Here is a 144,179-nt window from a genome sequence, read left to right on the forward strand (position 1 = left end):
CAGCTCAGTAGTCAGTAACACAGGATAGGATTAGATACACGGCTTAGCAGACTGTATCATACAGGATAGGATTAGATACTGTCTGCTGAGCCGTGTATTACACAGGATAGGATTAGATACACGGCTCAGAAGGCAGTATCACACAGAATAGGATTAGATACATGGCTCAGCAGACTGTATCACACAGGATAGGATTAGATACACGGCTCAGCAGACAGTATCACATAGAATAGGATTAGATACATGGCTCAGCAGACTGCATCACACAGGATAGGATTATATACACAGCTCAGCAAACTGTATCACACAGAATAGGATTAGATATACAGCTCAGCAGATGGTATCACACAGGATAGGATTAGATACACAGCTCAGCAACAGGATGTGCCAAAAGGAGAGGGCATTTTCATTCCAAGAATTCCACTCATTCCATCTGATTTGCCTTTTGATTTTAAATGCCTCCAGTTTCCACTTTGACTGGCATTTGCAATGTCCATTAACAATGCTCAGGGACAGTCCTTCAAAGTAGTAAGGATCAATTTGCAATATCCATGCTTTTCTCATGGTCAGATTTACGTGGCCTGTTCAAGAGTTGGAACTACCAAAAATCTGTTCATCTTTGCACCGGAAGGAAAAAACAAAAATGTTTATCAAAAGGCTCTTGAATGAGTTGAAAATAAAATACTATCAATACTTGGGTAATCGTTTAGTTAATTAGTGTGGAAATCTGTAGCGTTGAATATATGATGTGAAATGTTTTTATGTGCAATATAATCATTATAATTTGTTATAACTAACCACAGTTAGTTACTATGCCCAGGCAACGCGGGCTCTTCATCTAGTCTAATATAATTGTTATTTTGATGTATGTGTCATGATTACTACTGTAGTAATATAAATTTGCCAAGATGGCACACTACTATAATTTGATGTGGTCATGTGATTGCAACACTATTATTACTTATTCTTGTATATAAGTACCTCTTATTTTAATTTACCATTGTCAAAACTTGAGTCTGATCATCTCCGACATGTGTAACCAATAAACCCAATGTTCCGTAGCACAAAAGATTTATACCAGAAGACCGATTCACAGAAAACAATGTGTGTGCCAATGATAAAGATCCTACAAAAAAAGGGGCAAATATTACATTTTATTAAATAGGTCTAAAATCATTAAATTCATTACATGTAAGATTTCATAAACAAGAAAATAAAATATACCAGGGAAAATCATACGCAAAAGAAGATATAAAATGTGTGATAATGGATATGTTAATTGTAATTAAAGATGATACAGTGCATAGTTCTTTGCATGGAGAAAGGTAATAAGTAATATCATACAATAAATATACATGTAAAGTGCAAGTGCATGGAGTAAATAAGAATGTAACCAAGGACATAATAAATAGCATGGTAAATAGTGGACACATACAGTGGGGGAAAAAAAGTATTTAGTCAGTCAGCAATAGTGCAAGTTCCACCACTTAAAAAGATGAGAGGCGTCTGTAATTTACATCATAGGTAGACCTCAACTATGGGAGACAAACTGAGAAAAAAAAATCCAGAAAATCACATTGTCTGTTTTTTTTTCATTTTATTTGCATATTATGGTGGAAAATAAGTATTTGGTCAGAAACAAAATTTCATCTCAATACTTTGTGATATATCCTTTGTTGGCAATGACAGAGGTCAAACGTTTTCTGTAAGTCTTCACAAGGTTGCCACACACTGTTGTTGGTATGTTGGCCCATTCCTCCATGCAGATCTCCTCTAGAGCAGTGATGTTTTTGGCTTTTCGCTTGGCAACACGGACTTTCAACTCCCTCCAAAGGTTTTCTATAGGGTTGAGATCTGGAGACTGGCTAGGCCACTCCAGGACCTTGAAATGCTCCTTCGTTGCCCTGGCGGTGTGCTTTGGATCATTGTCATGCTGAAAGACCCAGCCACGTTTCATCTTCAATGCCCTTGCTGATGGAAGGAGGTTTGCACTCAAAATCTCACGATACATGGCCCCATTCATTCTTTCATGTACCCGGATCAGTCGTCCTGGCCCCTTTGCAGAGAAACAGCCCCAAAGCATGATGTTTCCACCACCATGCTTTACAGTAGGTATGGTGTTTGATGGATGCAACTCAGTATTCTTTTTCCTCCAAACACGACAAGTTGTGTTTCTACCAAACAGTTCCAGTTTGGTTTCATCAGACCATAGGACATTCTCCCAAAACTCCTCTGGATCATCCAAATGCTCTCTAGCAAACTTCAGATGGGCCCGGACATGTACAGGCTTAAGCAGTGGGACACGTCTGGCACTGCAGGATCTGAGTCCATGGTGGCGTAGTGTGTTACTTATGGTAGGCCTTGTTACATTGGTCCCAGCTCTCTGCAGTTCATTCACTAGGTCCCCCCGCGTGGTTCTGGGATTTTTGCTCACCGTTCTTGTGATCATTCTGACCCCACGGGGTGGGATTTTGCGTGGAGCACCAGATCGAGGGAGATTATCAGTGGTCTTGTATGTCTTCCATTTTCTAATTATTGCTCCCACAGTTGATTTCTTCACTCCAAGCTGGTTGGCTATTTGAGATTCAATCTTCCCAGCCTGGTGCAGGGCTACAATTTTGTTTCTGGTGTCCTTTGACAGCTCTTTGGTCTTCACCATAGTGGAGTTTGGAGTCAGACTGTTTGAGGGTGTGCACAGGTGTCTTTTTATACTGATAACAAGTTTAAACAGGTGCCATTACTACAGGTAATGAGTGGAGGAAAGAGGAGACTCTTAAAGAAGAAGTTACAGGTCTGTGAGAGCCAGAAATCTTGATTGCTTGTTTCTGACCAAATACTTATTTTCCACCATAATATGCAAATAAAATGAAAAAAAAACAGACAATGTGATTTTCTGGATTTTTTTTTCTCAGTTTGTCTCCCATAGTTGAGGTCTACCTATGATGTAAATTACAGACGCCTCTCATCTTTTTAAGTGGTGGAACTTGCACTATTGCTGACTGACTAAATACTTTTTTTCCCCACTGTAACTACCAAAATCATCACCAGAAAATGTCCACGCCCCTTACATTTCTTACATATAATGAATTATTGATTTTATATATATTTATTCAATCCAATTTAATATTTTACTCTAAGTGTAGGATTTTTGTAGGATTTAATGCAAAAGATTTGCAAAGTTTTCAAAAATATTTGATGAAAGTCCCCACCAGCACCCACCAGTCCTTTTGTTGTTATGTTCTGAAATCTTGGACTGTACACCAAATTCTCAGGGATAGTTTTACTGCGTTTATACTAGTACAATTTGAGATTTATTATTATTATTATTATTATTATTATTATTATATTATTAATAACTAGCTGAAGAGCCCGGCGTTGCCCGGGCACAGTACTTAACTGTGGGTCCTGCTGTCTTCCTTAACAGCCCCGCTCTCCATCCGCCATCACGCTCTCTCCTTCTGCAGCTCCGCTCTCCACCCGCCGTCCCGTTCTATCCCTCCGCAGCCGCACTCTGCATCTGTGTCCCGGTGTCCCTCCACAGCCCCGGTCTCTTCGTCCACAGCCCTGCTCTCCTGCTATCTCCCTCTACAGCCCCGCTGTCTTCCTTCCTCCACATCCCCGCTCTCCATGCACCACACGCGGTGACGCCGGGACCAAGAGAGAGTTGCGCAGATTGTTAGTTCGGCTGGAGTGGGCGGAGCTTTCAGGAGTGGGCGGAGCTAGAGTGGAGCTGCAGCGTGTGTAATTGGGCGGCCTGCGGGGGCGTGGCCTACCACTGTAGTAGGCCACAGTAGAAGCCGGGGACTAAATGTAGGCCGGGAAGCTGCAGGGGAGAGGGGGATAGCATAGTTGGCGACGGGGAGCGCCAACTGAGCTGGGACAGGGTTGGGAGGGTGCTGGCACTATTCGGCCCCTGTCCTGAAGACTGTCTACCTCCACAGCCCCGCTCTCCATGCACTGTCCTGCTGTATCCGTCCTCAGCCCCGCTGTGCTGCTTCATGATTGGTTGGTGTCCCACACTGCTGCTTCGTGATACACACACACACACACACACACACACACACACATTCAGATTTATACATAGAGATTACAGTAACACACAACATTGTGTAGGTCTCATTAGCATGCCATATACTGTATTGTAGCTTTATGCCCAGCATGACACTTTTATGTTTTATCTGCCTGCAGTTCATGGATAGCTTTGTTTAATTCCCGCACACAAAATATAGTCTCCATCCAGAGTCCTGCTTACTAAATTACTGACATTGACTGATGGACAGCGAACAGACACCTTTGGCACCCTGGTGACCTCTAAAGTCAGCATTCCCCACTGAAGGAGACAAGTGACAACATGGTATGACCCAAAATGTCAATCAGATGTCAATCTCTTCTGCACTGGGAGGTGCACAGCCCCTAGACAGGTCATGTTTTCAGGATTTCCATAGTATTGCACAGGTGAGAGAATTCCTGAGGCCTTGATGATACTTTCACCTCCTGTGCAATACTAAGGAACTCCTGAGAACATGCCTTGTTGGGGGCCGTGAGGGTTGGAGTTTGGGAAACACTGCTATGGATAATTTATAACACTGGCCTTCTTGTGCTCTTTTTATGCTGCTTTGATCTACTCTTGTTGTTTGATTACATTTTATTCCCCAACGGCCCTTAGCTCTAATCAAGTGTTTGCAAACACCTATTTATCTGTTTCCCCGTCACATTGCTTTTACCTTGACTTATGTGAAATGGTTTTGTTGCCCTTTTTTGTTCATTAAAATATTCCTTTTTTAATATATATCTTTGTGTAAAATATTTTATTTGGCATTTTTTAAATACTATTATTTTGGTAGCAAAAATAAACTACGGACTCGCTGGAGGTCAGTTTTTTTATGATGTTAGACTAACATATGCCGTCTATCAAGTCTGATAAGTTTGGATGTGCACTTGCTCTTTGTTTCCTTTTCTTTATTAGTTGACTTCGCTTCTGTCTGTTAGCACAGTGGTGATAAATAATTATATGCTGTGCTGACGCCCGTTGCTGTTTGTGTGGTTGCTACAACAACAATCTATTTCCGTACTTTACTCAGCAGCAGGCCAGTTCCTCGGTATAAGGCTATTCGACCGAAATACTTGGCAGGTGTATGTCAAGGCAGCTGCACCCTATTGCCCATACATTGACATCTCTTCCACCTTCCCATCGCCACGCTCCTGTGCTCGTATCACTAAAATAAGACAGAAGATCTTCTCTTCCCAGCAACACAGCAGCTGCTGGATGGCCCAAACTGGCATATTGGGTTTCCTGGCATCAGCTTGGCACATTTATTCTTATTATGTCCGTCTATCCCCTCTTACTTAGGCTACCATCCTGTCATTTGTATGGCTTTTTCAATTAAGGCTATGTGCCCACGTTGCGTTTTAAAACGCACACTGAAAACCGGACTCCTTCCCAGAAATCGCGCTGCTTTTTCCGCGCGATTTCACCGCGATTCTGTTCGCGATTTTGCCGCTATTTTCTCAAGCACTTTCCAAGCGATTTGAAGCATCGCTTGGAAAGTGATTGACAGGTTGGTCACACTCGTCAAACATAGTGTTTGACAAGTGTGACCAGCTTTTTACTATTGAGGCCGCCTATGCGGCATCAATAGTAAAAGATAGAATGTGAAAAATGATAAAAAAATAAAAAATCGGGGTATATTTACCTTCCGACGTCCCGCGCTGCCATCCCGGGCATCAGCGTTCCCAGTAATGCCTTGCGAGACCTGTGATGACGTTGGTCTCGCGTTACTATAGCGATCTCACGAGACTGCTAGAGTCACGCGAGACTACGTCATCACAGGACCTTGCCGCAAGGCATTACTGGGAACGCTTAGGCCGGGAATGCAGCGCGGGACGTCGGAAGGTAAATATACCCCGATTTTTTATTTTTTATTCTTTTTTGTACAAGGGTATGGTACCCAGGGCCTGGAGGACAGTCTCTTCTCCTCCACACCGTGGGTACCAACCGCACATGAGACGCTTAACTTCCCGCATGGTGGGCATAGCCACATGCGGGAAGTAAGCGATTCTCATGCATTCCTATGGGTGCGGAATCGCGGCAATTCTTTGCGATTCCGCACAAAAGAATGAGCATGCTGCGTTTTTTTCCGCGATGCGTTTCTGCCGCGGAAAAAAGCGCAGCATTAGCACAGCATGTGCGGAATGCCATAGGAATGCATGGGGTGCGTTCTGTACACGATTTTTAAACGTTTTCGCAGCGTTTTCACGCCGAAAATCGAGGCAAAAACGCTTAAAAATCGCATCGTGGGCACACAGCCTAACAGTCAATCAATATAATTTCTCTGCTGTGTGACGTTAAGTCTTGTTAATATGGTACATAACTTTCAACAAACTGTGGTGTAGATGTCCTCATAGGCTTAGACAGGTATGTAGTGGGCATTACTTATTATTAACCTATAACATGACCAATACAGTCCAAAGATAGGACTAACAAACTTAAAGTGAATCTGTCACCAGATTTTTGCCACCCCATCTGAGAGCAGCATGATGTAAGAGCAGGAAAACTGATTCTAGCAATGTGCCATTAACTGGGTTGCTTGCTGCAGTTTTGATAAAATCACCGGTTTATCTGTTGCAGATCTCTGAATGCAGAGCTCTGTATAACCCCGCCCACACTACTGATTGGCTGTCTGTATGCACTATGGATAGGGGAAAGGGGATTGTGAATTAAAATTTAACTTTTATTGATATAATTAAATAATTCTATATTGAATTTAAAAAATTAACCATACTTCCAGTTGGATGTATCTTGGAACCGAGTGCGTGAACAAATGTGTTATACACACCACTATGATCCACTAAATCCCGATGCGATTGTGGACTTAATTAATAATTAAGTCAAGTCAAAATATCTTAACCATTGCCCCCAAATTAGAGGTTGGACTAAATCTGAGCCCTGTGCTGGTCAGGACCAGGATCTGCTCCCTGCGCTGGTCGAGCTTCCGAGACCTGGCGTCGCCTTTCAAGAGTCGAGGCCTACTCCTCTTTGCCCCCAGCCTAAGAGACTTGGGGACAGTTGGTGTGTGGGAGGCCCAACACACATTAATAAACTACGTAAAAAAGGAACTCGCGGCCTAGCAGGAAAACCTGGTGACATCCGCTAGGGCCAGAGATGCAGAGAGAACTTACCTGGTGACTCCCATGACTGAACGCACCACCTTTGTAAAAAGAACATTAATGTTATATAGTGAAAGACTTTTTTCCTTTTCCAAACTTATTGTTATTCGTTTTAATGTTGATCTGCATAATTACAAATTAAATCACTGTAAAGTTACTGCTGTATATAAATAGAACTATATCGATCCCTGACTGTTCCCGCCTCGGGTTCTCTGTGCATTGCATCCAGACACCTGCATTACACATAATGTATAATTTTGAGTGGTGCTCATAACACTATGCAGAGCAACAATCCGAACAGTTATATGAGGGAGACAGCACTGTTCTTTGCAGCTGACACTATGGCTGAGAAGATATAGTGAGTAGTGATGAGCGAGTATACTCGTTGCTCGGGTTTTCCCGAGCATGCTCGGAAAACCAAAGCAACGAGTATACTAGCTCATCATTAATAGTGAGCACTTCCTCGGTACTTAAGTTTGACTGCTGACATGGATGAGGCAGCACTCACTCACAGCCAACATATGAGCCTGGTTAGCTAGATCAGGAGAAGGCTGCTAGTGGCGAAACATATGGTTAGTAGCAGTAGTACCTCTCTAGTAATGCGCTGCCAACGGTAGAGTAACATCTCTGATCCCCAGAAGAAAAGTTATTAAAAGCTTCTCTTGCTTTTACGGTCAGGCCAACGCTCAAGAATCTGGGTCAGTCACTGACTGACACCTCATGCATCAGGCAGAGGTTTTCAAATAACCAGAGATGTTCATCAATATCCGAGTCCTCATTGAACTGTGGTATATCTTGGTACATTAAAGATGGGGGCCCATCTCTCCTGTTATCCACTGTCCTCTGCTCGGGGCCTGGCTGGGGTACCATTACATGCACACCCAGGTATTTGCATAACACTGCTGCCTGCTCTACAGTATGTCTGTGGCCCCCTCTCCTAGTGCATCCAGCATCCGATTCAGCTCAGACGGTTGATCTTCTGCCATCTCAATGACATCCCTGGGCTGTTGTACCTCCTCATCCGGTGATTCACAGTACCAGTTGTCCAAGTGTTGTATTAGGATTGCCCGGTTGTCCTCCGGCAAACACTCTAGCTCATTCTCAGAGCAAAGGACTCTCAGCTCCTCCTTCTTGAGCCTCATGTAGATGGAGTCTGCAATCTCTTCTGCCAAGTAACCAATCAGTAACCTGGTATGCTGTCCAGAGATAGGTGATGCCACCAATAGGAAGGATGTGAGGTTGTGGGTTTTAAAAATCACCTAGGCAGATTAACAATACAACTATTTTTTATTCCATACATCCATGGTTGTATAACAAATCCAGATAGATGGATAACATACAATGTCCTCAGTGCACAAGTTCCCAATCTGAGATCGGTGGTTCCAGTGTCCCCGTACCAGGTGATACCCACTATCTCCCAACTTTTGGTTGGCCCACAGCTTTTGGTATCTCCAGCTGGTATAGTGTGCAGTCACAGCCTATGTCCTTCCAGGCGATGGATATCATGACCGTAGCTCGTGGATACCCCTCCAGCCAACAATCAATCTCAAAACTCCATAGATCACCCATCCATTGACATACTGATAGGGAATTTGTTAGAGCTGTGGCCGCCCGGTCCCCCGCTGCGAGTGCCGTGTCTGCCCGGTCCCCCGCAGAGAGAGCTATGACCATTCGGACTCCTTGCTCCTGCATCCCGACGTGCTGCTGATCGGGGTTCGCGGCGCGTTCCTCCTGTGTTGTCAGCCTCGCGCACGGCAGTCTCGCGCATACGCCTTAGGTCTCGGCCACGCGCACCCTCGGTACCTTTAGCAGCTGCGGTGACCTGACCCGGAAGCAACGCTTGGCCAATGGAGTGCATGCATCAGGTATATCAGGCCTCCCTCCCTTAGTGGAGGCACCTGATTATTGTGTATTAACCTGTACCAGTACTTAGGCCCTCTCTTGTATATTTTTCTCCTGTGCCTCAGCCTTCCCTGTGGTTATTAGTGTTTCTCCCTTTGTGTCTCCTACAGTCCCAGTCTCCTCCGTCCGCTCCTGGTGGTCTCCAGTACCGGCTCCGTCCCCTAGTTCCTTCCAACCACGGACCATTGTCCTAGGCTCCTGTCCTAGTCCCACTGTTCCTTATTTGTGTCCTATCATTCTGCCTTCCCAGTTCCTTCTGTCTGGAGTATTATTGTTTGCAGTTCCTTCGAGCCGCCCTCTTGTTCTGGCTGTCATGGTATTTGAAACACCTGGGCCTGCCCCTAATGATCCCTGTATAGGGGTTGGTTGCACCTGGTTAGCTCACTCAGGTTCGGTACCATGACCCAGAGGGTCCACTCTTGGAAGCTCGCCTCTCTAGGCATTACAGAATTTAGATTGTGAGCCCCATTGGGGACAATGATGATAATGTGTGCAAACGTTAAAGCGCTGCGGAATATGTTGGCGCTATATAAAAAAAAATATTATTATTATTATTATTATTATTATTATTATTCATCCCAGCTTGGATCCTCTCCCTTCGAAATCTTTTTCTCCCTCACCCTTAAACATTTTTCTTTAGCTCACAGAACAAAGCATATTTCATCACCCAGGACTGCATGCGAGACCTCCCCCCCACCGTGGTGACAGTTCACCTGGGTCTACTATCCCCTGCCACACAATGGGCCTAGGGTTGGGAGTCCAATGAGACCTTGACACAAATGAGATTGATAGAGTCTGGCTTAAGGTATACATAAGATCCAACCTGCATACCTTCCTCTGCTTGATGTCACTGAATGGAAACATTGATTCCTGAGGATGAACTGGCGAGGAAATGGAGCGCCCGCTGGGGCCCCCAGGGTACTCCTTAAAGGGAATGTCGCAGTGGCAGTGACCCGGTCCGTGGCCCCGGGCGTCCATGCAAAAATGGTGCAAATGAAATTAAAGGAAAAGAGGATTTTTGAAAGGGAATTGTTTGTGATGCCACCTGTAGTTTGTGGCAGAGAGGACCACTGCTGCAATGCAGATCCTCTGGGACTTATGGTGAAGCAGCAGAGTTGGTATAGCTCCCCACAGGTGGAGCTGAGTCCCAGAGCAGATGTAGTATGTTCAAGATAGTAATGATGTAGTATTTGATAAGGGATATAGCAGTGCTGAGTGGGTGTTGCAGGAAGAACTTGAAAGGACACAGTCAGGTGCAGTTTCCAAAGCTTTACTCACAGTTCTGCAGGTAAAGTGTCCAGGGCACTGGCTACGGATGGTGCTGGAGATCCGGTTGCCTGGAAACAATTGGGGTTCCTCCTTGCCAAGAGGATTTAGAGGCCCTCCTGCTGCGCTCTTTCTTCCTGGCCTCTTCTTCTTATAGCTAAGCTGCGGCCCTCTTCTCTGTGTTGTTTTTCCAACCTGTATAGCAGGCAGATTGAGCCTATCAAGGGCTCCGTCTCTTCTCACTGTCAACCCTGGCTCTTGTGTTACTGCTGTACTGGCAGGTCTCAGCGTGAACAGAGAACTTGCAATTCTCTGTTCTCCAGATGTGACTGTCGGGCTTGGAGTCCCCAACTGGTCGAGGACTCTGGTGTCCTCTTTTATAAGAGCTCTGCTCTGGGTGAGCTGTACCATACAGCTCCTCTCCCATGAGCTTCTCTCCACACATTCTCTCTCGTCCCTGTCTACAGACTCTCCTAACTCCTCCCCAAGCCAGAATGTTCCAGGAAGCTCCCCTGAAATCAGGTGTTAGTGCTCCCCCTTCTGGTCTGGAGTAGGAAAAATGTTGCATGCTGTGTGTTACCTGGCAAGGGGTCTCCTCTTTGTTTCCAGGCATGCCATCACCCCCTGTGAAGGAAGCAACGCCACTGTGGCAACCGGACTCCTGGAGTGCCACACTCCCTCCTAGTTACTAGTTAAATTCAGTACTCCTGGACTGAGGAAACACAAAAGAAACATTTTAACATCCAAACAACCAAAACTATTTACAATCAATTCAGTGAAGTTCTTAAATGAGGTGTCATTTTCACCATTCACAGTACAATATGGGGGATCCATCTCAAACCCTCAACGTAGGCCCTGGGTGTGACTACAGCACATTAGAAGTCTCCAGGTTGGACTACTTCTTCGGTCACGCCAGATGGTTTTTGTTCTGTAGCCATTAGTGGTAACCATTTACAAACATTGTCCTGGTCACTACGAGTCCAGTGACCCAATCTTCCATAAGAATGCTCAAAAGTTCTTACAGTAGTCTCTGTAGGCACACATGCTTAATAGTTGCAGTTACAAACATTATTAACTTATTTACATTTCCTATGTACACAGTCTACTTATATGAGGAACCTCATAGGGGGCAGGCCTTTGGAAGTACGGATAGACCTACGTAGCACTGATGTTGGTGGTGACTTTATCGGATTTACTGTGCTAACTACCACTGGTGTTGTGCGCTCTCTACTGGCTACGCTGTGGGTGATTCTACGTAGCATAGGTATACCTGATTTTCTTGGGCCACTTCTGCTCACTGTGTGCATGACAGATTCCCTGCTGGCAGGGTGAGGATTCTCTCGCTTCACTGCTGGTGTGGCATCCGCTGCTTAAGCTCGTTGATCTTCAGGCTGGTTTTGAGTCACATCTCTCTTTGCCACTTCTAGTTAAGGAAAGGTTAAGACGGGCATGTGTTATGAAAGAGTCACCGGAGGAGGAAAAAACAAAAACACAAGCTAAGTCCAGAAAACCAGAGAGGTTGGTAGCTAGCGGATTGCAGACCCCTGATCCCATTCACCACAACCAACAGCAGCCGTGGGGGGCTACTACGGTGCCCTAGACCCCTCATCACAGCCGGAGAGCTAGATAAGCCTAAAGAAAGAAAGGGGAGATCTAAACTGCCCCAGAGCAGACCCCAAAGCAATTGACAGCCCCCAACATGTATTGTCGGTGAAAAACAGATGAAAACACAAACACAGACAGAAAGACAGGCTGAGCAAACGATGGGGCCCAACTAACTAGATAGGAAAGGACAGAAAAGATGCTGGCTGCAATCCGCAAAAAAACCCTGCCAAAAATAATGTCCAACACGTCTGATAGAAAAGGCCCTGAAGTCACTAGACTTCAAAATCACTATATCAGCACTCAGGTATATTCTGAAGACAGAGCAAAGAGATAAACTGATCAGAGACAAAAATGGAGTTCAGCCCGTCCCAACCAGGGCAGGCTGAACATAAACACTAAGTAAACAGACAAAATCTCATGGAAAAATAACAGAGCAAAAACTTAGCTTTTAGTAGACAGGAACTAAACTGGATGCCAGGGCTCAGAGCAGAAAGGATCACCAGCAACCCTGCAGGGCGTCGGCTGCCTTATATCCTCTCAGAAATTCCGGATGTCCAATCACACTCCACCTGTTCAGATGACAGGTTCTTCCCATCCAGATCAATTTCATTACCTCCTTTCAACAGCAGAGGGAGTTCATCAGACATCAGAGGTGAAGGAGAAAATGAACTCATAGCAGGCATGACTATTGCCTGGTCCACTCTTGTCCAGTGTGAAGGGAACTCGCCAAGTACGGTGCAAATCTTTTCTTCCACTTTTTCTACTGACTGAGGAATGTCTTTGTCTTCAGTCCTTTCCTTTAGTTGGTCAGGGCATGGTTTTAGGTGATCTCTTGACACTGCTGCTCAGGTTTCTCCTCCATCTTTACTGATAAGGTACACCTTAGTATTGTCAAAGTTTGAAGGCATGATGGTATTTGGTTCAGCTTCTCATTGATCATCAAGTTTGTGTACTTGTCTCTTTCTTTTGAGTATCTGTTCTCCAGGCGACAAGGGAACTGCAGGCACATGCTGATTGGATCATTATCAAGAGTCTGTGCGTCGGCCTCAACAGGGGCCTGAGGGAAGGATGCCGCCTCCTGGCAGATTGAGCCTATCAAGGGCTCTGTCCCTTCTCAATGCCAGCCCTGGCTCTTGTGTTACTGCTGTGCTGGCAGGTCTCAGTGTGAACAGATAACTTGCAATTATCTGTTCTCCAGATGTGACTGTCGGGCTTGGAGTCCCCAACTGGTCCAGGACTCTGGCGTCCTATTTTATCAGAGCTCTGCTCGGTGTGACCTGTAGCATACAGCTCCTCTCCCACGAGCTTCTCTCCACACGTCCTCTCTTGTCCCTGTCTACATACAGTCTCTCCTAACTCCTCCCCAGGCGAGAATGTTCCAAGGAAGCTCCCCTGAAATCAGGTGTTAGAGCTCCCCCTTCAGGTCTGGAGTAGGAAAAGTGTTGCATGCTGTGTGTTACCTGGCAAGTGGTCTCCTCTTTGTTTCCAGGCATGGCATAACCCCCTGTGAAGGAAGCAACGCCACTGTGGCAACCGGACTCCTGGGGTGCCACACAAACAAATAACTAATAAAACACAGCAAGAAAATATCTAATAAAACACAACAATATCAATGCAACCAGTGCTCTGTGCTTGAAAAAGTCTGCATCCTTTAGAGCCATGGACTCTGCTCTACGTCCATTTGTCCTACAGTCTTTAGTAAGTGGCCATCTCCTCACAGAGCCAAATAGAAAAATTATGCATTTTTAAAACAAATTGCTTTTGAAAAATTAATTGCTTTCCCAATATATTTTACACAGGATAGATTTATTATCATGGTTTATATTAATCTATCCGTATTCAGTTACAAGAAAGTCCACATTCCACACTTTTGCCAATTTAGCTGAGCAATGTTTGTAATATGTAACAGGCATGCTCTGCGCCGCATTTTGACCTATATATCATTGTCTACTTTTCTTTGTGTGTAGTTGCTGAAGCTGCATAGACTACATTCCCACTGACAAACTCAGTATCCAGGCATGCTAACTTTATAACAATACATGTAGACATCATTCCAATACTTCATGGAGTTTATTTAATATATTCTACAAATGTATCCTGCTGAGTAACATACGGTACATTAATTACAAAGCATGCCTCTTTCACCTTGGAGGACCTCTCCTGCTTTGCATTGCACAGACAGACCATTGATATGCATAAGCTATTAGACAATGTGTAATGCCTAGTTTGTCCTGTAGAGGTGCTACAGGGAAAGTGAACAATTGTTAGCGGGATTTACAGTATTACAGCTAGTATTAGAGAATCCAAATTGAGTAGGCTTTATGATAAGTTTATGTCAATAGAACTTTCTTACATGCAGGGATCGTCAAAAGTGGAAAATTTCTTTAAACTGTTTCACGCCTGCCTGCTCTATCAAATTGATAATCCCAGAGTTAAATATAAATATATAGCATATAGTGCTCAGCATAAATGAGTACACCCCGTTTGAAAACTAAGATTTTAAATATCAAAATGTCACTGAACACAGGGACAATTTCCAAAATTTTGATAAGACTGAGTTTCATAGAACAATTTATTTTAACCCATAACATGTAAATTTACTAATATTTTTTATTACAAATTTTTCAGTTTTTCATGAATCGTTATAAAAATGAACACTGCACATTAAAAACTATTACATCTAGCGTTTAGTATAACCTCCAGGATCGTAACTACTGGGGTGGGGAGGGGGTGGTCGCCGTGGCTCCCCGCTCAGAGGGACCCACCTGGAATGGGACTATCCTTAACAAGGAGAACAATCTACCTGCAATACAGCTCTCTTTTATGTAGACCTCAGGGTGCTTTAAGCCTGTGGGCTTGAGGACTCTGATGCCCATTATGTGCTCAGGAATTTTGCAGCAGGATTTGTTAGGATTCTGGAAAAGGTGGATATATAATGTTTTTTTTTAAATAAAATATATGAGAACATCAATGTTTAGAAATCATACAATGTGATTTTCTAGTTTTTAATTTTACATTCTGTCTCTCACAATTGAAGTGGACCTGTGATAAAAATCACAGACCTTTCCATTCTTTGTAGGTGGGAAAACTTGCAAAAACAATGGTGTATCAAATATTTATTCTCCCCACTGTGTGTGTGTGTGTGTGTGTGTGTGTATGTGTATATATATATATATATATATATATATATATATACACACACTAGCTGAAGAGCCCGGCGCTGCCCGGGCATAGTAACTAACTGTGGTTAGTTATAGCAAATTATAATTATCCTCCATCCCATAGTCCCGTGCCCATATACCCATCATACATATCCACGATCCCATAGGCCCGTGCCCATATACCCGTCAGACATATCCTCCATCCCATAGTCGAGTGCCCATATACCCATCATACATATTCGCCATCCCATAGTCGAGTGCCCCTATACCCATCACACATCCTTCATCTCATAGTCCAATGCCCATATACCCATCATACATATCCTCCATCCCATAGTCCCGTGCCCATATACCCATCATACATATCCACCATCCCATAGTCCCGTGCCCATATACCCGTCATACATATCCTCCATCCCATAGTCCAGTGCCCATATACCCATCACACATCCTCCATCCCATAGTCCCTTGCCCATATACCCATCATACATATCCGCCATCCCATAGGCCCGTGACCATATACCCGTCATACATATCCTCCATCCCATAGTCCAGTGCCCATATACCCATCACGCATCCTCCATCCCATAGTCAACCATTATGCCATCATAATGAGCGGCGGGGTTTGAAACCTATGATGACATCAGCGTCGCCATGGCAACCATTGTGACATCATAATGAGGGGCGGGGCTTGATACACACACACTTTTTCCCCAGTATGTAGATAGGGGCATTAAGACATCATAATGAGGGGCGGGGCTTGACACGCACACACTTTTTCCCCATTATGTACACAGGGGCAAAATTGTTTGGTGAATTGGAACGCGCGGGGTTAAAATTTCGCCTCACAACATAGCTTAGGACGCTCTCGGAGTCCAGACGTGTGACTGTGCCAAATTTTGTGGCTGTAGCTGCGACGGTGCGGATGCCTATCCCGGACATACACACACACACACACACATACATACATACATACATACATACATACACACTTTGAGCTTTATATATTAGATATATATAGTCATGACTGATTTTAGACAAAGTGGGGCCCTGGGTGAAAGTTTAAAGTCGGGCCCCAAATGCTCACAAATTGCACCATCACACAGAAACATCTCTGTTGTATTTACATGCGCTGAGTTCAGGCCGCTAAACGAGTGTGATCGAAAATATTGAAACCATTTAGCGCTTGTTTCCTGGCCTCTTTACTCCGGCTGAGGAAGAATAATGTGTATAGATAGTCCTCGTTACAGTATAATGCAGGTCCCATATAGTACATATAGTAGAATGCACTCCCCAAGGTCCTTGATAGAGTATAAAGTAGCCTCCTCAGAGAATAATGAAGCCCCAAACACAGTATAATTCACCCCCCACAAACACACACATACAGTATAGTGCAGCCCCCCCACACAGTATAATGCAGCCACCCACACACAAAGTATGATGCAGTCCCCCACATACAGTATAATGCAGCTCCCTCAGAGTATAATGCAGCCCCCTCAGAGTATAATGCAGCCCCACACACTCAGTATAATGCAGCCCCCAGTGTATAAAGCAGTCCCTCACAGTATAATGCAGCCCCCTCAGAGTATAATGCTGCCCTACACACAGTATAATGCAGCCCCCTGAGTATATTGCAGCCCCCTCAGAGTATAATGCAGCTCCCACACACAGTATAATGCAGCAGAATAATTTGCCCCCGTAAAAAACACAGTATAGTGCAGCCCCTCAAAAAAACAGTATTTGTTGAAAATAAAATGATAAAAAATAAAAAGTTGAAAATAAAGTGATCCCTAAAAGGCTTAAAGTTAAAGATGACACATTTCCTGTGTATTTTAGCTAAAAAATATATACTTCCATCTTTTACATTTTAAAAATTACAAAAATGGAAATGAGTTAATGCAAAAATTTGAGCACTCTTGCAGATTTGTGTGCTCAGATAACTTTGACCAAGGTTTCAAACCTTAATTAGCCTATTGGATTATGGCCTATTCACCATCATCATTAGGAAAGGCCATGTGATGCAAATTTCCCAGCTGTACAATAAAACAGACTCCTCTAACCTGGTGCCAAAAAAACAGCAGCTATGGGTTCTTCTAAGTAACTGCCTAGCACTCTGAAAATAAAAATTGGTGGAAGCCCACAAAGCAGAAGAAGGCTATAAGAAGATGTCAAAGTGTTTTCAAGTTGCCCTTCCTTCAGTTCAAAATGTAATTAAGAAATGGCACTTAACAGGATCAGTGGAGGTCAATATAAGGTCTGGAAGACCAAGCTAAATTTCAGTGAGAGCTGCCCATAGGATTGCTAGAGAGGCAAAACAGAACCCCCCACTTGAATAGAAAAGACCTTCAGAAAGATTTACCAGACTCTGGCATTGTGGTAGATTGTTCTACTGTTTAGAGACACCTGCACAAATATGGCCTTCATGGAAGAGTCATTAGAAGAAAACCTCTTGTGCATCCACACCATAAAATTCAGAAGCAAAAGTATGCAAAAGAGCAGCTAAACCACCCTGATGCATTTTGGAAACAAGTTCTGTGAACCAATGAGGTTTAAATATAACTCTTTGGCCACAATTATCAAAAGTATGTGTGGAGAAAAAAGGGCACAGAATTTCAAGAAAAGAATGTCTTGCCAACCATTAAACATTGGAGTGGTGCAATCATCCTTTAAGGTTGGATTGCAGCCAATGGCACGGGTGAACATTTCACAGGTAAAGGGAAGAATAGATGCAATGAAATTTCAACAAATACTTGATGCAAGCATATCACCATCTGTAAAAAAAGCTAAAGTTGAAAAAAGGATGGCTTCTACAAATGGATAATGATCCTAAACACAAGTCAAAATCCACAATAGACTACCTTAAAAGGCGCAACCTGAAGGTTTTACAATGGCCCTCACAGTCCCCTGTTCTGAACATCATTGAAAATCTCTGGCTATGCCTCAAAGTAGCAGTGCATGCAAGATGACCCAGGTATCTCACAAAACTGGAAGAATTTTCCAAGAAAGAATGTATGAAAATCCCTCAAACAAAACTTGAAAGATTCTTGTCTGGCTACAAAAGGGGTGCCAAAACTTTTACATGCCACATTATATATATCTATATCTTCATTCCCTGTGTTATGGAAACAAAAGCTTGTAATAGCTGCCATTATAGTGTCTCAAACTATTGAGTGACATAGCAAAAAGGAATGACCTTTCATGAGTTTATGAAAGCTGAGTGACAACTCCTATTGATAGTAATTATAGATTGTCACTTTGGAACCGGAAAATGGAAAATTGTTTTTGGGTGATTTTTGAGCATTGATAGAAATACTTGCCATATACCTAGCAATAATTTTATTGCACATCCATTAGAGCACAATCTGAGTTAATATTTTCCCGGTTGAACGCTAAACATCTTGTCTTCTATTTATAAAGTATGATATGGTTTATGAGTCTGCTCCACTGTATTATTAACAGCTCCCGTCTGTCTAACCAGGTGTTTTCCCAGCATCAGTGGAAAATCTATAGTGATACCTGTGAACGATTGGAAGAGCAGAAGCCTCTCGGGTAGGGAGCAGGTTTTTCCATAACATGTTGAATGGTGTCACCTATTCTGGTGAGGTGTCATGAGAGGATTTGGGAAATCAGGTGGCAGAAGCTGGGACCCATGGACGAGCATATACACATGACAAACACGCAATGATGTCCACAATGGACACAAAACACACCCTGCTGTTTATATTTGGCGTTTTCTCGAATATTTTGGTGACAATATAATCGCGCTCAGCATTTAGTATAACAGTGACCCATTTTGGTTAGCTAATCTAATGGGCAGTGCATTTGCTATTAAGATTAGGTATGGAAATGTCTCATAAATGTTGCATTCTGTAATACATAATGTGACTACTGAGGCTTTCCATCATTATATCACATGCTTCTAAATGGATAATAAGCTTTCTATGATCATACATATATTAGTATGTGATTATATTATTTTTAACATAATCCTGAAGTCACCGTTCTGTCCTGTGGTTTATAAAACCCACAATAAGCTAAAAAGTACCGACATATACTCTAGCTATGTTTTTGGCAAATTGTTTTTATTAGGGGGAATTTTTACAATGATAGGGAATAAAGGGAAAAAAAAAAGAATTATACCAAACCATGGAACAAATGGGATAGGGAATAAGAGGCGTGCTCGAAAAATACGTTCAAGTCTTAACGGGTGCATGTCTCGTGGCTGTTAGACAGTCGTAACACATGCAGGGGTCGCCTGTTTGTATCCCACTTTTCTGGATGAACGTCTGAGACTACTTTCACACTTGCTTTGCAGCGCGTTTTTCCCGCAAAAAAACGCATAGAAAAAACGCATACAAATGCTGCTTTTTTTTCAAGCATTTTTATGAGCATGCATGAAAAAAACGCAGCATTTTTATGCGTTTGTATGCATTATTAGTGCGTTTTTACCGCGTTTGCGGTTTTTTCCAACATTAGTTGGCCCCTCACACTAACCCAAACCATGACTTTACTAACCCTAACCCTTACCCTAACGCTAACCCTAACCCTTAACCAAACCATACCCTAACCCTAACCCTAACTAACCCTAAACCCTAACCCTTAACCAAACCATACTAACCCTAACCCAAACCCTAACCCTAACCCCCCTTAACTAACCCTAACTATAACCCAAACCCCTAAATTCCATTGTCTAACTAATGGTCAACAAAAAAACGCATGCGCAAAAAACCGCATACATGAGTATGCCAATGCGCACATATGCGCACCCATAGACTTATAATGGGTGTCTTGCTGTAAAAAAAGCATTGCGTGCGCATGCGTTTTTTTGAGGCAAGGCGGACGCCCAAAAAATGCAACAGGATGCATTTTGTGCGCCCGAGCGCACACCACAAAAAAAGCATGCTTGGAAAAATGCATACAAACGCATGTGTATGCGCACATAAGCGCATCCCATGCAACATATAGGAAAAAAACGCATGCGTTTTTTAGCGCTAAAATACAGCGCAAAAAAACGCAAGTGTGAAACCAGCCTCAATGATTGTTTATACGCTCATGTGAACCTACCCAAAGAGGTGCCAATGGAATTGAGAACCATACACGTAAACACCAAATATAGCACAGAAAAGGTGCCCCCACAGTAATGTGTCATATACTGACTGTTTGCCTTGCCAACCTCTTTCATTCCCACTGTTGCAAATATAACGTCTGCTACATACGGAATTTCTTGTCTGAAGGAGAAATCTTAGATTTCTTTAAAAAATAAATAATGACTGAAAATGGAGAATTATCTCATGAGAAGGCTTGTGGTGTACTTAACCTAGCAAGCACGTTGTCTTCCAATTCTACACCCCAGGGTGGAAGTGTGTGACTTTCCGTATAATAGGGAATGAGTTCATTTGCCTTTGGGCATGGTTTCCAAGGCAGCATATGGAAAATCAAGTACCAATTATGATTCCACATGGACAATAGGGCAAAAATGTCAAGTGGCAGAGATGTTTCTGTTAGGGAACATTTCGTTACTATAAACAAGTGAGAACAAGACAATGAATTTATTGGAGCTACATCAACAAATGGAACATGAACATCTCTTATATCAGCAAGTGTGATGTGAAGAAACACTTACTATAATTCATGAGTTTAAAGGGAACCTGACAGTAGATTCATGCTGCTGAAGTCATTTGCGGAGATGGGCTTCGTTACTCTAGTTGTGTATGCTCTGGAATGCAGCAGCTTATTAAAAAAAAAAACATATCTTGAAAAGCCGACGGATGACAAATCCGAGGTAGGTGCCTGGCAGCTTCTACACACACTGATCCCCTAGACTGACATATAGGGAAAGACTTGTCAGTTATGGGGAGCAGAGCGGGGGTTAAAAAGAAGCCACATCAAACCTGCCATGGACAAATCATCTAACATGCATATGTAATGCCCCAAACTTCTAGTGTATATGCCTTTTAAGATGTAGCAGAGCTAACAGCTACCTGATTACGTTTGCACTATGTAAATATTTTCCCTTGCAGATAAAGAACATGAGGATTCAGTGCATAAAAGTGGTATATACATGCATAAAGGGATGTACTTATTATGTTCTGCCATTAGGAGGTTATAAAGAGTTAACAAAGCAGCCCTCCTACTTTCCATATATGGACACAAGGTCACATGACCAGGTCCTGAAAGTAGTAGTGAATGGGAAAGAGACATTTTATGCACAAGAGTTGTTATCGCAGAGAAGCTAAAGCAGCAGGTAAGGGAGCAGCCATGGCTCCTGTATATCAGAAACCACAGCCTCAGCTTCAGACAGCTGTGTGATCAGGACTGCGTATTTAAGTAGAAGTTGAAGCTCAGAAATCTCTGCACGGTTTAAATATCTGTATTAATATACTGGAAAATACCTGTGATTGCTGCATAAGAATTGAACCTCTGTTCAAGCATCGTTTATTTGGATGTACCTGTGTATTTGTGCAACAAGTAAAAGTTATGAACAGCCCATCTGGCCTCCATGTTTTCTGGACTATTTGGAGAGCACCACATTACACCACACTACCAGGAAGCAGAGGTTAATTAAATGCACTATGGCGTCACAAACTTTTTTTTTTATTTTTGTCACTGCCATAGTGAGGTGGTAACATCTGCACACCACATAATGCGTGATCTATATCATACAACACATAGACCCTAGCCGGCTTTTCAAGATTTTCTCTCATGCTGTCAGTGGTTCGGGAAGCATGTATTTTTTCTTATTATGCCAATGGATTGGACAACATGAATCTAGTGTCCCTTTAAAATATATGAAAATCTTTAACAAGCAGTTTAAAGTTTTATATGTGACACAATCTACATCATAGAGCAGCTATGAATACACCTTGTATTATTTGCACTCATCCTGACTCACAGTTTGTTGTCTGTTTTCACTAGCTACCAGCCTGCATCTCAATACATCTCTGATCTATAACACAAGTTGTAAAGCTGACCATACACATTAGGTTCTGGCTAAGTGCTCTAGCTTTCATGAATATTTCAATGCTCTTTGTGTTCATGTTTTTTTCAGTGTTAAGAGGAGAAAACCTGCTGTGTATTGCAATATTATCGACCACTGAGGACTCTAAATTCTAAATATTTTTCTAATTTAGTTATAGTGAACCTGACAGCTGATTTATGGTGCCTGAACCAAGGACCGCATGAATCAGACACTGGCTCTCTCATATCAGCCAGGTATGTTATACTCTGAAATGCTGAAGCATTTCAAAGAAAACACACTTTTAAAGGCTGTCTTCAGATGACTAGTCCAAGAGGCCACAGCCCCCCCATACAGTATGATATCCACCAGAACCCGAAATTCAGTATAATCCTCACAACCCTTATAGAGTATAATGTCCACCACAGCCCACCACAGAATATGAGGTCCTCCACAGAACAGTGTGAAGTCCATGGCAGCCCCCCATACAGTATCATTGCCATGGCACACACACAAAGTATATCCACCACAACCCCCCACTAAGTATGGTAACAAATGCCCCCATAGAGTATGATGTCCACCACAGCCTCCACACAGTATGATGTTCACAAAAGATGAACAGTTCCCTATATACAGTATTATGTTCATCACAGCCCACATACAGTATGATTTCCATCACATCTACCCATACAATATGATGGTCACTACTGTCCCCTATATAGCATGATGTCCCCCACAGCAATCCATACTGTAAGATGTTCCCCACTGCCCCAATAAAGTATGATACCCCCTCCATCTGACTTAGAGGCCCAATATTATACAGTTGTGGCCAAAAGTATTGACACCCCTGCAATTCTGTCAGATAATACTCAGTTTCTTCCTGAAAATGATTGCAAACACAAATTCTTTGGTATTATTATCTTCATTTAATTTGTCTTAAATGAAAAAACACAAAAGAATTGTCCTAAAGCCAACTTGGATAGAATTCCACACAAAACATAAAAAAGAGGGTGGACAAAAGTATTGGCACTGTCCAAAAAATCATGTGATGCTTCTCTAACTTGTGTAATTAACAGCACCTGTAACTTACCTGTGGCACCTAACAGGTGTTGGCAATAACTAAATCACACTTGCAGCCAGTTGACATGGATTAAAGTTGACTCAACCTCTGTCCTGTGTCCTTGTGTGTACCACATTGAGCATGGAGAAAAGAAAGAAGACCAAAGAACTGTCTGAGGACTTGAGAAACCAAATTGTGAGGAAGCATGAGCAATCTCAAGGTTACAAGTCCATCTCCAAAGACCTGAATGTTCCTGTGTCTACCGTGCGCAGTGTCATCAAGAAGTTTAAAGCCCATGGCACTGTGGCTAACCTCCCTAGATGTGGACGGAAAAGAAAAATTGACGAGATTTCAACGCAAGATTGTGCGGATGTTAGATAAAGAACCTCGACTAACATCCAAACAAGTTCAAGCTGCCCTGCAGTCCGAGGGTACAGCATTGTCAACCCGTACTATCCGTCGGCGTCTGAATGAAAAGGGACTGTATGGTAGGAGACCCAGGAAGACCCCACTTCTTACCCCGAGACATAAAAAAGCCAGGCTGGAGTTTGCCAAAACTTACCTGAAAAAGCCTAAAACGTTTTGGAAGAATGTTCTCTGGTCAGATGAGACAAAAGTAGAGCTTTTTGGGCAAAGGCATCAACATAGAGTTTACAGAAGAAAAAAAGAGGCATTCAAAGAAAAGAACACGGTCCCTACAGTCAAACATGGCGGAGGTTCCCTGATGTTTTGGGGTTGCTTTGCTGCCTCTGGCACTGGACTGCTTGACCGTGTGCATGGCATTATGAAGTCTGAAGACTACCAACAAATTTTGCCGCATAATGTAGGGCCCAGTGTGAGAAAGCTGGGTCTCGCTCAGAGGTCATGGGTCTTCCAGCAGGACCCAAAACACACTTCAAAAAGCACTAGAAAATGGTTTGAGAGAAAGCACTGGAGACTTCTAAGGTGGCCAGCAATGAGTCCAGACCTGAATCCCATAGAACACCTGTGGAGAGATCTAAAAATGGCAGTTTGGAGAAGGCACCCTTCAAATATCTGGGACCTGGAGCAGTTTGCCAAAGTTTGACAAGGAAAGACTAGAAGCAATGGGATGAAACTGAATGGGAGGAGACACAGATTAGATATTAGAAAAAACTTTTTGACAGTTAGAGTGATCAATGAATGGAACAGGCTGCCACGAGAAGTGGTGAGTTCTCCTTCAATGGAAGTCTTCAAACAGAGGCTGGACAGACATCTGACTGGGATGATTTAGCGAATCCTGCTTTGAGCAGGGGGTTGGACCAGATGGCCCAGGAGGTCCCTTCCAACTCTGCGATTCTATGATTCTATGAAAATTCCAGCACAGCATTGTAAGAAACTCATTGATGTTTACCGGAAGTGGTTGGTCGCAGTTATTTTGGCTAAAGGTTGTGCAACCAAGTATTAGGCTGAGGGTGTCAATACTTTTGTCTGGCCCATTTTTGGAGTTTTGTGTGAAATGATCAATGTTTTGCTTTATTCTCTTTTGTGTCTATCTTTTTTTTTTTTCATTTAAGACAAATTAAATGAAGATAATAATACCAAAGAATTTGTGTTTGCAATCATTTTCAGGAAGAAACTGAGTATTATCTGACAGAATTGCAGGGGTGTCAATACTTTTGGCCACAACTGTAAGAATCATGAAAAACCCTTTACACTCTCCTAATCCTGGTGTCCTGTCCGTTGCAGCCTCAAACTCCTCTTCTATTCTGGTGGACACTAGTGCAGATTCAGCCAGTGCGGATCCTGGTACCCTTGACAGGACAGACACTGGTGCATGTTCAGACAGTACATACAGTGGGGGAAATAAGTATTTCATCCCTTGCTGATTTTGTAAGTTTGCCCACTGACAAAGACATGAACAGTCTATATTTTTAAGGATAGGTTAATTTTAACATTGATAGATAGAATATCAAAAATAAAATCCAGAAAATCACATTGTATAAATTATATAAATGTATTTGCGTTTTGCAGTGAGAAATAAGTATTTGATCCCCTACCGACCATTAAGAGTTCTGGCTCCTATAGACTAGATAGACGCTCCTAATCAACTCGTTACCTGACACTTGTCTTACATAGTCACCTTTATAAAAGACTCCTGTCCACAGACTCAATTAATCAGTCAGACTCTAACCTCTACAACATGGGCAAGACCAAAGAGCTTTATAAGGATGTGAGGGATAAGATCATAGACCTGCACAAAGCTGAAATGGTCTACAAAACTATAAGTAAGGCGATGGGTGAGAAGGAGACAACTGTTGGTGCAATATTAAGAAAATGGAAGAAATACAAAATGACTGTCGATCAACATCGATCTGGGGTGCCGTACAAGATTTCACCTCGTGGGGTATCCTTGATTATAAGGAAGATGAGAGATCAGCCTAAAACTACATGGGGGGACTTGTTAATGATCTCAAGGCAGCTGGGTCCACAGTCACCAAGAAAACCTTTGGTAATACATTATGCCATAAAGGTTTAAAATCCCGCAGTGCCTGCAAGGTCCCCCTGCTCAAGAAGGCACATGTGCAGGTCTGAAGTTTGCCAATGAACACCTGGATGATTCTGTGAGTGATTGGAAGAAGGTGCTGTTTTCAGAGGAGACAAAAATTGATCTCTTTGGCATTAACTTAACTTGCCGTGTTTGGCGGAGGAGAAAAGCTGCCTACGACCCAAAGAACACTGTCCCCACTGTCAAGCATGGAGGTGGAAACATTATGTTTTGGGGTTGTTTCTCTGCTAAGGGCATAAGACTACTTCACTACATCAATGGGAAAATGAATGGAGCCATGTACCGTAAAATCCTGAGTAACAACCTTCTTCCCTCTGCCAGGACATTAAAAATGCGTCATGGCTGGGTCTTCCAGCAAGACAATGACTTAAAACATACAGTCAAGGCAACAAAGGAGTGGCTCAAAAAGAAACACATTAAGGTCATGGAGTGGCCTAGCCATTCTCCAGACCTTAATCCCATAGAAAACTTATGGAGAGAGTTGAAGCTCCAAGTTGCCAAGCGACAGCCTCAAAATCTTAATGACTTAGAGATGATCTGTAAAGAGTAGTGGACCAAAATTACTCCTGACATGTGCGCAAACCTCATCATCAAATACAAAAAACATCTGACTTCTGTGCTTGCCAACAAGGGTTTTGCCACCAAGTATAAAGTGTCAGAGGGATCAAATACTTATTTCTCACTGCAAAATGCAAATACATTAAAGTATCGCAGTGCGCAGGTGCTGGGCCTCTCTTACCTTTCCCAGCACCTATGCTCTGCAGTACTTTGGTCTGCCCTCAACAGGACAGATAAGTACGCCTGCGCAGGAGCGCAATGCTGGGGAGTGATGAAGCAACAGGAGGGCCGCATCGCAAGAAGATGGAAGGTACCGGACCCGGACCTGCGACACCCATGGGACCGGACTGCACCGGACCGCCCTCCCTGCATGAGTATAATGAAACTTATTTTTCTTGTCTTTCTGGTCGGACCTGGGGCTTATCTATAGCATTACAGAATGCAGTATACAAGCCCTGAAAGGCATTGGCCGTATCTTATATCGGCCAAAACTGCTGACAGGTTCGCTTTAACCAGAATCTTGAGACTTGTCTTAGGTGTTTTGTGTCTGAGAATCAAGAGGATTGGTTTACCTACAGTACTTACCTCTAGCCGAATTTGCGGTAAATATTCATTGTCATGATTCTCCTCCTAAGTCCCCGCTTTTTGTGGGCACATGTGTTTCATCCTCAGTTAAGCTCATTTAATAGGAATCGTTCTTCTGGAATACCTGAAGAAGAACGATTTTCATCATCAATTATGTCTGTGTGGCAAGGGGTTCTTGATAATATTTGAGGAAGATTTGGAGGGTTTGGTGGGTCCAGACCTGTGTGTTGGTGACTTAGTGTGGTTGTCCTCAAAGAACATTAATTTGAAGGTTCCCTCTTGCAAAGTGAGTCCCAGGTTCATAGGTCCTTATAATATTGTGACCTACGTCAATCCTGTAGCATTCCGCCTTGCTTTGCCGCCCACTTTTAGGATCCATAATGCGTTTCATCGATCTCTACTCAGAAAATACATTGTGTCCTCTGTACCATTACCGCTACCGCCATCTCCAGTCATTGTGGATGGAAATTTGAAATTTCAAATAGCAAAGATTGTTGATTCTCGCTTAGTTTGTTGGTGGTTTCAGTATCTGGTACACTGGAAGGCATACGGTCCTGAAGAGAGGATATGCATCTGGGTCACCCCGTCTCACCCAGGGCAGCGGGGTACTCGGTACCGGGCCGGTGTCAGGGGGATGCATGTCACAGCAGCGGAGACCCGGTCCGTGGCCCTGGGCGCCCAATATCAATGGCGGTGAAGTTGTAATATAGTTTATATGGATAGCTCGTGACGCCACCCGTGGTATTTGGCAAGTAAGATGTTGAGCCAATGCTGCGTGCAGATCTGCTGGGACTGAAGGTGTGGTGCAGCAAAGATGGTGTAGCTCCCCACAGGTGGAGCTGTAGTCCCAGGGCAGTGTAGGTGCAATGGATGAGGAGAGGCGCGGAATGGTTTAGATGTTGTTACCCAGGTGTAGCGGTGCTGGAATAACTGGAGGACACCAGGGTGTGCGGTTCCAAGGCTTTACTCACTGTTTGCAGTTCACACACACGCCTGCCTCCGTACTGTGTTCTCCAGGCCAGGGCTCCAGCCAACCTCCAGGCCAGATAGGATTCTCCCTTCCACACTCAGCCAACATGTACCTTCACTGAACGACTCCTCCAATGAGCCTTTAGGTGCGAAGCACTCCAGTACTTAGTTACCCTGGAATGCCTCTCTCTAGGTGTTCCTAGTCTCTACTTGTATGACAGACAGCTGTAGCCTGCTTCGGGGACTCCTCACTGCATCCCGGCTCTCTGTTCAGTTGCTGTTGTGCCCCAAGTCTATGATGGGAGCAAGGCGTTAGCGGCTCACTACTCCTCCAGTGTCTGTTGCCGGACATAAAGATCCAATCAACCTCGGGAACCGGGCCCCGGCCTTTGCGCTCTGGACTGGAAGGGTTCTCTATCTTTCTTCAACCAGCTTCCCACCGTCCTTCTATTCTCCTTCGTTCCGATCTGTTCTATCTCTCTTATGGAAGGTTAGGTTATCAATCTTATCAGTCTCTTTCTCTGGTCTTTCTCGTGCCAGCAGCCCAGATCACTAGGACCTGCTGCAGCACGTCCTTCAGACACCCATCTTCTCTCTTCTCTCTCTCTCTCTCCAGCTAACTAACTAACTTTCACTCTACCCACTCCTTTGTATCATCTCTCCACCCGCCTCCCAGCACATCTCGTGTTACGAAGCGGGGTTCCACGAGGGGTGCTCTGCTAACCCCCAGCCTGAAGCTGTTATTTGGCCCCACTGAACTATCCTGTGTGTGAAATGCAGGTGTGGAGTGTGGTCAGGAGTTCCCACCTTACCTGGATGGTGGGGCACTACACCTTAGGAGAAGGTGCAGTACCTCTGTGGCGACTGAAGCCTCAGGGGCGCCACACATCCATTCGGCCAGGCTGATCCAGTCTTTTCACATGGCACATCCTGATAAACCCGGTTCTGAGATTCCGGAGGTCCCTCATAGAAGAGGGGGTACTGTCATGTGTTTACCACGATAGAGAGAAGCCAGAAGACTGGCTGATTTCCTCTACTCCTGCACTGATAAGAAGCACGATTTTTTCTTTGTAGGTATCATTCTGTTTTCAGTAAACAGTAGAATGATATGCTTTACCAAAAAGTTCTATCATGGTCTCATCTGGCCACGAGATGCTTTCCCTTTAGATTACTTGTGTACATTTTGGCAAACTGCAGTGTAGTATGTCTCTGTGTCAGCAGTGGAGTCCTCCTGGATCTCCTGCCATAGAATTTAATTCAAATGTTGATGGATATCTTGTGCTGATACTAATGCACCCTGAGCCTACAGAACAGATTGAATTTCTTTGGAACTTGATTGGGGCTGATTATCCACAATCTGGACTATCCTGCGCTGCAACCTTTCATCAATTTTTCTTTGCTGTCCATGTACAGGGAGATTAGTTATAGTACCATGGGTTGTAAGGCTGTGTGTCCATGTTGCTTTTTTGAAGCAGAATATTACTGAGCAGAAACACACACCCTCTTCCCGGGAAAACGCATGCGTTTTATGAAGCGCTTTTGTAAGTGTTTTTGACACTTTTGTTAAGCGTTTTAGCATGCGTTTTCCTAAGCGTTTTTGCAATACAATTGTATGTATGCGGAAACACACGCGTTTCCGCAGAATTAATGAACATGCTGCGTTTTTGTTCTGCTAAGCGTTTCCACAGCGGAAAAAATGCACCATTAGCACAACATGTGCGGATTTAATTATGATTACATGGGATGCTTTTCTTAGACGCACGTCTAAAAGCGCTGCAGAAACGTTTAAAAAAAGCAACGTGGGCACACAACCTAAACGTCATGATTATGTTGCGTACCATGGACGAAGTGTAGAAGGGAGGACCGGGCTGCCAGGGCAGTTGAAGTGCCGGGTCCGGAACTGCTGGGGCCACACCTCCTGTTTCTGGAGGAAATGCAATTGCAGCCGGAGTGAGACGGTAACCTGGGTAAAGGGGGCGTGGTCAGAGTGAGTAAGCAAAAAGGGGTTGTGTGAGAAAGAGACAGGTCTTTCCGCCAGAATGCTGAGCAGGGGCGGATTGCAGCCGCAGTGAGGGGTATGTTATGCCGCAGTGTGCAGAGACAGGGCGGCTGCATTAGAGACTTACTGATATCAGAAAAGGGCGCAGGATAACGCGCACCAGTTAGAGCATCGCAGCCCGGATGTCCGGGTGTTGGCTGGCACACAGAGGAACACACGCCAAGCAGAGCTGTCCAAAACAGCCATCCAGGAGACGGCAGCTGATCAGTGAGACACGCACCTAGTGGAACCTTGTGGAGAGCTCTACCCTTTCGTGCCTCAGTTAAATGGACTAGGGGCTCATATTACAAAAGCAACATCAAGATCTTTGGAAACTGATGTGTAAGCTGGAGATTTGTTGATATTTTTCAACAATTTTGATTCTCAAGTGCTCAGACAGTTCTCTTCTTTATGTTATGCATGCTTAGTGTGGCACACCCAGATACACAATGCAAAGATTGAGTCAACTTATCCCCATTTTATGTGATTTTCATATTGCCCACAACTGTTACTTGCCAAAGGTGAATCTGAGTGAGCATCACATGCTTGATACAAAAGTTGTTTACCCACAATTTTGGAAAACTGCCAACAATTTTGAAGGGACTATTTTTGGGGATTTGTCCAATTTGCCTTTTTTTCATTTTTTTTTTGTATTATTCAAGTACACATAAAAGATATACACATTTGTATAACAAAGCATATGTAATTGCAATAATTTTCTGGGAGAAACACTTCATTATCTGAAACAATTTCAAGGGTGCCAAATACGGACTGGGGTCTTCATTTTCTGTGTTAGTTGCTATCCAAGTAGTTCCTACACACTCACATTATATTACCAGTAGATATTCAAATAAAACATGCTGTATAGGATTACAATCATTTATCTTGTTCTACATGTAATTTTATGATTTTAATAGTGGTAGCGAGTTAGCTGATCGCTAAGGTGTTTGGGAAGATTAAGGGGAATCTGTCAACATATTTTTGCTATGCAATCTGAGGATAGTGGGTCGCCCTCCCAGGGCTGTGGGGTACTCGGTACCGGGCCGGTGTCAGTGGCATGTGTCACAGCAGCGGGGACCCGGTCCGTGGCCCTGGGCGCCCAAGTAATGGTGGAATGTGATGTAGTTTCAGATGGAATAGTTTGTGACGCCACCTGTGGTGCTCGGCAAGGGAGGTGTTAAGCCGACGCTGCAGGCAGATCCGCTGGGACTGATGGTAGGGTGCAGCAAGGGTGTAAAAGCTCCCCACAGGTGAAACTATAGTCCCAGGGCAGCGTAGAGGTGTATGGCACGGTGATGTAGCAGTGCCGTAAGGGTAGGAAGCAGACAAGACACAGCGGGGTGCAATTTCTGTACCTTTACTTGACAACTGCAGTCCAGGGTCCTGATTACAGATGGTATTGGAGCAGGCTAGCCTGGAAGCAACTCGGGGATTCTCTCTCAGCAGACGGGCTGTGCAGTCTCCTTCCTAGCGCTTGTTTGAATGAAGTACTCCAGTACTAAGTTACTCTGAAGTTCCTCCTGTCAGATGTTCCCAAGAACCTTACTTGCACGGCAGACAGCTGTAGCCTCTCTCGGGGGCTCCCTTCTCCAGAGTCCTGGCTCTCTATCCAAGCTGCTGTTGTGCCTCAAGTCTTAGATGGGAGTAGGGCATTTACAGCCTCCTACTCCTCTGGTATCTGCTGTAGGACCGTTAGTATCCATACAGCCATGGAGACCAGGCTCCAGTTCTTGCGCTCTCGCTGCGAGGGAGCTCTCCTTTCCTAGCTCAACCTCCAGCAGCTCTCTACACGTCTGCACACTTCACCCTCCGCAGACTAACTGACCACTCCTTCCTCTTGGCCCTCAGAGAGCACTCCTCCCCTTAATCCTGGTTCAGAGTTCCCCCTGCTGGCCTGGAGTGGAACTGTGTTGCATGTATGGATTGACTGCGAGAGAGACCCATAATTGCCTCCAAGACTGGCATTACCCTCCCCTGGAGGAAGGCAAAGCCACTGTGGTGACCATACTCCTGGGGGCGCCACAATAGCATGGCAGAATTCAATGGTGTGTCACTTATCATGTTGTGAACTGTTTACTTACATAGAAGGTTTTATCACTAGGAGATTATCATTGCTGTGACTAGCTGGAATATGGGCACTCGTCCGACACCGCCCCCTCCTGTGATAAGCAGCTTGCTGTCAATAGACTATGTACATTCAGAACCTGGTGTGGGCAGGGTTAGCTTTACGAGCTGTTCTGCATCCTACATCTAAAAAAATCTGATTGGGTCAAAACAGCATCATCCAGTAATCTAAATAATACATCGTTGAAGTTAGCTTCTCTTTCTCTGTAGCATACTTCTCTCAGATGAGTTAGCAAAAACCTTCTGACAGATTATCTTTAAGTCTTTGTAGCTAGTGAGAGGCAAAATTATAAACTTGTTCTCTGCCAGATATACACATCATTTATTCTATTATCTTTTTAAACTAAGATGCCCTATACAGAGATGATAGTGATCAGCTAAGCAATGGTTTGACCAATTGTTTGGTCAGTGCCTCTGTGTTCTCTAAGAGCCACTGCCAGACTGCTTTGGTTGAAGCTTATCTTGCTGAGAACCAAAGGATTGACAGTCCAAAATCGGACATGCTAGATCCTTATCTCCACTAACATAATCTGTTGGGGTAGAGTCGGGAGGGCCCCATACACATTAAGCCCCCGTCACACACAGCGATCTCGCTAGCGAGATCGCTGCTGAGTCACAAGTTTTGTGACGCAACAGCGATCTCACCAGCGAGATCGCTGTGTGTGACACCTATCAGCGACCGGCCCCCTGCCGGTTGTCGTTAATCGTGCTCGAATGCCCTGGACTTTTTTTGATCGCTGGTCTCCCACTGGCCAGCACGCATCGCATGTGGTAGGCGGGAGAGCAGCGATCAGCGAGCTCCCAGCTCGTATCCAAGGTAAACAGCGGGTTTCTAAGCGCCGCGCACCAGCACGTTGGTATCTAAGGTACACAGTGACGTGCGCGCTCGTCGTCGCTGGTGCTGATCACTGGTGAAGCTGCCTGTTTGGCAGCTCACCAGCGATCATGTAGCGACACACCAGTGATCCTGAGAAGTTCATATCGTTGGCGGGATTGCTGTTGAGTCGCTATGTGTGACGGGGCCCTTAGACTGTCGACTGACATTAGGCAAATATGTACGGGGGCCTTGAAGGTCAATTCCCACTGGTTTTCAGTGATAATTAGGCATATGTACTATTAATGCGTATTCACAGGGTTAACAATTGAGACCAGTACTCTGTTCTTAGCTACAACCTTCAATTCTTTATTGAAAATTGTTTATTAAAAACACCTTGGCATTAGCCCTCACATAGAAATTCCTTCATACTGTATATTGACCATGGAAGCAGGAAAAATGCACTCAATTTCAGACCTAACTCATGTTTTTCCAGTAAAGATGGAAACTAAATCTAAAACAACTAGAGCTTGCATGTCGGGAAATTTTCTGACATACACACTAAATGTAGGACAAGAATTCAATGAGAACCCAGTCTTGTTATGCTCCACATTTATGTGAGTAGGAGCCTATGACTGAAGTTGATAAGAACCAAAGGCGATGGGCAACACCAATAATGTATGCACAGGGCACTAAATTTGCAAAAATACCGCACCTAGAATATTCAAGAAAGTTATGCAAAAAATAGGTGCACACGATTTTCTAAATAAAATTTGTCACTTTATTTCATAGTATGAAGCACACAATGAACTCCATAAACATGTAAAATACTATAAATACCTACAACTATGTGTGAATATTATTAGCTAGAACTCAAAGCACTGAATCCCCAAAGTAAAGTATTACACCAAAATATTAAAATGCTGAGGGGAGATATGTTTCACTACGCCTAATGGCCTCAGTGATATAAAACCCAGAGTTTTTTCATCCAGCACACTAAGTGGTGTGATGGGTTAAGTCATTTGCATAATGGGCTGGCTTTTTATAGAGTGGATGGGAGGATGTCCACCTTATCTCCACCCCAGGGTGTGGTCTGGGGCTTAAGTAGCTGGCCTCCACAGGCAGCAGTGTTTAGTGTCTGGAGAGGAACACTCCAGAGAAGTGTTTTGTGATTTTGTTTATGCCTGAACCATGGGTCTTGAAGATGGGTTGCCCCAAGGGCTGCGGGGTTACTCGGTATCAGGCTGGTGTCTCAGAGGGATGTGTCACGGTGGCGATGACCCGGTCTGTGGCCCTGGGCGTCCATTCAAAAGGGGTGAAATGTAGCCAAATAAAGTTCATAGGTAGATGATACGTAACGCCACCTGTGGTGCTCGGCAATGAAGGGGTTAAGCCGACGCTGCAGTGCAGATCCTCTGGGACAGATGGTATAAGGCAGCAAAGATGTGATAGCTCCCCACAGGTTGAGGAAGAGAGTGTAGTGTTAGGCGCAGAGATGTAGCAGTGCTGAAGGGGTTGCAGGAAGAAGGCAATGACACAACAGGGTGCTGTTTCCTTTACCTTTACTTTGCTTTGTAAGTGCAGTCCAGGATCCAGATTACAGGTGGAACAGGAGTTAATCAGCCTGGAAGCAACTTAGGAATCTGTCTATGCAGATGGGTTATGTAGTGTCCTTCTAAGCGCTTATCTGAGGTACTTGCAGTTCTTAGTTACACTGAAGTTCCTCTTGCTTGCTCTCTTTTAGAACTCTCCTCGTATGGCAGGCAGCCGTAGACTCCTATTTGTGGCTCACACACCTTGCTGCTGTGCCTCTGAGTCTTAGTTGAGGACAGAGCATTTACAGTCTCTTGTTCCTCTGGTTTTTGCTGCAGGACCATCAGCATCCATACAACCTCGGATACCGGACTCCAGACAATGCGTTTCAGCTACGAGTGAGCCCGACTTTGTCTCAATCCTCTCAACTCACCTCTCCGCGTCTACACACTTCGCCTTCACCACACGAACTCTTAACTTCCCCTTCCTGGCCACAGAGAGCAGCTCCTCAGCAGTTTGGGTTCAGAGCTCCCTCTGCTGGCCTGGAGTGGGAACTGTGCTGTGTGCTGGATTTACCTGACAGAGAGATCCTTCATTGCTTCCAAGCATGACATCACCCTCCCTAGGAGAAAGGTAATTCCACTGTGGCGACCAATCTCCTGGAGGCACCACACTAACCCTGAGTGGGATGATCTCCACCAATGCAAGGACTGTACCTAGTGCCACTTTTTTGTTTTGTTTTACCCAGAAGGCCGTGTTTATTTTGTACAATAATACTATACTCAAGACTGTAGAGGAGAAATGTGGCGGTAAAGTCAAAGTATCGCCATGAGCCCAGCCTTACTTTATGTTCAGAAAAGGGGTGGCCTCCAGACACAAGACGGATATTTCACTTATTTTTTATTAAAAGTAACCAACCTGTGCAGAAACATAACACTTCACGGCATATTATTTATAAGCAACGTGTTATAAATGTCACTGACGTCACTGTATAGAGCAAAAACATGAGAAACGAACAGTAAAGGAAACAGACATAAACATGGAATGCCATTATTTATTTTTGTACAGGAATAGTCAAAGCATGTACGATGAAAAATAACAAAGAACCTGGTGTTTAGCTTTATTAAGTTCTTAGATAATAACACAGCTCCGAACCACGTAATAACAGATGAAATACCACATCGCGATAGATTGTTCCTTCCCTAGTAAATTGTTGTAAAGCCTCACAGGCAACAAGTTATTTAAGCCGCCTGAAGCAACTTAAAGAACCACTAAAGCTTAAAACTAGAGCAAAACACAGGTAACATTTCCCATAATATTAACTACGAGATCCTGCTATGTTTTAAATTATCTGAAAAGTGTAAAAATAATGTCCTGGATTAATTTGCTCTATGTACTGGGATTTTAAAGGGCAGGTACAATAATATAAGGGAATGGACAGGCTTAAGTCTCGTTGGATTGGCAAAACATATAAATAATTTTCAACCCAAACGCTAGTTCGGCCGACAGCCAGATACTCATGTTTATTTTTATTTCTAATCTGATTTTACTTTATGCTGATAGAACTTTTTCTGTGCCTGGAGGCTGCCATCTTGTCTGTAAACAGGTGTGATAGAGTCACTGGCATAGTATGCGGTCAGTGATGTAAAACCAGAGTGTTTTTTTTTCCTCCAGCACACTAAGTGCTGAGAGGGTTAATAGGAACTTATGTTATGGGCTGGTTTTAGTGGACCTTCATGTGGCAGAAGGTCCACCTTATCTCCACATGCAGTCTTGTGTGAGGTCAAGGTCATGTGACCATCACATGGGTGTTAAATACCTGGTCATGTGAGTCAGTGGGGTGTTGTGGAGCAGAAACTCCCAGATAGCTCCGGGGAAGCTAACGACTGTGCAGGATTACTGCAGGTGAACCTGCAGAGAAAGGACTCTGTCGTACCTTATTTGTTTTCTTTTCCATTAAGCCAGGGAGGCTCTGCCTTTGCTTTTCTGTACCCTGCCTTGGTCTATGCTGACTTTAATAAACCAGCAGGTGTTTCACTGTCAAGGTGTTCCTGTGTCTACCTGGAGAAGCAGCTAAGCGTGTCAACCCCTTACATGTAGTGTTTCGGATGCTGGCAGCATTCCAGGAACACGCATAGGGACTGAGGACATCTGCACATCATGGGTGAAATCCGTCATTCAGAGCGAGATACCCGGCAGCATGGAGGAGCTTGTGAAACATCTCGTCCAGGTAGAGCAGCAGCATCAACTCGCACGTGAACAGCAGCGAGCAGCGCAGCAGGAGACGAATAAGCTGTTAGCACAGTAGCTTCAACACCAACAACAGCAGAAGAGACAGCAGCAGGAGGTGCTAACACGGCAAATGGAGTTCCTCGCACAGGTGTTTTGGGTAAAGCCGGTGGTCTCCTTCCCATCTCCAGGTGATGATGCATACATCAGGAAAATGATAAGTCGAGCCTTACAGAAAATGACCCCGGAGAGATGTTTAAGCCTTTTTGACTGTGTTTGAGCGGGTAGCAGAGAAAGAGAGGCTACCGCCAGAACAGTGGGCAGAGGTGCTGGCCCCCTATTTAACTGGTGAACCCCAAAAAGCGTATTATAACTTAGCCCTCCAGAATGCCAAAGAGTATGGAAAATTAAAAACTGAAACTCTGGCACACCTAGGAGTGACAATGTCTGTAACGGCTCAGTGAGTCCACAGCTGGGCATATGCTGGCGACAAACCTCCATGTCCCAGATGTTTGATTTGTTGCACCTGGTTCAAAAGTGACTTCAGCCAGAGACTTCCACTCTGGCCCAAATGGTTGAGCGGGTGGTGATGGACAGGTTCATTCACTCCCTCCCCAGGCCAATACAGACCTGGGTTGCCCAGGGCAACCCCTGAAAGGCAGATGACTTGGTTGGCCTGGTTGAGAGATACCAGGTTTGTTTAGAAATCCCTCGGGAAACTAGATGTAGCTACTTCCTCGTACTGAGATACCCAAAAGGAGGCAGGCTCACCATGAAGGATGGCTAGACCCACAATTTGGGGGCATCCCAATCCTGCTGAAGGGTCCCCTAAGGCTGTGCTGAAGGATGTGGTTTGTTGGCGGTGTCACAATTCTGGACACATAGCCGCCCGGTGTCATATGTCTCCTGAACCCATGGACTTCAGCCTAGGCAGGCGCTGCGCTTGTTATGCCTATCCGGCCTGCAGTGTGGACTGTCAACCCGGGGAGGGTCCCTAGTCGTGTGCCGTGTCCGTCAATGTGGTAATGGTTCTGGGACTGTTAGACTCTGGAAGTCTGGTGACTCTAATCAGCACTGCACTCCTCCACCAGTTAATCCCTCACAAGTTTGTGGGCATCCGCTGCATACACAGAGATGCCAAGGACCACCCTGTAGCCCGCATAACCAAGGGAACAGACTGTAGTGATAGAGCCCATGAGGTTGGGGTAGTAAAGGACTTACTCCATCCTGTCATCCTGGGGCCGGATTTTGCTCTGTTTTGGAACTAGTGGCAAAAGGGGATGTACAGAGTGTCCTGGTCAAAAGCCAGGCCCCTCTGAAGGTATCTCCGTCAAAATCAGAAGTGAAGGAGTTTCCCCTATGTTTCCTTGCTGGAGAGAAGGATGAGACGGTAAGGCTAGGTTCATATTGCGTTAGGGGCATCCGTATAACGGAACTGTTAAACGGATGCGCTAACGCTGATGTAATTTTTTACATCTTTTTAACCCCTAGCACTAACGTATGCGCTAAAAAATGGTAGCATTTTGTTACCATGCGTTACCATGCGTTAATCATACAGGTCTATGCACAGCTAACGCGTCCGTTCGCTGTGCGTTAGACCTAACGCACCCTAAAACGGGGTAGACCGCGTTCGAGGGTGCGTCACAAAGTGACGCATCATCGCTAACGCATGCCGAATTTGGCATGCATTAGGTGCGTTACTATAATGGTGGCCAATGGGTGCGTTAACGCATCTATTTCATAGCGTTAGTGCCGCTATGTAACGGATGCGTTAAACGCATGGCCATAATGCAATGTGAACCCAGCTTCCCTGACTTAGAGATGCCCAAAAAGAAATTTGGGACTGCTAAACTTCAGGACCTTACGTTAAAGGGGGCATTTGAAAATGTGACTTTACTTTATGTAATGGGGTTGATCATGAGCCGGGGGCTGACACCAGGTTCCCTCATTTTGCAGTACATGAAGAATTGTATCGAGTGACCAAACTGAGGGGAGGTGAGATAGTGGAGCAGCTTTTAGTTCCAGGACTCTGCTGGCGGAGGGTTTTAGACATGGCCCATTCACATGTTTTAGGTGGACATCTCCTGAATTATTGTAGGTCCTGCCCCACCTGTCAGATAACTGTTTCTACCTCTCATTTCTGACATCCCTTAGTGCCCTTACCTGTGATAGAAATCCGCTTTGAGAGGATTGCAGTGGACTTGGTAGGTCCCATTGGTAAATCAGCACGCGGCCATAAGTACATCTTAGTGGTCATGGACTACGCGACAGGATACCCGGAACCAGTGCCAATGAGGAATGCCTCAGCTAAGAGTATAGCACGGGAGCTTGTCCATATCTTTGCCAGGATCGGTTTGTCCAAAGAGATTTTGACATCAGGGGACCCCGTTTATGAGCAAAGTGTTCCACAGCTGTGTAGAGTCCTCCAGTTCACCCAGCTACGAACCTCCATTTTCGATCCACAGACTGATGGGCTGGTGGAGCGCTTTAGCAAGACCTTGAAGGCCATGGTCAAGAGGTGTTATTTCTCATGAATGAGACATTTTACAGACTGTCCTGTACATTTTACATGCTGTATTACAGTCTCTCATACTGTTTATTGTTGCTATGTGTTCCTGTGTTTTGCATAGCTGAAATCCTCCCTTTCCATCAAGTTTGTCCCTTCTGTCTCCCTGTCTCCCTCTTCTGGGTGTGATGTCACTTCCTTCTTCTTCCCCTTGTGTCTAATTCTGCATCTTGGCTTCATTAGAGGCACATGTGCTTTCAGCCTGTCTGAAGAAAGTCTTTTTTACCTGCTGCTGTTTGTATGCATTCAACAAGAATTCTTAAAGAAATCAAAGTATCTTCTGTATTCTTCATAACATGTGTGCCGGCAGGTGAGTTAAGCTATCTGCGACCGTCACCAATTGTAAGTAAGGTGATGAGATCCAGAATCTCACAGAGCCATATTTGCAGGCACAGGCCCCGGGGACAGAATAGTAAAAAAGACTTACCAGATTCATCTGTAAAGCCACCCACAGCTTCTATAAAGCTACAGAACTTCCTGCAGAGCATCCGCTCTCAGCATATAAACGACTATACAGCTCCCCTTCTCCCTGCGAATCAGGATGGCTGAAGGAGTGACTACACGGTCTCTGCCAGACCCATTGTTAGAGGAAGAGTGCATAGAACTTGATCCACCATTTAGTGAGAAGGCTAGACGTCCCACAAAGCCTACATGGAAAGTAAGGGAGAATCTAGAATCCAGTAAATATGATCTACTCCGTGCTATAGTAGAGCTATGGCAAACACTGCTGAGTCATATAGACAGCCTGTCTCAGCCTGTTTCTCACCAACGACCACCAGAGGGAACCCTTGCACAACTGTGTTCAGATTATCAACGTTATGCAAAAATAGCAGACCAGTATATCTCAGTGTTAAAGAGACTTAATCCGTCAGTTCCCTGCAAAGAGCTGCAAGCTTTCCAACAAATTAACTCTGAGAGAGAAAGCATGGTGCGCGATATAAAAGCTAAGACAGAGGCAAGAATCGTGCTATTAGCCGAGATGTCATCTTGTATTTCTGGCTCAGCCAGACAGTCAAAGCCATCATCTAAGTCACGCTGTTCAAAATCCTCAACCCTCAGCGAACAGCTCGTAAAAGCACGTGCAGAAGCCGAGGCCACTAAAATACAAGCTGCCTTTGCTCAAAAGGAAACTGAGATGAAAATAGAGGCCCTAGAGAAGGAACGCGAACACGCCATAGCCATAGCAAGGTTAAAGGTCCTGGAACAAGCCATCAGTGGGAGCCAAAGAGACAGCATCAGTTTAAGTGATTTTGATACTGAAGACCCTCTTAAGTGTACTAAAGACTATGTACGAAGCCAATACAGCGCTACCCCTGCTCCTGCAATCCTTCCTGACCGCACAGATGCTCCCCTGAGACAACAGGACACAGAGTGTTTACCCGCATCCTGCACCCAAGGTCAGTACAATACGCTGCCAACCTTCCATCCTGATCCTCCTCTGTGCACCGAAATGTACCGGAAACCTGCACCTCACCAAATCTTATACACAGAAACATACGTGCAGGCCACTATGCAGGCAAGTCACCACACTTCGGTCAGTCACACAATTCCAGTCCCATGTGTGGCAGAAACTAAGCTCATTAAGCCAGTTAATGGACTGAACGCCTACGCTGCACCATGTGTACCTGCATTCCCAGGTCAAAGAACAGACTGTAGGAACAATGCTATCCAGCCAGCAACGGTCCTTTCAAAATCGGAGAATGCTGATATGACCGGCTTTGCAAGATACATGATTTGGCGTGATCTAACTAAGACCGGTCTTACAGAGTTTGACGATAAACCTGAGAACACAGGGGTTGGAAGTGTACTTTTAAAACCACAATCAGTGACCTTGGCATCACCACCGCTGAAGAGCTAGACCTGCTAACCGGGTGGCTTGGGCCACAATCCACGGATCGGGTCAAGAGACTTAAATCCGTCCGCATCAGTAATCCCATTGCGGGTCTCACCGCTGCATGGAAAAGGCTAGAAAGAAGCTATGGCAGTCCTGAGGCCATAGAAAAGGCCCTGTTCAAGCAACTAGAGGATTTTCCAAAGGTATCTAGTAAGGACAGTACAAGGTTCCAAGAGCTCAGCAACCTCCTGTTAGAGCTTCAGCTGGCCAAAACAGACCAATACCTTCCTGGCCTCAGCTTCCTGGACACTGCTCATGGCGTAACCCCAATAGTTTCCAAGCTGCCTTCCAATATCCAAAATAAGTGGGCCATGCTTGGATCAAAATACAAAAGGGAAAACCAAGTCTCCGTCCCTCCATTTTCCTACTTCTGCGAGTTCATCGAAAATATTGCAGAGTGTAAGACCGATCCAAGTTTTTCCTATGGAGAACACAGCGACCCTGTTTCATCTCCTAAACACAACAGTCCACGTCTTAACTACAGGAACCGCTGAGCTCCAATGTCCGTCAAGAAGACTGATGTTCTTCCCACACCTTCAGTATCACAAGATAAGAGCGTCAAAGGTGAGAAGGTTGAGAATCCTAATCGAATGTGTCCCATTCACAAGAAACCTCACCCCTTAAAGAAGTGCATCAGCTTCAGAAAGAAACCACTCCAGGAACGCAAAGAGCTTCTGAAGAACTTTGGGATATGTTACAGGTGCTGCGCTTCTACTGAACACTTTGCTAAGGACTGTAAAATATATAATAAGTGTTTGGAGTGTGACAGCGAGGAGCATGTGCAAGCGCTTCATCCATCCCAATCTAACACTGCACAGCTTACGCCTTCCCCCACCACAAGGCAAGGCGGGGAGGATGCTGTTCAAGCAGTGAGTTCAATCACAATATCTTCTTCATGCACAGAAGTCTGCGGAGAAGGCCTCTGGGACAAGTCGTGTGCGAAGATATGCCTGGTGAATGTGTATCCCAAGGGTCGACCAGAGAAAACCGCAAGGGTGTATGTTATCCTGGACGATCAGAGCAACCGGTCACTTGCAAGGTCAGAACTCTTTGATATGTTTGACTTAAAGGGAAACTCTCACCCCTACACTCTGGGCACCTGCAGCGGTGTTACGGAGGTCTCTGGGAGAAGAGACAATGGACTCATGGTGTCTTCTCTTGAGAACAATGTGGAGATACCCTTACCCACTCTGGTCGAATGCAACCAGATACCGTCCAACAGAGAGGAAATTCAAACTCAAGAGGCTGCACTCCATCACCCTCATCTAGGGACTTTGGCAGGCAAGATACCAGCTCTTAGAAAACCAAAAAAGAGAAGACCATGAAGGTCAAAGGGGGATCAGGGGTAGACGTAGTTATGGTAAGGAAGAAGGATATAAATATCTGTCAAAAATTGTCAGTAATACCTCAAAAATAAATATCCTTCACCTATTAATAACCATAAGTATAGATGTATAATAACATTACTCCTTGATACAATAGAGGCTCCATATACGGTAAATAATTAGCATAAAGAGATTTTTTTATTAATTTTTATTAGACAAAAAGAATGAAAAGTGACAACATGGAAGCAAGCAGAACACGGGACAGTGAAAATATAAGTAGGGTAATCATAAATAACCAAAGCAAGGAGAAAAACATATGTCCTATGTGTACAGCCGTATGCCAACACACAGCAGATGAATGCACAAAATATTCACAACAAAGTACAGGCTTAAATGGCTGATTGTGCGTATAGAGGTCAGCAACATATAAAAAGGACAAATGTCTCCCTGTGCAAAATAAATAGGGAAGGAGGGGAAACTGTCACACACTGCCTAGCATGATGGCTGCAGCCACTCTCAATAGGGTAAAATACTCCCCTTTTACCATATCTGACGCAGCCACAGTGAAAAACCTAGGTAAAGTGATGGCTGTGTCATAGGCAATATAGCATAGGTGGGAGCAAATAAGTAGATATACTATTATATTAAATACCTTCAGTCATAGTGTAGCAGAGAGTGGGTGCAGCAGGCACGTGTGGGACACCGGGAGCCTCGACGCGCGTTTCGCCTATGGCGTGACGCCTCCCGACGAAGGTATTTAATATAATAGTATATCTACTTATTTGCTCCCACCTATGCCACCTATGCTATATTGCCTATGACACAGCCATCACTTTACCTAGGTTTTTCACTATGGCTGCGTCAGATATGGTAAAAGGGGAGTATTTTACCCTATTGAGAGTGGCTGCAGCCATCATGCTAGGCAGTGTGTGACAGTTTCCCCTCCTTCCCTATTTATTTTGCACAGGGAGACATTTGTCCTTTTTATATGTTGCTGACCTCTATACGCACAATCAGCCATTTAAGCCTGTACTTTGTTGTGAATATTTTGTGCATTCATCTGCTGTGTGTTGGCATACGGCTGTACACATAGGACATATGTTTTTCTCCTTGCTTTGGTTATTTATGATTACCCTACTTATATTTTCACTGTCCCGTGTTCTGCTTGCTTCCATGTTGTCACTATTCATACTTTTTGTCTAATAAAAATTAATAAAAAAATCTCTTTATGCTAATTATTTACCGTATATGGAGCTTCTATTGTATCAAGGAGTAATGTTATTATACATCTATACTTATGGTTATTAATAGGTGAAGGATATTTATTTTTGAGGTATTACTGACAATTTTTGACAGATATTTATATCCTTCTTCCTTACCATAACTACGTCTACCCCTGATCCCCCTTTGACCTTCATGGTCTTCTCTTTTTTGGTTTTCTATGTTTGTGGTCTAGAGGTTTTCTTCCACTTGACCATGTGGAATTTTGTTTTGGTTATATAAGATACCAGCTATTGACAACAACGCAAACATCCTGATCCTGCTTGGCAGAGACATTCGGCGACTACACAAGGTACGTCAGCAAATCAACGGGCCACAAGACGCTCCTTTTGCTCAACGCTTAGACCTAGGCTGGGTTATCATAGGCAATGTCTGTATAGAAAAGATGAAGAGACCCACGAGGATTTCCTCATTTAAAACTCACGACCTACCAAATGGTCGCAGTACTTACTTTCAACCATGCCCACATCATTACTGGGTGAAAGAGAAGATAAGCGACAACAAGTGGAAGAAAGAAACCTCTGACAACACGAACATATTCCTGTCCCGTAATGATGACTCAGGTCAACAGTGTTCAACTCTACAAGAGAAGACATCCAGCTAGCACCTGCAAGGGAGGACAAAGAATTTATAAAGATTGTGGAAAAGGAATTCGCCCAAGACGATTTAAATAGCTGGGTAGCACCTTTACCTTTTCGTTCTCCAAGAACAATGCTACCTGATAATTTGCAACAAACAACGGCAAGGTTTTCATCCCTAAAACGCACCTTAAAGAGAAAGCCAGAGATGGAGAAACATTTTGTCGACTTCATGCAGAATATTTTTGATAGAGGTCACACGGAACCCGCACCCCCGCTAAAAGAAGGTGAAGAATGCTGGTATCTTCGATCCTTTGGTGTCTACCATCCTCCCAAACCCGACCAAATTAGAGTGGTGTTTGACTCCAGTGCTCAGTATGAAGGCATCTCCCTAAATAAGCTGCTCCTCACTGGACCTAATCTAAACAGCCTTATAGGAGTACTGATTCGCTTCAGGCAAGAATCTGTCGCAGTAATGGCTGACATTCAACAAATGTTTCATTGCTTTATCGTGAGAGAAGACAGCAGAAACTACCTTAGATTCCTATGGCACAAAGACAACGATGTCCGCAACAAGGTCATAGACTACAGGATGAAGGTGCACATCTTTGGGAACAGCCCCTCGCCTGCAGTGGCCATCAATGGACTAAGACGGACAGCACGAGAAGGTGAGAGAGAGTATGGGTCTGATGCTCGTCTATTTGTGGAAAGAAACTTCTACGTAGATGATGGGCTTGTCTCTTCCCACAAGTGAAGAGACTATCGATCTGCTCTCTAGGACTCAGGAAATGCTGTCAACAGCATATTTTAGACTCCACAAAATCATCTCCAACAGTGAAAATGTAATGAAAGCATTTCCATCTGAGGATCACGCTGCTGGTGTAAGGGATCTTGTTCTGGGTTCTGATGTTCCCCCCACACAACGCAGCCTTGGTCTGCTTTGGGATATTAAGCAGGACACGTTCACTTTCCAGGTGTCAGCTTGTGATAAACCATTCACTAAACGAGGAGTCCTATCTGTGGTGATCAGCATCTATGATCCTCTGGGGTTTATTGCACCCATAGCATTCAAGGCATGATACTGTTGAGACAGTTGACCGCTGAGAGTACGGATTGGGACACTCCGCTACCATCCCAGAAACAACAAAATGGACATTGCTATTGATTCATTTACCTTCTACACAGACAGTAAAGTGGTACTTGGTTACATCTATAACCAAACAAAACAATTTTATGTCTACATCAGCAATAGAGTAGAGCATATCAGAAGTTTTTCTACTCCTGACCAGTGGTACTACATCCCTACTGACATGAATCCAGCTGACCGAGGGACGAGACTCACCGTCGCATCTAAACTCAATGACAACATATGGGTGTCACCTCCAAGGCTCCTGTACGAGGATTCCAGTTCAAGGGACTCTCAAAACATTTACGAGCTGGTGGAACCAGAGTCTGACAAAGAGATCAGACCAATCATTTCTACTCACTACACTTCTGTGTCACCAAAATTGAAACTGAGATCTCTCCGCTTTGAGCGCTTCTCAAGATGGTCAGCTGTCGTGCGGGCCATAGCTCGTCTTATTCACATCACCCAGTCCTTTGTCGGTAACAAGACATCAGAGTGTTGTGGCTGGCATATGTGTAGAGGACACCCTACCGTTGCTGATATCAGACATGCCGAGCAATTCATCATCCGAAATGTGCAACAAGAAGAATATGGTCACGAGATTGACAGAATCACAAGGCCTACGAGCCTGTCTAAGAACAGTTCTCTGTTTGAATTGGACCCAGTGATTGATCATCATGGATGGCTGAAGGAGGACATCACAAGAAAGTCCTTGTTTATGGACACAGCTCACTGCAGGGAGCCTACCGCCACGTATTCCTCCAGCTCTGTTGAAACATTCTAACATTGAACTTTCTCCAGCGGATTATTGGGTTGGTGGAAGTGTTTGCACGTTGCGGCTTCCCCAATCTGAAGATGGGTTTATGTTTGGACACGGTCTATTCCACTGTTGAGGACTTCATGCATCCAACTGAAGATTGGACCATGCCAATTGGACTACAACTGTTGTTGTTATTACTTGCATGCTTGTTTTCCCTTTGTTTTTCAGCTTTACAGTGACATCCCCAGAAGACATTATAAGAATTATGAAATCTAAAGATTTCAGACGGGGAGTGTTATGTCTCATGAATGAGACATTTTACAGACTGTCCTGTACATTTTACATGCTGTATTGCAGTCTCTCATATTGTTTATTGTTGCTATGTGTTCCTGTGTTTTGCATAGCTGAAATCCTCCCTTTCCATCAAGTTTCTCCCTTCTGTCTCCCTCTTCTGTGTGTGATGTCACTTCCTTCTACTTCCCCCTGTGTCTCATTCTCCATCTTGGCTTCATTAGAGGCACATGTGCTTTCAGCCTGTCTGAAGAAAGTCTTTTTTACCTGCTGCTGTTTGTATGCATTCAACAAGAATGCATACATTCTTCCTCCTTCCTTCCTCCTTCTTGACCTGTCCTCTGCCTTTGACACAGTTGACCACTGCCTACTGCTACAGATTCTTTCTTCTCTTGGCATCAAAGACCTTGCCCTCTCCTGGTTTTCCTCATACCTTTCTGACCGTACAGTCAGCGTTTCCCACTCCTACACTACCTCCTCATCCTGCCCCCTCTCTGTTGGAGTCCCCCAAGGCTCTGTCCTGGGACCCCTACTATTTTCCATCTATACGCTTGGCCTAGGACAACTCATAAAGTCCCATGACTTCCAGTACCACCTGTATGCAGATGACACTCAGATCTACCTCTCTGGCCCAGATGTCACCTCTCTGCTGTCCAGAATCCCAGAGTGTCTATCAGCCATATCCTCCTTTTTCACCTCTCGCTTCCTAAAACTCAACATAGACAAATCTGAACTTAATATCTTTCCTCCATCTCACGTATCTTCCCTACGATATCTCCCTAGTATGGTAAATGGCATCACGCTCTCTCCCGCACCTGAAATCTGCTGCCTCGGAGTAACTCTCGATTCTGCCCTGTCCTTCAAACCACACGTCCAATCTCTTGCCACCTCCTGTCGCCTCCAACTCAAAAATATTTCTAGAATCCGTCCCTTCCTCAGTTCTCATTCTACTAAAACTCTTGTACATGCCCTCATCATCTCCCGCCTTGACTACTGCAACACTCTCCTCTGTGGCCTCCCTGCTAACTCTCTTGTACCACTCCAGTCTGTCCTCAGTTCTGCTGCCCGACTAATCCACCTCTCTCCTTGCTACTCCCCTGTCTCCCACCTATGCAAATCCCTCCATTGGCTCCCAATTCCCCAACGAATCCAGTTCAAACTACTAACACTGACCTACATAGCCATCCACAACCTTTCCCCTCCCTATATCTCTGAACTCATCTCCCAATATCTTCCCTCACATAATCTTTGATCCTCCCAAGACCTCCTACTCTCCTCCACACTTATTCGTTCCTTACACAACTGCCTCCAAGATTTCTCCCGAATATCCCCTATCCTATGGAATGCCTTGCCTCAACACGTCCGATTATCCACCACCCTCGGATCCTTCAAGCGGAACCTGAAAACCCATCTTTTCAGGAAAGCTTACAGCCTGCAATGACCATTCTGCTGCCTCACCACTGCCTGAGCTGCCGCCTCATCATCACCAGAGCTGCTGCACCCCTTCTGTCTCTTCCCCACTATCCCGTAGAATGTAAGTCCGCAAGGACAGGGTCCCCTCCCCTCTGTACCAGTCTGTCATTGTAAATTTGTTTACTGTTAACGATATCTATAACTTTGTATGTAACCCCCCTTCTCATGTACAGCACCATGGAATTAATGGCGCTATATAAATAATTAATAATAATAATAACAAGAATTCTTAAAGAAATCAAAGTCTCTTCAGGATTCTTCATAACATGTGTGCCGGCAGCTGAGTTAAGCTCTCTGCGACCGTCGCCAATTGTAAGGTGAAGAGATCCAGCATCTCACAAAGCCATATTTGCAGCCACAGACCCCAGGGACAGAATAAGAGGGTCCCTGAGAAGGACGGTCGGGACTGGACTATCTGCTCCCATTCTTGCTCTTTTCTATCAGAGAAGTACCACAGGCCTTCACTGGCTTCTCACCGTTCGAGCCCCTGTACGGCTGACATCCACAAGGGCTACTGGACATCACCAAGGAAATTTGGGAAGCCGAAGTCACGCCACACCAGAGTGTCATTGAGCATGTCGCCTGGCCGCAGGAAAGAATGGCACATGTAATGTGTAGAATCCTCCAGTTCACCCAGCTACGAACCTCAATTTACCATCCAGAGAATGATGGGCTGGTGGAGTGCTTCAACAAGACCATGAAGGCCATGCATAAGAGGGTCGTTGAGAAGGACGGTCGGGATTGGACTATCTGCTCCCATTCTTGCTCTTTTCTGTCAGAGAAGTATCACAGGCCTTCACTGGCATCTCACCATTCGAGCTCCTGTACGGCCAACATCCACGAGGGCTACTGGACATCACCAAGGAAACTTGGGAAGCCCAAGTCACGCCGCACCGGAGTGTCATTGAGCATGTCGCCTGACTGCAAGAAAGAATGGCACATGTAATGCCTATTGTAAGGGAACATCTTCTCCATACAATGGATCAGCGAGGCTAAGGCAATTCCAGCCTGGGGAACGCGTGCTAGTACTTATCCCTACGGTGGCGAGCAAATTCTTGGCAAAGTGGCAAGGCCCGTATGAGATAGTGGAAAAACTTGGGGACGTGAATTACAAGGTACACTATCCCTGTCGCAGGAAGCCGCATCAGGTATATTATGTGAACCTACGCAAACTTTGGTGGGACCGTGAACCGCTGGAAGCTCCTTGCCTGGAGGCCCGTCCCAAAGCCAAGATTGAGGAGGTCATGATCGCTGAGACGCTAACGCCAGCCCAGAAGCAACAATGTTGAGAACTGCTGCAATGGAACCGTGACCTGTTCTCGGAATTGCCAGGGCGCACACTGGTCATGGAACATGATGTGTTAACTGAGCCACATGTAAGGGTAAACCTCAAACCCTGCAGAATCCCTGAAGCATGCCAGGAGATAATCTCTAAAGAGATGAAGAGAATGCTGGACCTCGGGGTGATGGAGGAATCTAGAAGTGGCTGGTCAAGTCTCATCATCTTTGTACTGAAGCCCAATGGGAAATGGTGGTTTTGTAATGACTACCCCAAATTCAATGAGGTGTCCCATTTGACGCGTACCCGATGCCTGGCGTGGATGAACTCATTGAGCGCCTGGGACCCGCAAGGTTCATCACAACTTTAAACCTGACAAAGGGGTACTTTCAGATCCCCATTACCCAGAGCAACAATGAGAAGACTGCATTCTTGACACCGGATGGGTGTTTCCATGCACCAGGATGCCTTTCGCACTGCAGGGGTCCCCATCTACCTTCCAGGGGGCGATGGATCAAATCTTGGCTCCACATAAGACATATGCCACAGCCTACATGGATGACATTGTAAACACAAGCAAAGAGATAAAAAAAGAGCACAAGAGCAGTGCACACAGCATGTTTGATCAATACAAAAGGCTTTATTGAGACAACAAATTGCCAAGGAGAAAAAACAATTAAAAAACAATTAAAAACAGCAGTATGAAAACATACAAAAGAATAAACATACAAAGAATTTGAAAATGGCAAATAATGTGACCAATGTCTAAATGAGAGTACTAGCTACAGGCAGCGATACGCGTTGGGTTGTGCACAACATACTAGCCGCGAGGGCCATCTTCCTTGCAAAAGGTAACCCAGTCTCCCTCACGAAGGGGTCGGCCAAATTTGACCAAGCCGGCATTGACGTAGACCTTGGCATTGGTTCCCGTTTCACGGATAAAACCGTAGCCGCGGCCCACGTCGGTGTAAACTAGCTGCCCACTGCTGCAACGGTCTGCCATAGCGTCTTCCCCTCATTGGTGCCACTCCGCCCAGACCTCACGCTCCCGTTGCTTTTTGTGCCTGACAACACTCTTGATCCAGGCAGCCTGACTAGCCGAAGGAAAAGGGCCCTCTCTTGGCTGGGGAAAATGGGAGGCACCCAGGAACATCACAGTGGCGGAGGGAGACTGGGCCTCGGAGACACAGAGTTGGGGCAAGGACTTTTCTTCCAAGATAAGGGGCCGAACAACAGCTTCTGCAACTGATGCCCGTGGCAGCGACTATTTATCCAAGGACAGGGGCTGGGGTGCACTCACCGCTCTGGTCACATTAGCCGCACCCGACCAGTTTCTGGGTTGGGTCAACTCCATCCACTCCACCCATTTTGCAGCATTCAAAAGTGGAGGGCGTGGTCCTCTTTCCTTTAGCCACACCCACCATGGGCAGGTCAGCAACAACTGGCAGGCAGACTTTTGTGCTCTTTCTAGGACACGCCCACAAAGGGTGGAGTCACAGTTTTCATTTTCTCTCATGACACCACTCACCCTCATCTTTGTCACTGAGGCGTTTTCAGTCCCACATGAAGGTTTAGGCATATCCAGTAAAGTGGTCACTTTCTGAATTTCAGTCTCTACTCTCTTTGCCTCATCTCCGCATTACAGTATGGCAATCAACATCAAATCCTCCAGAGTTTCAATAGCATCTGAGACACTTGTCACTTCTCTCACATCTCCAGTCTCATCTTTTCCTGTCACATCAGTTTCATCTTTTCTTGTCACATCAGTGTCATCTTTTCCTTTCACATCGACTTCATATTCTACAGCACTCCCACGCTGCACGACTTCGGCATCCTGCCGACTGCGCCAAGTTTAAGGGTCGGCCAGGACCGTAGTCGTGGCCGAAGACTCCTGGGCAACGGTGTCCTGGCCTCCCCTCACATAGACATGGCAGCTTCCTGTCAGCATACCTGCATCTAAATTCTTATCAGGGCTTTCTGTAATGCGCTGCACATTCTCCTCAGTCAATGTGGAACAAACAGTCACAGTCTCGTTCAACTTTAACAATAGCAGCTTTACTCATTTTTGTACACAGCACATCCATTTTCTTTACAGCGGTTACCTCAGATTCCACAGTGCACAATTCTGTCACTTTCCTTATGCTCTGACTGTCTTCCTTCAGCATATCTCTGGGATGTCCCATCCCGTTCAGCATCACAACATCCCCTCTATCCAGCTTCACAATCTTTGGGAGTTCCCCTGTCTGTTTCGCCCCAGACAAAAAGGCGTCTGCCCACGTAGCAAGCTGCCTCATAATGAGCGATCTGTGCTGCCGTACCGCTGCCAACTGTCTCACTACCATCTGTAGTGTAGTCATCTGCACTGCTATGTTCTGCACTGCTGTGAACTGTGCGGCTGTGATCTGTGCTGCTGTGTTCTGCAGTGTTGTCATCTGTGGCCCTCAGGCCCTGGACGGCTGGGCCTGTGTCTTTACCATTACAGATCTGACTGCCCTGTCAGGGCGCTCTCCCCCAACTCATTCAAATATCAGATCTTCCAACTAACTATTTACAGGCTGAGTTTGCACTGCACCCCCATCTAGAGTCCTAACTGGGGTACTACGCTTTCCCTACAACTATAACAGTAGTTATACATAACATTAGCATATACATTACACTTTTATCCCTTAAGGTAATACACAGAATAGTATAGCAGTACCTATGTGACACACACATAATGGTAATATACATGAACATGTAGCAGTACTAGTAAAGTACGAGAAAGAGATAAAAGATAGACCAATAACATTTTCCATTCCCTTACAACTGTGCAGGGAGAAGGAGGAGATGTGCTGTGATCATGGATATAAAAAGTCTACACATCCCTGTTAAAATGCCAGGTTCTTGTCATATAAAAAAATCATACCAAGAAGAATCATTTCAGGACTTTTTTCACCTGTAAAGCATAATTTGTGCAATTCAATTCAGAAACAAAAAATCATCATGAGGGGTAAAAAACAAAATTGAATAAAGATATTGGATAAGTGTGAACATCCTTTTAAAATTGGGGATATGGTTGTGTTTAGAATTAGCCATGTCAGTATACAGCCGCCATCACTTAGAGTGATCCTGACTAACCCCATATAAAATGTAGCTGTTCTAATAAGATTTTTCCGACAAGGAATAAAAACCAGGAGTACAGGGTACAGCAACTGGAAGCCTCAGGTAGGATAAAATGGCTCCAAAAAGCATAAGGAACACCCTTAATGGGAAGGTGAGGAAGATAATGAAAAAAAGTGTTGACAAGGAGGACCATGAAGGAGAAGAAGGATCAAGATGAAAGTAAAAGACAGGCAAAAAGTGGAATAAAATTAAGATAAAAAGACAAAACTGTATAGGAGTAAAGGAGCAGCAGTGTACATAGAAAATGTGTCAAGGGAAAATTTAGAGAAAATTTTTATTAAGTGGTCAAGTAAGTTTGGATAGATATGCGGAATGTTGGGAAAAGAAATTTTACGGTGGATAGTAGTTTAAGAAGAATAAAATAAATAGAAATGGAGAATAGTGGCCACAAGGATACAAAGTGGTACTGGTAATATAGGAATATTAGCACAAAATGTTTTTTTCAGGGATCTTGCACTTTAGAACGTGGTGATGAATGAAGAATTGCGACTGTTTTTCGTTAAATTAAAAGACAAAGTAACGAAAGAATGTTTTTTCTGGAAAAAAAAGAGAGAAAGAGGAGTGAAGCAAAAAAAAAAAAAAAAAGGAAAAATAAAAATAAATACATAAAATAACTTGGTTTATGCTCAGAGGAGATTCTCCAGAGTTCTAGAATGGAGATATAAATGGTGGAGACTGTGTGCAAAGGTAGAGTTATCGTGAATGTGGTGAATGACAATTAAAAATATAGTAAAAATATAGAGACAAGGTAAAAGTACAGTGATTAATATAACAATACGGAAATAATGTATAAAATTAAAAAATAATATACGTACCGTATTTTCCGCTTTGTAAGACGCACTTTTTTTCCCCCAAAATTGAGGGGAAAAAGGGGGTGCGTCTTACAAAGAGGATATACATTTGCGCTGCCACTGAGGGTACTTGCCGCGGCACTCTGTGCCCTGATGCTGCCGCTGCGCTGTCCGCCACCGCCGCGCTCCTGTCCCCCGGTGGTTTCTTCCGCCCCACCGCCGCCGCCGCGCTCTGTCCCGTTCAGCGTGGGGGGGTCTCTGTCGCTCCATGCCTGCTTTCTTCCTGGAAAATGGCCGCCGCGCATGCGCAGACGGACATCTCGGCACTGAAATCTCGGGAGATGAGATTTCAGCGCTGAAATCTCATCTCCCGAGATTTCAGTGCCGAGATGTCCGTCTGCGCATGCGCGGCGGCCATTTTCCAGGAAGAAAGCAGGCATGGAGCGACAGAGACCCCCCCACGCTGAACGGGACAGAGCGCGGCGGCGGCGGTGGGGCGGAAGAAACCACCGGGGGACAGGAGCGCGGCGGTGGCGGACAGCGCAGCGGCAGCATCAGGGCACAGAGTGCCGCGGCAAGTACCCTCAGAACGGGACAGAGCGCGGCGATGGCGGCAAACACCGGGGGGACAGAGCGCGGTGGTGGCGGTAAGAACCGGGGGAGAGCGCGGCGGTGGTGGCAAGCAGGCACCGGGGGACAGCGTGGCGGTGGTGGCAAGCACTGGGGGACAGAGTGCGGCGGTGGTGGCAAGCAGGCACCGGGGGACAGAGCGTGGCGGTGGTGGCAAGCATCAGGGGACAGAGGGCGGTGGCAGTAACAGACACCGGCAGCGGCACGCTGCACATCAAAACACCCCCTCATCCCAGCAGCAATGTTCCACTCCGGCCTCCTCCATCACCACCCCTGGAAAGCAATAAGACGCATGGATTATAAGATGCACCACCATTTTATTAAAAATAAAGTTTTTTTCCTATTTTTCTCCTCAAAATTTGGGGTGCGTCTTATAATCCGGAGCGTCTTATAAAGCGAAAAATACGGTATTTAAAAATAAGGCTCTGTTTCAGAAAGAGATTTGTGTGAATTAAAAAAACTTTGTGATGGGTTGTGTTTTGTGTACCTTCATAACACAAAAGAAAAATTGCACGATATGTATAAGTGAAAATTAAAATGACAATTAGAGTATAATACATGATGAAATATGAAAATATTATGTGTAAAAATACATATAAAGAGCTCTAGTGAAAATAATACATAGACTTGCCAAACTCAAAAACATTACTGTGAGGCTTTAAGGTATTCAACCTATAGATCCAATACATTTCCATTTTTTAAGGATTTCCATCTGGTTAGGTGCTTTAGGGTGGGATAAACGCAATTGGGACAAATTCAGAGAAGTACAATATATTAATGTCCTGCCAGAGCCAAGAGCATACTAAATATAATATGTAAAAAAAAATTAAAAAAGCCTTATATTCACCTTACTGCTCACCTCTCCAGCCCCTCTGCTACTTATTACCACCCATCTGATCCTCGTCCCATCTTCTTATTCCCAGCCGCTCACAAGTGAATCGCCAGCCCTCTCACCTGGTACTTCCATCTTTCATGAGAACAAGTGAATTCTGTGCAAGACAGACAGAATTTTTGTAAAATTCCAGAAGAATTCAATTCCAATCAATTTATTTGCTCTTTTTTACAATACAGTTAAGATGCCCGACTGCACATGCACATTACAGCAAAGTTAACTAAATCCCATTATTCCCATTTGATGTTGACTGCCCTGCTGTCTTAAGAGGACCTTCTGACAATCACATAATATACAGTTGTGGCCAAAAGTATTGACACCCCTGCAATTCTGTCAGATAATACTCCGTTTCTTCCTGCAAAATGATTGCAAACACAAATTCTTTGGTATTATTATCTTCATTTAATTTGTCTTAAATGAAAAAACACAAAAGAGAATGAAGCAAAAAGCAAAACATTGATCATTTCACACAAAACTCCAAAAATGGGCCATACAAAAGTATTGGCACCCTCAGCCTAATACTTGGTTGCACAACCTTTAGCCAAAATAATTGCGACCAACCACTTCCAGTAATCATCAATGAGTTTCTTACAATGCTTTGCTGGAATTTTAGACCATTCTTCTTTGGCAAACTGCTCCAGGTCCCTGATATTTGAAGGGTGCCTTCTCCAAACTGCCATTTTTAGATCTCTCCACAGGTGTTCTATGGGATTCAGGTCTGGACTCATTGCTGGCCACCTTAGAAGTCTCCAGTGCTTTCTCTCAAACCATTTTCTAGTGCTTTTTGAAGTGTGTTTTGGGTCATTGTCCTGCTGGAAGACCCATGACCTCTGAGGGAGACCCAGCTTTCTCACACTGGGCCCTACATTATACTGCAAAATTTGTTGGTAGTCTTCAGGCTTCATAATGGCATGCACACGGTCAAGTAGTCCAGTGCCAGAGGCAGCAAAGCAACCCCAAAACATCAGGGAACCTCCGCCATGTTTGACTGTAGGGACCGTGTTCTTTTCTTTGAATGCCTCTTTTTTTCTCCTGTAAACTCTATGTTGATGCCTTTGCCCAAAAAGCTCTACTTTTGTCTCATCTGACCAGAGAACATTCTTCCAAAACGTTTTAGGCTTTTTCAGGTAAGTTTTGGCAAACTCCAGCCTGGCTTTTTTATGTCTCGGGGTAAGAAGTGAGGTCTTCCTGGATCTCCAACCATACAGTCCCTTTTCATTCAGACGCCGACGGATATTACGGGTTGACAGTGTTGTACCCTCAGACTGCAGGGCAGCTTGAACTTGTTTGGATGTTAGTCGAGGTTCTTTATCCAACATCCGCACAATCTTGCGTTGAAATCTCTTGTCAATTTTTCTTTTCCGTCCACATCTAGGGAGGTTAGCCACAGTGCCATGGGCTTTAAACTTCTTGATGACACTGCGCACGGTAGACACAGGAACATTCAGGTCTTTGGAGATGGACTTGTAGCCTTGAGATTGCTCATGCTTCCTCACAATTTGGTTTCTCAAGTCCTCAGACAGTTCTTTGGTCTTCTTTCTTTTCTCCATGCTCAATGTGGTACACACCAGGACACAAGACAGAGGTTGAGTCAACTTTAATCCATGTCAACTGGCTGCAAGTGTGATTTAGTTATTGTCAACACCTGTTAGGTGCCACAGGTAAGTTACAGGTGCTGTTAATTACACAAATTAGGCTGGTTTCACATTTGCGTTTTTTAGCGCTGGAAAAAAACGCACACCTGCGCATGCGTTTTTTCCCCTATATTTAACATGGGTGCGCATACCTGCGCACTGGTCAGCGCATGTATGCGATTTTCATGCGCTGCGTTTTTTTGGGGTGTGCGTTGGGATTTTCCAGACGCAGCATGTTGCATTTTTTGGCCCTGCAAAAAAGCGCATGCGCACATATGCGCACGTTTTGCGCTAAAAATGGCCATTATAGCCTATGGATGCGCATATGTGCGCACTGGCATGCTCATGTATGCGTTTTTTTGCATATGCGTTTTTTTTTTTAAACCATGGAATTTAGGGGTTTGGGTTAGAGTTAGGGATAGTTAAGGGGGTTTAGGGTTAGGGTTATGGTCAGGGTCAGGGTTAGGGTTAGGGTTAGGGTCAGGGTTAGGGTTAAGTATGGTTTTGTTAAGGATTAGGGTCATGGTTAGGGTCAGGATTAGGGTTAAGTATGGTTTTGTTAAGGGTTAGGGTTAGGGTTAGGGTTAGGGTCAGGGTTAGGGTCAGGATTAGGGTTAAGTATGGTTTTGTTAAGGATTAGGGTCAGGGTTAGGGTCAGGATTAGGGTTAAGTATGGTTTTGTTAAGGGTTAGGGTCAGGGTTAGGGTTAGGGTTAGGGTTAGGGTCAGGGTTAGGGTTAGGGTTAGGGTCAGGGTTAGGGTCAGGATTAGGGTTAAGTATGGTTTTGTTAAGGATTAGGGTCAGGGTTAGGGTCAGGATTAGGGTTAAGTATGGTTTTGTTAAGGGTTAGGGTCAGGGTTAGGGTTAGGGTCAGGGTTAGGGTCAGGATTAGGGTTAAGTATGGTTTGGTTAAGGGTTAGGGTCAGGGTTAGGGTTAGGGTCAGGGTTAGGGTTAAGTATGGTTTTGCTAAGGGTTAGGGTCAGGGTTAGGGTTAGGGTCAGGGTTAGGGTTAGGGTTAGGGTTAGGGTCAGGGTTAGGGTTAGGGTTAGGGTTAGGGTTAGTTAGGGTTTGGGTTAGGGTTAAGTATGATTTGGTTAAGGGTTAGGGTCAGGGTTAGGGTTAGGGTCAGGGTTAGGGTTAGGGTTAGGGTCAGGGTTAGGGTTAGTAAAGTCATGGTTTGGGTAGTGTGAGGGGCCACCTAAAAATGTTGGAAAAAAACGCAAACGCGGTAAAAACGCGCTAAAAACGCATACAAACGCATAAAAACGCTGCGTTTTTTTCATGCATGCTCATAAAAATGCTTGAAAAAAACGCAGCAGTTGTATGCTTATGTATGCGTTTTTTCAATGCGTTTTTTTGCGGGAAAAACGCGCTGCAAAAAAAAGCAAGTGTGAAACTAGCCTTAGAGAAGCATCACATGATTTTTCGAACATTGCCAATACTTTTGTCCACCCTCTTTTTTATGTTTGGTGTGGAATTATATCCAATTTGGCTTTAGGACAATTCTTTTTGTGTTTTTTCATTTAAGACAAATTAAATGAAGATAATAATACCAAAGAATTTGTGTTTGCAATCATTTTCAGAAAGAAACTGAGTATTATCTGACAGAATTGCAGGGGTGTCAATACTTTTGGCCACAACTGTACTGATGCCAGACCACAACTCGTTTTCACATATGCTTTTGACAGATTTGATGTAGCTTTTGGCAAAACATAGCTGGACTTGGATGTTTTATTTGTAACAAAAGACTTTCTTGTTGTCATCTACCCATAGGCCAGACATATGAAGAATATGAGAGATTGTTGTCATTTGCAGTACTTGCCAGAAATTCCTGCAGCACCTTTAATGTTGCTGTAGGCCTCTTTACAGCCTACCAGACCAATTTTCTTCTTACCTTTTTATCACTTTTTTATCTAGGTAATATAACTGTTGCCATTTCCTGATGACTGTCATTGTTCCATGGCATAACTGTTGTCATATACAGTACACCAACATTAATTGGCAGAAATTCCTGCAGCTCCTTTACTGTTGCTGCAGGCCTTTTGTCAAACTCACTGACCAATTGTCTTCTTGTCGTTTCATCAATTTTTAGGGACATCTAGTTTTAGTTAATGTTACTGTTATGCCAAATTTAAACCACTTTTTGATGTCAGTCTTCTGAGTGTTCCTTGGTATATATAATATATTTGAAACATTTTTGTACCCTTCTTCTAACTGATAATTTCAACAATCAGAAGCCCTAGAGAGAGACAGAAGCACACACAAAATAAAGCAATACCATCTGGTTGTGACGGACTCAGCTCCTGCTGAGCCCATTTTTTAAGTGGACCCTCTGGGTCGTGGCACCCACCCACCGAGGGCGAGCTGACCTTGTGAGAATCCACCCCCTATACAGGGAGTGTCAGGGGCAAGACCAAGGGGGTGAGCCACCACGACTACTGGGACCAGACGGCCAGCTCAGGGGACACTAGACGAGTGTCTGACGACAAGGACGAGCAGGAAGCAAGACGAGACTAGACGTAGGTGCAAGGTATCTTCATTAGAATAACTCAGGATCACATACAGTGTAAACAAGCAAAACGTGCAAGGTGCGCGCGTGGGCACGCCAAGGTCCATAACATGGTACGTGCCAGGTGGCACGCCTAGGTACAGGTAATGGTATGATAGCATCGGACTCCGGACTGCTGGCAAACCGACAGGGTCCAGGGATCAGGCTGCGGACGTCAGCTCCGGACATCAGGCCGTAGTCATCTGGTTCCGGATCTCTGGCAACGGTCGGCAGGTTCCGGGCATCCTGCAGGCAAACCAGGGTTCAGGCAAGGAGGCACGACAGATATCCAAGCAGGGTGCGTGTTTAAGGAACACGCCAAGGTCCAAGGCTAGGTGCGTGTGTAGGGGACACGCCAGGGTTCAAGGCTAGGTGCAAGGCAAGGTGCATGTGTAGGGGACACGCCAGGTTCAAAGCGAGGTGCGTGTGTAGGGGACACGCCAGGGTTCACAAACGAGACAGGGTGCGTGTGTAGAGCCACGCCAAAGCATAGGATAAGACAAAGTGCGTGTAGAGACACGCCAAGGCACAAGGTACAAGACAGAGTGTGTGTAGAGACACGCCAAGGTACAAGACAGAGTGCGTGTAGAAACACGCCAAGGCACAAGACAGGGTGCGTGTAGAGACACGCCAGGGTCCAAGGTACAAGACAGAGTGCGTGTAGAGACACGCCAAGGTTCAAGGCAGGGTGCGTGCTAGGAGCGACGCCAGGGTTCAAGGCAGGGTGCGTGCTAGGAGCCACGCCAGGGCACAAGGAAGGGCTGCGTGCTAGGAGCCACGCAGGGGGCACGCCACACTGGCCAGTGCACACGGCTGTACACAAACACGTGGCACTTACCACGGCACAGGAGACGGCCAAGGGGAACCCACGCCGGGGTTCAATGCAAGGACAAGGCAAGGAACACAAGCAGAAACAGAGCCAGGTCAGAGCGAGGACAGAGTCTAGCAGCGGAGCGTAGGCAGAAGCCCAGAGTCGGGCCAAGGGAAGACCTTGGGACTAGACATAGGAAAGAGCACTAAGGAGAGGAGAAATGGTGCGTGTGCCAGGGAGCACTAAAGAGCACCATAGGAGAGAGCGAGGCAGAACAAGCAAAGACTGAGACCATAGGGAGGAACACAAAGCAAGGAATAGCAAGGCAGAGAACACAGGGAGGACTATAAGTCAAAGCATAGCAAAAGCAAGACATGGCAAAACAGGCGAGGACAGAGAACACAGAAAGGACTACAAGTCAAAGCATAGCTAAAGCAAGACATGGCAAAACAGGCGAGGCAGAGAACACAGAAAGGACTACAGTGAAAGCATAGCTAAAGACAAACATGGCACGAGAGACAACACAAGACATGGCACAAGACAAGAGGCGGAATACGAGCACGGAGCATGTGCAGAGACGCACTACAGAGCAAAGTGCAAGGGCACAGAATAGAGGGAGCCCCCCACAGACCCAGAGCCTTGCAGGGAAGCAACACAATAATCAGGCCCTGAGCATAGGAAGAGGCGGCCTGATATAGGGCATAGCACCTCCTCCTCCAGGTCAGGACCAGGGGAGCACTTCCGGGATTCTAGACATGACGAGATGATAGCAGAACCAAACAGTGCAGGATCTTAGGAAACGTCACATGATCAGGGTTTCAGACATGACGAGATGATCACCGAACCAACCAGTGCAAGATCCTAGGAAGAACACATGATCCGGGATTCTAGACATGACGAGATGAGCTAGGGGTTCAGCTCAGGGGGGGGGGCGAAAAATCTGAGTGGACCCCTAACCGGCAACTTTGATTACAACTCAGGTGGCACATCCAGTGGCAGTAGCTCTGGATGGGCCCCCTCAGAGCAAGGGGCCCGGGGCGACCGCACCCTCTGCCCCCCCAGGTAGCTACGCTACTGTCCACACTGTATGATGGTTCCCTCAGTCCCCCATACAGTATGATGGTCTCCCCACACACAGTATGATGGATCTTTTAGCCCCAATGCAGTATGATAGTCCCCCACTGCCACAATATAGTTTGATGGTCTTCCACAGCAACAATATGATGGTCCTATCACAGTCCTCCAAATAGTATGGTAGTCACTGCACATAGGATAATGGTTACTCACATCCCCAATATAGTATGATAGTCAATCACAGCCCAAATACAGTATTATGTTTCCTCACAGCCTGCCATATAGTATGATGATCCCACTCACAATTTTAAGGATAACATCAGAAATATGCCAAAAATGAGCCAGAAGTGACCAGAAGGTATGACTACCCGCTGTGTTTACATGTACTAAATTTCTTTTGCCTTCAAACTTACTCTCACCATGCTGACATACGCTCTAACAGTTTTGGCTCCATTACTCCTCACTCTCCTTCGCTATCCGCAAACCCCAGGACCCGCTGACCAAATAATAATCTCTCCTTCCCTCTTGCCTCCCCACCTGACCTCCTCTGCTGAACTGCTCCTCAACCTCAGAGCTCTCCTAATAAAATACAAAACAAGCCGCCCACCCTCCTTCTTCCACATGCTCTCCCTCTCTCTGCTTCTCTTCACTGCTGGCGACATATCTCCCAACCCTGGACCCCCACAGCTCATACCTCCAATTATTAACCCCTTCTATCGTTCCCAACTAGAGTTGAGCGACTTTGGTCGGATCGGGTTTCGTGAAACCCGAATGAAACAAAATAAGTTTCAGATGAAACTCGTCCGACTAGAGCAAAACAAAGTCGGAGTTTCGTCCGACTTTTATTTCCCATTGACTTGCATTGGGGTCGGGTTTCGGACGAAACTCCGACTTTGTTTTGCTCTAGTCGGACGAGTTTCATCTGAAACTTATTTTGTTTCATTCGGGTTTCACGAAACCCGATCCGACCAAAGTCGCTCAACTCTATTCCCAACCCAATACAAACACCAGAAATCTTTCCCACCTCAAATCCGTGCCCTGGACAACCACCACCCTGCTCCCACTCTCTGGATCACTCTGGAATGCCTGGTGTTATGATTGAGTCACCGTAGGAGGCAGACACAAAAATAGAAGCTACGTCCAGAAAACCAGAGAAGTTGGCAACTATCAGATTGCAGACCCCTGAACCAATCAACACAACTAGCAGTAGCCGTGGGGGGTTCCTACGATGCCCTAGACCCCTCAATCACAGCCGGAGCGCTAAATAGCCTAAAGACAGAAAAGGAAAACTAAACAGCCCCAGAGCAGACCCCAAAGTAAAAGGCAGCCCCCAACATATAATGATGGTGAAGCAAGATGAAAAAACACTCACACAGATAGAAAGATAGACTGAGCAAAGACGGGGCACAAGCTAACTAAACAGAACAGGAAAGGAAGGTTGCTGTCTGCAATCTGCCAAAACCCTATCAAAGACATAAGCCAACAAGCTGATATGAAAAAGACCCTGAAGCAGCTAGGCTTCAAAAACTAAATCAGCACTCAGGTATTTTCAGAAGACAGAGCTAAAGGAATTCAGCACACCCCAGCAGAGAATGGCAGAAATCCAGAAAAACAAAGCAAAACAACGTCAAAGCACAAATGCAAAAAGCCGGGCAGAAAACTTTATAATAGCTTTAGAAGAGCAGGAATTCAGACTGGTCTCCAACGATCCCACAGAGAATTCACCCGCAGGGCAGAAGGGCGTCGGCAGCCTTATATCCAGTCAGTAACTCCACTCAGCCAGTCATCATCATCAGATTCAGGTGTTTGATAATCAGGCTCACTACCTTTCTTTACCAGAAGAGGGAGTTCCTCGGGCCTCAGTAGTGAAGGAGAAAATGAACTCACAACAGCCTGCTCCGTCTGCAATAATCTCCATTTTATTCATGACCTCTTTGCGTCTCATAATTTCTCCTTCCTTGGCCTCACTGAAACATGGCTGACACCCTCCGACACCGCCTCCCCTGCTGCGCTATGTTACCGCGGCCTCCATTTCACCCACACTCCTTGCACTGGCAACAGACATGGTGGGGGAGTGGGCCTTCTCCTTTCTTCCAACTGCACCTTCAACCGAATCCCACCTCTTCCCTTCCTAATCCTCCCCTCTTTTGAAGTCCACTCTGTCCGCATCTACTCCCCCTCCAACCTCCAAGTGGCAGTCATATACCGACCTCCGGGCCCGACCACTGCCTTTATTGACCAATTCTCCACCTGGCTCCTTCACTTTCTCTCTGCTGACATTCCCACCATCATGATGGGCGACTTCAACATCCCCATTGACACCCACCAGTCAGCAACCTCCAAACTCCTGTACCTTACTTCATCTTTTGGACTTACTCAGTGGTCCTCCACAGCCACCCACACAGACAGACACATTAGACCTGGTCTTCACCAGTCTCTGCTCCCTATCTAACTTCAGAAACTCCCCTCTCCCTCAATCTGACCACCATCTACTCACTTTCTCATCACTATCCTCCTCACCTATCACCCATGTCCATCAACATGCACACCACCGCAGAAACCTCACACATCTAGACACTCACACACTCTCTGACTCTATTCTACCACTGTCCTCCATAGCTTCTCTCCACGACACTGCCACTGCCACTCGTTTCTACAATGCCACTCTTGCATCAGCCATCGATTCGGTCGCCCCTGTCATGCATAACAGAGTGCAACGAATCAATAAACAACCCTGGCACAATAACATCACTAAAAAGCTTTGGCAAGCATCCAGAATTGCAGAACGATGCTGGAAGAAAACACATTCGCAAGACGACTTCACTGCACTCAAACAAGCAACATTCACATTCAAATCTTCCCTCACCTCTGCTAAACAGGCCTACTTTACATCCCATCCCTTCTATCTTCCTTATCCCACAACCCCAAACAGTTGTTCAATATTCAATACATTTAACTCCCTCCTCTGCCCACCACTGCCCCTTCGACTTCCCTAATCTCTGCCGAGGACTTTGCTGCACACTTCAAAAACAAGATAGACCAAACACGGCAAGTCTTTATTGCTCAACCACCACCATCCCTTTGCACGCTAGACCAATGCCCAAACCCCATAACCTCCCTATCTAACATCACTGAAGGAGAGCTTGCTCATCTTCTCTCCAAATCACACCTCACCACTTGTGCACTTGACCCTATCCCATCCCACCTCCTCCCCAACATCTCCACCACTCTTTTCCAATCTCTAACCCACCTCTTCAACCTATCACTAACTTCCGGTACCTTCCCTTCTGCTTTCAAGCATGCCACAATCACGCCTATCCTTAAAAAGCCAACCCTCGAACCAACAGCAATGTCCAGCTATCGCCCAATATCGCTGCTCCCATTCGCTTCTAAACTCCTGGAACAGCATGTCCACGCTGAACTTTCCTCCCACCTCTCATCTAACTTGCTCTTTGACAATCTGCAATCTGGTTTCCGTCCCCATCATTCCACTGAGAGAGCCCTGACCAAAATTACCAACGACCTACTTACAGCCAAATCTAACGGACAGTACTCTATACTCCTCCTTCTAGACCTGTCCTCTGCTTTCGACACAGTTGACCACTGCCTCCTACTACAGATCCTCTCCTCCTTTGGCATCAAAGACTTCGCCCTATCCTGGATCTCCTCATACCTTTCCAACCGCACATTCAGCATCTCCCACTCCCACACTACCTCCTCATCCCACCCTCTATCTGTTGGAGTCCCCCAAGGCTCTGTTCTAGGACCCCTACTCTTCTCAATCTATACATTTGACCTGGAGCAACTCATAAAGTCCCATGGATTCCAGTACCACCTTTATGCCGATGATACTCAGATCTACCTCTCTGGCCCAGACGTCACTTCTCTGCTGTCCAGAATCCCAGAGTGTCTATCAGCCATATCCTCCTTCTTCTCCTCTCGCTTCCTCAAACTCAATGTGGACAATTCTGAACTGATCATCTTTCCCCATCTCACAGATCTTCCTTACCCGACCTATCTAAAACAATTGACGACATCACGCTTTCCCCCGTACCAGGGGTCTGCTGCCTCTGAGTAACCCTTGACTCTGCCCTGTCCTTCAATCCACACATCCAAGCTCTCTCCACGTCCTGTTGCCTCCAGCTCAAAAATATTTACAGAATCCGTCCCTTCCTCAACCCTCATTCTACTAAAATGCTTGTACATGCCCTCATCATCTCCCGCATCGACTATTGCAACATCCTTTTCTGTGGCCTCCCCGCTAACACCCTCGTGTTGTGAATTCCCTGGCTCAGACTTCTGAGCAGAAGCTCCCCCTGCTCCCTCCGGTGGTTACTGGAGGTAGTGGAGCTGGCCAGATTGACAGAGATTTGCCACCTGATGATGATGATGACGATTGGAGATCTGGGTTGGAGTATTTAAGTCTGCAGACTTCCTGCAATCCCTGCTGGTGATTGCTTTCCTGTGCATTCAGAGGTCTGATGTCTCCTGCCCTGTTCCTGTATTGTTCAGCTAAGTGATTCATTTGCTAATACTTTGCATCTGATCTGGTTTTGTCTATCTCTGCTTGTTGTGCGGGTTCAGCTTGCTCCTGCTGGGGGCTGTGCTGGACCACCGCTCCATATGTTACTGCTTGTGTCAGTTTGTTCAGTCCCCTGTTATATTGGTCTCTTTTGCTTTGCTTCCAGTTAATACCGGAGTGCTGATATAGTGGGGGCGAAGTCGTGTGATTTCAGTGTTTTTGTGCACATCAGATGTGTTGGATTTTTCAGGGTTTTTTGCGTGATTGCAGACAGTGTCTTTTCTTTCCTATCCTGTCTAGTCAGTTTGGGCCCCATCATTTGCTCAGTCTATTTTTCTGCCTGCGTTTGTGTTTCATCTTGTCTCACTGACAATATATGTTTGGGGGCTATCCATTCCTTTGGGGTCTGCTCTGGGGCAGTTTAGATTTCACCTTTCTTGCTTTAGGCATAGTTAGCTCTCCGGCTGTGCCGAGGCGTCTAGGGCATCGTAGGTACGCTCTACGGCTACTGCTAGTTGTGTGGATAGGATCAGGGGTCTGAAATCCGCTTAGTTACCAACCTCTCTGGTTTTCTGGTGGCTTAGCCTGTTCCTGCCATCCTTCTCGGTGACCCATTCATAACACCCTCGCACCTCTCCAGTCCATCCTTAACTCTGCCGCCCGACTAATTCATCTCTCTCCTCGCTACTCCTCCACTTCTCCCCTCTGCAAATCTCTTTACTGGCTCCCATTCCCTCAGCGTATCCAATTCAAATTACTAATACTGACCTACAAGGCCATCTATAACCTGTCTCCCCCATATATCTCTGAACTAATCTCCCGATATCTTCCCTCACGTAATCTCCGGTCCTCTCAAGACCTCTTTCTCTCCTCCACACTTATTCGCTCCTCACCCAATCGCCTCCAAGACTTCTCCCGAATAGCCCCCATCCTCTGGAATTCTTTGCCCCAACACATCCGACTATCAACCACAATTGGATCCTTCAGACGAAACCTGAAAACCCATCTCTTCAGCAAATGCTTACAGCCTGTAATGATCCCCACTGCCTCCCCATCACTACTGGAGCTACCGCCTCACCATCACTATAGCTGCTGCAACTCCCCAACCTACTGTCTCCTTTCCCACCATCCTGTAGAATGTAAGCCCGAAAGGACAGGGTCCTCTCTCCCCTCTATATCAGTCTGTGATTGTTAGTTTGTTTACTGTAAGTGATATCTGTACTTTGTATATTACCCCATCTCATGTACACCACCATGGAATCAATGGTGCTATATAAATAAGTATTAATAATAATAATAATAATAATAATAATAACTCCAATACTCTATGATGGTCCACCCACATGTCATATAGTATGATGTTCCCCCATAGCCCACAGAAAAAAATCTTATAATTGCAGAATCCAGCTGCCGCCTCGGTCAGTTCTTTTATCCTGTCTTGTAGTGATTGTGGGCAGCGCAATGCAGTGATGTCATCATGCTGACCGACGTCGCCTCCAGCAGTATGCTGGCCCGAAGTATTCTGTGACTTGCCAGAATCTGGGACGGAGCAAAGATCTAGAGGCTTCGTGCTCCTCCTTGCAAACAGTATCACAACAACTGTACTGGCCCATCTTGTAATTGCCAGATTTGCCCCTATGTCCAGTTCCACCCTGCCTGTCACCATTACTCACAGAAACCTTCACTATTGCATTTGAGCAGAAGAACAATCTTACTTCCGCTGGAACATAAATATAGAGAGTAGAGTCAAGTGACATTGTTTATGTCAGGATACTGGCAGGTGACATAGGGATGAGGGGGAGGAGTGGCGCAGTTCTAAGAGGTCATAGTAGATTTTTTTCTTTATTTCTGCAATATCCCGGGACCATTCATGTGGAGTTTCTTTAATCGGCAAAATATCGTCTTCATTCTCAAGACTGGTGTGGATTCAGTGGTAGAAATAAATATGCCTCTTTCTAGGATGAGAAAGCTGGTTAAAAGGTTAAAAATGCTTTGATTTCAGTCTAAATAAAGTTTTTGATTAAAAGCAACTTTGGAAACATGGACCGATTATGTTATGTGAAGTGATGCTTCCGCAAACAGCACAGAAAAATAGAACTCTTATGACAGTTGCAGACTGCCATCTTGTGGCTAAAGTCCTGTAAATTACTCTAGTGATAAGACAATACACTGCTGTTACATACAAAAGGATTTACATTCAGTCGAGTTTACTGCTTTTAAGTTAAAACAAATCACTGCTACATATCAAGTGGGTTTTACATGGGAAAAAATCATAGCTACAAATACGAGGAGTACGAGGTCAAGTCAGGAGGGTACAACATAAGCAGAGGAAAGAGCCAAAGTTGTAGTCAGGTAACTGTATTACCTGTACAATAACACTATATAAAAAGCTCCTGTGTATAATGTCACTGGTAATAACTGCATTACCTGTACACCGACACTATATACAGAGCTTCTATGTATAATGTCAATGGTGATCACTGTATTACTTGTACACTGACACTATATACAGAGCTTCTGTGTATAATGTCACTCGTGATCACTGTATTACCTGTACACTGACACTATATACAGAGCTTCTATGTATAATGTCAATAGTGATCACTAGTAGAGTTGAGCGATACCGTCCGATACTTCAAAGTATCGTATCGGATGGTATCGGCCGATCTTTAAAAAAAGTATCGGTATCGCCGATTCCGATACCGGAAGTCCCATTCAAGTCTATGGGACTTCCGGTATCGGAATAAGAAAAACCCTTTCCTGCCCTTGTACAGCCTCTCTGGGGTCTGTACGGGCCTTTCGGGGGGCTGTGCCGGCCTGCCAGGGGGTCTGTGCAGGCTCCGGTGGTCTGTGCCGGCCTGCCCGGGGGCTGTGCCGGCCTGCCGGTGGTCTGTGCAGGCTCCGGTGGGCTGTGCCGGCCTGCCGGGGGGCTGTGCCGGCCTGCCGGGGGGCTGTGCAGGCTCCGGGGGGCTGTGCCGGCCTGCCGGGGGGCTGTGCCAGCCTGCCGGTGGTCTGTGCAGGCTCCGGGGGGCTGTGCCGGCCTGCCGGGGGGCTGTGCCGGCCTGCCGGTGGTCTGTGCAGGCTTCGGGGGTCTGTGCAGGCATCGTCCGATGGGACTACAAGTCCCATCGGGCGATGCCTGCTACCATGACAGTGATTGACACATTAGCCAATGATGGGACAGTAGTAGTCCCATCATCCGGCTAATGTGTTAAATGTTAAAAAAAAAAAAATACTACATACATACTACATGCATGCTACATACATACTACATGCTACATACTACATATATACTACATGCATGCTACATACATACTACATGCTACATACATACTACATATATACTACATACATACTACATACATACTACATGCTACATACATACTACATATATACTACATGCATGCTACATACATACTACATGCTACATACATACCACATACATACTACATACATGCTACATGCTACATATATACTACATATATACTACATGCATGCTACATACATACTACATGCTACATACATACTACATATATACTACATACATACTACATACATACTACATGCTACATACATACTACATATATACTACATGCATGCTACATACATACTACATGCTACATACATACCACATACATACTACATACATGCTACATGCTACATATATACTACATATATACTACATGCATGCTACATACATACTACATGCTACATACATACTACATATATACTACATACATACTACATACATACTACATGCATGCTACATACATACTACATACATACTACATGCTACATACATACTACATACATACTACATGCTACATACATTCATACATATATACTACATGCATGCTACATACATACTACATATATACTACATATATACTACATACATACTGCATGCTACATGCATGCTACATACATACTACATACATACTACATGCTACATACATACCACATATATACTACATACATACAATACATTCATACAATACATACATAGACATACAGTACATATAACATAGAGTAACATACTTACCAATACTTGTCACATTGTTCCCCGAAGCCATTGTCTTTTCCGGAATAAATATTAACATAACAAACCACAAAAATACTCACCCATCTGATGCAGCCGTTCTCTACCCAAGATCGTCGTGGGACACACTCGTGGACTGCTTCGGATCGTGGGTGAGTATTTTTGTGGTTTGTTATGTTAATATTTATTCCGGAAAAGACAATGGCTTCGGGGAACAATGTGACAAGTATTGGTAAGTATGTTACTCTATGTTATATGTACTGTATGTCTATGTATGTATTGTATGAATGTATTGTATGTATGTAGTATATATGTGGTATGTATGTAGCATGTAGTATGTATGTAGTATGTATGTAGCATGCATGTAGTATATATGTAGTATGTATGTAGCATGCATGTAGTATGTATGTAGCATGTATGTAGTATGTATGTGGTATGTATGTAGCATGTAGTATGTATGTAGCATGCATGTAGTATATATGTAGTATGTATGTAGCATGTAGTATGTATGTAGTATGTATGTAGTATGTATGTGGTATGTATGTAGCATGTAGTATGTATGTAGCATGCATGTAGTATGTATGTAGTATGTATGTAGTATGTATGTAGCATGTATGTGGTATGTATGTAGCATGTAGTATGTATGTAGCATGTAGTATGTATGTAGCATGCATGTAGTATATATGTAGTATGTATGTAGTATGTGTGTGGTATGTATGTAGCATGTAGCATGCATGTAGTATGTATGTAGCATGCATGTAGTATGTATGTAGTATGTATGTAGTATGTATGTAGTATGTATGTAGTATATATGTAGTATGTATGTAGCATGTATGTGGTATGTATGTAGCATGTAGTATGTATGTAGCATGCATGTAGTATATATGTAGTATGTATGTAGTATGTATGTAGTATGTATGTAGTATGTATGTAGTATATATGTAGTATGTATGTAGCATGTATGTGGTATGTATGTAGCATGTAGTATGTATGTAGCATGCATGTAGTATATATGTAGTATGTATGTAGTATGTATGTGGTATGTATGTAGCATGTAGTATGTATGTAGCATGCATGTAGTATGTATGTAGCATGCATGTAGTATGTATGTAGCATGCATGTAGTATGTATGTAGCATGCATGTAGCATGCATGTAGTATGTATGTAGTATGTAGCATGCAGCATGTATGTAGCATGTATGTAGCATGTATGTAGTATGTATGTAGCATGTAGTATGTATGTAGCATGCATGTAGTATGTATGTAGTATTTTTTTTTTTTAACATTTAACACATTAGCCGGATGATGGGACTACTACTGTCCCATCATTGGCTAATGTGTCAATCACTGTCATGGTAGCAGGCATCGCCAGATGGGACTTGTAGTCCCATCGGACGATGCTTGCACAGACCCCCGGACATCAGCACAGACCACCGGCAGGCCGGCACAGCCCCCCGGCAGGCCGGTACAGACCCCCAAAGGGTGCACAGACCACCGGCACGCCGGCACAGCCCCCCGGCAGGCCGGTACAGACCCCCACAGGGTGCACAGACCACCGGCAGGCCGGCACAGCCCCCCGGCAGGCCGGTACAGACCCCGGGCAGTCCACACAGCCCCCCGGCAGGCCGGCACAGCCCCCCGGCAGGCCGGCACAGCCCCCCGGAAGGCCCGAAATGACGGCGCATCATGATGCGCACACACCGCGCATCATGATGACGTCAGGCTGTCAATCAACTGAACTTCCGATTCCGATGCCGAATTCCGATATTGAAAAAATATCGGAAGTCGGTATCGGAATTCCGATACAGCAAGTATCGGCCGATACCCGATACTTGCGGTATCGGAATGCTCAACACTAATCACTAGTGTTGAGCATTCCGATACCGCAAATATCGGGTATCGGCCGATATTCGTGGTATCGGAATTCCGATACTGAGTTCCGATACTTTTTGCATATCGAATACCGGAATCGGAAGTTCCCATAATGCTATGAGCCAGTTTGATTTGATTTGATTCAGCCAATGAGGAATCCTCAGAAGTGTGGGCACATCCTGTTAGGCATGTTAACTAATGGAATGGCTGTGATTGGCTGCTGAAATGATGTCATGATGCACTATAAAAGCCGCTGCCGCCGCCATTTAGGGTTCACTCTACTCTGAATTCAGTTAGGGACAGGCTGCTGTTCAAGACTCTGAGGGACAGTTAGAGATAGAGATTTGCTATATAATATTGTGCTTTACCCAGGCTACATTATCAATCACTGTAGCTTTCTTTTGCCTTGCAGCGCTGTTCACAGCTGTCTGCAAGGTCTGTGTGAGTGCAGCTCACGCTGTAGTGTGTCCTGCAGCCACCTCTGGTTGTAGGCCGCTCAGCGTGCGTCACTGCCTCATACATATTTATTTTTGTTTTATTGCTGTGCATTTTTCATTAATTCTCCTATTAGTGTGCATCCATCCATATCCATCTACATTGGTTGCAAACGCCATAGGAGTAGACAGCGGAGCCTTTCTGCAGCCTTTCAGTGCTAGTGCCCAGTTCTCTGCACTGTTCACGGCTGTCTGTGAGGTCTCTGTGTGTGAGTGCAGCTCACGTTGTAGTGTGTTCTGCAGTCACCCCTGGTTGTAGTCCGTCACTGCCTCATATATAGTCCTTTTTTTGTTTTATTGCAGCTCATTTTTCCTGATTTTTTTCTCCTATTAATGTGCTTCCATCCGTATCCATCTACATTGGTTGGTTGCAAACACTATATAGGAGTAGATAGAGGAGCCTTTTTTCTGGCTTGTGCCCTGCAGCTACAGCCAGATTAGTATTAGCCTATTTTTTGGAGCCTCATCTATTGCATTGTAGGTTACCTTCCTGCATTGTAATAGCTCCAAAAAGTTTGTGATACTATCGCTTTCACATCTTTGGTCACATCCTTTTTGTTTTTTTGAAAAAAAACACGTAAATAAAGTTCACCAAACACTCCACTTGACAGTTGTGTAGGCCACATTAGCTCATATTAAAGTGTAGTCCACACACTTTATAAAATTAGTGTTTCTTATACCTGTTAGCAGCTGTTCAGGAATAAGCACACTAAGCCCCCCCTTTGTACTTTTCTGCCTATCTTTATCAGTCTAACAAGATGAAGAAGGCAGGGAGTAAGGCACGTGGTCGTGGGCGTGGAGTTTCAGCAGGGAGAGGATGTGGGGATTCTGTGCCTGCTGCGGGCACCAGTGACTCAGCATCCCCCAGTTTTACCAGGCAACAGTCCTTTATGCGCAGCTTTGTAGGACCTCGCCGTACCCCACTGCTGCGGGACGAACAAATTGAAGCCGTTGTCGGATGGATGGCAGCTAATGGATCGACTTCAATTACTTCCACATCCTCTCAGGGCCAGAGCACTGAAGAGCAACCATCTGTCTCTTCACCACCTGCCAAATTGCCCAGGCAGTCAGAGAGCCCTGGACAGGAGCCATCTCTACTTCTGTTCTCTGAATCTCTTGGCTTGGAAACAGGGGGCCAGCCAAGCAGCATTCTAGAATGTGAAGAAGAGGGAGTATGCAGTGATGCGCAACTGCTTTGTCCCTCTGAATCTGAAGAGGCGGGTGGGCCAGTGCCTATGGTCAGCACACCATCAGTACGCATCAGATGATGAGACTCAGGTGCCACTTTCTGGTGCGTACTGTGCTGGCGAGACTACCCAGGAGAAGCAGGTGTTTGAAGAGGGGAGTGTAGATGATGAGGTCCTTGACCCATCATGGCGTGAGGAACAGGAAGGTGGTGGGAGCAGCTCTGAGGAAGAGATTCCCCAAACGGCCAAAAACAGGAGGGAGAGGGAGGGGGCAGACTTGGTTGCCTGTAGCCTCCACTTCGGCACCCGTTAGGAGCATTCCTCTTCCAAAACCCAAAATGGGCGCTCCCAGGACTTGCAGTGCGTGGTCCTTTTTTGACACAGTTGCAGATGACATTTGCTTTGTCAAATGCAAACTGTGTAATCATAAAGTCAAAAGAGTGAAAAGTGTCAGCAACCTCAATACCACAAATATGTGGAAACATGTGCGGACCAAGCACATGGTGGAGTTACAAAGACACACTGAAGGCCAACCTACAGCACCACCTACCACCTCTTCAGCTCGTGTTGTAGCCTCTTCCTCCAGCTCACATACAGCTGGTTCGGCTTCCTCACAGGATCGCCATGGAAGAACATCTGGCACTGTTGTCCAGAGACCAAGTGACATTCCACCCACAGCACCACGTTCCCTGTCATACTCACACTCCCATACCACTCTACAGCTACTGGTAGCACAGGCATGGGAGAAAAGGCGGCCATACTTGGCAAACCATCCCCGAGCACAGGCTCTGAATGCTGGCATTGCAAAACTACTGGCCCTTGAAATGCTCTCATTCAGGCTGGTGGAGACTGACACCTTCCGTAACTTCATGGCATTGGCAGTCCCACAATACACCGTGCCCAGCCACTTTTATTTCAGCAGGCAAGCCGTCCCTGCCATGCAAAAGCATGTGGAGGGAAAAATTAAACATGCGCTACTAAATGCCGTCAGTAGCAAGGTCCACCTGACCACTGATGCGTGGACCAGTAACCATGGACAGGGACGATACCTTTCCCTCACTGCCCATTGGGTCAATGTTGTGGAGCCGGGTACAGATCTTGAGAGTGGCGCTGTACGTGTTCTGCCTACTCCAAGGATGGCAGGAATCCAGTCTGTACACATTGACTCCTCCTCATACTCCAGTTCCTCAGAATCAGCGCTGCAGGAGCCGTCACGGTCTACCTCCACATGGACCCGTGAACGCTTACCCGATATGAGCACAGCCATGGCCAAACGTCAACAGGCTGTACTGAAATTAATTTCTTTGGGGAATCGAAACCACACAGCGCAGGAGCTCTGGAATGCCATCAAGCAGGAGAGCGACGTGTGGTTTGTGCCAGCGAATCTCCAGCCAGGTTTAGTAGTGTGTGACAACGGCAATGTCTCCTGCTCTGTCCACATTCCCACTACTAGTAGTAGGAATGTGGACAGAGCAGGAGACATTGCCGGACACACATCAGGGGATCAGCTGACGTTACTGAACCCCAGTAACACAGGAACAAGTGGTGATTGTGCAGATGGCACTTCAGAGCAGCAAATGGCGGTGTTGGAGGCCAGGGTAAATATTAGAGACAGAGTGGAGGCAGAGGCCTAATTGGAGCACGTTTAAAATAAGTAGTAGTCTACAACAGATATTAAACTTGATGAAATTAGGCCTCAGCCTACACCCTGCTTGACCCTGGGCTCCAACATCGCCAGTTGCTGCTCAAAAGTGCCGTCTGCACAGTCAACATATGCTCCAGTGTTATTGGGGTTCAGAAATGTCATCTGATCCCCAGCTGTGTGTCCGGCAATTTCTCCTGCTCTGTCCACACTCACACAACTACAGATTTTAAACTTGCTCCATTTAGGCCTCTGTCTCCACTCTGTTTGTAGTATTTTCCCTGGGTTTAAGTACCGCCAGCTGTTTCCCGGCATTGTCTTTGGCACAGGTACTCCCTCCTGCCCAGCCTCATTCCAGCACACCTGCTGTTTCTGGGTAGTGTCAATGTCACTTTGCCACCAATAAGTTGTCCTGTCGTGTTGCAGTCGGGTTAGCCGAGTCTATGGTGCCTGCAGTTTATGGGCTTCCTATCTGGCAACAAAGGCTGGTTCTGTAGTGCCAAGAGGACAAGCACCCCCTGTAGGACTGTGGGTTTCGGTAACTGCGGCCGGCTCGCGGCCTTGCAACTTTGTTTTTCATGGGTACTGTTACGTGCTACAGAACCACTCAGCACCCAGAATATGTTGTGCAGTTATATGTATGTATAATAGGTTCTATGTGAGATGCATGTCCCTAATGCATCAGCCCACAGGCTGCGCCCCTGGGTAGAGGGGACATGATATTCTCCTTTTGTCCGCCCTCCCCCCACCTTTGTAATTCCCACAGTAAACATCGGCAGGCTCCGGCCACCTGCGGCTTTTGTAATGCATGTCTGGCCTGCCGCTTTTCTATTGGCCTGCCCTCTGTATCTGTGTGATATATTCTGTGTCCTGTGAGTAAAGTGTTGTCAGACTGGAAATACGTGGAGAAGCAGTGCTCTTTTATATGCGCCCATGTAACCAAGGGAATCCAGCCAGCGTCATTCATTCAGACTCGAGCCAATGCAGAGCGGACCTCCGAAAACACGGGGTGGTACTGAAAGAGGTACTCCAGCTTGGTAGACCCTGTTACAGGTACCTTCTGCTACCCATCCGGGTTCCAGCACCTTCAGCTGGTTCTCGGCAGTGCCTTTGGCTTAGGTGCCTCCTTCTCGGTACCCGAGTTCCAGCAATGTCTGTTGGTCCTTGGTAGTGCTTTCTAGCACAGGTACATCCTGCTTAGTAACCAGGATCCAGCACCATCAGCTGGTCCTCGGTAGTGCCATTGGCTCTTGTTCCTTCTGCTGCCCCTCCGGGTTCCAGCACCGTCAGCTGGTCCTCGCTAGTCCCAATTGGCTCTTGCAGCTTCTGCTAGCCATCCGGGTTCCAGCACCATCAGCTGGTTCTCGGCAGTGCCTTTGGCTTAGGTGCCTCCTTCTCGGTATCCGAGTTCCAGCAACGTCTGTTGGTCCTCGGTAGTGCCATTGGCTCTTGTTCCTTCTCCTGCCCCTCCAGGTTCCAGCACCGTCAGCTTGTCCTCGCTAGTTCCATTGGCTCTTGCAGCTTCTGCTACCCATCCGGGTTCCAGCACCGTCAGCTGGTTCTTGGCATTGCCTTTGGCTTAGGTGCCTCATTCTCGGTATCTGAGTTCCAGCAACGTCTGCTGGTCCTTGGTAGTGCTTTCTAGCACAGGTGCCTCCTGCTTAGTAACCAGGTTCCAGTACCATCAGCTGGTCCTCGGTAGTGCCATTGGCTCTTGTTCCTTCTGCTACCCATACAGGTTCCAGTACCGTCAGCTGGTTCTTGGCAGTTCTTCAGCCTTCTTGTACCTTCTGCTACATTTCCAATTTCAAGTTTTTGGAAATGTTTTTTGGTTATCACTCTGGATCTCCCTTACGACGACCCTGAAGACGACGACCCTGAAGACCACCCCGAAGAAGACGACGACCACGAAAACGATGACCCTGAAGACGACGACCCGGAAGACCACCCCGAAGAAGACCAAAAAGATGACCCTGAAGAAGATGACCAAGAGGACAAAGAACATGAAGACAGCCACCAAGATACAGAACAACAAGAGACAGAATACCAAGAAGCAGAAGACCAAGAAGCAGAAGACCAAAAAGCAGAAGAACATTAATCATAAGACTAAAAATCAGAGCAAAAGATATTATCTAAATTATAAGCAGAAGAAGACTAAGCAGTGTATGGGGGTGAGTCCGTTCCTCCTCGTGGTGCCCCTGGAAAATGCCTGCTTCTGCAGGCCAAACTGAACACGGACAAATCCTGTTGTAAATCTTTTGTGACAGGCAGAACGGAAGGTGTAATCTTCAAACTTTTATAGATAACAACTACAGGAATGCCTGTCACAAATAAGAATATGATGAAGAAGAAGAATAGGAAGAAGATGAAGAGGTAGAATATGAAGAAGAATAATAGTTGAATAAGAAGAATATGAAGAATGTAAAAAAAAAGAATAATAGGAAGAAGGTGAAGAAGAAGAAGATGAATAAGGTGAAGAAGTTCATGAAAAAGATGCTGCTGCTGCTGAGGATCATGAAGGAGAAAGTGTGGGAGAAGTAAAAAAGAAGGTGAAGAGTAGAGTTGAGCAACTTTTGTTTTTTTAGGGTCGAGTTTCGTTTCGTGAAACCCGACTTTTCCAAAAGTCGGGTCGAGCAAGATTGGCCGATTATAGGGAAAAGTCGGGGTCGTCCCGAAACACGAAACCCAATGTAAGTCAATGGGGAATAAAAGTCAGCAGTGAGAGGAGGACAGGAAATACACCTACAGTGCCCATTTGAATGCCAAAAGCATCAATTCTTCTTACTTAAGCTTGTCAACCTTAATTAACTTCATAATACAAGTTACGTACTGAAAAATGGGGGTTATTTGGCTAAAGTTGTGGGGGGGTAGGGCTGGCTCCAGGTTTTCATGTGCCCTGGGCGAAAGAGCGTCCCTTTAACACATACCACAACTCATCATGCTCCGATACGGCAGAGAAATAGCGGTATAGTACAATGAAAAATACTTCACTTTTTACATCTCATGACGAGGCCCATCTATTTCTCCATACAGAATCATTGGTCCCATATAATGTTTGAAACAGTATATGATGAGCTCCACATAATGCTACAGTATATGTTGGTCCCCATGTATGAAGCTCCACTGTCTTATGGGCCCAAATAATGCTCCAAACATAATGGGCCCTATTTCTAATGCTCTAGTGTATAATGGGCCCTGTAAATGCTGCTCCAGTGTCTGATGTCCACCTTTGGAATGTTCCAGTGTATGGTGGGCCCCATCTATCATTCTCCAGAGTATAGTGCTCCCCAAAAATTGCTGTCCCAACATTGAAAACAATCAAATAAATCTCCTCGCTAGGGAATCCCTGTACTAGTCTGGACTCCTCGTCGTCCCCATCTTCCATCTCACTGCACAGTATTTCAACCTTGCAAGTGCTGTGATCCTGAGCAAGCAGGGGGGGCCCACTCGTTGGCGACGGCACTGGCACAGGGCCCCTGATAGTACGGTGGTGTGTCTGATGGCGGGTGGGCCGAACCTGCACTTTCATCTGCAGCTTCCTCTTTGTCACCGTGTAAGATGGAACTGTATATGGGAAGGGTAACCTGAGTTTCATCAGGGTCAGATTCAGGCCGTGTAGCGTGCGAGGGGAATGTAGTGGTCTGGGTCAATGTACCAGCCGATTCATCGAGCAGTGGCTGGGCATCAGTGCACTTGTGTCGCCCCCAGGAGTACGGTCGCCACAGTGGCATTACCTTCCTCCTAGGGAGTGTGATGTCATGCTTGGGAGAAACAAAGGATCTCTCTAGCAGGTTAACTGATTGGGCGGCGTTATTCCCACGAGTCATGACCCTCCAAACAGCGTTCATGAAGGCAAAGTGTTTGTTTTACGTGGGCAGTATGGTTGCAAAGCTGAACCTTAAAGGAATGTCCAGAAGGGCACCACCAGGAGTGGAGCCTACGGTTAAATTCGACTCCACCTGGGAAACCTCAACCATGCCAGCTACAGAAAAGATGCACACATTGCAAGCTTAATTCCGTTAACGAACGAGACTCCGTCATGCCCCGCGGTCCGAGTCCGGCTTACTAGAGGGACACGTGAGGCTCTGGCACATGAGATTCGCCAATAACTGGTGTGTCATGCCCTTACATGTCCGTGGCTGCATGTGCGCTACACTGAAAAGGCCAGCGTTTGTCGCTTACAGGTGCAGATAACCCGCTGAACAACGTTAGTGATGGGGATCACTGATTACAATTATTACCCGCGAACGATGATTTCCCAGTAAGTGCAGGTCAACCGTAGTTCCGGAATTAAGCCTAACCGTCATTCCTGAAAAAATGAAAAACTTATGTGTGCAAACCACAGGTGCTGTAGCTTGCTTAACAGCTCGCCAGCCGTTCTCACGCCCAGTATGGATTACACGTGATTGCACAAAGGTGAGAAAGGGTACCGTATCCCCGGATAACATGTATGGATAGCGTACACATTCAAAATATATGTCTATACATCAGGAGGCAGGCTCAGACGGTGTTAGGCCCAGTATGGATTGCACATGATTGCACAAAGGTGAGAAAGGGTACCGTATCCCCGGATAACATGTATGGATAGCGTACACATTCAAAATATATGTCTATACATCAGGAGGCAGGCTCAGACGGTGTCAGGCACAGTATGGATTTGACGGCCCAGACTACACAGCGGAGGAGCAGGGAGAGGTAAAGATTGCAAATGCTGGGGCCCTGCCCAAGCAAGGGGGGGCGTCGGTACTGGCACTGGGCCCCTCATAGTACGGCGGTGTGTCTGACGGCGGGTGTGCACCACCACAGTCAGAGACACTTGATTGCACTATGAGGGACCCTGTGCCAGTGCCCGCGCCCAAGAGTCGGACTACCCACCTGTCCAGGGCAACGGCACTCGCATGGTGTCGTGCGCTAGGTGGTGACCCCGGCCATGGGGGGGGGGAGGCAGCACAGTTAGGGAGTTTTAGAAAGTGGCATATGTTGATGTTGGACATTCAGCTGATGCAAAAGGCGAAATAGGTCAAGTCCCAGGAAGAGGTGGACCAAAGCAAGCCATTTTTCTGTCACCCTATGTGTCATCAGGGGAAGGTGGGACAAAATCCTTGGAAACCCATGCATGGTTCATTTTAATGAAGGTTAGATCATCCACATTTTGGGTTGACAGACGGGTCCTTTTTTCTGTCAGGATTGATCCAGCTGCACTGAAGACTCTTTCCAATAGCACACTTGCAGCTGGGCAAGCGAGCTCCTGTAAGGCATATTGTGCCAATTCAGGCCAGGTGTCCAGTTTAGCGACCCAATAGTCAAAGGGGAATGACCTGTGTGGGAGAACATCGATATGGGAGGAAAAGTAGTTTGTAACCATAGTTGACAACTGCTGTCTCCTGTCACTTTCCATCGATGCAGTATTACCAGTTGTGTGAGCGGTACTTGAAAAATCAGTCCACAACATTGTCATGAAACCCCTGTCTCCAACGCCACTTCTGCTGTGTGCACCATGAACACCTCTGCCAAGCTGCCCCCGGCCCGTACGGCTCGTGTGAGAACCATCACCGCTGCTGTGTGCTGGGAATGCCTCAAGCAACCAATTTACCAGAGTTGCTTGTTTATTAGCCAATATTAGGTCAAGTTTCTCCTGTGGCATGATGTTTTGTAATTTGCCTTTATAGCGTGGATCCAGGATGCTGGCCAACCAGTAGTCATCATCGTTCATCATTTTGGCAATGCGGGGGTCCCTTTTTAGGATCTGCAAGGTATAATCTGACATGTGGGCCAATGTTCCCGGTGTCAATGATGCACTGCGAGTGCTGGTTGGAGGAGCACTTTCTGGCAAATCCACATCCCTCCAGTCACGCACAAACCTTGTACCAGACCTTGCCACGCCAACATTTTCACTTGCCCCACGAGATGCATCCTCCTCCCCTAAGTAATCATCCCCATCATCATCCTCCTCCTCCTCTTCTTCCTCCACCTCGTCCAGGAGAGGTCCCTGAGCAGACAATGGCTGAATGTCATCAAGGATTCCCTCCTCGTCAACATTGGCTGCAGACGCCTGCTCCTTAAGGTGCGTCAAAGTTTGCATGAGCAGACGCATAAGTGGGATGCTCATGCTTAGGATGGCGTCGTCTGCGCTTCCCAGCCGTGTGCATTCCTCAAAACACTGAAGGACTTTACAGAGGTCTTTCAGCTTCGACCACTGCACACCTGTCAACTCCATGTCTGCTCTCAAAGTGCCTGGCCGTGTATCCTCCCACAAATGCATTATGGCCTGCCTCTGCTCGCACAGCCGCTCCACCATGTGCAGGGAGGAGTTCCACCTTGTTGCAATGTCGATAATGAGGCGGTGGTTGGGAAGGTGGAGCAATCGCTGCAGCTTCTGCATACGAACGGAGTGTACAGGCGACCGGCGGATGTGCGCGCACAGTCTTCGCACCTTCTGGAGCAGGGCTGTTAACTCCGGATAATTTTTGAGGAAGCACTGCACCACCAGGTTCAAGGTGTGAGCCAAGCAAGGTATGTGGCTGAGTTTTGAAAGGGCTATGGCTGCCACAAAATTACGACCGTTATCACTAACTACCTTGCCTGCCTCAAGATGTACACTGCCCAGCCATGACTCAGTTTGTCGCTTCAAGTACTCGGCCAGCACCTCGGCGGTGTGTCTGTCACCCAAACACATCATCTGCAACACAGCCTGCTGACGCTTTCCACTAGCTGCTCGATAGGGGGACACCTTGTGTGCAACAGTGGCAGCTGCAGATGGAGTGCTCGTACGACTGCGCTCTGTGGACGAGCTTTCGCTTCTGGAGGAGGAGGAGGAGGAGGAGGGTCGAACGCCTACAGCCAACTGTTTCCTATACCGTGGGCTAGGCAGCACTGTCCCACCACCGCTGTCCCCTGTGGACCCTGCATCCACCATATTAACCCAGTGCGCAGTGATGGACACGTAACGGCCCTGGCCATGCCGACTGGACCATGCATCAGTTGTGAGGTGCACCTTTCCACTCACTGACTGCTTGAGTGCATGGACAATGTGGTCTTTTACATGATGGTGGAGGGCTGGGATGGCTTTGCGAGAGAAGAAGTGGCGACTGGGTAGGTCATAGCGTGGTACTGCATAGGCTATGAGTTCGTGGAAAGCTGCGCTTTCCACCAACCGATAGGGCATCATCTCAAACGAGATTAGTTTGGCAATGAGGGCGTTCAAACCCAGTGTACGCGGATGAGAGACTGAGTACTTTCTTGACCTACTCATAGTGTCTGGGAGGGTGAGCTGGACTTGAGAGCTGCATATGGTGGAAGTAGCGGTGGACAGGGCGGACTGAGAGAGGGTTGATGATGGTGATGGAGTTGGTGTTCTTTCTGATGGCCTAGATTCAGTATTTCGTTGATATAACAGTGGGATTCCCTGACTGCTGTGGCCTTGCAACGACACCTCAACATTTGCTGCTGTGCTAACCGGTGGGCTTACAGTGGGGGAAACAATGTAGCGTTGCTGACTACCTTCGTTGTGATCACTTGCACATGTGGCACTTGAGGTTTGGTGTTGTGTCCACGCTTGCAAGTGCATGGTGGTTAAATGTCTAAGCATGCAACTGGTATTCAAATTTTTCAGATTTTTCCCTCGGCTAAAGGTCTTTGCACACTTCTTACAGATAACCTTGGCCTGATCATGAGGATTTTGTTCAAAAAAGTGCCACACTGCACTCTTCCTACTTTGGCAGACATTTTGCGGCCTAGCACGCTGTGATCTTTTGACCCTCTGGACAAGCTGTCCAGCAACTCTTTTGATTTTTGGAACCTGTCTTTGGAGTGCTCCGGGCCTGCCAGATAACAGCTGTTGCGATGTCGATGTCTGCTGTGGATGCTCCTCATCTGAGCTATTGGAAGCAGCACCCTCTTCCCCCAATGGATGCCAATCTGGGTCAACAACTGGGTCATCTATCACCTCCTCTTCAATATCATGTGCACCTTCCTCTGTGTCACCGTGTATGGTGGTATAGTGTGCGGGAAGGGGCACCTGAGTCTCATCAGGGTCAGAATCTGGCTCTGTACACTGCGAGGACAATGTAGTGCTCTGAGTGAATGTACCAGCAGAATCATCTATCAGCGGCTGTGCATCAGTGCACTCCATGTCAGATTCATCTTGGCCTGGGTAATTCACCATTTCACTTGATAATCCAGGCATGGTATGTGAAAACAGCTCCATGGAGTAATCAGTAGTATGGCCTGCGTCATCCTTCAATCTTGGTTGGGGTGAAGGACACAAGGAAAGGTGTGGTTCATGAACATGAGCCTCCAATGACGACTCAGTGCTTTTACTTTTTACAACTTCAGAAGTGGAGGCGATAGAGCTGGAGGCTGAGTCAGCAATGTAAGACAAAACTTTTTCCTGATGCTCTGGCTTTAAAAGCGGTTTGCCAACTCCTAAAAACTAAGCCTTCGAATCCTTATGGAGCCAGACGATGACGCAGGCTCAACACCTCCTGCATTCGGTCCTATTTTGCTCTTGCCACTACCATCAGATCCACCACCAACACCATCATTACCAGCTGCCAACCCCCGCCCAATTCCACGGCCTCTTCCACCAGCCTTCCTCATTTTTTGTAGAAAAGTAGACAAAATCCAACAAACTATATAGTAATGTAAAACAAAGTACAAGGTGTCTATAGGACAGGGGAGATTTTGAATTTCTGCACACACTTGTGGACACTGGACACTTATGGATTGTGTGAGGCCCACTGAATATCAGAGCGCTATGTCACAGGCTCGATGGCACAGGTGTGAAAAAAGTGACTACAGGATAAGGGAAATATTCAGGATTGAGAGTCCTCAGTAGTTGATACCTTTTAATGGCTAACTGAAAAGATGGTAATACATTGCAAGCTTTCGAGACTACTCAGGTCTCTTCATCAGGCTAGACTAATACAAAATCTGAAGTCACATATTTATGCACAATACAGCCTAGAAAAAATGCAATAGATAAGACAAGTGACGTGAAGCAGAACTATCAATATGGGAGAGGGAGAAACATAAATATAAACATTGGACCAGTTCATAGATAAGGAGTCTGGATGTTTTATGGTCCTCTGATTGGGGTCTAGTTCTGTGTTGCCCCCGCAAGGTTTTAAAAGGAAATTCCTTAATTGATGTAAAAAGACATAAATCCATGCGACACATTCATTCCAGCACTGAGAGTGTCAAAGTTCGTCATAAATTTGTACTCCCAAACTCGTCTCTCTCTCTGAGATGTGAAGTTACCTTTCAATACCAGTAATTTCATATCCATGCTGCTGTGATCAGGGATACAGAAATGTTTTGCCACAGGTAGATCCATTCTTTTTTCTCTTATTGTGTGACGATGAGCATTCATCCTTGTTCTAAGCTTTTGCCCTGTCTCCCCCACATACAGACCCCCAGTTGGACATTTAGTACAAATAATTAAGTACACCACATTAGATGTAATGCAGGTGAAAGTACCTGGGATCTTGTAGTCCTGATGTGAGTTGGGGATCTTTATCTTGTCCGTGGTCATTATAAATGGACAGGTTTTACATTTTTTTTGGTTGCAAGGAAAGGTTCCTGCAGCTGTTGGAGAGGACAGGGAGCTTCTGACAATGATGCTTCTTAAATTTGGGGGCTGCCTAAAACACAGCAGTGGGGGGTCTGGAAAAATGGATTTTAATCGGGCATCTTTTTGTAGTAAAGGTTGTAATTTCCGTGCAGCTCCCCTTAGCACCTCCAGATTTGGGTTGTAGGTGACTACTAGAGGCACTCGGTTATTTTCTTCTTTAGCTTTGTAATGTAGCAGGTGATTCCTTGACAATCTGGTGGCTCTTGTAATTTGGTTTTCAATTGTTCTTGGATGGTAACCCTGATTCAAAAAGGTCTTTTTGAGGCGACCAATGTGTTTGTCTCTATCCATGGGGTTGGAACATATACGATTGTATCTGATGGCTTGGCTATAGATAATAGAGTTCTTTATGTGTTTTGGATGGAAACTGTCCCATTTAAGGTATGTTGGACGGTCGATTGGCTTCTGATACAGGGATGTCTCTATTTCATTGTTTTTTAGCTTAATGATGGTGTCCAAAAAATTAATCTCGGTACTGGAGTAGTTGAGTGTTAAATTGATGGTGGGATGAAATTGATTAAACTGTTCGTGGAACGTCTTTAGCTGTGGTTCAGACTCCGTCCAGATGATTAAAATATCATCAATGAAGCGGTAGTAGGCCAGGGGCCTGATGGGGCATGAGGACAAAAAATCGCTTCCAAAACACATAAAGAACTCTATTATCTATAGCCAAGCCATCAGATACAATCGTATATGTTCCAACCCCATGGATAGAGACAAACACATTGGTCGCCTCAAAAAGACCTTTTTGAATCAGGGTTACCATCCAAGAACAATTGAAAACCAAATTACAAGAGCCACCAGATTGTCAAGGAATCACCTGCTACATTACAAAGCTAAAGAAGAAAATAACCGAGTGCCTCTAGTAGTCACCTACAACCCAAATCTGGAGGTGCTAAGGGGAGCTGCACGGAAATTACAACCTTTACTACAAAAAGATGCCCGATTAAAATCCATTTTTCCAGACCCCCCACTGCTGTGTTTTAGGCAGCCCCCAAATTTAAGAAGCATCATTGTCAGAAGCTCCCTGTCCTCTCCAACAGCTGCAGGAACCTTTCCTTGCAACCAAAAAAAATGTAAAACCTGTCCATTTATAATGACCACGGACAAGATAAAGATCCCCAACTCACATCAGGACTACAAGATCCCAGGTACTTTCACCTGCATTACATCTAATGTGGTGTACTTAATTATTTGTACTAAATGTCCAACTGGGGGTCTGTATGTGGGGGAGACAGGGCAAAAGCTTAGAACAAGGATGAATGCTCATCGTCACACAATAAGAGAAAAAAGAATGGATCTACCTGTGGCAAAACATTTCTGTATCCCTGATCACAGCAGCATGGATATGAAATTACTGGTATTGAAAGGTAACTTCACATCTCAGAGAGAGAGACGAGTTTGGGAGTACAAATTTATGACGAACTTTGACACTCTCAGTGCTGGAATGAATGTGTCGCATGGATTTATGTCTTTTTACATCAATTAAGGAATTTCCTTTTAAAACCTTGCGGGGCAACACAGAACTAGACCCCAATCAGAGGACCATAAAACATCCAGACTCCTTATCTATGAACTGGTCCAATGTTTATATTTATGTTTCTCCCTCTCCCATATTGAGAGTTCTGCTTCACGTCACTTGTCTTATCTATTGCATTTTTTCTAGGCTGTATTGTGCAAAAATATGTGACTTCAGATTTTGTATTAGTCTAGCCTGATGAAGAGACCTGAGTAGTCTCGAAAGCTTGCAATGTATTACCATCTTTTCAGTTAGCCATTAAAAGGTATCAACTACTGAGGACTCTCAATCCTGAATATTTTTCTATCCACTGGCTAACACGGTACAAAGATATACATCTTTCCTGTACAGGATAAGGGAGATTTTGAATTTCTGCACACACTAGTGGACACTGGACACTTTTGGATTGTGTGAGGCTCACTGAATATCAGAGCGCTATGTCACAGGCTCGATGGCACAGGTGTGAAAAAAGTGACTACAGGATCACAGAGATTTTGAATTTCTGCACACACTTGTGGACACTGGACTCATGGATTGTGTGAGGCCCACTGAATATCACAGCGCTATGTCACAGGCTCGATGGCATAGGTGTGAAAAAAGTGACTACAGGATAAGGGAGATTTTGAATTTCTGCACACACTAGTGGACACTGGACACTTTTGGATTGTGTGAGGCCCACTGAATATCAGAGCGCTATGTCACAGGCAGAAATTGGCTAGTGTATCACAAACTACAAGGTGTATGTAGAATTGGGCAGAATAGGAATCTCCCTAGAGTGTAGGTCTGTAAGAACGGAACAAGTCCTCCACTTATCCTTCCACAGTGACACACAGATAGCTTCACTGTGGCCGTGATAACAGCCGTTACACGGTACTGAGAGGAGCGTGCACGTACACGGCTGTCCGGTGTACGTAAAATTGTCAAGCTCCGTGTTTTTTAAGTATACTGACTGACACACGCTGTCTCTCTATAGTTTTGAATGTGATCAAACAGCAAATATATTTAACTGTTTGAAAGCTAGACAAAACTAGTAGGTGCAGGTCTGTAAGAACGGAACATGTCCTCGACTTATTCTCACAGAGTGACACACGGATAGCTTCACTGTGGCTGTGATAATAGCCGTTACACGGTGCTGTGTGAGGAGCGTACACCGCTGTATGGTGTGAAAAAATGCACGCTCAGTACCTCAGCAGGACAAAAAAAAAATTGGGAATGCTTTTAAAAAAGCAGTTTGCAGAGCAGTGGGTAAACAGCAATGCAGCTGTCAGGAAGCCTTAGAAGGCAGCCTAACAACCAACACCGCTGATCCACCACAATATAGCCTCCCCTTGCACTGCACACACAGTGACTGGTGTGTTGTACAGGCAAAATCGCTAGCAGCAGAAGCAGTTTTTTTTTCTTCTTCCCTGCCTAACGCTCTCCCTACAGAATCATCAGCAGCAACCTCTCCCTATGCTAAGATCGGCAGAAGTAAGATGGCGGTCTGCGTGCACGCCCTTTTATAACCCCTGTGACGCCCACCAAAGCAAGCCAATCACTTGCATGCCCTTCTGAAAGATGGTGGTGACCCCTGCCTATGTCATCACGTTGCCCACAGTGTCCGTGGATCCTGATTGGCTGAAAAAGAGCGCAAAACAAACTTTTGAAACGCAACTTTGGCGCGTAAGTCGCCGACCTCGTGGCTGACCTCATCCTAGGGTCGGGTTTCGTTTCATGAAACCCGACTTTGCCAAAAGTCGGCAACTTTTGAAATTTTTCGACCCGTTTCGCTCAACTCTAGTGAAGAGCATGGAAGTAGTGAAACATACATATCTGACAAAATATAAAAAAGGTTAACGTAGTCAATATCTTTGTAACTCCGAACGTCTTTAAAAAAAAAAAATTATTCCTGCTATTCTATTTGATTGGGCTAAACCTCTATGCCTTTAATGTCTCCTCCACCTCCCCAATACATTCTACATTATTATTAGTTGTTTTTCTTCATGTAGAATTAACCTACAAGGAAAGAAAGGGTTTATTTTAATTCCGATATTTCTGTCCCATTGACTTGCATTGGTCTCCGGTATCGGAATCGGCGATATCCGATACTTTTTGGGTATCGGTCCCATCAGGGCCGGACTGGGACTAAAATTCAGCCCTGGCATTTGAAGTTACACAGGCCCACTAGTCACATGGCGACTATATAATATCTTTGTACACTTGTAGTTTACAAGAAGTGAGAGGAGATTAACACGACTATATAACATGTAGTCATAGCTGTGCCCAGTATTTCAGCTCAGTCCTATTTATTGCTTTTAGGTACAGTACTCCTCCCAAATCTCTGTCCCCTTTTGTATGCATGATTACAGAATTCCTGGCAGAACTGCTCTCTATTGGGCAACCAGACCCCCTGGTAATAGCTGCCCCTATCATACCTCCCAACTTTTGAAGAAGGGAAAGATGGACAAAGACTGCGGTGCGCGCAGCGCGCCGCTGCAAATTTTGGCCACGCCCAGCCACACCCATTTCACAAATAGTCACACCCATGTCCACACCTAATCGCACCCATTTAGCACTGCTGATCACACTGACTGGGACTGAGGGCACAGTGACTGGCATTATGGGCACACTGACTGGCACTAAGGAAGAGAGAAAACAGAGAGAGAGAGAAAAAAGAAAACAGAGAGAGCGAGAAAGAAAGGGGAAAGAAAGAAAGAACAGTGAGAGACAAAGAAAGAACAGAGAGAGAAAGAAAGAGGGGAAAGAAAGAAAGAACAGAGAGAGACAGAGAAAGAACAGAGAGAGAAAGAAAGAAGTAAAGAAAAGAAAGAAAGAACAGAGAAAGAGAGGAAAGAAAAGGAAAGAAAGAGGGGAAGAAAGAACAGAGAGAGAAAGAAAGAACAGAGAGAGAAAGAAAAAGAGAGAAAGAAAGATTCTACAAAGATACTATAGCAGCCCGGCTCCCATTGTAGTGCCCACCTGAGCCTCCCGGTGCAGGACCTATCATGATCCGCTCACATGGCCGGCATCCCCGATTCCAAGGCGATCCTGCTGTCTGCGCTGTCGGAGGAGGACATGGTGATGGATCTGAAGCATTCCTGGTTCCGTCACAATCTCCTCAAGAAATTATCTCATTTCCGGTCAGCTTCCAGCACATCACTTCAGGTGGAACGTCATGTGTGTGTTTTAAAATGCTCCTCGGGGCTCCGCCGTGTACTCCTGTGTCCGTGGGAAAAGCACGCTTCGTATGCTTTGTACACACTTGGCTCTGCTCCGTACATCCCGTACACATATGGCTCCACTCCATACACACACGGCTCCACTCTGTCCACCTCGTACACGCGTGGCTCCTCTCCGTACATCTCATACACACGGCTCCGCTCCGTACACCTCGTACACACGGCTCCTCTCCGTACACCTCGTACACACATGGCTCCTCTCCGTACACCGTACACCTCGTACACACGGCTCCTCTCCGTACACCTCGTACACGCGTGGCTCCTCTCCGTACATCTCGTACACACAGGGCTCCGCTCCGTACACCTCATACACACACGGCTCCTCTCCGTACACCTCGTACACACACGGCTCCGCTCCGTACACCTCGTACACACGCGGCACCTCTCCGTACACCTCGTACACGCGCGGCTCCTCTCCGTACACCTCGTACACGCGCGGCTCCTCTCCGTACACCTCGTACACGCGCGGCTCCTCTCCATACACCTCGTACACGCGCGGCTCCTCTCCGTACACCTCGTACACGCGCGGCTCCTCTCCGTACACCTCGTACACGCGCGGCTCCTCTCCGTACACCTCGTACACACACGGCTCTGCTCCGTACACCTCGCACACACGTGGCTCTGCTCCGTACACCTCGTACACACGTGGCTCTGCTCCGTACACCTCGTACACACGGCTCCGCTCCGTACACCTCGTACACCCACGGCTCCGCTCCGTACACCTCGTACACACACGGCTCCGCTCCATACACCTCATACACACACAGCTCTGCTACATCCACACTGTAAATCCTGACCCCACACATACTTACCTCAACCAGCACCATGACAACAGCAAAGCAGAGTCTTGCAGACGGTAGAGGCAAGGCTGAGCGCACAGGACCTGTGATGAGGTCACAGGAGGGGCGGAGTCAGGGGTGACATGATCGGGGGTCTGGACATAGGCTCCTGATCATGTGACCCCCTGACTCCTCCCCTCCTGTGACCTCATCACAGGTTCTGCGGACAGAGCGAGCAGGCAAGCGAGTGCGACGCTGTGAGTGGCTGGGGGGGTCTCATGCTAAGGCGAGGATGGGGTGCAAGGGGGGGGCGTGGCGGCTTATCTCCCTGCAGTGCGGGAGGAACTTGGAAACTATCACCGCCGTGCCCGCAGAGGGCCGGCGGCAGGAGCAACAGTGGCCGCAGCAGCTGGCAAGCGGCCAGATGATCGGGCGCTGCCGCCCGCGGCCCACGAGACAGCGGCCCAGCGGGAAAATGCCCGGTTGGTTATATTGCCAATCCGGGCCTGGGTCCGATCCAATCCGATCCGATATTTCACGATATCAGATGGTATTGCTCAACACTAGTGATCACTGTATTATCTGTACACTGACACTATATACAGAGCTTCTATGTATAATGTCAATGGTGATCACTGTATTATCTGTACACTGACACTATATACAGAGCTTCTATGTATAATGTCAATGGTGATCACTGTATTATCTGTACACTGACACTATATACAAAGCCCCTGTGTATAATGTCAATGGTGATCACTGTATTACCTGTACACTGACACTATATACAGAGCTTCTGTGTATAATGTCAATGGTGATCACTGTATTTTCTGTACACCGACTCTATATACAGAGCTCCTATGTATAACTGGATGGGGGCCATGCTGGGGGGCATTATTTCAGAAAGAGGCAGGGACTGGGGACATTATTACAGAAAAGGACCAGGACGGAGGACATTTTCACAAAAATGGGCCCGGGATGAGGGACATTATTACAGGAAAGGAACAGGACTGGAGATATTATTATAGAAAGGTGCCACGATGGGGGACATTATTACAGGAAGTTGACATGATGAGGACAATATTACAAGTATGTCTTTATAAGATCTAGAACGCTATAAAGGCCCTTACGTCTGACCAACATGGAGGTGGGGGACTGTCCAAATTTTGCAACGTAGTTCATGGGACTTTAGTTACATAATTTGAAACTGGATTTGAGCTGGTCATCCTTAATGACTTCAATAACATCATTTCGAGATCAGTCTTCTTAACATACGATTTCTACTTGTTTTGGAGTGATGATAAATTGGAAATGGGACCAGAGACAATCAATCAGAAAGAGGAGATAAAAACAGTTTCCTAATAATCAGTGTAATGAACCGAAGGTAATTAATTTGTCTAATCATGTTCTGTCTTCACAGAACTATCTGTATTTGAAAAAGGCTTTATCTTCTTTGCAAGTGCTTGTTTTAATGCTTTTACTACCATCAAAAATCTACATATTTTTGTGAGATGTTTAATTCTGAAAAAATACTTTCCTAATGGAGAAATACATACTCTATTTCCCACAGCAACAGAACAATTAGCTAGAGAACATAAGTCTTCAGAAACATCTATCTTACCAAGTTCCAAAAATAGAAAAAATTACCTTGCGATGGCCACTATTACTTTGACGGAGCTGTGCAATTCAGCACATCTGGCTGCTCCCGGCACCATGAACATCTGTTCAGCAGGGGAAGTAGTTCCTTTCTTAGGTTGGGGTCACATGGTTGTCTCACATTGAACTGAGCGTGGGAACAGCTGGCAGTGACTGTCGGTAACATCTATGGTGTTATTGCTCGTCACTGAAGCTGCATCACAAGCTCAGCGCAGTGAGTCCTGGATTCATGGCTGAGCGGTTGCATAATGCCACTGCTTTGTAAGCAGGTTGCGGGATGCAGTGACAAACAGGAGGCAGAGCAAGGGTTAACAAAATTAATTAACAATAAAGGTACTCCTCGCAGGGAGATAAACAGTTAAACTCAGGGTCGGTCTGGCCTGGCGGGGAGCCGGGGAAAAACCCGGTGGGCCCTGGCCCCTTGCAGGACAAGGGAGAAAATTTATTTATTTTAAAAAAAAAAGTTGCGGGCCCTTTAAAAGCACAAGGGCGTACGCACGCAGATTGACAGCCGGGAATCAGGATACCTATACAGTGGAGAGCAGGGAGCAGGAGAACATCCAGGGTCGCACGCAGCGTCACAGGCAGGGCTGGCGTTAGGGGCCCCCAGCTAGCGGCACATCACGCAGCCGCTATGGGCCCCTGTGAGGCAGGGGGGCCCACCTGCTCCCAGCGCCGACTCCCCCTGCCGCCGTTCACAGCAATGATGGAGCATGGAGGAGAGAGCGTCAGCTGACGCTCCCTCTCCCATCATTCCCTGCTCTGCCTGACAGCTGATGCGCGATGACATCATCACTCTCTCACTGTGTGCCAGGCAGAGTAAGAGACAGGAGCCGGGAGCAACGCGGGCAAGAGAAGAGGTGAGGAGGTTTTTTTAATTTTTTTATAAATGTAACAGTGACTGTGGGGGCCATTCTCGTGGGGGGAGATGCGATATACAGTGGGGCAAAAAAGTATTTAGTCAGTCAGCAATAGTGCAAGTTCCACCACTTAAAAAGATGAGAGGCGTCTGTAATTTATATCATAGGTAGACCTCAACTATGGGAGACAAACTGAGAAAAAAAAATCCAGAAAATCACATTGTCTGTTTTTTTTTCATTTTATTTGCATATTATGGTGGAAAATAAGTATTTGGTCAGAAACAAGCAATCAAGATTTCTGGCTCTCACAGACCTGTAACGTCTTCTTTAAGAGTCTCCTCTTTCCTCCACTCATTACCTGTAGTAATGGCACCTGTTTAAACTTGTTATCAGTATAAAAAGACACCTGTGCACACCCTCAAACAGTCTGACTCCAAACTCCACTATGGTGAAGACCAAAGAGCTGTCAAAGGACACCAGAAACAAAATTGTAGCCCTGCACCAGGCTGGGAAGACTGAAGCTGCAATAGCCAACCAGCTTGGAGTGAAGAAATCAACTGTGGGGGCAATAATTAGAAAATGGAAGACATACAAGACCACTGATAATCTCCCTCGATCTGGTGCTCCACGCAAAATCCCACCCCGTGGGGTCAGAATGATCACAAGAACGGTGAGCAAAAATCCCAGAACCACGCGGGGGGACCTAGTGAATGAACTGCAGAGAGCTGGGACCAATGTAACAAGGCCTACCATAAGTAACACACTACGCCACCATGGACTCAGATCCTGCAGTGCCAGACGTGTCCCACTGCTTAAGCCTGTACATGTCCGGGCCCGTCTGAAGTTTGCTAGAGAGCATTTGGATGATCCAGAGGAGTTTTGGGAGAATGTCCTATGGTCTGATGAAACCAAACTGGAACTGTTTGGTAGAAACACAACTTGTCGTGTTTGGAGGAAAAAGAATACTGAGTTGCATCCATCAAACACCATACCTACTGTAAAGCATGGTGGTGGAAACATCATGCTTTGGGGCTGTTTCTCTGCAAAGGGGCCGTCCTGGCTGACTGACTGATCCGGGTACATGAAAGAATGAATGGGGCCATGTATCGTGAGATATTGAGTGCAAACCTCCTTCCATCAGCAAGGGCATTGAATATGAAACGTGGCCGGGTCTTTCAACATGACAATGATCCAAAGCACACCGCCAGGGCAACGAAGGAGTGGCTTCGTAAGAAGCATTTCAAGGTCCTGGAGTGGCCTAGCCAGTCTCCAGATCTCAACCCTATAGAAAACCTTTGGAGGGAATTGAAAGTCCGTGTTGCCAAGCGAAAAGCCAAAAACATCACTGCTCTAGAGGAGATCTGCATGGAGGAATGGGCCAACATACCAACAACAGTGTGTGGCAACCTTGTGAAGACTTACAGAAAACGTTTGACCTCTGTCATTGCCAACAAAGGATATATCACAAAGTATTGAGATGAAATTTTGTTTCTGACCAAATACTTATTTTCCACCATAATATGTAAATAAAATGAAAAAAAAACAGACAATGTGATTTTCTGGATTTTTTTTTCTCAGTTTGTCTCCCATAGTTGAGGTCTACCTATGATGTAAATTACAGACGCCTCTCATCTTTTTAAATGGTGGAACTTGCACTATTGCTGACTGACTAAATACTTTTTTGCCCCACTGTACCATGGGGGGGCTGTGCTGTATACCATGTGGGGGGGCAGTGCTGTATACCATGGGGGGGCAGCGCGGTATATGATGGGGGGCAGTGCTGTATACCATGGGGGGCAGTGCTGTATACCATGGGGGGCAGTGCTGTATACCATGTGGGGGTAGTGCTGTATAGCATGTCGGGGCTGTGCTGTATACCATGGGAGGCAGTGCTGTATACCAGGGGGTAGTGCTGTATACCATGGGCGCAGTGCTGTATACCATAGGGGCAGTGCTGTATACCATGGGGGCAGTGCTGTATACCATGGGGGCAGTGGTATTGAGGGGCAGTGCTGTATACCATGGGGGGAGTGCTGTATACCATGGGGGCAGTGCTGTATACTATGGGGGGCAGTTCTGTATACCATGGGGGACAGTGGTGTATACCATGGGGGGCAGTGGTGTATACGGGTCGTCCTCCCAGGGCTGTGGGGTACTCGGTACCGGGCCGGTGTCAACGGGATGTGTCACAGCAGCGGTGACCCAGTCCGTGGCCCTGGGCGCCCAAGCAATGGGAGATGTAGTTAATGGTAGAATAGTTTGTGATGCCACCCGTGGTGTTTGGCAAGTATGGTGTTAGGCCAACGCTGCATACAGATCCGCTGGGACTGATGATAGGGTGCAGCAAGGATGTAAAAGCTCCCCACAGGTGGAGCTGTAGTCCCAGGGCAGTGTAGATGTAACCAGCACGGGGATGCAGCAGTGCTGGAAGCGTAGGGAACAGACAAGACACAGCGGTTGCAGTTTCTGTACCTTTACTGAGTATATGCAGTCCAGGGTCCTGATTACAGATGGTGTTGGAGCAGGTTAGCCTGGAAGCAGATCAGGATTCTCTCTCAGCTGAAGGGCTGTGCAGTCTCCTTCCTAGCGCCTTGTGGTGTGAAGCTCCCCAGTACTTAGTTGCTCTGGAATGCCTCTCTTCAGATGTTCCTAGAACTATACTTGTATGACAGACAGCTGTAGCCTCTCTCGGGGACTCCTCTCCTGAGTCCTGGTTCTCTACTCAATTGCTGTTGTGTCCCAAGTCTCTGATGGGAGCAGGGCATTTACAGCCTCCTACTCCTCTGGTATGTGTGGCAGGACCGTTAGTATCCGTACCACCGTGGAGACCAGGCTCCAGTTCTTACGCTCTCAGCTGAGGGAGCTCTCCTTCCTCGCTCAACCTCCAGCTTCGTTCCACACATCTGCACACGTGGACCTCCTTCAACTAACTGACCACTCCTTCCTTTCGGCCCTCAGGGAGCACCCCCTCCCCTTCATCCTGGATCAGAGTTCCCCCTGCTGGCTTGGAGTGGAACTGTGTTGCATGCATTAGGTTAACTGCTGGAGAGACCCATCACTGCTTCCAAGCCTGGCATTACCCTCCCCTGGAGGAAGGCAAGGCCAGTGTGGCGACCATCCCCCTGGGGGCACCACATATACGATGGGGGGGCCAGTGCTGTATACCATGGGGGGCAGTGCTGTATACCATGGGGGGCAGTGCTGTATACCATGGGGGGCAGTGCTGTATACCATGGTGCTGTGCTATATACCATGTGGGGCTGTGCTGTATACCATGTGGGACTGTGCTATATACTATGTGGCTGTGTTATATACCATGAGGGGTACATTATACATTATATTCAATGGGGGAGGCTGTGTTATATAATATGGGGGGCTACATTATATTCTATGGGGAGGTGGGCTGTATTCTATTCTAGAAAAAAAACAAAAACAGGCAGAGATGCTTACCTGTATAGACATGCCTCAATACAAATACACCCTGAAAAGATAAAAAGTGCACTAAAACATATCAATATATGTAAGGTATTGGTTAATATTATAGCCATAATACGTAAGCTGGCAAACTAACGTCAAAGTTCCTTATACTTGCCAGTCCTACTCTAACATGAAAACCACAGAACAGAGGAAAAAATCCTGCAATATTTGAGAAAAAAACAAAAACAGGCAGAGATGCTTACCTGTATAGACAGGCCTCAATACAAATGCACTATCAGGGTGCAGCAGACCCAAGTAAAATGGCAACTGCACAGGTGCAATAATACCTAATGAAACAGCCAGCCTACAATGAGGGACTGGCCGTGTGGCACACCAGTGCAAAAAAAATAATCCGTATATGGCAATGTTCACACAGGGAATGCAGAGCATATGGTTCACAGCCTCTTAGTAACTGTCATGATCCAGGCTGGATCTGACAAGGTAAATGGATAAGTGAACTTTTTTTCCTTTGGCTAGGTGCCAAAGTGGGTTGATTGCCCCCGGTGGCCATTAGAATTATTACACGTGGTGTCGTTCATTCAAAGTTGCCCCGGTGGTGATGAGCGGTAGTGCACTTTAGTTTCTTTGGTTTAATGTGCACTTAATTACAAATCAGGTGTTAGGCTCTATAAAAGGGAGCCAGGTGGGTTCAATCACTGTTGGTGATATTGTTCGTCATTTGGGAAGCAAGCCTGGGTGATAAAGGAGCTGAACATGAGTCCTGCGGAGCCCAGCCAGAGGGGACGAGTGGCAGCTATGTGGTCTGTAAGAAGGGTTGGCATGGTGTGGTGGAGTCACAGTTTATGGTGTCAGCAGGAGGTGTTTGCATGGCTTGGTGGAGTGGCGACGATGGTGAGAGTTGCACTCACCATGCTGGACCTGGTTGCTGAGAGCTGGACTCAAGCATGCTTGTCTTTTTGGGCAGAAGCTGAACTCATCATTGGGACTCTGTTACTGGACTGCTGCAATTGGTGGTGGACTCTGCTCCAAGGTTGCACTATGGTGAAGGATCCAGTTATAGTGATGGATCTGTGTGGAGGAGAAGATGCACACAGGTGGTCGGCTCTGTTGCTAGGAGCGTACGCAACAGAGCAAAGCTAAGTGGTGTTTCCCCTGTTTTGTCATCTTTCCTCATGTGTGTGTTTAGTGCAGTGGTGGAATTAGTTTCCGCACCGACCAATTCCCTAGTGAGGGTTTAGGTTCAGGGCGAGCTAGGGTTTTTAGGTTCCTGTGCGTCGCCCTGTGCCGAACCGGCATAGGGAACGTTAGGAGTGCAGGGACACTGGCTCAGGGGAGTTCAGGAGGTCTCCACTTCCCTATTCCCTATTGCAGGGCCCACCATTGTTAATGTTACCCAGGTTCCCCCTTATTATTTAAATTCGCCTTACTGGAGGTGGGGTTTCCAGACTACTTTATATATACGTGTAATATTTAAATTCGCCAGTTGGAGGCGGCGTATCCAGCTGCACGTGTTATTATTTAAGTTCGCCCCACTGGAGGTGGTGTATCCAGGGTCACGTGTGTCACAGGGGTTCGCCTTGCGGTACTCGCTTTGTCCAGACACACGTGACCGTGACATTATCACTAACCTTGCATTTTTTTTCTGGTGAGCTTTGACCATGTGGAGACCTGTGAGTAATTGCTGCCGGGCCTCACTTAGGTGAGTGGGGAGCGGCAAGGTGTGTTAGAGCCGCTGCAGCAGCAGTTATCAGGGTCTAAGGCCTCTGCTCAGGCAACCAGGAAATCAAAATGGCGGCTTTGGCAAATTGCGGGTCTGGCAAAAGCCCCCTTGAGTCGCTGCTGGGGAGCAGGACTTGTTCATACAGGTGGACGTAACCAGACAAGTGGGTGGAGTTGGTGATCCCCATTGTGCTGTCTGGGGTTCCCCGAGGTGAAGGGGTACGTCCCTGTAGTGAGCAGACTGGTGATAGTCCTCGGGGCTCACGCCAAATCTTCAATACCACCGAAGAAGCCACCCCCTCCTGGTCGTGTGGAGTAAGGCGACCAGCGAGTGTATTTTTCCTCCATGTCCCTGCGGCTTTGGTAAAAGCCCCCTAGAGTCGCTGCTGGGGAGCGGGACTTGTTCATACAGGCGGACGTAACCAGACAGGTGGGTGGAGTTGGTGATCCCCATGGTGCTGTCTGGGGTTCCCCGAGGTGAAGGGGTACGTCCCTGTAGTGAGCAGACTGGTGATAGTCCGCGGGGCTCACGCCAAATCTATACCACCGAAGAGGCCGCCCCCTCCTGGTCGTTTGGAGGAAGGCGACCAGCGAGTGTATATTTCCTCCATATTACTGTCCCCTTCTCCTCCAGGTGTGTGCAGCAGGTGCGCTGCAGGGGAGTAGGGACAAATCTCAACCCTCGCCATTAACCAACCCTGGGAGGCGCAGACCTCATGGTGAAAGGGTTGGAGGGTGGTGTCCCTTGGTGAATAGCGGGGGTGTGAGTGTGGTGACAGCAGGGGGACGCCTCTGTTGTCGTGTCCAGAAGGATTTCACCAAATATATGACAAACGAATGTGTGCAATAAACGTTCAGGTCCGGACCTGTGTGTGAACGAGCGTGTATGGGTGGCCACCAAAAAAAAAAAATCAGTGGAAGTGTGTTGCGAAGTGTTACCGGCGCATACTAAACATTCACATACATAACCTAGCTCCCCAGGTCGGCACTGTGGAGATGAGTGGTTCCTCCAAAACGAACATTATTTCCAATACCAGCGGTGCGTTTGTCATTAACCTGAAGTGTCAGGTAGTGGTGGGGTGAACTCAGGATCTGGGTGTCCCCGCTGTTGGTGTTTCCCTAATGAGGAGTGGTCTTGAGGGTCCAGAGGCCCCTCATTAAGGAGGGGGTACTGTCATGATCCAGGCTGGATCTGACAAGGTAAATGGATAAGTGAACTTTTTTTCCTTTGGCTAGGTGCCAAAGTGGGTTGATTGCCCCCCGTGGCCATTAGAATTATTACACATGGTGTCGTTCATTCTAAGTTACCCTGGTGGTGGTGAGCGGTAGTGCACTTTAGTTTCTTTGGTTTAATGTGCACTTAATTACAAATCAGGTGTTAGGCTCTATAAAAGGGAGCCAGGTGGGTTCAATCACTGTTGGTGATATTGTTCGTCATTTGGGAAGCAAGCCTGGGTGATGAAGGAGCTGAACATGAGTCCTGCGGAGCCCAGCCAGAGGGGACAAGTGGCAGCTATGTGGTCTGCAAGAAGGGCTGGCATGGTGTGGTGGAGTCACAGTTTATGGTGTCGGCAGGAGGTGTTTGCATGGCTTGGTGGAGTGGCGACGATGGTGAGAGTTGCACTCACCATGCTGGACCTGGTTGCTGAGATCTGGACTCAAGCATGCTTGACTTTTTGGGCAGAAGCTGAACTCATCATTGGGACTCTGTTACTGGACTGCTGCAGTTGGTGGTGGACTCTGCTCCAAGGTTGCACTATGGTGAAGGATCCAGTTATGGTGATGGATCCGGGTGGAGGAGAAGATGCACACAGGTGGTGGGTTCTGTTGCTAGGAGCGTACGCAACAGAGCAAAGCTAAGTGGTGTTTCCTCTGTTTTGTCTTCTTTCCTCATGTGTGTGTTTAGTGCAGTGGTGGGATTAGTTTCCGCACCGACCAATTCCCTAGTGAGGGTTTAGGTTCAGGGCGAGCTAGGGTTTTTAGGTTCCTGTGCGTCGCTCGGTGCGGAACCGGCATAGGGAACGTTAGGAGTGCAGGGACACTGGCTCAGGGGAGTTCAGGAGGTCTCCACTTCCCTATTCCCTATTGCAGGGCCCACCATTGTTAATGTTACCCAGGTTCCCCCTTATTATTTAAATTCGCCTTACTGGAGGTGGAGTTTCCAGACTACTTTATATATACATGTAATATTTAAATTCGCCAGTTGGAGGCGGTGTATCCAGCTGCACGTGTTATTATTTAAATTCGCCCCACTGGAGGCGGTGTATCCAGGGTCACGTGTCATATGGGTTCGCCTTGCGGTACTCGCTCCGTCCAGACACACGTCACCGTGACAGTAACACCATATAGGAGGGCTGCCCAGTGCTAACTATAATGCATCCCGTGTGAACAGAGGCCACAGTTTACAGAACCATTTAGGCCCAACTGCACCCTGAAAAGATAAAAAGTGCACAAAAACATATCAATATATGTAAGGTATTGGTTAATATTATGGCCATAATACGTAAGCTGGCAAACTAACGTCAAAGTTCCTTACATTTGCCAGTCCTACTCTACCATGAAAACCACAGAACAGAGGAAAAAATCCAATATTTGAGAAAAAAACAAAAACAGGCAGAGATGCTTACCTGTATAGACAGGCCTCAATACAAATGCACTATCAGGGTGCAGCGGACCAAAGTAAAATGGCAAATGCACAGGTGCAATAATACCTAATGAAAAAGCCAGCCTACAATCAGGTATTGGCCGTGTGGCACAACAGTGCAAAAAAATAATCCGTATGTGTCAATGTTCACGCAGGGAATGCAGAGCATATGGTTCACAGCCTCTTAGTAACACCATATAGGGGGAGTGCTGTATACCATGGGGGGAGTGCTGTATACCATGGGGGCAGTGCTGTATACTATGGGGGGGCACTGCTCTATACCATGGGGGGCAGTGGTGTATACGATGGGGGGCCAGTGCTGTATACCATGGGGGGCAGTGCTGTATACCATGGGGGGCAGTGCTGTATAACATGGGGGGGCAGTGCTGTATACCATGGGGAGCTGTGCTGTGTACCATGGGGGCAGTGCTGTATACCATGGTGCTGTGCTATATACCATGTGGGGCTGTGCTGTATACCATGGGCCTGTGCTGTATACCATGTGGGGCTGTGCTATATACTATGTGGCTGTGTTATATACCATGAGGGGTTCATTATACATCATATTCTATGGGGGAGGCTGTGTTATATAATATGGGGGGCTACATTATATTCTATGGGGAGGTGGGCTGTATTCTATTCTATTTGGGGCTACATTATATTCTATGGGGGGCTGTATTATATTTATTATATTCTATGGGGGGTGATCGCATCGTACTCTAAGGGGGCTACATTATACTATATGAGGAGGCTACATTGTATTCTATGGGGGGCTGCATTATATTCTATGGGGGCTAGATTATATTGTATGGGGGCTCTATTATAATTTATGAGGGGGCTAAATTATATTCTATTGGGGCTGCATTATACTATATGAGGAGGGCTACATTGTATTCTATGGAGGGGCTACATTATACTATATAAGGGGCTTCCATATATTCTATGGAGGGGATGCATTATACTATATGAGGGGAGCTGCATCATATTCTATAGGGGGGTTACATTATATTCTGTGGGGTGGCTACATTATGCTCTAAGGGGTGGCTGCATTATACTGTAAGAGGGGGCTGCATTATATTCTATGGGGGTTACATTATATTGTATAGCGGGGTTGCATTATACTCTGTGGGGTGGCTGCATTATGCTCTATGGGGTGGCTGCATTATACTATATATGGGCTGCATTATACTGTATCGAGGACTATGGGGAATACATTATACTATATGAAGAACTATGGAGTGCATTATACTATGGGAAGTGAATTGTACTACATGGATGACTGGCTGTGTATTATACTATATGGAGGACTATGGGGAGTGTATTATACTATATGGAGGAATATGGGGCACATTATATTATATGGAGGACTATGGGGTATAATATGATATGCTGCCGATAACATGATACTGTATGGGGACAGATTGATCCATTAGTGATTGTTCTGTCCTCTCATTCTTTCTCAGACAGTGGAAAGAGGCCGGGAAACAAGTGTTGAACGACTTCAATATTGTCGATCACACTCATTTAGTGGCCTTAACTCAGCGCATGTGTGGCGCCCCTGAGGGTTCAGTCGCCGCAGAGGTACTGCACCTCCTCCTGAGGTGTGGTACCCCACTATCCAGGTAAGGTGGAGACACCTGACCACACTCCAACACCTGCACCCAGCACAGACACTTTAGAATAGTGGAGCACTCTGTAAGTCAGCTGCTTTGGTTCACGAAGGGTGCTGGGGAAGTGGGTGGAGCTTAGACTGCACAAGAGAGCAGAAGAAGGTTAGTAAAAGGGTCAGTTAGTGAAAGAAGATCCCCGGAGAGGGATGGAGTGGAAGCAAGCGCAGCAGCAGACTGTTGTGAGTCGGAGTTGTTGGCACGGGAAAGAGCAAGAGAAAGCCTGATTCTTCGGAAGGGAGATAGATTAGCACGGAACGTGGGGAAAAGAGAACTGAGGACAAGGGTGAGCACAGAGCCCTTCCTTAAGTTAGAGCGCATGGTTCGGAGTCCGGTATCCGAAGTTGTATGGATGCTGATGGTCCTGCAGCAGAAACCGGAGGACTAGAAGTTGTCACCACTTTATTCCCATCTAAGTCTCGGGGGCACAATAGCAACGTGTGTGAGCAGGGACCTGATAGTAGGTAGTCCCCAAAATGAGCTACAGCTGTCTGCCGTACGAGTGGAGTTCCAAATAACATCTGGAAGGAGGAACTTGAGTACCTCAGTTTAGGCGCTAGTGAGGAGACGTTCAGGAAAGGCATATGTTGGAGGAGTGCTGTAGAGGTGTACTCTATCTTATCTGGAAATTATCTGGACCCCTCACCTGGAGAACTCAGTACTGAAGCGGGCATCTGTGTGCACCAGACTGTGAGTAAAGCCTTTGGAACTACAAGCCCTTGTGTCCTCCACTTATTCCTTTGCCACTCATCCAGCAATGCTACATCTCTGTGCCTAACACTGCACCCTCTTCCTCAACACCTATTACTACTGCCCTGGGACTACAGCTCTACCTGTGGGGAGCTCTTACATCTTTCTGCCTTATACCATCTGTCCCAGAGGATCTGCCTGCTGCGTCGGCTTAACCCCTTCATTGCCGAGCACCACAGGTAGCGTCACGTATCATCCACCTATAAACGTTATTCAGCTACGTTTCACCCCTTTTTGCATGGACGCCAAGGGCCATGGACCGGGTCACCGCCACCGTGACACATCCCTCTGAGACACCGGCCCGGCGATCCATTTTGGCGTCACGAACAGGACGACGAAGCCCGGTACCACCGGGTCCAGTGTGCTGAAGATTTATTACATTGAATATTGCTGAAAATGTGCAAAATAACCAAAATGGTAGACTGTAAAATGGACTCTCAAAATGGCCGCCGGCACGGTGAAGAAGGGCGGGACAACATGGGTGGCCCTAAGAAAAGAGCATGAACTTTACTGGACCAACCCTGCCTGAACTTCTATGCAACAGCAACATGGCCCACCCCCAGAGGGGTTCGTAATCTGGCTTGGTATGGAGGAAGAGGAAGGAGGCGCCGCCCCAGGAAGGAGGAGCAGAGCTGTGATGCGGGAAGGAAGCCCAGAGGGAAGCCGGAACACCAGGATGCCATGATGGTAGGAGGACGGAGGCCAGGAGAGCGCGGTGGAGAAAAACCACTCTCCCCCGGCGCAATTGTCACCAGCTCTGGTCCACTGGAATCAATGGATCTGAGGCAGCTGGAGGAGGAGATCGCCCTGCTGGACCACAGCTTGCGGCTGAGGCAGGCACTTCTGGAGCTGAGGCGGCAGTGCACCCAGGAGGAGTCTGCCCCTGAAGTACCGATGCCACCAGTACCTGCCGACTCTGATGCTGACCCTGTCCTGGAACCCTCACCACCGGTCCCCACCGCTACTGCCATCACTGCAGAAGCCGCTGCACCGGCCTTCTCACTGGTACCGGCTGCTGCCGTTACTGCACAGGCCTCACCAGCACCTGCTGCTACCGCCGACCTGATCTCTCCAACACCGGAGGATGCTCCACCCAACCTGCTGCCAACGCCTGCGGAGGACCTGAGCGGCCATGAGGAAAAATGTACTGCCGTCGCCCCTAAGTCCTGGGAAGCCCTGTCAGGCCCCATCGGGTCCCCGCCTGTCCCAAGAGACACCGCAGCCGCTTCAATAACAGTAGCAGCTCTAGTAGCTATCACCGCAGCCTCCATGTCCGTTGCAGCAGTGACACTCGTTGCATCTTGCCAACAAGCTGCAGAAGTACCACCGCAGGCAGCAATCAGTAAAGCTCACCAGGAGGAGTGCCTCCAATTAGCCATGCCGAAAGGAAGCGGACACCCTGAAAATCTACCCTGGAAGCAAAAGAAACCTGCTTCCACCACCCCAGGGGGGAAAGCCACTAAGTACATTCCCAAGTGACTGAACTGTTACCCAGGAGGGTATGGGCAACGTTGTGCCCTCATTGTTTGTTTTCTTCAGTTTTTGCCCCGTTTGGCAGCAGCTTTGTTGAAAATGTAGAATTCTGTGATCATGAACTTCGAGTGATCCAAAAACTTTTCTTGTATATAGTTTGCGCCTCTTAAGGTGCTCTCTCTTGGTTTTACTCAGACCTCAACAAAGGACTACCTCAGACCTGAAGTTCTGCTTCAGCACCAGGGACAGTGCAAGAAATGCCGGCTGGGAGCGGTGTCCAGCACTTGCAAGAATTATTGTTGTTTTACCGTAAAGTCTTTTATATTGTGCCTTATAAAAAAATGTTGGTAGCAATGTTTAGCTATCTGATTAGGAGTGAATATCTTGCAGAATCTAGCATAGGAGCAATGCTTAATAAAAAAAAAAAAAAGTGTGAAGTTTTTGAATAAAAAAAAAATTTGAATCCAGGTGACGAACTAGGAGCTAACAGTTGTCACCAAGGTAGCACTTCCAATTGTAGTAGTAAAATATGCAGTTATCTTAGGTAACGTTAAAAGTAAAAAGCACCACTCTTAGGAGAAATTTTATTAGATAGTATATAATGTTTACTGCTGGCAGTACTCTTGTTAAAATAAAATTTTGTATGTTCCTTATGCAACATCCTTTGTTTCACTTGCAGCTCGCGGACATGCTGTGTTTAACGGAGGGTATGTGGTGCCCCTGAGGGTTCAGTCACCGCAGAGGTACTGCACCTCCTCCTGAGGTGTGGTACCCCACTATCCAGGTAAGGTGGAGACACCTGACCACACTCCAACACCTGCACCCAGCACAGACACTTTAGAATAGCGGAGCACCCTGTAAGTCAGCTGCTTTGGTTCACGAAGGGTGCTGGGGAAGCGGGTGGAGCTTAGACTGCACAAGAGAGCGGAAGAAGGTTAGGAAAAGGGTCAGTTAGTGAAAGAAGATCCCCGGAGAGGGATGGAGTGGAAGCAAGTGCAGCAGCAGACTGTTGTGAGTCGGAGCTGTTGGCACGGGAAAGAGCAAGAGAAAGCCTGATTCTTCTTAAGGGAGATAGATTAGCACGGAATGTGGGGAGAAGAGAACTGAGGACAAGGGTGAGCACAGAGCCCTTCCTTAAGTTAAAGTGCATGGTTCGGAGTCCGGTATCCGAAGTTGTATGGATGCTGATGGTCCTGCAGCAGAAACCGAGGAATAGAAGTTGTCACCACTTTATTCCCATCTAAGACTCGGTGTCACGTCCGCCATGTCTGTTTTGCCTCATGAACCCCTGGAGCGGTGTGCACGCGCACCTTGTGTTGCTTCCCTGCATGGCTCTTGGTCTGTGGGGTTGATCCCTCTATTCTGTGCCCTTGCACTTTGCTCTGTAGTGCTTCTCTGCACACGCTCCGTGCTCGTATTTCGTCTCTTGTCTTGTGCCATGTCTTGTGTTGTCTCTCGTGCCATGTTTGTCTTTGCCTTGCTTTGCCTTGTAGTCCTTCCTCTGTTCTCTGCCTTGCCTGTTTGGTCATGTCTGGTCTTTGCTATTCTGAGCCTTGTAGTACTTCTCATGTTCTTGTCTCAGCCTGGTTTTCCACACTCTGTCCTCTGGTGCTCTCTTGCACATTTCCAAGTCTAGTCCCAAGGTTCTCCCTTGGCCCGCTCCGCTGCTAGACTCTGTCCTCGGTCTGATCTGGCTTTGTTTCTGCCTATGTTCAGCTCTGTGTTCCGTACTTTGTTTCTTGCCTAGTCTTGCCTTGTTCCTTGCCTTGTCCTTGCCTTGAACCCCGGCGTGGGTTCCCCTTGGCCGTCTCCTGTGCCGTGGTAAGTGCCTCGTGCTTGTGTACAGCCATGTGCACTGGCCAGTGTGGCGTGCCTCCTGCGTGGCTCCTAGCACGCAGCCCTTCCTTGGCGTGGCTCCTAGCACGCACCCTGCCTTGAACCCTGGCGTGGCTCCTAGCACGCACCCTGCCCTGAACCCGGCATGGCTCCTAGCACGCACCCTGCCCTGAACCTGGCATGGCTCCTAGCACGAAGGTTCCTTTGCCCCCTCCTGTGCCTTAGTCGTGCCTCGTGCTGGCGTTACAGCCGTGTGCATTGGCCAGTGAGGTGTGCGTCCCGCGTGACTCCTAGCAGGCGTCCTGCTCTGAACCCTAGCGTGGCTCCTAGCACGCACCCTGCCTTGAACCCTGGCGTGGCTCCTAGCACGACCCTGCCTTGAACCCTGACCTTGGCGTGTCTCTACACACGCACTCTGTCTTGTACCTTATGCTTTGGCGTGTCTCACACGCACTCTGTCTTGTACCTTGTGCTTTGGCATGTCTCTACACACGCACCCTGTCTCGTTTTGTGAACCCTGGCGTGTCCCCTACACACGTACCTTGCTTTGCACCTCGCTTTGAACCCTGGCGTGTCCCCTACACACGCACCTTGCCTTGCACCTAGCCTTGAACCCTGGCGTGTCCCCTACACACGCACCTAGCCTTGAACCCTGGCGTGTCCCCTACACACGCACCTTGTCTTGCACTTAGCCTAGGACCTTGGCGTGTTCCCTAACACACACCATGCCTGGATATCTGTCGTGCCTCCTTGCCTGAACCCTGGTTTGTCTGCCGGATGCCCGGAAGCTGCCGATCGCTGCCAGAGATCGTAAGCTGGATGACTGCAGCCTGATGTCCGGAGCTGATGTCCGCAGCCTGATGCCTAGATCATGTCGATCGTCGCCAGCGGTCCGGAGTCCGATGCCATTGTGCCTTTACCTGTATCTAGGTGTGCCACCTGGCACGTACTATGCTATGGACCTTGGCGTGCCCATGCGCGCACCTTGCACGTTTTGCTTGTTTTTGTAGAGGGTGGCAGGGTGAGCTGGGGAGGGTGGTCCCTCTTTATACCGCGCAGAGACGTACAGAGACAACTGGAGGCAACATTCGGGTACAACAGGTCCAGGTTTATTCGCTGGCCGTCCGCCTGACGGCCTCTGAAGTACACCGCACTTCACTTCAATACACTTCACTTTCCTGAGCCTCCGTTTCAAGGCCCGCTTTACACACCGTACCTTAGCACCAGGGACGTTCATGCACGTACCGTCCCTACTTCACTTCGTCGACGCTGCTGACAGGTCATCACTGTGGCTGCCTTAGGCCCGTACACCAACAGTAATTTTACTGGTCAGACGTCTCCTTTCACACGGTGTGTTTTGCCTCTGTCTAGTCCTTTTTGCGGTACTTTCCTGTCAGGACCACCCCCTGATGTTCTCTCTCCTCAGTCCCCCTGGTCTGGATTCTCCTCACAGCGCACAGACTGTAGCAGTCCTCCTGTCACTGGAGCTCCCCCTGGGGACTGGAACCTTCTGGAACCCTCCCTCAGTATTTATAGCTCTCCCGCTCCCCTGTCACTGTAACCCCGCCCCCCATGACCAACGGTTTCTAAAGCCCTAAGCTGTTGTCAAGTCCTTTGCTCACACTCCTCCCTGCCATCTAATGGTCAACTCAAGGTACTGCACGTCCACTACACTTTCCTAGCTGTTTCCCCCACTGTAATAATTGACACCTACCTATACTGTGCAAACCTTTCCTTCTTCACTCCGACTAGTCCGTCCGTCTGTCAGGTCACCTTCCCTACATTTTCACGTTTGCACTGAATGTGATCCTGAAGATCTTAATGAAGATACCTTGCACTTACCTCTTGTCTTGTCTTGTTCCCTGCTTGTCTCTGGTCGTCAGACACTCCCATAGTGTCCCCCTGAGCCGGCCGTCTGGTCCCAGCAGTCGTGGTGGCTCACCCCCTTGGTCTTGCCCCTGACACTCCATGTATAGGGGGTGGATTCTCACAAGGTCAGCTCGCCCTTGGTGGGTGGGTGCCACGACCCAGAGGGTCCACTCAAAAAATGGGCTCAGCAAGAGCTGAGTCCGTCACACTCGGGGGCACAATAGTAATGTGTGTGAGCCGGGACCTGATAGTAGGAAGTCCCCGAAGCGGGCTACAGCTGTCTGCCGTACGAGTGGAGTTCCAAGTAACACCCGGAAGGAGGAACTTGAGTCTAATTCACAACTACAGTACAAGTACCTCAGTATAGGCGCTAGTGAGGAGACGTTCAGGAAAGGCATATGTTGGAGGAGTGCTGGAGAGGTGTACTCTATCTTATCTGGAAGTTATCTGGACCCCTCACCTGGAGGACTCAGTACTGAAGCGGGCATCTGTGTGTACCAGACTGTGAGTAAAGCCTTGGAACTACAAGCCCTTGTGTCCTCCACTTATTCCTGTGCCACTCATCCAGCACTGCTACATCTCTGTGCCTAACAATGCACCCTCTTCCTCAACACCTATTACTACTGCCCTGGGACTACAGCTCTACCTGTGGGGAGCTATCACATCTTGCTACCTTATACCATCTGTCCCAGAGGATCTGCCTGCAGCGTCGGCTTATCCCCTTCATTGCCAAGCACCACAGGTGGCGTCACGTATCATCCACCTATAAACTTTATTCAGCTACGTTTCACCACCTTTTGCATGGACGCCCAGGGCCATGGACTGGGTCACCGCCACCGTGACACATCCCTCTGAGACACCGGCCTGGTACCGAGTACCCCACTGCCCTGGCGGGCGATCAACATGTAAATACAATCAAAATGCTTCTGTGTGATGTGCAATATGTTAGCATTTGGGGCCCCATTTTAAACTTGGCCTAGGGCCCCACTTTGCCTAAAACCGGCCCTGCTCATACACATGACATGATGCAGCATCACAGATCACAATCTCTGCCAGTGCCTCCTATATAAGGTACACACACCACACTCTTATATGGTCTAATATGTCATGAGACCTGTATACCGACTGTACAGATCGCACTATCATACTCCTGTATGCCGTACATAGGCAGAGAATGCAGTCTGTACAGTAGCTAAGAGGGCGACAGTCTGTATGTCTTATAGTGGGCCTAATAGGAGGCAGACAGTCTGTATGTCTTATAGGAGGCCTAATAGGAGGCTGACAGTCTGTATGTCTTATAGGAGGCCTAATAGGAGGCTGACAGTCTATGTCTAATAGGAGACCGACGGCCTGTATGTCATATACCAGGCCAATATGCTGTACATGCGCAATATCGTCATCCTATATACTGCACACTCTAAGCTTCATAGAAAGTATCTACTATAGGAGACCAAGATTGCGGTCTGTATGTGATATAGGATGCCAAGATGCCAGCTTTTCCAATCTCTGCTCTGAATCCACTCCTGTGTCTCCATTCAATGTCAGCAAGCAGTTAATCCTGAATGCTATCTATGTGTTTTCAACTCTGCAAGCTTATATCTGGTAACCAGCTTTTCCAATCTCTGCTCTGAATCCACTCCTGTGTCTCCATTCAATGTCAGCAGGCAGTTAATCCTGAATGCTATCTATGTGTTTTCAACTCTGCAAGCTTATATCTGGTATATAGTTTTTTCAACTTACTCTGCTTGTCCCCTTATGTTGTGAGGTCAAGAAACTTTTCAAAGTGCTTTATGATCCATGTAGTGCTGGACATGTGTTTATTTGACCACAACATTTTATTGGGTCCTGGTGTCTCAATTTAGTGTGATTGATTAACGAGAAGAGAGAGAGCCACAAAAAAAAAAAAAAAACAAAAAAAAAAAACTTAGCCTCAACCTCCTATATATTCAGACCTAGCTAGGGGGAGCATTTATGCAGGGGTGGCATTTATGCACATGTAATCTAAGTACATGTATCAAAGTACTTCTGGCAGTTATAACATGGCACTTAGACAAGGCAGGAGACAGGTAAGACATTTATATACATCTACTCTCTGTACATTTGGAGGACAACAAATATATACCATATGCATTTGTGTAATGTATATCCTTGCCGCTGCATTCACACACATCCACCGCCCTGGCATTAACTCACCACACTCCATCCATATTGGCCCCTCGCTTCTTTCCTCTCCTTTGTATAGCACTCATGCTCTTTTCACATTGTTAAATTGCACAGATCCAGCCAGTCCCACTATTCAACACCAGAGACGCTCTCACAAATCACTTAACCATCTGCTCACTCTTTCTATCCTCCTTCTCCTAGTTGCAGGAGACATTGCTCCCAACCCTGGTTCCCCATGTTATAGAAAGTCAAACCCCCCCACTGCTACACTCAGTAACCCCTCTAATCTTATTAATATTCCCTGCATGCCATCTGTCTCTCTTAATTGTGCACTTTGGAATTCTCGCTCAGTGTGTAACAAACTCTCCTTCATTCATGACTTCTTCCTTTCTAATTCTCTTAACCTTCTGGCTCTTACTGAAACCTGGATCCAGCAGTCAGATACTACCGCTGCTGCTGCTCTTTCATACGGGGGGCTACACTTCTCTCATACCCCAAGATCAGACAATAGAGCTGGTGGAGGCGTTGGTCTGCTCCTGTCACCAAAATGTACATTTCAGGTTATCCCTCAAGTACCCTCACTTGTCTTCCCTTCTTTTGAGGTCCATGCCGTCAGACTCTACACCCCCTTCTCCATGCGAGTGGCGGTGGTGTATCGTCCTCCCGGCCCCTCCCATCAGTTCCTGGATCATTTTGCCACTTGGCTTCCACATTTTCTCTCCTGTGACATCCCTACCCTCATCATGGGAGATTTCAACATCCCCATTGCTCTTCCCCTCTCCCCATCTGCTACTCACCTTTTATCTCTAACCTCCTCATTTGGCCTTTCGCAGCTTACTAATTCTCCAACGCATGAAGACGGAAACTCCCTCGACTTGGTCTTCTCTCGGCTTTGTGCAGTGGATGATTTTGCAAACTCCCCTCTCCCGCTCTCTGACCACAATCTTCTTTCATTCTCTATCAAGAACTGCCAGGCTGCTCAGGTCACCCCCACTGTCCAGACTTATAGAAACATACAGGCCATTAACACCCAGAAACTTCTGAAGAACTTGCAGTCTTCATTGGCCCCTATCTCCTCCCTCTCATGTCCTGATTCTGCATTGAAGCATTACAATGAAACACTTCAAACTGCCCTGGATGAATTTGCACCCCCTATAAATAGAACACCACAACGCAGACGGCGACAACCCTGGCACACGGTGCAAACACGTTTCCTGCAGCGGTGCTCCAGGTGCGCCGAACGTCTGTGGAGAAAATCCAATCTACACGAAGATTTCATCCATTTTAAGTTTATGCTTAGAAGATACAACACTGCCCTTCACCTCTCCAAACAAACCTATTTCAACACCCTCATCACCTCACTGTCCAATAACCCGAAACGTCTCTTTGACACTTTTCATTCCCTACTCAATCCAAGAGTACAGGCCCCAACCACGGAGCTCCGAGCTGACGATCTGGCCACTTACTTCAAAGAAAAAAATGACCAGATCCGACAGGAAATTATCTCCAAATCCCCTCATACCATGCACTGTCCTCCCTCCCCCACTGCATCTAACTCACTCTCTGATTTTGAACCAGTCACAGAAGAAGAAGTAAGCAGGCTCCTTGCATCTTCTCGCCCAACTACTTGCACCAGTGACCCATTTCCGTCACATCTCCTCCAGTCCCTTTCCCCTGCTGTCACCCCTCACCTAACTAAAATATTTAACCTCTCTCTCTCTTCTGGTATTTTTCCCTCCTCATTTAAGCATGCCATCATACATCCACTACTTAAAAAACCATCCCTCGACCAAAACTGTGCCGCTAACTATAGACCTGTCTCTAATCTTCCCTTCATCTCTAAACTCCTGGAACGCCTGGTCCACTCCCGTCTTATCCGCTATCTCTCAGAAAACTCTGTTCTCGACCCTCTCCAATCCGGTTTCCGCTCTTTACACTCCACTGAAACTGCCCTCACTAAAGTCTCTAATGATCTGCTAACAGCTAAAACAAATGGTCATTACTCCATGCTAATTCTCTTGGATCTCTCTGCAGCATTCGACACTGTGGATCATCAGCTCCTCCTCACTATGCTCCATTCCATTGGCCTCAAGGACACCGTTCTCTCCTGGTTCTCCTCCTATCTCTCCGACCGCTCCTTTACTGTTTCTTTTGCCGGTTCCTCCTCCTCTCACCTTCCCCTTACTGTTGGGGTTCCTCAAGGATCGGTTCTAGGCCCCCTCCTCTTCTCCTTGTACACTGCCCCTATTGGTCAAACAATCAGTAGATTTGGTTTCCATTACCATCTCTATGCTGATGACACCCAATTATACGCTTCTTCTCCTGACATCACGCCAGCCTTTCTAGAAAACACTGGCGATTGTCTAAACGCTGTGTCTAATATCATGTCCTCACTATATCTGAAACTGAACCTGTCAAAGACTGAACTCCTTGTGTTTCCTCCCGCTACTAATGTACCTACACCCGACATTGCCATTTCCGTCTGTGGTTCCACTATTACTCCCCAGCAACATGCCCGCTGTCTTGGGGTCATACTTGATTCCGAGCTTTCCTTTGCCCCCCACATTCGATCACTGGCTCGCTCTTGTCATCTGCACCTCAAAAACATTTCTAGAATTCGACCTTTTCTTACTTTTGACTCTGCAAAAACTCTTACTGTTTCTCTTATTCATTCTCGTCTCGACTATTGTAACTCTCTTCTAATCGGTCTCCCTCTTACAAAACTCTCCCCTCTCCAATCTGTCTTGAATGCTGCAGCCAGGATCATATTCCTCACCAATCGTTACACCGATGCCTCTACCTTGTGCCAGTCATTACACTGGCTACCCATCCACTCCAGAATTCAGTATAAACTTATTACCCTCACCCACAAAGCCCTCCATGGCTCAGCACCACCCTACATCTCCTCCCTTGTTTCAGTATACCACCCTACCCGCGCCCTCCGTTCTGCTGATGACCTGAGGTTAGTATCCTCAATAGTCAGAACCTCCCACTCCCGTCTCCAAGACTTTACACGTGCCGCGCCAATTCTTTGGAATGCACTTCCCAGGTCAATACGATTAGTCCCCAATCCCCACAATTTTAAGCGTGTCCTGAAAACGCATTTATTCAGACTGGCCTATCGCCTCAACACATTAACCTAACCTATCCCTGTGTGGCAGAGCCAAAAGTTTTACCATAACCAGGTTCCCAGCATCATGTTCCCACATGCTTTATGCATCCATTAGCCCTTTGTGTCTGTACTGTTACACACTTAACATTATGGCTGGTCCATACAATCAGGGCAACTGTTACCACCCACCTTTCGTGTCTACCTCTTTCCTCATAGACTGTAAGCTTGCGAGCAGGGCCCTCATTCCTCTTGGTATTTGTTATAATCTACTGTATGTGATTATTGTTATGCTGTAATGTCTATTGTCTGTACAAATCCCCTCTGAAATGTAAAGTGCTGCGGAATATGTCGGCGCTATAAAAATAAAATTTATTATTATATTATTATTAAGAGTACAGTCTGTACGATATATAGGAGGCTGAGAGTGCGGTCTGTACAATATATAGGAGGCTGAGAGTGCGGTCAGTATGATATATAGGAGGCTAAGAGTGTGGTCTGTACGATATATAGGAGGCTGAGAGCGTTCTCTTTTGCACACTGTACAGCTTGATAAAAGGCACACGTTTTAGTGGGAGAGGCCAAAAAATGAACACGTAATAAAACCGTTTATGGTAGTGTAGGGATTCGCTCTGGTAGGTAATGGCAGGGCTGCAGTAACGAGGCAACACACAGGCTTAAAGTCCAATGTCAGTGGTTTAATGTCACGTTGCAAACAGCAAGTTAACAGAAAGTAAGGAAAAACATAAATATACTCTAGCTTGGAGAACCACTGGTCCCAGACTCACCCCTTGCACAGGACGGGCTTAACTAAGTGGCTGCCAGGTCCGCGGCATCCGCCAGGTGTCATTCCCAGAGTTGTTTAATGTAGAGTCTTGCTGCTATAGTCCTGCAGCATGGGGATCCTGTATATAAGTTCAGGCTAAGTCCAGCCAAGTTCCTGTAACTTCCAGACACACTCACCATGTGCTAAACACCAACCTCCATTACATAGCCCATAACCTCTCCCACAAGTGAGGTAGACATCACATGGGCTGATCACATGACCATGACATCATCGCAGGTCCTGTCTTCAGGGAAAAACCCGGCCAAACATTAATCTGCTGGGAGAAATGTATCTCCCATCCAGTAAAACACCCTTTACTGTACCACATACCTCCCTCCTATGTTCATCTCTAAGCGGGTGGACACATGACATACAGTGAACTCTGGACAGGGCATCTGCATTCCCCTGTTGTCTCCCTGCCCGATGTTCCACTGAAAATTTAAAATTTTGCAGGGACAGGAACCACTTGGTGACTCGGTCGTTCCTCTCCTTAGCTTGACTCATCCACATAAGAGGGGAATGATCTGTCACCATCCGAAATGTTCTCCCCAGCAAATAGTAGCGCAATGACTCCAGTGCCCACTTGAGGGCCAGGCACTCTCTCTCCACAATACTGTACCTGGTTTCAGCTGGGGTAAGCTTCTGGCTTAGGAAACTAATGGGATGCTCTTCCCCGTTAACCTCCTGAGACAGCACGGCCCCGAGCCCTATCTCAGAGGCATCCGTCTGCACAACAAACTCTCTTTTGAAATTTGGAGTGATCAGTACTGGTGTACCACACAGTACCCCTTTTAACTTTGTAAAGGCCTCCTCTAACTGATCATTCCAGTGGACCATCACAGATTTCCTCCCTTTTAAGCAGTCTGTTATAGGCGTGGACAGGGCTGCAAAGTTGGGAATGAACCGCCGGTAATATCCCACCAAACCTAAAAAGGCTTTTACCTGTTTTGTTGTGAGGGGACGGGGCCAGTTCTGAATTGCCTCCACTTTGTTTACTTGAGGCTTGAGAACTTCTCTCCCAATGACATAACCCAAGTACCGAGCTTTCTCCAACCCTATGGAACACTTCTTTGGGTTGGCAGTTAGCCCTGCTTGTCGCAGAGAGTCTATCACTGCCTGTACTTTTGCTGAGTGACTTTCCCAGTCGGTGCTATACACAATAATATTGTCTAGCTAGGCTGAGGCATAGTGGCGATGGGGACGGAGAACAATATCCATTAATCGCTGGAACGCTGCTGGTGCGCCATGCAACCCAAAGGGTAACATCTTATACTGGAACAGCTCCTCGAGTGTTACAAAAGCCATTTTTTCCTTTACCACCTCTGTTAGGGGTACCTGCCAGTAACCTTTTGTGAGGTTCAGAGTTGTAAAATACCGTGCCTACCCAAATCGCTCTATCAACTCGTCAACCCGGGGCATAGGGTAGGCGTCAAACTTTTAAATGCCATTAAGTTTTCTAAAATCATTACAGAATCTTAGAGACCCATCAGGCTTGGGTATCAGGACTATTGGGCTGGCCCACTCACTTTGGGACTCTTCTATGACCCCTAACTGTAGCATAGTTTTTACCTCTTCCAAGATGGCTTGTCGCTGGCCTCAGGCACCCGATATGGCTGTAGTCGGACTTTGGCCTGTGGCTCCGTGACAATGTCATGTTGGATTAGGGAGGTGCATCCGGGGAGCTCCGAAAAAACATCTGTATTTCGGCTAATGAACTCCCGGACCTCCTGAACCTGTCTTGAAGACAAAGTGTCTGCAATTTTGACTGCGGGTTGTGCTTCTCTTGCCTCGCCCTGAGGTGATGGAGCCTTCTCCATCTGAAACACAGGCAGTGGACTATCCCCATCAAGGTTTTCTCTATCTTTCCATGGTTTAAGCAAATTAACATGGTAAACCTGTTCTGGCTTTCTCCGTCCTGGCTGGTGTACCTTGTAGTTTACTGGCCCAACCTTTTCCATGATATCATAGGGCCCCTGCCACCTTGCAAGAAATTTGCTATCTACGGTAGGCACAAGTACCAATACCCGATCCCCAGGGCTAAAGGTTCTTACCGAGCCCCCCGGTTATAGACCCGACTCTGTGACTGTTGTGCTGCCTCCATATGTTCCCGGACTATGGGTAGGACTCTCTACATTCTTTCTTGCATTTTTGCAACATGTTCTATCACACTTTTGTGGGGGGTAGGTTGGTTCTCCCAGGCCTCTTTGGCTATATCGAGTAAGCCCCATGGATGTCTGCCGTACAATTGTTCAAAGGGCGAGAACCCCATAGATGCCTGAGGCACCTCCCACACGGCAAACAACAAATATGGCTATAAGATATCCCAGTCCTTCCCATCTTTGGAAACTGCCTTTTTAAACATGCTTTTCAGTGTCTTATTGAACCTTTCTACCAGGCCATCTGTTTGGGGATGATAGATCGATGTGCGCAACTGTTTAACATTTAGCAAACGGCAGAGTTCCTTCATAATTTTTGACATAAAGGGGTTCCCTGGTCTGTTAAAATTTCTTGAAGAATTCCCACCCTCGAAAATATACCCATGAGTTCCTTTGCTATAAGCTTAGCTGATGTGTGGCGCAGAGGAATGGCCTCAGGATATCGGGTAGCATAATCTAGAACTACCAAGATGTGTTGGTGTCCCCGTGCCGACTTATTGAGAGGCCCGACCAGATCCATTGCCACTCTCTTGAAGGGTACCTCTATGATTGGTAAAGGCACCAAGGGACTCCGAAAGTGAGGCTGGGGACTGGTTACCTGGCACACTGGACATGAATTACAGTACTGTTTAACTTCTTCATGGACCCCTAGCCAGTAGAACCGTTGCAGAATTCAGTCTAGGGTTTTCTTTTGGCCCAAATGCCCACCAAGTACATGCACATGCGCTAAGTCCATTACCAGCCTACGATATGTCTGAGGTACCAGTAACTGTTCTACCAGTTCCCCACGTATTTTCTCCACTCGGTACAACAAATCTTGGTGTAGCTCAAAGCGTAGCAGCACTGTAGCTGCCCCAGGTTGTTGGGGTTCCCCATTGACAAACAGTAAAATTTCTCTGGCCCGGGCCAAAGTAGGGTCTTGGAGTTGCGCCGTACCAAAATTGTCATTGATACATTCAAGTCTGAGAACTCGGGTCCCGGCAGCAAGTCTTCCACCTCTCCAGCCAATACTTCTATGGGAGAATTCTTCCCCTCCTCTACCGAAGGGAAGGTTACCCCTACCGCCAGCTTTTCTTCCTCCGGGCCACCAGGTTCATGCCCTACTTCTGGAGAATGTAACCTGGTTGCTTCTGGTGCTGGCAGTTGCTCCGTGGGTGGGACAACAGATGGCCACAGCACAGAAAATAAAGGAAAGTCTCTTCCAATTATCACCTCATAATGCAAATTAGTCACAACCCCCACCTCGTGGCACTGCCTTCCCACGGTCATGTTTATCACCACTAGTGCAGTGGGATAGTCTTTCAAGTCCCCATGTATACACAATACCCCTATTTTCTGACCCATATACTCGCTGGTTTGTATCCAGCTGGCTTGTACCAGGGTTACAAGACTCCCTGAGTCCAATAGGGCCACAGCCGGGGTGCCTTCCACTTCAACCTGACACAAATGTTCCATGTTGGGACCTTTCGGGGTGCTCATTGCACACATTGGTTCGGCATAGTGAAACTGGCGGTTCCCAAAGTTTGTGTCCATGGGCTCAGCCAGGTGGGGGCAATCAGCTCTCATATGACCTGGTTCCTGGCACTGCCAGCAGATCTTCCCCAGATAAGTCCTGAGCGGCCTTCCTGGGCTCCGCTCGCCGAACCAGGGGTGGAGACTTAGGGAACCTTCCTGTTACCTTCCGGGAAGTCCCTCCCTGTAGCTCTTTGGTAGCCCCATACCTTTCTATGAGGTCTATCATCTGCATGGCATTAGTAGGGGATGCCTGTCCGACCCATGTCTGGAGGGAGGGGGGCAAAGCCCTCCAAAACTTATCAGTCACTATGCGGTCCAGCATGGCCGTGGGGGACACCTCAGGCTGCAACCACTTTCGTAACAGGTGCACCAGGTCGTAATACTGGTACCGAGCCGGCTTGGAGCGGGTAAACTCCCACTGGTGTACCCGCTGGGCCCGAACTAACACATTTACCCCAAGACGTGCCAGTATCTCACCCTTGACAACCGTGTAGTGCGCCCTTTGCTCCGTGGGTAGGTCCTGATACGCTTTCAAAGGTCCTGGGGCCAGAAACGGAGTGATGATTTCTGCCTACTGGTCCTGGGGTAGCTTCTCTTTCTCAGCGACTCCTTCGAACATCTCCAGGTACACCTCCACATCGTCCGACTTCTCCATTTTGGGAACCGCTGTACGAACTGCTTTCCGGACATCATGGATTCCCCGGTTAGTTCCTTTTGTCTGCGCTGTCGTGATATGCTGCATCAACAGCTGATTGGTTTCCTGCTGCTGCTGCATAGCCTGCTGCTGCATAGCCTGCTGTCGCATGGCCTCCTGCTGCTGCCGCATGGCCTCCTGCTGCTGCATTGCCTGCTGCTGCTGTGTAACCTGCTGCTGTCTCATGGCCTCTATGAGCATTTTTACCATGGCATCCATTTCTGGAAAGTTCCCTGCCTGGGTCTGTGCCACTCGTTTCACCCAGGACATAGGCTGGGGTACAAATCAAAAATAAGAACAACAGCCTGGCCTCACTGCGTTTGCCCGCATTCAGTCCACCAATTGTAGGGATTCGCTCTGGTAGCTAATGGCAGGGATGCAGTAACGAGGCAACACACAGGCTTAAAGTCCAATGTCAGTGGTTTAATGTCACGCTGCAAACAGCAGGTTAACATAAAGTAAGAAAAAACATAAATATACTCCAGCTTGGAGAACGACTTAACTAAGCGGGCTTAACTAAGCGGCTGCCAGGTCCGTGGCATCCGCCAGGTGCCATTCCCAGGGTTGTTTGGAGTCTTGCTGCTATAGTCCTGCAGCACGGGGATCCTGTATACAAGTTCAGGCTAAGTCCAGCCAAGTTCCTGTAACTTCCAGACACATTCACCATGTGTTAAACACCAACCTCCATTCCATAGCCCATAACCCCTCCCATAAGTGAGGTAGACATCACATGGGCTGATCACGTGACCATGACATCATCTCAGGTCCTGTCTTCAGGGAAAAACCTGGCCAAACATTAATTTGCTTTGAGAAATGTATCTCCCATCCAGCAAAACACTCTTTACTGTACCATAGTAGCCATAGGGTGGGCCCCTAGAGTCAATTCCCTAGGCACCCCAGTCCGACCTTGGTTAAACTGGGAAAAAATAAAGGTGAATAGCAAAAATAGCAACAGTTAACTCAGTAAACTTATTGTGTCAATGGTTTCCTCAGCCGCAAATGTTCCAATGAAGGTAGTAGTCCTTGTAGCTGTCGAGGAAATGTCCTCAAGCGGGGTCCAAGGTTTAGTGATCCGTCTTCTGGCGGCAGCGGTCGGTCTCTGGTATCTTCCACTGAGCCCCTAGTCCATAAGCTGGTGCAGCCAACGCAACAATAGCTGCAGCTATCCGGGGGGCTAAACGAGGGTTTGGGTATGCTGTCCGGCAGTAAGGTCCACAGGGTACTGTCCTGTAACTAGCCATGGGCTCTCTGCACGTGCTCCGACTTTACTGTTACTGGGCGCGCGGTGCCTCCTATAATAGCTGTCTCGCTGATGGCACTGGGAGCTGTCTGCTGCAATCCGTCACAGCGCCGGCACTTCAGGTGCTGAGCGCGCTGCCCACCTTGCTGCTCGCACGCTGATGGCGGAAACCCCACTGCTGCTTCGCACACTTTTCTCTCCGCTTCCGTCCGGGTTCCCTGCCTAAACACGCCCCTACTGCCCGGTTCATGGGGCCTATCCGGTCCCCTTTCCCTTCCCCCGGGAAACATGATTTGCAGCCTCGACAGATCCGGACCCGGTTCAGTACAGGTACCTGGAGCGCCCCCCAGGGCCGTGGGTTTACTCGGTACCAGGCCGGTGTCTTAAAGAGATGTGTCACAGCGACAGTGACCCAGTCCGTGGCCCTAGGCATCCAATAAAGGGAATAGTGAAAAAGGGAAAAATGAAAAGTTTGTAAAGTGTTCATGACGCCACCTGTGGTTTCTGCTCAGAGGTGATCAGCCCTGCAGTGTAGATCCTCTGGGACTAATGGTGTAATGCAGCAGAGTTGAAACAGCTGTCCACAGGCAGAGCTTTTGTCCCAGGGCAGTAGTGATAGGAAAGAGGTTGTATTTGGTAGTGGTAAATGTAGCAGTGCTGAGTAGGTGATGCAGAAAGAATTCAGAGGGCACAGCTGGGTGCAGTTCCAAAGCTTTATTCACACTTCTTGTGTGGACGGATACCTGCTTGGCACTGCGTCCTCCAGGTGAGGGGTCCAGCAAACTCCCAGGCAGATGGAGAACACCTTTCCAGAACTTTCCCTTCAGTGTGTTCCTTTCCTGGCCACCTCCCTGTGCTGTGCTGATTTCCTCCCTCCTGTCCAGCTCCTTCACAGTGTCCCAAGCCAGCAGACTCGGATCTTGGCGGGAAAAACCTCTAGGTCCCTGGATCCTATGTGTCTACCTTTTCAGCGAATAATTGTGGATTTGGCTGCAGCACTTGCAATGCTCGGAGCCTCTGGTTTATCTAGCTGAGTCCATTGCCCACTCCACTAGTTTTAGGGCTAGTCCGTATACTGTGACCTGATCCCTCCACTCGACGTCAGCCAGCGTGGAATGAGCCCCACGGACAGTATGGTCACTGTACCGTGCCTCTAGGGTCCCTTCCCTCTTCAGGGAGCTTCCTTTTGTCTTTTTCCTTCCCAGCAGCTCCTCTGACCAGGAGCTGCTTCACACACGTCCTTCCACTTCCTCCCCTCAGGGCGGACTCCTGACTAAACTCTATTCTCCCACTCTCGTTCTACTAGCTCCACACACCTCCCAACATCCTTTAACACCCAGGCAGAGTTGAGATCATCCTCCCATAGAGTACATCCAGATGCCCTGCTGCTATAGGGCCTGTGTTGGGTGCAGGTGTTAGAGTTCTATCAGATGCCTCCACCTTACCTGGGAAGTGGGATACCACTCCTCTAAGTGAGGTGCAGTACCTCTGTGGCTACTGAACCCTCAGGGGCGCCACATACCCCCCCGTTAAACGCAGCATGTCCTCGGGCTGGAACAGAGTCAACAGATTTACAGGAACATATGAAATTTTCTGAAATGCATTTCAAATAGTACAAAAATAAAGCACAACATCCCTTTATGGGAGGCACTTTTTCTTTAACGTCACATAATATTAAATTGCAAGAAAATACTCCTATAAAATACACTACTACTTCACATTTACATTTCTATATTAAGTGCTTTCAAGTCCTATAAAATACTATCACTATTCTTTTACAGAAAACTATCGGTAGCAACCGTCATTAGCTCAAAGGTTCTCTACCACATTATAAACATTCTTCCTACAAAATACTATTACTAGTTTTCCCTATAAAATATTACCAATCTTCATCATTAGCTTAAACATTCTGTATCATAATAAGAAACATTCTGTACATTAAGTGTAATAAGTGCAGTAAAATGCTTTATTAAATGCAATCAAACGGTTATCAAAACGAGGTAGTTCTTAAGTGTAATCCCCATCCAGGTTGTTCTTCTTATGTCCTAAGTGCAATATGGAGAACCCGCTCCAAACCTCCAACGTAGGCCTTGGGCGGGCTGCAAGGCATAGCTGGTCTCCTACTTGGACCACCTATTCAGCCACGCCAAACGGGTTTTTGTTCAGTGGTTACTTTAAAACAAACAAACAAACCTTTGTTTTTAAAGGTTACATGTAAAACCAAGAGGAAGCATCTAAAGAGGTGCTAAACTATTTACAAAGGAAGTTTTTGGACCATTCAGGGTTCATGATCACGTAGTCCTATTACTTAGAAAACCTGTGCAAAACTTTAGCAGAAACCTTACCAGGTTAACTTTTAACTTTAACTATTTACAGTTGTATTGGAATTATCTTACTTTTTCTCTGTTTGGATGGTGCATCTTCCTGACAGGGAAGAGGCATCTTTAGCTGCAGTCACAACTGGTGACATGCTGACTGCTGCAGCCTGGATTGGTTCTGCCTGTGAACCTTTTGTTGTTGCTGCTGTAGTGGTAGATGGAAGTACTACAGCTACTACTGCCCCCTGGTCTTCTTTGTGGGCTTTCAGCTCCGCTTGGATCTGTCAAACGTGAAGAGCGTACCAACCTCTCTCACCATAATGCCTCGTAAAAGAGACGCGCTCCTCGGGGAAGAGATCACGATCTGGGTGCCCCTGATGAGATGGGACTCCACATCCCGATGGTTGACAAAGAGGTCTGGTGCTTTGTCTGAGTCCTGGATAAAACCCCAACCTCTGTCCAGGTCGAAGCTCACCACAGTACCCCAACTCATCGAGTTCCAGCCTTCCATACGGACCCTGCGGACCTGGGCTTTGGCCTACAGGTTTCTCTCCTCCAATGCCTCCTGCTGGGCCTGTTGCTCCCTCTCCTCCTTCTCTAGCTTCAGGACCTGCCGGCGACAGAACTCCTCCTCTGTCATGGGGAACCCCATCGGGTCTGACCCCTTGTTCTCCCATGGGATCACCTCCGGTCAGCGGCGCACTATTGGATATTGGAATCGGGTGTTCGGACTTCATGGGTTCTACCAGCCCACCCCTGGGTTCTACCATCCGATCCCAGGCGACATCTATCACTACCTGGCCGGATTTTGGGGTTGGCAGGGGTCCTATAGACCCTAGCAGGGCATCCCACTTCCCAGGGGCAGCACCCGTACCTGCTCCTCCAGTGCTGTTGTCATCTGTTGCAGGTTCTGGCATGGGGGGTACCGATTGTGTGGGCACCCTCGACCCCACGGCTTTCTCCAAGACAGTCTGCTTCCACCTGGTGATGTCAGCCAATTAGGTGTGCAGAAAACAGTGTATCAGCTCCTCTACCTCTCCTTCCCAGAGCGCCAGGTCAGTCCCAGATGGACGTTTGAAGCCTTGAACTTCTGGGCCGGGGGAGCCTTCTGCTTCCACCCTGAGCCCTACAGGCCTCCATCCTCCGCTCGCCATGATGTCCTCCTGGAGCTCTGAATTCTCTTCCGCTCTGCTTCCCGCCGCTGGGTCTTTCCCCGCCTCCCCTTCGGGGGCGGTGCCTTTTTCCTTGGCCGCCATACCAGGCCAGGAGGCAGACCCCTCTGGCTGTCGGCCATGATGCTGTAGCATAGAAGTACAGGCAGGGGAGGTTCATGGTGTTTCGCGCCATTGTCTGTGTGCCATCCACGATGGCACACCTCACTGCACACCGCGTGGTACCATAATAGCAGCCATCTTTACAATCCAATAAAAAAACTCCTTTGCACATTCTGCTAGGCACACAAGACCCTCGTTAAAGGGTCAGTTCATCCTGTTCGTGATGCCAAAATTGAAGCACTCCCTAGGGCCGTGGGTTTACTTGGTATTGGGCCGGTGTCTTAAAGGGATGTGTCACGGTGGCAGTGACCCGGTCCGTGGCCCTGGGCGTCCAATAAAAGGGGAATAGTGAAAAAGGGAAAAATAAAGAGTTTGTAAAGTGTTCTTGAAGCCACTTGTGGTTTCTTGTCAGAAGTGACCAGCGCTGCAGTGCAGATCCTCTGGGACTGATGGTGGGTTGCAGCAGAGTTGGAATATCTCTCTACAGGCAGAGCTTTTGTCAAAGGGTAGTAGTGATAGGAAGGAGGTTGTGTTTGGTAGCGGTAGATGTACTGTAGCAGTGCTGAGAAGGTGGTGCAGAAAGAATTCAGAGGGCACAGCTGGGTGCAGTCCCAAAGCTTTACTCACAGTTCTTGTGTTTACGGATACCCGCTTGGTGCTGCGTCCTCCAGGTGAGGGGTCCAGCAAACTCCCAGGCAGATGGAGAACACCTTTCCAGAACTCCCTTCAGTGTGTTCTTTTCCTGGCTGTCCCCCTGTGCTGACCTCCTTCCTCCAGTCCAGCACCTTCACAAATACAGTAGTGTCCCAAGCCAGCAGACTCGGATCTTGGCGGGAATAACCTCTAGGTCCCTGGATCCTATGTGTCTGCCTTTTCAGTGAATAATTGTGGATTTGGCTGCAGCACTAGCAATGCTCAGAGCCTCTGTACCGTGCCTCTAGGATCCCTTCCCTCTTCAGGGAGCTTCTTTCTGTCTTTTTCCTTCTTAGCAGCTTCTCTGACCAGGAGCTGCTTCACACACGTCCTTCCACTTCCTCCCCTCAGGGCGGACTCCCAACTAAACTCTATTCTCCTGCTCTCATCCAACTAGCTCCACCCACCTCCCAACACCCTTTAACACCCAGGCAGAGTTGAGATCATCCTCTCATAGGGTACATCCGGATGCCCTGCTGCTATTGGGTGTGTGTTAGGTTCAGGTGTTAGAGTTCTGTCAGGTGCCTCCACCTTACCTGGGAAGTGGGATACCACACCTCTAGGTGAGGTGCAGTACATCTGTGGCAACTGAACCCTCAGGGGCGCCACATACTTGCAGCCTGGTCTTCCTCCTTACAGCTCAACCATGTACAGTGGGTCCGAAAAGTATTCAGACCCCTTTAAATTTTTCACTCTTTGTTTCATTGCATTGTATTCAAGCTGTCTAGCAGCCGCAAATCATGCAGCTACGGTGACACAAACTACATCTCCGAGCACATCCAAATACTCGGAGATCACCCGAGCATGCTCGGGAAATCTCAAGTAATGAGTATACTCGCTCATCACTACTTATAACCTGTCATCGCTGCAGACAAAAGTTAGTTGGATCATGCACTGCACATGATCTAACTAACTTCCTAGTGCCTGGTGACCTGGGTGTCATGATGATATTGGGTCAAGATGGCAATGATCGGGACCCCACAGTGACGTTGTGGGGTCTCCAATCCAAGGGCAGAGGGGCTGTCTTCCCTCTGCCTGCTCGCTAAATGCTGCAATCAAGTTTGATCACAGTATTTAGGGTGTTAAGGTGCCGGGAGCGGTGTGGGACCGCTCCTGGCACTGAGAGTCGGGTGTCAGCTGTCAGGATCAGCTGACACCCAGTAGCAATCACTGGCACACAGCCCCCTGTGCGCGAGCGGTCGCTATGAGGTACACGTGCTGCATCGGTCAGGAAATTCTTCCCGATCATGGCATACATGTACTGCAAATGTCAGGAAGGTGTTAAAGGCATATTAATAAGGGTGTCAGGGTTATATATGAAAGTCCCTACTGTTGCCTGTAATTGATAATGGGAGCATCATAATGGGAGTGATATATTGTTATGAGTCCTCTTGGGCAATTAAGGGGGGTGGGGTTAATGTGGATAGAATAATTAATGTAACTTGTACAAGATATGGGGGACAAAACGGAAAGGAGGGGGTGTAGCAAGTATTTAAGATTGCTAAGCACAACGTGCGTATTTTAAAATGCTGGGGAGATAAGGTGAGCTGGGTGGATTTAACAGGTAATGAGACTGTTATAGTAAGTGAGGAGTACCAGGTTATCCTCAATTATTATGGTCTCTTTGATTAAGAGCCTGAAGGGGAGGTAGGATTTTGGGAACCAGGTGGATGAGAGTTAAAGGGGTTGTCCGGGCTTTTCACATAATCTCAATGCATATCTGGGCTGCAGAATGCTGACAATAAGTAATTTACCTTCTGTGGCCAGTTTGCAGGGTTTGCTAGATATCAGCTCTTGCTTGTAAGAAAAACATCCGGGGGGTGTTCTGGCATTGAAATGAGAACTGGTTGTTTCCTCCTACTCTACTAAAAACATGCCCTCTATAGCAACAACCCCACCCTCCATAGCAACAGACCCTCCCCGACCACATGAACAAGCCTATCCCTCCTCACACAGTAACAAATCCTCCCCCTCTAGCAGCCTCAGTGCAGAGAGCAGGACCACCCAGCTGCTCCTCCCCCAGACACACACTGAACAGTGATCTATGGAAAGTGAAACAAGTGAGGAGGAAACGACCAGTTCTCATTTCAATGCCAGAACACCCCCCCCTGGATGTTTTTCTTACAAGCAAGAGATGATATCTAGCAAACCCTGCAAACTGGCCACATAAGGTAAATTACTTATTGTCAACATTCTGCAGCCCAGATATGCACTGAGATTATGTGAAAAGCCCGGGCAACCCCTTTAAGCCAAGCCCTGAAGTGACAAGGTGTTAGGCTGGGTAAATAGAAGCAGGTAGTAAGGCTAGTGACCAACAGTCAACATTGAGGTTGGAAATAGTTCAAGGAAATGAACATATTTCAACATCAAACAGATAATGAAAAGTTAAAGAATTTAAAGCAGAGTCCCATATGTTCAATCATGAAAGACCATAGACAATAATATCACCAATTAAAAGGCACTTATCCATCTAGAAGATGTAGCGAGTAGTGGTTGGTAATCTTGAACTTGAGGTACACCTGCAACTGGTAGAAAACTTGTAGTCATGCAATCTTCTGGACAGAACACTTAGTAAACATCTGAAACAGAAAAACTATATAAAAGTGTAAGGGTATTGTAACAAGCAAGTCAATAAAGGCGTCTTGAGAAAACTAGACAAACCATTTTTATAACACTACTAGCTGAAGAACCTGGCGTTGCCCGGGCATAGTAATTAACTACGGTTAGTTATAACAAATCATAATGATTATATCTATATATATAAAGCTGAGTGTAGAGCCCCGCCCACTCCGCATAGCCATATTCACTATAATATCCCACATCATCCCGTCAGCCAGAGTTACCGAACTACTACCCATAATATCCCACATTATCTCGTCAGCCAGAGCCACCGGACTACTAACCCTAATATCCCACATCATCCCGTCAGAGCCACCGGACTACTACCCCTAATATCCCACATCATCCCGTCAGTCAAAGCCACCGGACAATTACCACTAATATCCCACATCATCCCGTCACAGCCGCTGGACTACTACCACTAATATCCCACATCATCCCATCAGCCAGAGCCACCGGACTACTACTCCTAATATCCCACATCATTCCGTCAAAGCTACCGGACTACTACCCCTAATATCCCACATCATCCTGTCAGCCAGAGCCACCGGACAATTACCACTAATATCCCACATCATCCCGTCATAGCCACTGGACTACTACCCCTAATATCCCACATCATCCCGTCACCCAGAGCCACCGGACTACTACCCCTAATATCCCACATCATCCCATCAGCCAGAGCCACCAGACTACTCCCCCTAATATCCCACATCATCCCATCAGCCAGAGCCCCCGGGCTACTATCCCCAATATCCCACATCATCCCGTCAGCCTGGGGCCAGAACCAGAGCGACGAGTGGAACGGTCCAAACTTCCATACCGGGATCCCTTTAAGACCTGGTGTCAGAACCAGAGTGCTGAGTGGATTTATCCTGACTTCCATACCAATGATCCCTTTAATAGAAGCCTGGGGTGAGAATCAGAGCGCTGAGGGATTTACCCTAACTTCCATACCGGAGATTCCTTTAAGAGAGGCCTGGGGTCAATATCAAAGCGCATAGTGGATTTGCCCTCACTTCCATATCGGGGATTCCTTTAAGAGGGGCCTGGGGTCAGTATCAGAGCGCAGAGTGGATTTGCCCTCACTTCCATACAGAGCATCCCTTTAAGAGGAGCCTGGGGTCAGAACCAGAGCACTGAGTGGAATTGCCCTAACTTCCATACCGGGGATCCCTTTAAGAGAGCCTAGGATCAGAAACAGGGCGCTGAGTGGATTTGCCCTGACTTGCATACCAATGATCCCTTTAATAGAATCCTGGGGTCAGAATCAGAGTGCTGAGGGATTTGCCCTAACTTCCATACAGGAGATCCCTTTAAGAGAGCCTGGGGTCAGTACCACAGCATTTGAAGGCAATGCCCTGACTTCCATACCGGAGATCCCTTTTAGAGGGAAGATGTGCCTATGGGATGGAGGATGTGTGATGGGTATATAGGCATGGGAGGGGGTGATTAATTTCTGTCATGTGCTCTCTGCTCCTTTCTGGGGGGCAGACAATGGCTGGGAGCTTATGTTTCCGTGGATTCTAGATTTCTCCCACCTGGTCAGTGTCTGCTGAGGTATTGTGGAGTGGGAAAACTGTTGCTCATAGCACCCAATCACAGCTCAGCTTCTTTTAAACAGCTCTGGTGAAATCAAAGATGCTTTATGATTGGTTGGTGATACACACATACATACATACATTCAATTTTATATATATAGATGTACTAACAAATTGTTGATGGCTGGAATGTATGAAGGAGTATTGCAATTAAGCAAGCTTTTGAGCTATCTTAAGTATAAAGTAACATCAAAGTTTGCAACTGTAAGATTAAAGGGGAGTAGGTGGGTCTCAAGGTCTGGAGCAACGTTCCTTGGGTTGCTGTGAGGAACATGAGGCAGGTGATAAGTCAGGTTGTTCTAAAAGTCGCAATTTGTTGAAACGTTTTGCACCTTCAGGGGACAGAACTGTATGGGCCAGATCCAGATGAGTAAAAGTCAGTTTAAATGAAAATTCCCAGCGATATTTAATATTCTGGGAAAGGAGAATTTCCAGATATGGTGTCATAACCTGTCTTTTGCGATGGTAGTGGGGGCTAAGTCTGGATAGAGTTCATAAGCGTGGTCTTGGAATTTTAGAGGTGAGGAATTTCTTGCAGCTTGCAGAAGTTGTTCCTTTGTTTTGTAAAAATACATTTTGAGGGTAATATCTCTGGGTGGTCCAATTGGCTTGCTCCTACTCAGAGCTCTGTGGACATGATCCATCTCCAGGTATTCAATGGGAATTCCAGGTAAGAGCTCTTGGAACAGGGCTGTAGCTGTGGATTGGAGGTCTGTAATTGTCTCAGGCAGGCCTCTGAAGAGGATGTTACTCCTGCGAGCCTAGTTTCCAAAATCCTCTAGTTCTTTGTTGAGAGAGTAAATTTCTTTATGAAGTATCTCTGTCTCTTTTTCATGAGTAGAGAGGGTACTGAAGTCCATTTTATCTTCCAGATCAGAGGTACGAGAACCCAGCTCCCGGATTTCTTTAGTTAATTTAGCCGACATTTTAGATAATTCAGACTGTGAGGTAGACTTGAAATGTGAAAGTAGAGCTGCTTGATCCAGAATAAGAATGCTCAGAATTCTGGTTGGGAATCCTTTCTGAGTCAACCCCATCCGGCCGCACTCATTGAGCAGGGTGATTCAGCTGGTGAATGTGGGCCGGAGGACATTGCCATGTTCTACTGTATTGCTCCCAACTGTCCCGATTCTCGCAGGACAGTCCCATTTTTGATGCCCTCCACCCGCGTCCCGCCCGGGATGCTATTTTTCCCGCATTGCACTGAGCTGTCACGCCCCCCCCATGCACTGACCCCATCCTCGCTCTCCCAGAGACCCACCGGCCACCGCAGCCACTCACTGATAAATCCCTGCTCTGTGCGCACAGGACCTGTGATGAGATCACAGGAGGGGAGGAGTCAGGGGCCTCCGTGTCTGCAGGACTCTACTGTGCTGGTTGTCATGGTGCTGGATGGGGTAAGTTTCTGTGTGGGGTCAGGAGGGGTTTACAGTGTGGATGTAGCAGAGCTGTGTGTGTACGAGGTGTATGGAGTGGAGCCGTGTGTGTACAAGATGTACGGAGCCACGTGTGTATGGTGTACGGAGCCAAGTGTGTATGGAGTGGAGCCATGTGTGTATGAGGTGTACGGAGCGGAGCTATGTGTGTATGAGGTGTACGGAGCGGAGCCGCATGTGTATGAAGTGTACGGAGGGGAGCCGCATGTGTATGAGGTGTACGGAGCCACGTGTGTGTGAGGTGTACAGAGCAAAGCCACGTGTGTATGGGGCGTATGGAGTGGAGAAGCGTGTGTACGGAGCGGAGCCCCGTGTGTATGGGGCATACGGAGCGGAGTCGCATGTGTACAGAGCGAAGCTGCGCTTATACGAGGTGTACGGAGTGGAGCCGCATGTGTACGAGGTATACGGAGAGGAGCCACGTGTGTACGAGGTGTACGGAGCGGAGCCACGTGTGTTTGAGGTGTACAGAGCAGAGCCACATGTGTACGAGGTGTACGGAGCAGAGCCACATGTGTACGAGGTATATGAAGTGGAGCCGCGTGTGTACGAGGTATACGGAGCAGAGCCACGTGTGTATGAGATGTATGGAGTGGAGCCGCATGTGTACGGAGCAGAGCCACGTGTGTATGAGGTGTACTGAGTGGAGCCGCACGTGTACGAGGCCACGTGTGTATGAGGTGTACAGAGCGGAGCTGTGCGTGTACGAGGTGTATGGAGCCACGTGTAAATGAGATGTACGGAGCGGAGCCGCGTGTGTACAAGGTGTACGGAGCGGTGCCGCGTGTGTGCGAGGTGTACGGAGTCACGTGTGTATGAGATGTACAGAGCGAAGCCACGTCTGTACAGTGCGTACGGAGCGGAGCCGCATGTGTACGAGGTGTACGGAGCAGAGCCGCGCGTGTACAAGGTGTACAGAGTGTAGCTGCGCGTGTATGAGGTGTACAGAGCGGAGCCGCACGTGTATGAGGTGTACGGAGCCACTTGTATATTGCTAGGCGTCGGGTTCCTGCAGCGGCTCAACAGGAATCCAGAGCCTCACATTCTGCAGTCTCCCATTATCTATTGACCGCAGAGGAGACTGCTCAGCAGTCCCGGCATCCCAGACGCTCTGCCCAGATCTGCTCTGTGGGTCTGGCTGTTGCTGCCACCTTTGGGTCAGCAATAGCAATGCAGGCTCAGCAGCAAATCGCTCCAGAGGCTAAGTTCCTCCGTCGCTCTACTGGGCATGCTCACGAGACGATCTCCCATTGGAGATCGGAAGTCACATGCCCAGGTCCTTCTCGTGATCTGATTGGTCCATCTCAGGGATCTGGAAGCTTCCGGAAAGTCCTGGCTATAAAAGGTTCGCATGGCCGCTCAGCCATGCGCTAGTATAGTCTCTAGTTCAGTGTTTCTCAACTCCAGTCCTCAAGACCCACCAACAGGTCAAGTTTTCAGGATATCCTTAGCATTGCACAGGTGATTTCAACACCTGCTCAAGCATTAATTCCATCACCTGTGCAATACTAAGGAAATCCTGAAAACATGACCTGTTGGTGGGTCTTGAGGACTGGAGTTGAGAAACACTGATCTAGTTGCTACTGTGTGAATGATGATGGATGCATGAACCTGCGAATGACTCATTAAGATCCCCTCCTTCTGATATTACGAGTGTGTATAGGGACTTAGGTTTAGAGTCAGCACCAGCCAGTGGCAAGCTACAGCGTCCGACAGTGCACCTGCTACCGGGCATTGTCGAATAGCGGCAGTGTCTCTTGACACGCTGCAGTCTGCAGCTCCTCTTGGTGTCTGCAGTTGCAACGCTGCACGCACGGTAGGTATAGACGGACTCTGACCCTCTGCCTAGGGCCCAGCTCCTGTGACCATATACCGTGCGCGCACTTCTCTGAGACCTGTGAGTCCATTTATGTTAATGCCTTAGGCGTCTCTGTGAAGTTAACAGAGTACGCCCAGTGCACACCGGGTGACATTCAACCCATGTGCAATATACCACCATATAGTACGTCTGCCATTACTTAGCAGCAGATTAACGCCTCCTGCACGGTGGACCCCAGGCGGCGAACGCACTTTATGTTATTTAATATTTAGTGCGTTCCGATGTCCCTAACATGTATGAGGTGTACAGAGCGGAGCCGCGTGTGTACGGAGCAGAACCGCGTGTGTACGAGGTATACAGAGCGGAGCCGCGCGTGTACGAGGTGTACGGAGTGGAGCCGCAGGTGTAAGGAGCGGAGCCACATGTGTGTACTTGGTGTACGGAGCGGAGCCGCGTGTGTATGGGGTATGCGGAGCGGAGCCATGTGTGTACAGAGTGGAGCCATATGTGAACGGGATGTATGGAGCGGAGCCAAGTGTGTACGAGGCATACAAAGTGGGCTTTTCCCATGGACACAGGAGTACACAGTGGAACCCTGAGGAGCACTTTAAAACTCACACATGACGGTCCACCAGAAGCGATGTGCTGGAAGCTGACCGGAAATTAGGTAATTTCATGAGGAGATTATGAAGGAACCAGGAATGCTTCAGATCCATCACCACGTCCTCCACTGACAGTGTGGACAGCAGGATTGCGTTGGAATCGGGGATGCCGGCCATGTGAGCGAATCATGATATGTCCTGCACTGGGAGGCTCAGGTGGGTATTCCAATGGGAGCCGGGCTGCTATAGTATCTTTATAGAATTTTTCTTTCTTTCTTTCTCTCTGTTTCTTTCTTTCTCTCTGTTCTGTCTTTCACTCTCTTTTTCTTTCTCTCTCTATGTTCTTTCTTTCTCTCTCTAATCTTTCTTTTTTCTTTCTCTCTCTGTTCTTTCTTTCTCTTTCTGTGCTTTCTTTCCCCTCTTTCTTTCGTGCTTTCTTTTTCTTTCCTCTCTTTCTTTCTCTCTGTTCTTTCTTTCTTTACTTCTTTCTTTCTCTCTCTGTTCTTTCTCTGTCTCTCTGTTCTTTCTTTATTTCCCCTCTTTCTTTCTCTCGATCTCTCTGTTCTTTATTTCCCATCTTTCTTTCTCTCTGTTCTTTCTTTCTTTTTGTTTCTCTTTCTTTTTCTTTCTTTCTTTCTTTCTTTTTATCTTTCTTTCTCTCTCTATTCTTTCTTTCCCCTCTTTCTTTCTCTCTGTTCTTTCTTTCTTTCCCCTCTTTCTATTTTTCACTCTCCCTCTGTTATTTTTTCTGTCCCCTCTTTCTTTCTCTCTCTGTTCTTTCTTTCCCCTCTTTCTTGCTCTCTGTTTGTTCTTTCTCTCTCTCTGTTCTTTCTTTTTTTCTTTCCCCTCTTTCTTTCTTTCGCTCTGTTCTTTCTTTCCCCTTTCTTTCTCTCTCTCTGTTCTTTCTCTCTCTGTTCTCTCTCTGTTCTTTCTTTCCCCTTTTTCTTTATTTCTTTCTTTCACCTCTTTCTTTCTCTCTCTATTCTTTCTTTCTCTCTCTGTTCTTTTGTTTTGTTTCCTCTTTCTTTCTCTCTATGTTCTTTCTTTCCCTATCTCTGTTCTTTCTCTCTCTAATCTTTCTTTTTTCTTTCTCTCTCTGTTGTTTGTCTCTCTCTGTTCTTTCTTTCCTCTCTTTCTTTCTATTTCTTTCCCCTATTTCTTTCTTTCTCTGTGTTCTCTTTCTTTCTTTCTTCCGCTCTCTTTTTCTCTGTTCTTTCTTTCTCTCTCTGTTCTTTCTTTCCCTCTCTCTGTTCTTTCTCTCTCTCTGTTCTTTCTCTCTCTCTGTTCTTTCTTTCCCCTATTTCTTTCTTTCTTTCTTTTCTTCTTTCTCTCTCTCTGTTCTTTCTTTCCCCTCTTTCTTTCTCTCTCTGTTCTTTCTTTCCCCTCTTTCTCTCTGTTCTTTCTTTCTCTAATCTTTCTTTTCTCCTTCTTTCTCTGTTCTTTCTTCTTTCTCTCTGTTCTTTCTTTATTTCCCCTCTTCCTTTCTCTCTCTCTGTTCTTTCTTTCCCCTCTTTCTTTCTCTCTCTCTGTTCTTTCTTTCCCCCTTTTTTTCTCTCGCTCTGTTCTTTCTTTTGCTCTCTGTTCTTTCTTTCCCTTCTTTTTTCTCTCTGTTCTTCCTTTCTCTTTCTCTCTCTCTGTTCTTTCTTGCTATCTGTTCTCTCTCTGTTCTTTCTTTCCTCTCTTTCTTTCCCCTCTTTCTTTCTCTCTGTTCTTTCTTTCTCTCTCTTGTTCTTTTTTTCTGTCCCCTCTTTCTTTCTCTCTGTGTTCTTTCTTTCTTTCTTTCTCTTTCTTTTTCTCTGTTCTTTCTTTATTTCCCTTCTTTATTTTTCACTGTTCTTTCTTTCTTTCCCCTTTCTTTTTCTCTCTCTGTTCTTTCTTTCACTCTCTGTTCTTTCTTTCCCCTCTCTCTCTCTCTGTTCTTCTTTCTCTCTCTGTTCTTTCTTCTATCTGTTCTTTCTTTGTCTCTCACTCTCCTTTCTTTCTCTCTCTCTCTCTGTTTTCCTTTCTCTATCTGTTTTCTTTCTTTCTTTTCCTTAGTACCAGTCAATGTGCCCACAGTACCTGCCACTATGCCCATAATGCCAGCCACTGTGTCCTCAGTACCAGTCAGTGTGATCAGCAGTGCTAAATGCTAAACACCATAAAGAAAAGAACATGCACAAAACAGGGATCACCCAATAGTATCATAAAAATATATATGAGCTTTATTATACAACAACATTTCACAACACAGCAAAAAGCACTTTAAAAATATTTAAAATTGCAAACAAGCAGTGATAGAAACTAGACCCATAATAAGGTCAAGCCCTTGCTGCTCCACAAAAAGTGCTCGCTCTAAATCAGAGGGACACTGTAAGTAGATGGTAAATATTGAACATGCAGTATATAAGGCTGAGGATTTCAAACTTCAGCAAGCCACAGACACAAAGTGAAAACCCAATATAATGATTTGCTAAGTATACAATGCACAAATTAATGTTGGTATTGGAACCCTCCTTGAGAACTACAGATATTAAATAATCCGAAAAAGCTCCCTTGATATTGCCCTCTAAAGAGGACCTTGGATAATGAGCCCAAAAAATAAGCTTATATAGCAGAAAAATCCTAGCATTCACGCTGAATCAAAGTGATTTATGATTCATGGATCAAAGAAAGGGGCCACTTCCTAGGACTTCAAGATACTATTAGCAGTCTAAAGCATCTCTGTCCCTCTCAAATGAGATGGGATGATATACAACCTGTTTATTGAAGATTGGCTGGTTAAAGTGCCTGAAATAAGCCCAAGGGCATGATGGTGGAAGTGGAGCGCAGTGGAGAAAGCAAGGGCAAAAGTGAGCCCAACGCGTGTCGCCAGAGAAACTGGCTTCCTCAGGGGAATAAAGCTCATATATATTTTTATGATACTATTGGGTGATCCCTGTTTTGTGCATGTTCTTTTCTTTATGGTGTTTAGCTGGTTGCTTAGCATGTATTAGGTGATCCCTAATGGTGGTGCCCTCCTACATAATTATATTTACACAGCAGTGCTAAATGGGTTCGGTTGGGCCTCTTTCCCTTCTTCAAAAGTTGGGAGGTATGCTACTGAAGACTAGTATGCTACTGAAGACTGGTTTCTGTGGTTAGGAGTCGCTGAAGTGGTACTGCGTGACTTTGGCATGAGGGCGCCCGTGTTTTATCAAGTAATCTGGTAGTTATATCCCAGGGTATGGTTAGAGTAAAAAGGGAAGCATATTACACGTTGATCTCTACAGTGTAGTGGGGTGGAGGGTTCAGGGGCCCTCTTATCTCCCAAAGCAGGGAGTTTCCAGCGGTGAGACTCAGAGGCATCAGCGCCATCCCTCACCCCACACATAGCCCATGAAAGGTAGCTGCAAGAAGAACCCGAGGAGACTCCACATCGGCTGGGTGGATCCGGGGTGCGGGGGGGGGGGGGGGGGAACCAGACACGAAAGGGATCATCCTGCTATTGAGAGGCATAGTTGGGGAGGAAGATGCCGACAGCACCTCAAGCACTTTCAGCGTGGGCCGCACTGTCCACGGTGCAAACACTCCTGTGCTGGAGCTCGCAGCTTTAACTCACGAGGGCCTGTGAGAAGCCCCCTAGAAATCTCTCCCTAACCTCTGGTATTCTCCATCGTTGATCCGGATCCTGCTGCTGATGGAGCGATCTGGCCCTTCACAGTGAGTGGGCAGATGCCCGCCAGAAAGCCAACGGCTGCAGACCTGAGGTAGGCCTCAATGTCTCCCACGCTGTGGGTCAAGCGATCCGGACCCGGGATGGCTCAAGTGAAAGGTGGGAGTTGGAGTAAGCGAGGGAGGGTGTTCTGGGCCATAGATGGCCTTTTCTATTTAAAGATTTCCCAGGATTAGGTGATAAGAGATCTGAGCTCTCTCTGGCACCCAGATGCCATTCTTCAACCCCTTTCTGCCATGTGACGTACTATCCCGTCCATGTGCCCTGGGACTTAATTCCCAGGGACGGGATAGTACGTCACAGCGATCAGCGGTGCCCAAGTGGTGAGCGCTGCTGATCGCGGCCGGGTGTCAGCTGATTATCACAGCTGACACCCGGCACAATGTGTCAGGGGCGGTCACGGACTGCCCCCGACACGTTAACCCCTTGCACACCGCGATCAAACACGATCACGGTGTAGCGGGGGTTAAAGGGAAGCCTCGGCAGGGAGGGGGCTCCCTCCGTGCTTCCCTAAGCCCCCCACAGCAGCGCAATGTGCAGCGCTGCTGTGGGGGGCTCCATCCCTGCAGGTCCCCAAATCCAAGATGGCGACAGGGACCTTCGGGAGCCTGCAGGGAGCGGGCTTCCTCAGTGCCTGCAAAGCGCAGGCACGAGGAAGCCAAGTGCAGTGCCTGTGACAGATCGCTGATCTGTCACAGTGATCTGTGATGTGACAGATCAGCGATCTGTCACATGACAGTTATGTCCCCCCTGGGACAATGTAATAAAGTTAAAAAAAGTGTAAAAATAATTTTAAAAAAATCGCTAATTAAAAAAATAATATTCCCAAATAAATTCATTTTTTGGAAACAAAAAAAAATACAATAAAAGTACACATATTTGGTATTGCCGCGTCCGTAACGACCCGCCCTATAAAACTGTCCCATTAATTAACCCCTTTAGCGAACCCCTTAAAAAATAAATATAAAAAACGAAGCAAAAAATAATGATTTATTATCATACCGCCGAACAAAAAGTGCAATAACGCGCGATCAAAAAGACGCATATAAATATCCATGGTACCGCTGAAAACATCATCTTGTCCCGCAAAAAACGAGCTGCCATACAGCATCATCAGCAAAAAAATTAAAAAGTTATAGCTCGCAGAATAAAGCGATGCAAAAATAATTATTTTTTATATAAAATTGTTTTTATTGCATAAATGAGACAAAACATAAAAAAAGACCTAAATGAGGTATCGCTGTAACCGTACCGACCCGAAGAATAAAACCGTCTTATCAATTTCACCGCACGCGGAATGGTGTAAACGCACCCCCCAAAAGAAATTCATGAAACGCTGGTTTTTGTTAATTCTGCGTCCCAAAAATCGGAATAAAAAGCGATCAAAAGATGTCACGTTCCCTGAAAATGATACTAATAAAAACGTCAACTCGTCCCGCAAAAAATTAGACCTCACATGACTCTGTGGGTCAAAATATGGAAAAATTATAGCTCTCAATAAAAGCGTCTTTTAGCGTGCGACAGCTGCCAAACATAAAAACTGCCATAAATAGTAAATCAAACCCCCCGTTATCACCCCCTTAGTTAGGGAAAAATAATAAAATTAAAAGAAAATGTATTTATTTCCATTTTCCCATTAGGGCTAGGGTTAGAGTTAGGGTTAGGGCTAGGGCTAGAGTTAGGGCTGAGATTAGGGTTAGGGGTGTGTTGGGGTTAGGGTTGGAGTTATAATTGGGGGGTTTCCACTGTTTGGGCACATCAGGTGCTCTCCAAATGCAACATGGCATCTGATCTCAATTCCAGCCAATTCTCCGTTGAAAACGTCAAACAGTGCTCCTTCCCTTCCAAGCTCTGCCATGCGCCCAAACAGTATTTTACCCCCACATTTAGGGTATCAGCCTACTCAGGACAAATTGCAAAACAACTTTTGGGGTCCAATTTCTCCTGTTACCCATAGGAAAATAAAAAGTTGGGGGCAAAAATATCATTTTTGTGGAAAAAAATGATTTTTTTATTTTCACGCCAGGGTGTTATAAACTTCTGTGAAGCACTTGGGGGTCCAAAGTGCTCACCACACATCTAGATAAGTTCCTTGGGGGGTCTAGTTTCCAAAATGGGGTCACATGTGGGGAGTTTCAATAGTTTTGGTACCTCAGGGGCTCTCCAAACGCACATGACACCCGCAGACCATTCCATCAAAGTCTGCTGTCATGGTTAGGACATGGTTAATGTCCTGTTCTCACAGGGTTAACTTTTGCCGGCTTCTCTTTGGATCTGGTAGGGGTATTTATACTCACTCCAAACTAGCATTCTCTGTCAGTTATACTGCTGTTCTGGTGTGTCTGACCCCTGGTGTGCGTGTACTCTGCATTGTTTGTTTGCTTCCCGTGTATGACCCGGCTTGTTCCTTCACTCTGTACTCCATCTCTCATTTTGGTACCACTGTCTTCTCCGGTTCTGACCTCCTGGCTTGGCTATCGTTACTCCGTTACAGTTTACCCCTATTGTACCGTCTAATGCCCGTTCTGGTTTTCTGATCTATTGCTACGTCCTGACTATCCATTCTGTCTAGTCCTTTGGTACTGTATTGCTATCTCATGCTTTGACCTCGGCTTTATCTGGTTTCTGTCTCTGTATATGCCCCTTGTTAACATTGTCCTGTAGTTACCTTTCTAGGAGTTTCCCTGCAGCTCCTAGCTCCGTGGAGCTTAGACCACGCCCCCAGCAGTCACGTGCTTCAGGTCCTGGAGCATGCATTGTCACCACTGCTGCCCACTCCGCAGGTATCTTTGTGCACAGTCTTTGTACTCAGGACACGCGCTCTGGCTCAGTGAGCAAGTGCAGTGCGGTGTTCCTGACATTATAACTGACCGTTTCAGTTTTTTTTACTCTGAAGAAAAAAAACAAAAGTGTGTGTTATCCTCATGGATCCCATACAAGCCTTGGCTGATCAGGTCAAGCACCTGACCCAAATGTTCCATAAAATCAATGTGGAACAGCACACGATGGCCCATACTCAGCAACAGTTGGTGGTTACTGTGCAGGGGGCTGTCGATGCAGGGGCTTCTAGTTCTGGGGGTAGGGATGTGTCATTAACGTCCCCCAAATCTCCGGTCAAATTGCCCGACCCTTTCTCAGGGAATAAAAAGGAGTTCAGGTCTTTCAGAGAAGGATGCAAGCTTTTTTTTTCTCTAAGGCCCCGCTCCTCCTGGGATGAGTTCCAGAGGGTGGGGGTCATTATTTCCCTACTTCGGGGGGCTCCGCAAGCATGGGCTTTCTCTCTGTCTTCCTCTGCTCCTGAACGTATGTCAGTGAGCTTGTTCTTTGAGGCTCTGGGGCACATCTATGACAAGCCTGATAGAGTGCGTCTGGCTGAGGATATAGTGATGAATGTGACACAGGGGAGGCACTCTGCTGAATGGTTCTGCTCAGAGTTTAGACGTTGGACTGCCGAAGTATCCTGGAATGACGCTGCCCTGAGGGGGTTGTTTCGCAGGGGCCTTTCTGACTGTCTGCATGACGGTCTCCGGTCCATATGGACCGGAGACTCCGTGCTAGAGGAATGCTGCAACATGAGTCTCCCTTGTACCCCAAATTGTGTGACACTGCACCTGTATCTGAGCCCATGAAGGTTGGGTCAGTCTCGGTTAAGGAGAAAGAGAGAAGGCACCGTAGAGACAACCTACTATGCTTTTACTGTGGAGCCTCTGGACATTGGAAAAGGAATTTCCCCTCCTGCCCTTCTTCAGAGAAACCATCAGAGAAACGACTGAGTCTGGACAACAATCGAGGAGGTTGTCCAGACTCCCAGGTACATTTTTTCTCACGCACAAAAATGGTGCTACAGGTTGAATTGGAAATTGCTGGCGGTCCTGTTATGACCACCGCCTATGTTGACTGTGGTTCCTCCATTAATCTGATTGATGCCCAAGTTGTGACTCTTAATAAGATAGGGACAGTCAGTGTCATGATCCAGGCGTGGATCTGACAGATTAAATGAACAAAGTGAACTTTTTTCCCTTTGGCAAGGTGTCAAAGTGACGTGATTGCCCCCGGTGGCCATTAGAATTACTACACGTGGTGTTTCATTCTAAGCTGCCCGGTGGTGGTTAGTGGTATCGCACGATAGTTTAGGTTTAATATGCACGTAATTAGTATTCAGGTGTGACGCTCTATAAAAGAGTGTCAGGTGGGTTCAATCACTGCTGGTGATATTGTGTCATTTTGAAAGCAAGCCTGGGTGAAGATGGAGCTGAACATGAGTCCTGCGTGGCCCAGCCAGAGAGGACGAGTGGCAGCTATGTGGTCTGCAAGAAGGGCTGGCATGGCATGGTGGAGTCGGAGTATTGTCACAGGAGGTGCTTGCATGGCTTGGTGGAGTGGCGACTATGAAGAGAGTCGCACTCAGTATGCGGGACTATGTTATTGAAGAGCTGGACTCAAGCATGCTTGACTTCTTGGCAGAGGCTGACTCATCTTTGGGACTCTGTTACTGGACTGCTGCAATTGGTGATGGACTCTGCTCCAAGGCTGCACTGTGGTGAAGGATCCTGTTATGGTGATGGATCCGGGTGGAGGAGAAGATGCACGCAGGTGGTGGGATCTGTTGCTTGGAGCGTACGCAACAGAGCAAAGCTAAGTGGTGTTTCCCCTGTATTGTCGTCTTTCCTCATGTGTGTTTAGTGCAATGGTGGGATTAGTTTCCGCACCGACCAATTTCCTAGTGAGGGTTTAGGGTCAGGGCGAGCAAGGGTTTTAAGGTACGCGTGCGGCGCCCGGTGCGGAACCGGCATAGGGAACGTTAGGAGTGCAGGGACACTGGCTCAGGGGAGTTCAGGAGGTCTCCACTTCCCTATTCCCTATCGCAGGGCCCACCATTGTTAATGTTACCCAGGTCCCCCTTATTATTTAAATTCGCCTTACTGGAGGCGGGGTTTCCAGAATGTATGTATAACGTGTAATTCCTAAATTCGCCAGGTAGAGGCGGCGTATCCATCTGCACGTTTTATTATTTAAATTCGCCCCACTGGAGGCGCTGTATCCTGGGTCACGTGTGTTATGGGTTCGCCTTGCGGTATCCGCTGCGTCCAGACACACGTGGCCGTGACAGTCAGGTTAAAAGACCCTGTTAAAATTGTGGCTGTGGATTCATCCCCTCTTACCCGGGATGGAATTTGTTTTAAGTCTGAAGTTTTTTCTATGAAAGTGGGTTCCACTCATGTGGAAAATTTAAGTTGTTTCATTATGAATAATCTGCCTGCAGGACTGGTATTGGGAATGCCCTGGTTGCAACGCCACAATCCTCTTATTGATTGGGTGAAGGGGGAGATCACCCGATGGGGATGTAATGATAATGGTCTGTGTTGTAACCCGGTTCCTTTTGTCAATCCGATAAAATCCGTATCTGTGTCATCTGTTGGTCTGGAGGGTATTCCAGAGTACCTGAGAGACTTTAAAGATGTGTTTTCCGAAAGAAAGGCTGAGGCGCTTCCACCACATAAACCATATGATTGTGCTATCGATTTAGTACCTGGAGCCAAATTACCCAAGGCTCGTTTGTTTAATTTGTCCGGGCTTGAGCGCCAAGCTATGAAAGAGTACACTAACCCCTTCACCCCCAAGGGTGGTTTGCACGTTCATGACCGGGCCAATTTTTACAATTCTGACCACTGTTCCTTTATGAGGTCAAAACTCTGGAACGCTTCCATGGATCCCAGTGATTCTGACACTGTTTTCTCGTGACATATTGTACTTCATGATAGTGGTAAAATTTCATTCAAATAACTTGCGTTTATTTGTGAGAAAAATGGAAATTTGGCGAAAATTTTGAAAATTTCGCAATTTTCCAACTTTGAATTTTTATGCCCTTAAATTACAGAGATATGGCACACAAAAAACTTGATAACTAACATTTCCCACATGTTTACTTTACATCAGCACAATTTTGGAACCAAAATTTTTTTTTGTTAGGAAGTTATAAGGGTTAAAAGTTGACCAGCGATTTCTCATTTTTAGAACACCATTTTATTTTTAGGACCACATCACATTTGAAGCCACTTTGAGGGGTCTATATGATAGAAAATACCCAAAAGTGACACCATTCTAAAAACTGCACCCCTTAAGGTGCTCAACACCACATTCAAGAAGTTTATTAACCCTTTAGGTGCGTCACAGGAATTTTTTTGAATATTTAAAAAAAAATGAACATCTAACTTTTTTTCACAAAAAAAATATTTCAGGTTCAATTTTTTTTATTTTACCAAGGGTAACAGGAGAAATTGGACTGCAAAAGTTATTGTGCAATTTGTCCTGAGTACGCTGATACCTGATTTGTGGGGGGAACGACTGTTTCGATGCATGGCAGAGCTCAGAATGGAAGGAGCGCCGTTTGTCTTTTTCAATGCAAAATTGGCTGGAATTCAGATCGGACGCCATGTCACGTTTGGAGAGTCCCTGATGTACCTAAACAGTGGAAACCCCCTACAAGTGACCCCATTTTGGAAACTAGACCCCCCAAGGAACTTATCTAGATATGTGGTGAGAACTTTGAACCCACAAGGGCTTTACAGAAGTTTATAACGTACAGCGGTACAATTAAAAAATCATATTTTTTCCACAAAAATGATCTTTTCACCCCAATTTTTATTTTCCCAAGGGTAACAGGACCCTAAAAGTTATTGTGCAATTTGTCCTGAGTACGCTGATATCCCACATGTGGGGGTAAACCACTATTTGGGCGCATGGCAGAGCTCGGAAGGGAAGCAGCGCCATTTGACGTTTTTGGCTGGAATTGAGATCGGACATCATGTCGCGATTGGAAAACCCCTGATGTACCAAAACAGTGGAAACCCCCCACAAATGACAACATTTTGGAAACTAGACCCCCTAAGGAACTTATCTAGATGTGTGGTGAGAACTTTGAACCCCCAAGGGCTTCACAGAAGTTTATAACATACAGCCGTACAATTAAAAAATCATATTTTTTCCACAAAAATGATCTTTTCACCCTCAATTCTTATTTTTCCAAGGGTAACAGGACCCTAAAAGTAATTGTGCAATTTGTCCTGAGTATGCTGATACCCCACATGTGGGGGTAAACCACTATTTGGGCGCATGGCAGAGCTCGGAAGGGAAGCAGCGCCATTTGACGTTTTTGGCTGGAATTGAGATCGGACACCATGTCGCGATTGGAAAACCCCTGATGTACCAAAACAGTGGAAACCCCCCACAATGACACCATTTTGCAAACTAGACCCCCTAAGGAACTTATCTAGATGTGTGGTGAGCACTTGAACCCCCCAGTGCTTCACAGAAGTTTATAACGCCCGGGCGTGAAAATAAAAAATTCGTATTTTTTCCACAAACATGATCTTTTAGTCACCATTTTTTTATTTTCCCAAGGGTATCAGGAGAAATTGGACCCCAAAAGTTGTTGTCCAATTTGTCCTGAGTATGCTGATACCCCATATGTGGGAGAAAACTACTGTATGGGCACAAGTCGGGGCTCGGAAGGGAAGTAGTGACGTTTTGGAATGCAGACTTTGATGGAATGGTCTGCGGGTGTCATGTTGCCTTTGGAGAGCCCCTAATATACCTAAACAGTGGAAACCCCCACAAATGACGCCATTTTGGAAACGAGACCCCCTAAGGAACTTATCTAGATGTGTGGTGAGCACTTTGAACCCCCAAGGGCTTCACAGAAGTTTATAATGCCCGGGCATGAAAATAAAAAAATCGTATTTTTTCCACAAACATGATCAATTAGTCCCCAATTTTTTTTATTTTCCCAAGGGTAACAGGAGAAATTGGACCCCAAAAGTTGTTGTCCAATTTGTCATGAGTACGCTGACACCCCATATGTGGGAGAAAACTACTGTATGGACACACGTCGGGGCTCGGAAGGGAAGCAGTGACGTTTTGGAATGCAGACTTTGATGGAATGGTCTGCGGGTGTCATGTGCATTTGGAGAGCCCCTGATGTACCTAAACTATTGAAACTCCCCACAAGTGACCCCATTTTGGATACTAGACCCCCCATGGAACTTATCTAGATGTGTGGTGAGCACTTTGAACCCCCAAGTGCTTCACAGAAGTTTATAACGCTCGGACGTGAAATTAAAAAAATCATTTTTTTCCACAAAAATGATATTTTTGCCCCCAATTTTTTATTTTCCTATGGGTAACAGGAGAAATTGGACCCCAAAAGTTGTTTTGCAATTTGTCCTGAGTAGGCTGATACCCTACATGTGGGGGTAAAACACTGTTTGGGCGCATGGCAGAGCTTGGAAGGGAAGGAGCACCATTTGACTTTTTCAACTCAGAATTGGCTGGAATTGAGATCAGACGCCATGTTGCATTTGGAGAGCCCCTGATGTGCCCAAACAGTGGAAACCCCCAATTCTAACTCCAACCCGAACCCCAACACACCCCTAACCCTAATCTCAGCCCTAACCCTAACCCTAGCCCTAACCCTAGCCCTAACCCTAACCCTAGCCCTAACCCTAGCCCTAACCCTAGCCCTAGCCCTAGCCCTAACCCTAGCCCTAGCCCTAACCCTAGCCCTAACCCTAACCCTAATGGAAAAATGGAAATAAATACATTTTTTTTATTTTATTATTTTTCCCTAACTAAGGGGGTGATAACGGGGGGTTTGATTTACTATTTATGGCGGTTTTTATATTTGGCAGCTGTCGCACGCTAAAATACGCTTTTTATTGTAAAAATAGTTTTTGCATCACCACATATTGAGAGCTATAATTTTTCCGTATTTTGACCAACCGAGTCATGTGAGGTCTTATTTTTTGCGGGACGAGTTGACGTTTTTATTGGTACCATTTTCGGGCACGTGACATTTTTTGATCGCTTTTTATTCCGATTTTTGGGACGTAGAATGAACAAAAACCAGCGTTTCATGAATTTCTTTTGGGGGGGTGCGTTTACACCGTTCCGCGTGCAATAAAATTGATAAAGTAGTTTTATTCTTCGGGACAGTACGGT

The sequence above is a fragment of the Dendrobates tinctorius genome, unplaced genomic scaffold, assembly GCF_039654945.1.
Source record: "Dendrobates tinctorius isolate UK_male_01 unplaced genomic scaffold, ASM3965494v1 ptg000098l, whole genome shotgun sequence".
NCBI classification, from domain to species: Eukaryota; Metazoa; Chordata; class Amphibia; order Anura; family Dendrobatidae; genus Dendrobates; species Dendrobates tinctorius.